The sequence below is a fragment of the Amborella trichopoda genome, chromosome 6 (assembly GCF_054954075.1).
Source record: "Amborella trichopoda isolate Santa Cruz 75 chromosome 6, AtrichopodaSantaCruz75HAP2 v2.0, whole genome shotgun sequence".
Taxonomy (NCBI): Eukaryota; Viridiplantae; Streptophyta; class Magnoliopsida; order Amborellales; family Amborellaceae; genus Amborella; species Amborella trichopoda.
The window spans coordinates 12261955-12406133 of NC_142341.1; the positions used below are offsets into that span (position 1 = coordinate 12261955).

General features: G+C 36.5%; 3 protein-coding genes, 1 long non-coding RNA gene, 6 other non-coding genes and 1 pseudogene across 26 annotated transcripts in view; 10 read left to right on the plus strand and 1 right to left on the minus strand.

Moving 5' to 3' along the window:
- The window catches only part of LOC18438135 (VAMP-like protein YKT61), a 9539-nt gene extending 5800 nt beyond the window's left edge, over positions 1-3739 (plus strand). The window contains exons 4-7 of the mRNA XM_006848324.4: positions 516-620; positions 821-886; positions 2824-2910; positions 3575-3739. Of these exons, the coding sequence (XP_006848387.1) occupies positions 516-620; positions 821-886; positions 2824-2910; positions 3575-3625 (309 nt within the window). The 3' untranslated portion in view covers positions 3626-3739. The remainder of the gene's footprint in view (positions 1-515; positions 621-820; positions 887-2823; positions 2911-3574) is intronic.
- Positions 3740-30520: 26781 nt separating this feature from the next.
- Positions 30521-42064, plus strand: LOC18438136 (large ribosomal subunit protein uL22). 14 transcript variants are annotated; one of them, XM_088868630.1, is made up of 8 exons: positions 30521-30635; positions 31545-33016; positions 33157-33193; positions 33409-33449; positions 40718-40948; positions 41238-41340; positions 41444-41511; positions 41668-42064. In XM_088868630.1, exons 2-8 carry the CDS (start codon positions 32978-32980, stop codon positions 41734-41736), a joined length of 588 nt encoding a protein of 195 aa, XP_088724756.1. In that variant the 5' UTR covers positions 30521-30635; positions 31545-32977; the 3' UTR covers positions 41737-42064. The 14 variants fall into 14 exon arrangements, with proteins under 14 accessions (XP_088724756.1, XP_011624911.1, XP_088724758.1 ...); XM_011626609.3 differs by having other exon boundaries at positions 32868-33016; XM_088868632.1 differs by having other exon boundaries at positions 32868-32980.
- Positions 34022-34155, plus strand: LOC148781571 (small nucleolar RNA snoR74). The gene has a single exon (XR_016058679.1). It is a non-coding gene; the product is annotated as a small nucleolar RNA snoR74 (small nucleolar RNA).
- LOC148781572 (small nucleolar RNA snoR74) lies at positions 34842-34976 on the plus strand. The gene has a single exon (XR_016058712.1). It is a non-coding gene; the product is annotated as a small nucleolar RNA snoR74 (small nucleolar RNA).
- On the plus strand, positions 35673-35807 carry LOC148781573 (small nucleolar RNA snoR74). Its single transcript, XR_016058684.1, has one exon. It is a non-coding gene; the product is annotated as a small nucleolar RNA snoR74 (small nucleolar RNA).
- On the plus strand, positions 36532-36667 carry LOC148781574 (small nucleolar RNA snoR74). Its single transcript, XR_016058691.1, has one exon. It is a non-coding gene; the product is annotated as a small nucleolar RNA snoR74 (small nucleolar RNA).
- On the plus strand, positions 37406-37540 carry LOC148781575 (small nucleolar RNA snoR74). Its single transcript, XR_016058695.1, has one exon. It is a non-coding gene; the product is annotated as a small nucleolar RNA snoR74 (small nucleolar RNA).
- Positions 38563-38689, plus strand: LOC148781576 (small nucleolar RNA snoR74; annotated as a pseudogene).
- Positions 39807-39936, plus strand: LOC148781577 (small nucleolar RNA snoR74). The gene has a single exon (XR_016058687.1). It is a non-coding gene; the product is annotated as a small nucleolar RNA snoR74 (small nucleolar RNA).
- Positions 42065-60053: 17989 nt separating the features above from the next.
- On the minus strand, positions 60054-117327 carry LOC18438138 (S-adenosyl-L-methionine-dependent methyltransferases superfamily protein). 4 transcript variants are annotated; one of them, XM_088868635.1, is made up of 6 exons: positions 83579-83775; positions 82864-82992; positions 68106-68149; positions 67187-67246; positions 61713-61813; positions 60054-61106 (listed from the first exon to the last, which is right to left on the minus strand). In XM_088868635.1, the coding sequence occupies exons 5-6, from the start codon at positions 61794-61796 to the stop codon at positions 60351-60353; spliced, it is 840 nt and encodes a 279-aa protein (XP_088724761.1). In that variant the 5' UTR covers positions 61797-61813; positions 67187-67246; positions 68106-68149; positions 82864-82992; positions 83579-83775; the 3' UTR covers positions 60054-60350. The 4 variants fall into 4 exon arrangements, with proteins under 4 accessions (XP_088724761.1, XP_020525423.1, XP_006848390.2 ...); XM_088868637.1 differs by lacking the exons at positions 60054-61106; positions 83579-83775 and adding exons at positions 109526-111056; positions 116241-117327 and having other exon boundaries at positions 61791-61813; XM_020669764.2 differs by lacking the exon at positions 68106-68149.
- Positions 62058-70054, plus strand: LOC148781578 (uncharacterized). The gene is made up of 3 exons (XR_016056804.1): positions 62058-62144; positions 62271-62327; positions 69970-70054. It is a non-coding gene; the product is annotated as an uncharacterized LOC148781578 (long non-coding RNA).
- Positions 117328-144179: the final 26852 nt, after the last annotated feature.

Consider the following 144179-nt stretch of genomic DNA (forward strand, 5'->3'; position numbering starts at 1 on the left):
TTCCGTCGCTGTTCTATCACTATGATTTACAATTTCTGGTTCAAAATATTAACAGTGCCTAGTAGTATGGTTTTGTAATCATGGATGTGGTTTATATGACTGAAATTACGTCTGCAATATGGTTATGTTTTGTGTGTTCTGCACCTCTATGGAACCACTACTTTCTAGATTATCATTGATTCCAAGATGTAGTAGTTCACTATTTTTATAGTTTCACTAATACTAATCTTTTATATTCTGCAAACAGCAAGAAGGAACAAGTAGTTTCTTGATTATCATTGATTGCCAGATTCAGTACTTCATTATTTTCCTAGTTTCATTCATAATAAATCTTTTGTTTTATAAGAATGACAAGACGCGGCCATGCTTTTCATTTGTATGACTTCCCTATTATAGTAAGTTATATTTTGGCCTGTGGTGGCTGTTATAATTGTAAGGTTCCTGGAGGAGGTTCAGACTGGCAGTCAGTAGTGTTGTTTGGTAAATGTTGAATTGGGGTGCTCACATTACGGCAGGTTCTAGATGAATATCAGAAAAGCTTTGGGGAGTCCTGGAGAACCATGCATTTTGATGCAACTCAACCTTGGCCTTATATAAGTGAAGCTCTCACCAAATATCAGGTAATTAAAATTTTTGCTTCATAGATTGCTACGCATCCTTACAACTTATTGTATTTACAAACAGTTGTTGTTTTTCTTCAAATGTTTATTTAAGTTCACATGTCAAGAAAAAAAAATTTCTATTTAAGTTCATGCACCCTGCTTTGTATTGAGTTTTTAGCCAAAGCATGTGTACATAAATGTATTTCTCTCCTTTTCAGGACCCCGCAGAAGCTGATAAATTGCTAAAAATTCAGAGGGACTTGGACGAGACCAAAATCATTCTTGTAAGTTTATATTCTTGATTGGGTTACTTCAGCTGGTATGCATAACTCATACTATTTTTATTCGTGATTTAGGCTAAATGTTGAGAATTTTGCCTGGTTATTATCTAACTCTGGAGTTTGTTTTATTGGAAGCCTTGTTGGCTGAGATGTCTTGAGTTTTCATAACTAATGATTTTTTATAACTCATGATTTGGACTGTCTCATTTTTGTCTCATTTTAAGTATGTTGACTCCTTGTTTTTTCTTTTAATCTTGAACAATTGGACGGTAGATTTTTTTTTGCACCAAACATGATTATTAATGGGACCATGGGATCTGATACGGAAAATTGTGTTGTGGAAGAACAATTGTACTTTGCCAATCAGCTGAGATCAGCAATAAACATCTTGTACTCAGAAAGTATAAACAGGTAAATGGCAGAATCCCCTGAAGAAAAATCCTATTACAAATGCATGGAGTCTCTATTTACAGAGGACAAAAAATTCCTTATATGAAATGGCTGTTTTAAACATATACACCCCTTTGATACCCTCCCTGAAACTCAGGCTCTAAGTCATTGTTTGACAAGTTAAGTCTCATGCATCATGGGCTTGGTAGTAAGAAGGTTGGCAGCTTAAGGACAGAATATGTGACAAAGCCTGATGAAATTGTCCTGGTGCTCCTCCTTAATGTGGTGACCTTCCACCTTGATATACTTCTCCAGCTTGGGAGATTCTGGATTAAGTATTGTTTGCATGACCTTCGTATTGTACCTGTGAGATGTGTCAGGCTAATAAGTTTGTTATGAATTCTCTTATCTAAAGAATCTAGCAGGATATGCGACTTCTGCTTTCATTTTGTAATTTGAATCTCCTCTGCTTCTCACTATCACACAAAAAAACTGCAAGAGGCAGGAGCATATGGTAGTCCAACAATCATTAGGTCATGCCACTCAATTATAGTTTGCATACAAAGAGAAAGAAACAAAACATGAATAATATGCACCATCAGATGAACCACGTGTATTGTACAATGTGATAGACACTGTTAGGATGGGGCTTTTGTGTGAGTCAAGTGCATTGTCTACTAGAGCTCCAACAGTCTGGGGATGAGTTGTTGCACTTATGGTAGGCTCTCTACCAATATGTGTTGTTTTGTCTTCACTTGAGAAGTATGTGGATAAAGTTGTAATATGTGAATCCAATGGGATGATACTCTTGAGCATAATTATGGGAATGATGACAGTTTTGAGGATAATATGCTTTTGAATAGCATATTGTCAGCATAATTTAGAAGGATGGTAGTCCAGCAATGGTCAGATGAACATGGAATAGTCGGGTATGAAAAAGGAAAACATGGAATGGTCAGATACACTTTGTGTTACCCTACCTTGAAGAGCAATAAGTATGGTTTTCCAAACAAGCAAAAAGAGTCCTATTTGAGATTTAGTGTGAGTAGAACTTATCCCATGCTTATTGTGCTCTTATTTGTGGCTTTTTTCCTTTTTGCCAGATTTGAGTGTGGGAAATATAGGTTATTGTCCTTTCTGAGTGGGCCAAGGGTTATTCATATACAACAATAAGTGGGTATGAACACATGGGGAAGCAGTCCAATACAGGCCAGACACACGGAAATTTTTCAGAATTATACTGTCCTTGTCTGATCCTTGTGGTCATGTTTGAATGATTTTATGAGAAATTTGTATCATACAAGAATTGCCTTTTGGGGAAGCAATTTCATTGCATTGTTTCAATTTTGAAACAATGCTATGTAAAAAGAGAAAGAAAATGGGGTGTATTACTGAAAAAATAGAAAATGGGGTGTGAGATAATTAGGAAAAGGGTATGCGTGGTACTTTGGGGGCATATATTGTTATTGCCTAATCCCGTTCTTTCTTCTTTGTTTATTTCCTTGAACTTGAATCATGACCACCTGATGATATGCTTTTCTTTGTCACAGCATAAGACAATTGACAGTGTGCTTGAAAGGGGAGAGAAGCTGGACAGTCTAGTGGAGAAGAGTTCAGATCTGAGTGCTGCATCTCAGGTATATCATATGTTTCAATTATTTGAAGTATTCCCAAAAAGAGGAAAGTATGCTCTTATAATCTGATCGGACATGGAAAATCATAGTGCATTGTGTCATTACCCTCTAGTGAAATGATGGATGGTGATGGACAATGAGACTTCAGCGAGAAAAGACATGGGCCCAGTGGTGGTTTTCAAATTTTCCTCTCTCCCACTGCTGTGCATCTTTCTCAACTGATGGTGATGGCCCATGGGCTACGATTTTCCTAGAGTCAATTGTAATAGTATTTTCTGAAAGGACCTGGTTTTTTCGTGATTGTTCATTCTACGGCCCCCTCTTAATATTCTATGCATGCAAGGAATGTGTATCATAATCCATTGGATTATTTTTTTTGTTTTGGGGTAAATGAATCCATTGAATCATAGTATGGGTTACTGGACAACGTCCTCTGTTCACAATGATGTATGGTTAGAGATGAACTTTACCTTAGAGAATGTCTCCACTGACCCCATTCAGGTTGATCTCCAACCATTTATCATTGGAAATGGTTGATGTAACCATGGAATACCATACACCATAATCAAGTGGACTATGTAGTTACCCTAACCTTTAATCACACCACACTTCTTGCATCTGAAAGTGTTGGATTTTAGAGCTGAAACAAAGACATTATGCATGGCAGATGTTCTACAAGCAAGCCAAGAAAACCAACCAATGCTGTACCATATTATAGATGATTCAATTCTTGTATTAGAATAATGGTTCAGGATTGTAAAGAGTGAGATGATGAAAATATTGTGGTGGTTGTATTATCTATCACCGTTATGTAATTGTGGGTTTGCCTTAACTCTTGGGGCCGTGGTGGGTAGCTTTCTACCCTTCTGTCTTGTGCGTTTCTGGCTTTTTTGGGACTAAGAATCAGAGTTCCAGTTTTAATGGCTCCTTGAATATTTGGGAATCTTGAAGGATGGAGAAGGTAAGGAAGTACATAACAGAAACTCGGACCATAAAGGAATAACAATGTAAAAGAAAAGGAAAATTTATCTAGAGGATAGCCAGTAGAGAGAAACTATTTAATATTCTTCCCCCTTTTTTTTAATTTAGTCTCAAAATGGCAATCAAAATCCATATGATTATGAGTTGGAATTGATGTGAATGGGTAAAATTTGAATAGTTAATTTGATAAATTTCCTTAAAGAGAAAGGGACCTGCTGGCAGTGATCAATATGCATGGTTAGCATATGTGCGAGACATTAGAACACCGAGACAAGAAATGGAAAAATCCTCTAAAATTTCTGTTTTTGCATAAAATTCTTTCAAAATGTTGGTTTTTTTTTTATATATATATAATATGTCAAAGCAGCTTTTGAAACTTCTTTAAGCCTATAAACCAGATCCTCTGAAGTGTCTGTTTTTGCAGAAAATTCTCTCAAAATGTCTGTTTTTTTTATAGTATGTCAAAACAACTTTTGAAACCTCTTTAAGCCTTTAAACCGGTAGTGAAGTCGTTGGATTCGGGCTCTTGGCTATGTGGTTTCAGCGTTTAAAAAGTTGGACCCTTGCTCCACCTTATTAGGGCCCGAGGCTCATCCTCCCTGCCCTACCTTACTAGGACATGCTTCTTTTCTGTGGAATTTGGCCCTCTAAGGAGATCCTACAGGGCTACATTTGTTGGTAAGTGACTTAGGGCTTAATTTTTGGGCAGGAAGTACCCCTCGAGCTTTTGTGGAATTAGCCATGCCTTAATAAAAAGAAATAAGCTCTCATGTATCACCATTTGCCTCTTAAAAGGTAAAAAACATTACAAACCTTTCATTCGTTCTGCACAGTTGCAGGAAGAATCCTCACAGATGAAGTAACAAACCTTTCATTCGTTCTGCACAGTTGCAGGAAGAATCCTCACAGATGAAGTAGTCTTCAGGTGAAGCTTGGGTTTCCCAAACCCGAAATTATTTGCTAAGTAACCTACGCAGGATAGAAAACTACCTCGTTCTCTAGGAAATCACTAATTTCTCAGTAGAAACATGCAACTCTACAAAGATGGAGATATCCATGTAGTTCTAAAAAAAGTAGTTTTTATATATCTTTGGGAAAAAAGTCAGTTTTTTTTTTTTTTTTTAAATGGAAAATGAGAATGAAAAAGTCAATCTATTGAATTGGCAGCAAAAAATCCAGAGCACAAGTCGAGTTTTTTTTACCAGAAAACTGGTTTGGTAGATTTTGTTTTGTTTTTTTTTACAATGTGGCATTATTTCATTAACAAACTGAAGAGCTACAATAGAATTATACATTAATCAAATCATTAGAAACTAAAAGCATTTTCTAGGTTCACACCAAATTTAGCAATGCCATCAGCTGTGGAATTGGTGTTGGGATAAACATGTTTGAATGAGACCATCAACTTCTGATAGATGTCCATAACCTCTAGCCTCATCGGCATCACTCTCCATGGATGTCTGCTATGTTTAGTACATCAATTAACCACATTTAATGAATCACCTTCCATAATTCAACATGAGTTTGGATATTTATCCGTCAACAATCCAAGTCCCATCAACAAAGAGGATAATTCAGCATGGTTAGGTGTGGTGAAACCACAAGGGCCTGCATAGGAAAGAATATTACAATTAGAATCCCGCACCACGCCACCACAACCAGTCTGGTCTGGGTTCTTCGAAGAATTCCCATCAAAATTCAGCTTAAGAGAACCTTCCAAAGGCGGGGTGCCATCTACCTCTTGATCTAATATGTCAGGAAGCATTTATTACAATATGCTTTAGATTCATCCATACATCCTCCTTCAAAACACCAAAGCCTTCCTTTGTAACATGAGACCAACTTCATAAGTCATCCACGATTCTTCTTTTTAACATCTTCCTTCCCAAGAACAATACCCTTAAAATCCCTTATATTCAGGTCCTTCCAAATTACCCAGCTATCCTGAAAAATCTTCCACACAATTCGTTATCCTTTTGGAATGCCATTAAGTTCCAAATACTTGAAAATATGAGATTGTTCATGAGGCAACATGAAATGAATTCCCAACAAATTGAGGGCCCAACCCCAAATAGCACTAGAGAGAGGACAATGTAGAATGAGATGACTACCACTCTCATCATTGCCCTTGCAAAATAAACAAATATTTATCCATAGTGTACCTCTTTTTCTCAAATTACTTATTGTAAGGGTCTTATTTTGAAGAATGTTTACAATAAAGCTTGAATCTTGCGCAAAATGGGCAACTTCCAAACATTAAGTGAGCTTCTATCTTCTCAAAATCGATCATGATATAACAATCTATAAACGGACCTAACTGAGAAGATCTCATCCTGCTCACATTCCTAAATCACCTCATTTGTACCATGGGAAGAAATGTATACTCAATTAAGATCATTCCACAAGGCGGACAATTGATCAATGATGACATCCTACATTTCTGTTGTAAACACACCAAATCCCAAAAGAATTACCGCCCTTGCGATACCCACAAATCCGTTACCTTAGCCAATTGGTTTGAAGCTCTCTCAAATAGTTGTGGGTAGGATAATTTTAAAGCACAATTACCTATCCATCTGGGATGCCAAAAGTTAATCTTATCTCCACTACCAACTACTATTTAATATTCATGCTGACCACTTCTTTAACACCCCAAATTCTTTTTCAAATATTTGAAACTTGAGCTCTCCTAAAGAGCCTACAACCCTTGAAAAAGTCACGATTGAAACCATATTTGACTTCAATAACTTATCTCCATAATTGATTATCATAAAGTAGAGCTTTCCACCACTTACTTGGCCAACAAAGACATATTGACAAGTTTTAACTTTATGATCTCCAACCCACCTTCCATCTTGTGTACACAAACCTTGTTCCAACTCATCAGGTGATACTGGACTTTTTGATCAACATTTCCCTAAAAACATTTCTCATCATCTTTTCCAAATCCGTTCAAAACGAGGAAGGCATAACAAGAAGCGACATCTAGCATATAGGAAAGTTTGCTAGACAAGAACTCACAAGGTTACACGCCCTTTCAAAGGTCAAGCATCCCATGCGCCCTCTTAACCACTAGATCTCAAACTGATTTAGATAGTTTAGAATCAGAGAGAGGTAAGCCAAGTTAAGTAGATAGAAAAATAATCCAACTTACAGCCAAGGATGGAAGCAACATGATCTAAAAGACCATTCTCACAATTAATACCTACAAGCGTGGTCTTATTAAAATTTACCTTTAACCCCAAAACCAACTCACAATAGACCAAGAATTTAGTGAGATATTAAAATTGATAATCATCAACTCCATAAAAAATTAGAGTGTCATCTGCATATTGCAAATGCGAGATAGAAGGCTTACCACTAGCCACTCTAAACCATATGGTTTTACTCAATCTCTCACAGTTATTGACTAAAAGCTTCTCCAATCAAAGTAAATAGAGATGTAGATAGTGGGTCACCTTGTCTCAGACCTCTGGTTACACCAAAGAAACCTTTCGGGGAAGCATTAACTAGAACCGAGAAATGGGCGCTACCAAGACAACTCCAAATTTACTTTCTCCATTTAGTTCTGAAACCTGTCTGCTTCATAAGCTCCATCAGAATTTGCCACTTAACTCGATCATAAGATTTTTTCATGTCAAGTTTAAGTAGGATGCCCGACACATCTTGCAATGACCTCGAATGGATGCATTCTTGGGCAACAAAAATGTGGAACTTTAATGATGAAAGATAGCACAATTTAAGCATTTCAGCGAGGATTTTAGCAATGGCCTTATATAGGCTACCGAGCAAGGTATGTGGCGCACATCAGAGATAGATGAATTCATATCCTTCTTAGGAATCAACACGATATATGCGGAATTAATGCCCCTATCAATAATTCCTTTATTCATGAGTTCCTCCACATATCCAGCAGATCCCTTTTTAGCACATCCCAAAACTTATGAAAAATATCCAATTGAAAACCATCAAGTCCCGATGATTACTCTGCCGGTATGAAAGCACCACATATTTTAACCCTTCTATTGTATCTGGGGCCTCCAACTGAGAAGCATAATGTTTGGAAAGCTTGCTAAATAGTACACCTTCCAAATAAAAACTTCGAAGCTTTGCTTAGAGGTGAATACCTGATGGAAACGCTGCACAAAACCATTTTCCCAACATCAATGTCACCCTCCTCTACACTTTGGAAAGGAATACTAGTGATATCTATTTTACTCTTGATCTCTGTTTCCAATATATCTCCTCCATGTTTAAGAGTTCATGAAAAGTATGATGTAATTCTCTCCTATCATCTAATTGTTGCAAAGTTAAGGTCCCCATCTATTGCACCTCCTGGTCAATAAGATGAATGCCTAGCAATGTATTATCAAGCCTCTCTCTGATATAGAATCAATTGTTTTTGTTCCACTCAAGCAGCCTATACTTCACATATAGCAATTTTTTGTGTATTCTATATCCAACTCTTTAATAAACAACAATATTCCCTATAGTGCGTTTCATAATACAATGACCTCATTGTCTTCTAACCATATGAGTTCCATACTAAAAGACCTAGGGCCCAAAACAGAATTACTAGTGTTTAGAAGAATATAATTGTGGTTAGATGGTAGCTTTGATAAACCATTTACACTTGTCAAAGAAAAATAACTCTGCCAATTCCTCGATATAAGAAATCTATCAAGTTTACTCATAATCAAATTTAATATCGAGTTGTTACACCACGTGAATTGAATACCAATTATGGGGACATCCAAAAGACCATGATTTATAATGAAATTGTTAAAAAATCTCATATTGGCATTAATGTAATAATGCGTAGAGGCCATCTAATGAGATTAAAATCTCCAATAAGGCAACAAATTAACCTAAAATCACAGAGCCCAAATCATTCAAGAACTATTTTTTAAGATTGGGAGCATTAGAACCATAATCAACCTAACAAAATGGTAAGAGGTAGAAAAAGGTCTCCGAAAATTATATAATAACCACCTGAAATTAGAAAAAGGTCCCACCAAAATCAAGCCAACAAAATGGTCTTCGAAAATTACATCCATATGCTGCAACACAGAAGGATCCTAGAGACACCATAGCCCCTTGATGTATCGACAACAACAATAACACAACAACTAACTGAACCAAAACCCCAGACTTCCCTAATAGCAGACAACAAAGGACATTATAACTTAGTTTACTACAAAATACAAAGTTCAGGTCGATGCTTTTTAATGAGCATAAACATCTCCTTCGTGCAGCGGATACCACTCAATCCCCGCACATTCCTGCTTAGGATTTTCATAGAAGGTACGAGGTAGAGCCAGGTCCGGTAGGTGGTGCATCCCCACCGAATATGGAAGAGGAGGAAGACACTGAAAATTATGACACCACCACTATCTCTTCTGGTCCCTGCCTTCTAGTTGCAAATCTAAAGGAGGATCACGTAGGTTTCACAACAGATATGCCCTTGGCCTTTAGTTTTCCCTTATCAACCTTCTCCATCACTTTGTCTTCCTTTACCCCAGCCTTCTCAAGCCCCATTTTACTGTTTGACCCTCAAAAAAATAGTGAAGAGAGCTTTAGAGAGCGAGAGCTTCCGTCAAGAGACTTCCGGCGAGTAACCTCCAGCTAGACCACACTGTACAGTTGTTCAAGATCTCTCCTGCGAACTTCAGTAAGTCGTGAACCTTCGCAGAGTGTACGTTTTCAAAGTGCCAAGGCTTCCCGACTAGGGAACATGGAGCTTTCGAGAAGAGGGGAGCTTGACGGAGTTGCATGCTTTAGAGGAGCTTCAGCGAGCTCCAGGGCACTGAGAAGGAAGAGAGAGGCAAACCAGGGGTCACCGACTAATCTCGAGAACCCTCGGTAATTTCCTGACAGTCTTGTGGTTACCGGCAGGTTGTAGAGGCCTCGGGGACACCAGAGAGAGAAGACGCGGAATGAAGGAGGGGCTACTCCTGACCTACAAGCGTGTACTCTCGCCCCCTCGCCATGTCACATGCTATATAGAACGTGCCTGGACGTATAGTATCTGCTCCTTCAGGGAGAGCGAACTTGCATAAGAAGAGTACTAGGTACGCCGCCAAAAAGAGGTGGTCGTTCCCGCTATGGAACTCAAATACTGAAGGGGCTCCCTTCATGGATGCCTTCCCCTTTCTTCTTGGGCTTGGACCAGCCTCATCATTACAGTCTCCATGGAAGAATGCCACCCACTGGGTGAAGGAGACACGTCCATTCTTGGCCTCAGACCAAAGCAACTGGTAAATCCCGATTAGCTCTTGCAATCCAGCTGGTGGGTCTTCTTTCTCAACCCGTTTACCTCAAAAAAATGACCGAGTTCGGGGGCATGAACTTGTCATATATAGCACCGATGAGTGGGAGCCCACCGATGAAGTACAGGTTTAGCAGAGACATCCCTGCTTCCCCATGACCAAGCAGCCATGTATTACTAACATGACTCTAGGTTTCCAATAGCACCTTGACCGTGTTTGAACAACAGACACAGTATCCTCCCAAGCACTGAATGATGGCTAGCAGGTAAGCGCGCCTCAGAATGTCCCTATATCAACTCAACACCCTTAGAGTCCAGGAAGAGTACCTTTTCAGGTACTGGTGCTCCCCTTACACTCAGAAACCAACATAAGACCACTTTGGCCTGGAGTCTTCACTATCCCCTTGCCCAGGGTCGGCAAGTCCTAGTTTGAGGCTATGTTCCTATGCAAACAATGGAAGAGGCCTACCCCTTCTTCTATTCTTACATTCTCGTCGCCGTCTTCTCTAACCTCAAATCGGACCAGGTCATTAGCAAAGGTGACGCTCAAAGGCCACCTTGGTTCACACAAAGCCTCAGTGAGCCAGATTGGCTCACCCCTCACCAAGCTTTTGCCGGTGAATTCATTAGTACCAAGCTCCCTTACTCGTGTGAGGTTCTTCACATTAGGAATGGCACTTGAAGGCTGAGCCATTAAGCTAGAGCAAAGGCTTCATTGCCATGAGCGAGTCGCTAAGGGGCTGCATAAGGCTGTCTACAAAATGCTAAGGCGTAGCGCCAGCTACATTCGCAAGGGCGTATCGCCAACTGGTCATCTAAGGCATAACATCGGATGCTCTTATAAAGGCTATCGCCATGCACAAGAGGTAGGGCATACCAGGCAGGGAGTTGGCCTCATAATGAGTAGAAGAAGCAGAGGACCTGGAGGCTTCCAGGCGATCCATCTTTTCGATAATGGACTGCATCATCATCTCGAACATGTTCATCCACTCTTCTTGGGTGTCAGTCAGATCATCAATCACCATGATGCTGACTGTTTCTTCTGGAGGGTCAGAGCTAGGTAGAGTAGTGGACTACCAGGGTTGGCAAATCGTAGGTGGCAAGTCGGTCTGTAGGGGCTCAGCATGCCCCAACTGGAATTGAGTCTTGTATGCCGACCGTGTGAGGACCAGTTCTTGACGGTCTTGGGACCGTGACTTCTTGGCAGCTCAGTCTTTCCTACAACAGTAACCATCAAACAATATTCATGGAATTCTAATACAAGTTCTGGAAGCCGAAGAGGGAAGAAGGGATTGTAAGGCATGAGGTCATCAAGAGTGGTAACCTCACCTGCCTTAGGGGCCCCTCTGATCAGGAGCTGTAGGCCTCTCTTCTGCTTGATCTTGAGACTGCAATGGACTTCACTCCAGAGGGTGATGAGTTGGTTTCGTCGTCTAGTGACCTTAAGGGACGTGATTTGGTGCTCAAATTGAAGGATAGACTCGGTCTAGCACTGTCATAGCGGTCTGGCTGTCGAGCAATATTGTTGTCATGCTGGTCAAGAGTACCATGACGCTTTCGGTAAGCACCTTGGGACATCCCTTCCCCCACAACCCCTCGGGTTCTACCGAAAACTCTCCTTCGTCTATTGGGAACCCTCGTCTGACCCTGTTCTTTTCCCTTACCGAACGTCGGGAATTCCAAGAAATCACTGAGATCTCTGGGGAAGCTCCCCTGTGACCCTACAGGTTTCCTTTTCCCTTCTTCGCACTCCTCTACTCGCCGAAAAACCACTGAGCTTCTGGCAAAACCATTGTTCAACCTCCGTTCTGCTTGACAACAATCGCAAAGACGTCGGGAGGTCACTGGAGAAGCCCTGTGCAAGTGTCAGTAGTCTCTGTTTTCCTCCCTAGTGTCCCTGAGGATTCTACAACCTGCCGGTAACCACAAGACTGCTAGGAAATTACCCGACCGGCGCTGGGTCATTGAGAACACAGCCGGCATTGGGGCATTGAAAACACAGCCGACACTGGGCCTTAGAAACACAGCCGGCGTTTAGTCTTTTGAAGATACAGGCAGCGCTAGTCTCGTGCGGCGCTAGTCACTGCCTTGGTCGGCTAGCAACATGACATGCATGGCTTTAGTCATGTGCGGCTACTGTTTGCTCGATCCTTTGATGAACGACGGTGAATCGTGTTCTGTTGTAATCGTGCATGGCGATGACTTAGAGTTGACAAAGGGCGGTAACTAATGGTGAGGCATGGCTTATGAAGCTTGTTGGAAGCCAAGTCCTCCAGCACAATTGTGAACTCCATGTTGTTCTGTGGAAGGGTCTTCAATGTGAGCAGGGAATGCTCTCCATCATAGGCCAGTTCCTTGCCAGAAAAGCCTATTTTGTATGTCTGGTATACTTGTATGTCTAGTATACCCCATCAAAGCACTTCCACCTTCTCTCGTATTGTGAAGACCATATGTGGCCTGTAACCATCTTCTTTTCTTCAGATGCAAGAGCGATGCTGGGGATCAACTGTTCTCTTTCCCTCAGATACATGAGCAGCGCTTTGGCATAGCCGTTCTCTTTTCCTCAGATGTAAGAAATTTGTAACTTCCCTAATAATGGCCTTTGATTGTAATTCCTTCTAATGCAATAAAAATAGTTGGACATTGTTTGAATTGTCTTGCTTGTCTTCTTCTTTCTTTTAAATCTTTCTTGTTGCGCATTGAGTCTTTTTTAGTATGCATCAAAGATAGTATTTCTTTAAGTATCACCCCTTGATAGGTGCCTCCTTTCCATCAGGATGTGCTAGTATATAGGCCCCATTTGGTGTGACCTTTTTTATTATAAAGAGACCTTCCCACTTGGGTTTGAACTTTCCTTTGCAGCATCCATGTATGACAATTGATCTCTTGACTGCTAAGACTAGATCCCCACGAGCGAATGAGCGAACCGTGACAAACTTGTCAAAGGCTCTCTTCATTCTCCCCTGATTGAGGCCAAGGTTTTGATGAACCTCCAGCCTCGTTTCATCAAGGGAATCTAACTGCTGGTAACTGAGTTTGACCCTCTCATCTTCCGTTAGTCCCTGATGTATAGCGACGCAGAGCTATGGTAGTTGAACCTCGAGGGGCAAAACTGCCTCCCCTCTATAGACAAGGGAATAAGGAGTAGAGTCTGTAGCATTTCGAGTGGTGGTGCGATAGGCCCATAGAGCTTCAAGTAGCTTCTCGTGCCAGTTCTTCTTTGATTCGAGACTGACTTCTGAAGCACCCCACACAGGTTTTTATTGAACGCCTCAATTAAACCATTGGCTCGAGGGTGGTACATGGTTGAGTACTTCCACTCAAAACCAAACTGGTTAACTAGGCGATCAATGTGATGACTTCTGAATTGAGGGCCATTGTCAGATATTATTTAGTCCGGAACCCCGAACCGGTATATGATGTGGTGACAGACGAAGTTGGCCATAGTGGCCCCTGCAACCTACTTGAGAGGGTCTATCTCAACCCACTTGGAAAAGTAATCTGTCGCTACTAGGATAAAGGCATGGCCCAAGGCAGCAGGAGGGTCGATGGGTCCTACAATGTCCATACCCCACTGGGAAAAGGGCAGTGATGCCACTGTAGGATGGAGAGGCTCTAGGGGCTGATGAATGAGGCTTGAGTGCATTTGGCACACCTGGCATCTTTTAGCATAGTTTTGGGCATCAACCACCATGGAAGGCCAATAATACTCGAGTCTGTGTATGCGCTCATAGAGTTTAGGGCTGGATTGATGCAACACGCAAATACATGAATGCACTTCTTCCAGTACTTTATTTGCTTCTCGTGCATCGACACATCTGAGGAGAATTCCGTCAAATGATCGGAGAAAGAGAACATCCTCGTCGAGAAAGGTGTACTTGGTAGACATCCATCATACACCATTGCGTTCTGCCTAATCCTCAGGCAGCCTTCCATGCATTATGAAGTTCATGATAAGCTCCCTCTAGTCTTCCACTCATTCAACCTCTACACATATCCGGTCGAAGAATTCCGGTTCTCGCTTCTCAACCTTGGATTCTTTACCCTTGGGCATTTCTTGCTCTGCCTTAATGACATCCTTGGCCGCAACCTCCGTCTCTCTTTGACTTTGGTTGTACCCACCTCCTGTTTTCCTCTTCTCTGCCATCACCTCCTTCCCATTCAGCTGTGCCTCAGCCCCTTTCTCCCGGCCAGCAACCTCCACCATTTTCTCCACTGCAGCCACTACTCTCCGCTCAAACACCCCCTCCATCTCTCCCCATCTACACCACTCTCTTCAACCCACTGTTGTCCAATAGCGTGCCCACTCTCTAACTCCATTGCTGAACCAATAGCATCACCACCTTAGCCAGCAAGTAGTTCGAACCACCTTTGCTCAACCATTCTTCACCCCCGCTTTCTTTCTCCCTCTGCTCTTCTCTTCTTCATTTCACTACCATCTACAACCAAGCCCTGTCTCAGCCACTTCCGCCACCTCTTGCTGGCTGTCCCTGTCCCACCACTCTGCGAGTCATCCCTACAACCATCATTGCAGCCTCATCAAACCATCAAGCCTTCTCCTCCAAAGCTAAGACACCCCTCATTTTTGTCACCTTGCTGCTTCCATCTTGCAGTTGCCCCATTTCTACCTGCAACGTCCGCCCCACTCGTTCCGAGTCGGTCTAGCACTGTCATAGCGGCCTGGCTGCTGAGAAGAAGAATAGCCCCTCTTTCATTCCGCGTCTTCTCTTTGCTCTCTTCTTCTCTCTTTTCTTCACTTCTTGCTTGACTGAAGGATATACTCTGTCTAGCACTGCCATAACGGTCTGGCTGTCGGAGGTTCTCAGTTTCTGGAGGCAGGAACTTGGGCTGCCTTGTCGGCTTCAGTGATGAGACCTTCTTCAAGCATTACGAAAAATATTGCATGGAGGACAGTGGGTGCCTCATCATCCTCTTGGATTGTCACTACATGGGAAGCCTCAGTTGCCCCGAATGCTTTCTTTATCTCTTCAAGCTTTATCTGGCCCTTGTTAATAAGGGCTTCGATAATGTCTTTGAGCATATAGCACTCTTGAGTGGGGTGGCCTACTCTCCTATGGTAGGTGCAGTACCTCTCATGTGTCTCCTGTCCAGCCTTCTCTGGGGATTTGACCTCTGGCAGCTGGATGATGTTCTGCTCTAGTAGTAAGCGAAGCAGCGCAGGAACCCACTCCTTCTCGAAGGGGTACACCTTGTTCTGGTGTTGGATCCAATAGTCACTTGATTTATATTTTCAAGAGGTGGGACCTTGTTATAGGACTGCTGCTGCTTGCCTCCACCCTGAGATGTTGTCTATGCCTTGGTTGTGATTACCCCTTTGGAGAGGTCCAATGTTTGAGGGGCGGCTTTCTTAGTGTTAGTCACGGTGACAGCCGCACTAATCACCCCTTATTGTTGGTTTCCGCGATTGTTGGAGCGAGAATTGCCATCGCCTCTGCCATTTCCCGAGCTAGAGAGTTGCTGACGAGATCCACCATGGTGCTTAGACAGACCTTCTATACGAACTGCTTTAGAGATGAGCTTTGACATGGAGGCTGGATTGGAGGCCTTAACATGCAAGGCGATCGCGGGCAGCATGTTTCGTATGCAGGTCTGAACTGATTCTCTTTTTGTCATGGGAGTGGCATGATATGTTCCCAACTCGCTCTATCGGGCGATAAACTTATCCACTGGTTCACCAGATTCTTGAGTTAGAGGGAGGAGCTCGATGGCTTCCACGTTTCTCTAGACTTCATAGAAGCGTTGGTAAAATAATTGCTCCATTTCTTACCATGTGCATACCGAGCTTGAAGGTAACCGAGCATACTATTGGAAGGCTAGCCCTTCGAGAGTCTCGACGAACTGACGGAGGAGGAGTCGCCCGTCAGCTGTCGTCTCTTGACAAGCCGCTTGGAAGTGAGCGATATGCTAGTGTGGAGATGTAGTATAGTTGAACAGGGGGAGCTTCCCTTTTTGATAATCTGAGGGAAACAACACCTGGTTGATATACGCGGGATGAGGCTTTTGGTAAAGCGGGGCCCCTTGCATGCCCGAGATCTTACTCTTGAGACTGTGGGTCACCATGGCATCTATATCGGCTTGCGAAAGGGGAGTAGAGCTGTCTTGGGAGGCCAGTGGGGGAGTTTGCCTAGGAGATGTGTCCTCACCAGGCGGGGAGTTGGCCTCATGATGAGAAGAAGAAGCAAGGGGCCTGGAGGCTTTTAGGCGATCAATCTTTTCGAGAATGGACTACATCATCATCTCGAACCTGTTCATCCACTCTTCTTAGGTGTTAGTCAGCTCGTCGATCACCATGACGCTGAATGGAATGCATCATCATCTCGAACCTGTTCATCCACTCTTCTTAGGTGTTAGTCAGCTTGTCGATCACCATGACGCTGACCATTTCTTCTGGAGGGTTAGAGTCAGGTGGAGTAGTGGACTGCCAGGGCTGGCGAATTGTAGGCGTCAAGTCGGTCTGTAGGGGCTCAGCATACCCTGACTGAACTTGAGTCTTATACGTCGATCATGTGAGGACCGGTTCTTGACGGTCTTGGTACCGTGACTTCTTGACGGCTCGGTCTTTTCTTGTGACGGTAACCACCGAGCAATATTCTTAGACTTCCGGTTCAAGTTCTGGAAGCCAAAGAGGGAAGACGGGATTATGAGGTAGGATGTCATCAAGGGTGGTAACCTCAACTACCTTAGGGGCCCCTTTGGTTAAGAGCTATAGGCCTCTCTTTTACTTGATCTTGAGGCTGCAATAGTCTTCAGTCCAGAATTGAGCCTGAGATTTGCACTGCCCTGTCTTTCTTGAGCATGCGAGGGCTGTGTCTATCAGCTGGAGTAAAGAGTGAGGTTCCAAGACAGAGGGCAATCTGGGCTACAGCCTTGGAGGCTGTAGGCTTCTATCTGTCATCAGGCCTTTGCCTTGAGTTCCCTTGTGAGGTCTAGGTGAGTGACTGACTTGAGGTGGATGACTCAAGATGTTACTCTTTGGAAAAACCTTTGAGTACCAGGTCTCGAGGTATTTGCTTGGCAAAGAAAGGGTGACAGAAGAAGGAACTAGCTCGCAACTCCTCTTGAGTCGGGATCGGGGAGGAACCTGTGAAGCTGGTGCATGTGCACCTTTGGAGGCAGCCCTCAAGGTGACTTGGGGGTCAACCTGGGCTCGGTCAGTTGGTTCAACCTTAGGAGGCCGAGACCTACAAGCTTGTGTCTGTGAGGGATTGGGTGGTAGCCTATCTCTCACTAGGGTGACGCCGTGTGTGCTGAGAGGGAGGAAGAAGTAGTCGACCCCCGTGTGCTCAAGCTGGCGCAGAACTGGCGCTGCCCCGAGCTATGGGATGCAGATGCATGACGCGCGCAAGGCTCCGCCCAAGAAGGCCTAACCTGGGATGTGAGCTCAAGGCAGCATGAAAGTTGCCTCGAAGTGTGGCTCGAGTGGGCAGACCACGAGCCTTTAAGTGTGTGTGAGATGTGGAGGCTCCATGATCTCCTCCTCGGTGTGTCGAGCCTCTAGGCATAGAGGTTCAGGGTGGTGAAGGAGTATGGGGGGTGGCCTTGCGGAGCAATGGCAACCTGCTTGCCTTTTGCGGAAGCGGACAGTGCAGCCTTTCGACATACCTCAGCAATATGACTGGCAAGGAACTTACCAGTAGCAAGGTGCGTGTTGTGGGTGATAGCAGAAGTGCTACCAATGCGAAGGGCCTTGATGGAGGGTCCACCAGGACTAGAAAGTGGGGAGTTAGGGACCTTCAAGTCCCTTCTCACACCAATCCAGGAAAAAACCTGAGAGCCGGACTATGAGTCCTGACTTAAGAGGAGTGTAGGGAACGAGGCTTGAGAAGCACGCTTCCCCGGGACGGTCACGAGTGTGGGGATAAGAAAATCCCCTACTCGGATGAACGGGTTGAATAACCCGGATGCCATAGAATGCGGTGCAAAAAATAAAAGATGATGTTGATCAACCAAGAGCGAACCGACAATGGGGGCAAAATAGGAAGTCATTGTCATGCCTTGTGCCATAGGAAGTTCTGTTTTAGTCATAGTAGGCAGCAATGGTCAATCACTAAAAACATCAATAACGAGTAGGGACATCGCCAAGGGTGGTGTCACCTTCACCTCTTGCTCCATGGCCACCTCTACATCAAACTGAACCCCGTCGAGAACAACAACTGGAAGCCCTTACTCTTCAGGAGGGACCCAACTAGTCAAATGTCCCGATGACAGGTGACAAGCGGCAACTCTAAAGGAAACAAGTCTTTCACGCCTCATAGTGGGGAGGAAGGAGCAAAATACCCACAAAAATTTGGCATAAAAAGACCTAGGCACCTGTAAAGAGAAAGGTAGTTTTCTCTCTCAAGGAAATCTTGATGCATCATCCGCTTTTTGCTCTTATTAAAAGAGTTCTCCAACCTTTTATTCACAGGCTTTTAAACTCAACCTCCCCCAGTACACTTTCTTAGTTTCAAGAGATCCCCTGTTATCTTGTACTTTTCCTATGGGCAAATCAGGTTGGGGGTCATGGTGGTAGCATTACTTGTGCCCCAACTAAGGTCTAGACTTCTATTTTCACCTAACGCCTTACAAAAAGAATACTAACAATTTAGAAAACGGGTAGTGGCTCGTCTTCCCCACTAAATTACCCCCTCCCTTGCAAAAAAAAAAAAAAAAGACAGTTGGACCTTCTTGGAAAGAGACCAATGGCTCGAAAAGGAATTATCCATACCATCTTTCAAAATACCTACAACCCTTTCTTTTTAAAGAGAAATTGCCCTAAGAAGAACTCAAGGAACCTTTCCCGATTTTTAAATCTTTTTAAATTTCAAGGGAGTTAAAGGGTTTATGGAAACTACCAATGATTGATCCACATGGCCCACCACCTGCGCTTAGCATGGATCTAGTTGCAGGGTCTCTCCCTACTCTCTACTGGAGTGATCATTCTTGCGACGAGGAACCTTAAAACCTTTCCTTTGAACAAGGTGTCATTCTTCAACCTCTAGAGGACAAGCCAGAGGTTCAACCTTTTGACCATCTCTAGCTCCTTCCACAGTAATATCGATGCAAAAGTAAGAGGCGGAAAAAAATGAGAGAACATTCCTAGCCACCTTTTCTAGTAAACTCTCCAGTAAATTACTGGAAAATGAAAGATAGTTTTCCGTTTTTAAAAAATTGATCCAATTTTTTATTTTTTGAAAAATCGAAACTGTCGTATTTTTGGTTTTTCACAAATAAAAAATTTGTCTCTTTTCAGCAAATTTTTCAGTAAGTTACTAGAAAATGAAAGATAGTTTTCGGTCTTTGAATAATCGAAAAGATTCAATTTTCGGTTTTTGAAAAACCAAACACAAAAACTTCGATTTTTAAAAAATCAAAAATTTGTTTCTTTTTTCAATTAAGTTTGTTTTTCAAAAAATAGAATGATAGTTTTCTATTTTTCAAAAATCGAAAAGGGCAGTTCCGCCTTTTTTAATAGCCATGAAGTTGAAAAAAGCGCATATACATGTGATAACAGAAACTTCGCAGTAATTATATAAGAACACTAAATATAACGGATATATATGTTATTTTCTCTTTAAAATACGAAGTCAAAATCAATATATTGTAATATATATTCATTTTTACTAAGGATATAGTTCTTAAATGAAAATATTAAATGATAAGTACAATATGACCAACAAAATATATCCCACTCAGAATAATATTAGTTATAATTAATATTTGAGTGAATATTAATTCATTACTGTTATGATAAATATTCAATAATAAATATTTTAAATATTAATAATAAATAGTAATAAGGCTACATAAAAATATTATAATTATATAACAATATCATTATTATAATGGTTAGATAATATATTGTCATAAGATTAACGTATATGGATATGGTGCAATAAATCATGAGTTTAATAGTGACACAAATAGTAGTAACCAATGTTTCAAAACCTGGATCGTTGGGGTGGATCGTCCAATTTAAAAGTAATTTTGAGGATTAATGATTTTGACTATTATTTTTATTCTCTACACCTACATTTTCTACTTTAGCAAAATATGGTGCAAATAGCAATCCCGCTAAAATATAGTTTAAATTTATAAATATACAGGGCATATGACCTTGCAAAACCTTTTTTTGTGCCTTTGACTTTTGATTTGAAATCATGACATGACTTTGGAATAACGTATTTATATTGTGATAAGATTTTATTTTTTTATTTTTTTTGGTGATGCAAAACCTTTCAGGCCTCTCTCTATATAACTTTTAGCTAATTTATGAGGCTCAACTCAAAAACGAGAGAGAAGTTGCAGAAAATTTCGTTTAACAAACTATAAAGCTTCTTGATTACATTGAAGGACATTTTAAGGTATTGGGGGAGGCTAAAGAGGTATATTAATTTTAAGTTTTTTATTAGTAAGATATCGTATTAATTTTAAGTTTTTTAATATATTCAAGAATTCAGCCATAACAAATGCAACCTAACTGATACAGAGCAAGAATACACAAACAAACAACATGAGTAAAGCAAACTCATTATGGGCAATCAAGATAAAATAAAAAACATAAAAAAAAAAAAGAGCAAAAAACTCATCAAAGTAGAGAGTTTGTTGCGACTACACTGTTCGACCACAATGAACCACATCACAAAATAAATCATCTTCTTAAAACCCTAACTAGAAAATACATCACTAGTTTATGGAAAGACCGAAAATAAGAGTATGAAGGAGCAGACTAACAAATTCACAAACAATATAATCCCCGAGAAATTACAAAATGAAACTTTTATCATATAACCCAGTGTAGAAATAATCTATATATTTGGAGCGCTTGCATTTAGTTGGATTGTCCGGCTCCCTGGAATAGTTCACCTGTTTACAGAGAAAAGGAGAAATGAATACAAGAGAAAGAGACTTTTATTGTTACTGTGTTTTCTCCAATATAGATAGAGAGACTCTCCATGACTGATCTGGCGCATATGGAGAGAGAGATTACCATCGTTGCTGATGGAAATGAAGGTTTCTCACTGCTTTTCCAGAGGTAGAGGGAGGGTTATGAGCGCCTCAAAGATTACCATCGATGTTGATCGAAATGAAGGTCGCTCACTGCTTTTCCTTAAGCACGTGTGAAGTTATGTACAAAAAAAAAATAACACGGTTTCCTACCAAGTGTCATCACATTCCCCGCCGTCCAATTTCAAAAATGGAAGGCTACAGATTGATTGAAGATTGATACTCACGTCATTGTGGTCAGCCGGGGCAGCTCATGGCTGACCAGGAATGAGTAGCGTACTGTAGGGAATCTAAATGATGGCTGAGATCAATTCCTTTTAAAACGTTTATAAATTGCCCATTTATTTTTGGAAAAAAGTTTATGCAGAAGGCTCTAAACAATCAAATCAGAGCCTACCTCAAAAATTTAGGTTGTTTTGATGCCCAAATATCCTTAAATTGATCATCTTGACATCAAGATGCATGGACATTAAAAAAAATAGATTTCAAGTTTTGAAAAACAGTACATTTTGTAATACATTATTGGACCGCCAATTTTCAAGATTTTCAAGTTTTTATAGATTTGCTCGATCTACACTAGTTTTGAAGCTTTACATTTTATAATTAGAGATGAAAATATATTTTAAGGTTGTCATGTAAATTTTCAGTATTGAAACCATATTTCTCAACACTATTTGAAAGTGGGCTCTACTTTGATTGTTTAGAGCCTTGGCTGTATACAAACCACACCCTTATTTTTATAAAGAGGTCATAATCACTGTTTCGTATGCTAGATTTCAAATTATGTGGTTTTGAGTGTCATTAACTAGATATAAATTTTTTTAAAAAAAATTATTCAAACTTTGTAACACTTCCCAAGCCATCCTTTCAACATCTAATGGCTACAAAATAATTGTAAGCTTCATATAGCAAAGATAAATGGTCTCATAGTATACAATCCTCGTTCCTTTTCTTTTGTTCTTGTAAGATTTGCACTTTGATAAGGCTCGTGAAATGACATGTTTAGTACGCGTGAAAATATTTTTATGAAAGTATTTCACATGAAATAATTTATATAGGAGTTTTTTCAAACCAATTAGATGGCAATTGGTGTGAAAAATGTGTTTGAACCAACTGGTGTTAAAAAACTCACACATCTAATCATATTCCTTTTCTTTTCTTTTTGTAAGATTTGCACGTTGATAAGGCTGGTGCTAATGTAACACGTTTAGTACACGTGAAAATATTTTTGTAAAAGTATTTTCACATGAAAGAATTGATATATATATATAGAAGTTTTTTCAAACCAATTGGATGGCAATTGATGTGAAACAATGTGTTGGAACCAATTGATATTAAAAAAAACTCACATATCTAATCACATTCCTTTTCTTTTCTCTTTGTAAGATTTGCACTTCGATAAGGCTGGTGAAATAACACGTTTAGTATGTGTGAAAATGTTTTTCTAAAAGTATTTTCACATGAAGGAACTGATATACGAAATTTTTAAAACCAATTGAATGGCAATTGGTGTGAAAAAATGTGTTGGAACCAACTGGCGTTAAAAAAACTCATATATCCAATCACATAAGAGAGTTCTTTCATGTGATAATACTTGCATGAAAATATTTTCACATATGCTATACGTGAAAGTCGAGAATTTTTATCATGAAAATCCTTTTGTTTTTTCAGGTTGATCCTCATATATTTGGCCCAACAAAGTCAACATTTTAGTAAGAAAAATCTTTTTTTTTTCTTTTTTTACTAGAGACTTCAATGTAAAACCTAGAGAGAGAGTAAAATGACATGATGGTAGATATTTTTAAGTTGTGGTTTGTACAAGGCGCCAATCAAAAGCAATGCTTACTTCAACCTGTGCAAAAAGATGTAGTTTTGGTAACATAAATTTTTGTGGGGTAGGAGTTTTATCTTTTACCTATAATCATAAAATTAAAGCTCTCAAAAAGGCATAACCATGTAAATCTATAAACACTTGAAAATCATAACCACGTAGATCTATAAAGACTCAGAGGTAATTAATTGAAGGTTTTGTAGTATCAAAATAACTTTTCCAGTGGGTTTTTAATATGCAACTTCTTCTAAAGTATAAGTTCAATACCTTATGTTAACTTTTTTTCTTTTTTGAACAAATATTGTTTAGTCAAGTCATAGATTCATTTATTTTCTGAAACTTTTTATTTTAAAAAATCTTTTTAAAACTTCGTTTGTCATATTAATGGTGTTATATCATTGAAATTTCCATATTTCGTGTTTTGATTTAGGCAGGGCTCCCAATCTAGCCACCTACCAACATAAATCCTCATCCCAAAAACACATTGAAAATGCATATTTTTGCATTGGAAACCTCTATGTTGGTATGAAAGTTTATTTTCACCTTGATCGTGATATTTGGAGCTTCAAAAATAGTAGATATATAAGCACTTGAAACTAGATAGTCCATATCAGGTTTTACAATATATGTTAGGCCTTAAAATCTTCCTTTTGTATTTTGTAAATGTCAAGGTCGAGATTATCAATTCCTCAATTATTATGACACGTTTGATATGTGGGATTTGACATCCAATAACTAAGAATAATTGTGACCTCATTGTACCAAAAATAGATAGTTTTATAATATAAAATATATTTTTATAATAATAAAAATTTATATAAGGTTGCAACCTTAAACTGTAGAATTAAAGTGCACCTTAAAATTTCGTCGGGAAAGGCTGTTTTGATATTGGTAAACCCTCTAATTGATCATCATAACATTGAGTTGAATGGATATGAGAATAGAAAAGAAAAAAACAATTTAAGTGCTGAAAAATAGTACATCTTGTAACATATTATCTGGCTGTTTATTTTTTAGATTTTTATTTGTTTATAGATCTACTTGATTTAAACCATTTTTGAAGCTTAAAACCTTATAATCAGAGATGAAAATATATTCTCAATTATCCTTAGAATTTTTTATACCAAAAGTACAGATAAATTTTGGAGGAGGACCTTACTTTGATAATTTAATGTTGCAACCTTGTGCAAACCACACCCATACATGCATAATTTACTCATATAAAAAAACCCCTCCTCCCTATTATAAACGAAACTTTAAGTTTTATTCTAATTGACTTTAAAACGAAACTTATAAAGTTTTGTTTTGAAGTAAGAAACGGCTTTACATAATTCGATCATAGACAAAAAATGTGTTCAACTCACATATCAACTAAACATTGTAATTTGAAGAAAATATTTTATGTTTTTAATTTTATATATATTTTTTTTTGCCAAAAATGTCCGATCTTCAATATCCAAATTTCCTATGGAGATTTTTGGATTTTAAAAATTGGAAAGTTTTTCTAGCTCCCTGGGCGTGACAAACCCTTTTCTAGTGTGTCGTGGGATTTCGAATTTAAAATATGAAGATCAAAAACTTCGGATTTCAAATATCAGAAAAATTAGACTTCCAAAACTTGAACTTTTGATAATTCCAGGCTTTTTAAATTTCAGATTTTCAAGATCTGAAAATTTGATCCGAAATTTTACGAACTTCCACAAAATAAATTTCGGATATTGAAGATTAGAAATATGGTTAATTTGGTGATTTCAAAATAAATAACATAAAACTTTTGATTAATTAGTAAATAATAATGAAATTTGGAAATATGCACGTAAGTTTCTCAAAAAAAAAAAAACAAAAAAAGAAAAAAAAACCTTAAGTATAATTCAACCTTCAGGGGTCAAGCCACTTACATATGGTTAAGTAGAAAAAAAAAAAATGAAAATCTTATGTGTAGCTCACCTCGTCATGCTTAAGAGCCCTACTACTAAAATTGTAAAGTTATAGTAGTTCAAGGTTGAATTAGAGTTAAAAAGAAACAAAGGTTTTCCATCCATATAGCCATTTTTCCTCACTTTTCTTAATTCCTAATCTACAATTCCTTCGGATATCCACAAAATGATTTCATGATTTTGAATCTTGAAGATTGGAAGTCCCTAATACCAACTTTTGACGGCTTTTTTTTCCCTCTCCATTTTGTCACTTCTTCAGATTTTCAAGATTTGAAGTAACCTATAACATCAGATCTTGAATATCAGAATTCATATTTATAAGGCATGACTTCGGATCTTCAAGTTCCCAAGTTATAAGTAATTTTGGATCTTCAATATTCGAAATCTTGTGGTTTCGGATCTGTAGCAAAAGGGGGCAACTTCAGGTCTTTGGCATCTAAAGTAATAAAATAATTTAATCACTTTAGATTCGAAGTGGTGGCAATTTTGGATATAAAATAAAAAAGAGAAAAGCAATATGCTAACAAGAAAATTTAAATCAAATCATCACATGGATCCCTTTTTTTTAAATTTAAAAACGATCTCAAAATTTTCCAATTTTATGGCAAGGTCCCATTGTCATCAGCTCTCTTTTATTGCCAAAATTACCCCAAGTTCCACGTTCGACCCTGAAGTGTCAATATTGGGCAAGATTAGCACATATAATTTATGATATGAAAGGAGCCTAGAAATTAAATCTTTCTTTCAATCTTGAAGCAAGTAAAATTCAACAACTATGAAAAAAAACGATATGGTTGTAAATCAATCCCAAAATGAGAAAAAACTCATTTTTTGATAAAAATAAACTCTTTACAAAAAATATCCAAATCTATTACACATAAGCCTCTCCCTCTTAAACACAAATAAAAAAAGGAAAAACTTTATATAGAGCTGAGGCTCTGAACAATCAAATTAGAGCCCACCTCAAAAAATTTCACTAGAAGATGTTGTTTTGATGCTCAAATATCCTCAAATTGATCATCTCGACATCAAGATGCATGAACATGATAAAAAAAATGGATTTCAAGCTTTGGAAATAGTGAAACTTGTAACGCATTTTTGGACCATCAATTCAAGATTTTGAAGTTTTTATAGATCTGCTCGATCTACAGTATTGTTGAAGCTCTAAATTTTATAATTAAAGATGAAAGTATATTTTAAAGCTCTCACAATAGTATTGAAACCACATCTCTCGATACTTTGAATGTCGGCTCTATACAAACCGCACCACTCTTGAAAAAACAAACCAAAAATAACTCTCTCTCTCTCTAATGTGATTGCCCCCTCTTGCTTTTCCTAAAATTCTCCCCAATCATAATTCGACTCTCTCTCCTAGATCCTCCTTTCTATTATTTTCTCTCACTGCACATCCATATATATATATATATATATATGTATATATATTTATTTGAGTAATTCAATACATCTATTTTTTTTTTTTGGGTAATTCAATGAGAATGACATGGCCCTACCCATTTTTTCAATAAATTGAGGAGTTACATTTTGAAGGTGTTAATTGGGGGAATCGGTGGTAGAAATGGATACCACAATATGGTAACTGTTTTCTTCGCAAAGTCTGTGTCCTATGCTTGAGGAGTTAATATTTGTGGTCTCTTAGTATCATGGTAAATACAACTAATTATTAGGAGCCTTGGGAAGGCAAGCAAGATTTGAGTACCATGCAAATTTTTGAAATTTCAAAGATTTAGTTTTACATGCAAATTGAACAAGGAAAACCAGTTCAAGGCATTTTTAATGGGTTTGCATTTTAGTTAGATTCTATTGTAGGAGTTAGAACTATTTGGGGTTTCTATAAAGATCCATTTGTAAAAGGAAAAAGTTTATAAGGTTGCAACTTTAAAATGTAGGATTACAAATGCACATAAAAAATTTATCAGAAAAGGTTGTTTTAATGTTGAAAAACTCTCTCATTGATCACTTCAACATTGAGATGTATAGATATAAAAAAAATAAAAAAAATTTGAGTATCAGAAATAGTGTATCTTGCAACACATTATCTAGACCGTCTATTTTCAAGATTTCCATATGTTTAAAGATCTACTTGATTTTAACTATTTTTAGAGTTTAAAATTTTATAATAGGATATGAAAATAGATTTTCAGATAATCCTAAGAATTTTTCACACCAAAATTACATGTTATGATAAAATTTTGGGGTACGCCTTAATTGGATTGTTTAAAGTTGCAACCTCAAAGAAACCATACACTTGGTAAAATGTTTGACTTACAATTGCTGCAATATAATGTAGAAATAGAAAAAATAAATATACTACAATTAAGATATGTAACTTTTAGTGCCAAAATAAAACTTTATTCAATGATTGAATTCAAAACTTCAAATATTTCTAATGCAAATAGGATGCTATAAATAAATATAAAGTAAGAACTTCTAATCTAAAAATGAATAAATTAGGTTGGGAAGACTTACTAAACTTTGCCTAGTGTCATACTCTTAGGACTTAGTTTATCTCCCATCCAATTACCACACCTATGGCACACTTAACCCTATGGCATTGCTGAATTTCCCTAGGCAATACCCTCTAGAGAATTGGGATTTGAGAGCATAAGCTGGCTCTAGGGTTTTTTTGAAAGCTCTTAAGGCATACCACTATGAGCCACTAAATAAAATGAATGGAATAAGTGGTGAATCCCTTATTTATAGTTTTTCTAGGGTATGGCTATTTTAATTAGAATTTAATTTTACTCAATAGAAATTCTTGACAATTTGTGCGGTGAGAGAGAAAACAAATATGAGCCATCCATCTAAAAAACCAGCTATCACAATTCAATGAGGTATCTTAGGAACCTTATTCCCTAAAATTTTGATCTATGTCTACTTTTAGTCAAATTAGGATAAGATAGGCTTCTAAATAGGAGCCCTGGCCCAATTAAAAATCCTAATCCATATAGGACTCCTAATACAATTACAAATTCTATTTAAACTAGAATTTTGATCTAAGTAGGAGTCCTAGTCCAAGTAGGAATCATAATCGAAATATGATTTCTAATACAATTGCGACTTTTATTTCCATTTGAATTATGATCTACATAAGAGTCCTAGTCCAAGTACGAATCTTAATCCAAACATAAATCTTAATACAATTAGGAATTTTAAAATAAATGATGAATAAATGATATTTAAAATTTAATCAGGAGCTTTCAACCTTACGTGGGGTGTGTGGCCCTCGTAGTCCCCACATCCCACCTCTATGTGGTGTGGCCCTTATGGGCTCCACATCCCATCCCTATGCGGCCTACTCACATGTAGGAGCTGGGTTCTTGGCCCCCGTACATGGATCACACTTAAAACATGCCCCTACTAGATTATAAAATATCAATTTTGCTCTCTTTGGGTGTCTATAGCAGAATATAATTTTTCACAAATTAAAAAATTCTAAAAACTCATATAAGCATAATTAAAGTTGAAAACAATATTTTTAAAGTTCTAAAAAAAAAAAAACACACACTTAGAAATACATCTAGGATTGAGTGCCAATGGGTAAAGAAAAGTAACTATCAGGCACTCCGAGCCTATTCTACAACTATCTTCTTAAACTAAACAACAGAACCCATGACCCACATTCATGTTCAATGACTCATGACTGACCTATTAAAGCTGACTAATAAATAGTAGAACCGCAATTCTAGTATGTGAATTACAAATTCTCCTTAAGAACAAGTCAGATGCACGTGTCAACATAGTGCAATGGAGACTCTCTCTATGCATATGTACACGTATCCCTCTACATGGTTGTTTCCCAGAAGGTAGTTGTCGTGGGTATATTTCGTGCAAATTTTTTTTGAGAATTTTTAGCCTTACTCTCATTGGCCTACAACCACACACCGAATACCATGAAGCTCTCTTGGGTTACAAATCGTTGTCAAGCATCTCTTTGACCTCAGCAATGGATGACCTTCAACTTTCAATGATAGTGCATATGCCTAGGGGAAAAAAGGTTTTGGACATATGACCATGGCCATGGACTGCTAACCTTAAGTTAGTCAATCAACATACATTCCCATTGAAATGCACAATTCACTATATTTTTTATGTTTATATGCTCTCATGGTCTTAAACACCGCAAATCCCTAACATCCCTTGGAAGGCCCTCCTATAATCACGTCATCTCATTATCTCTCAAGCCCATCCCATGTACATATTTGGCAAATATATTTATCACTAATTCTTTAGTCAATGATTTGCTAATCTCTCGTGCTCAGATCTCGTTGCGAGTGTGATAATAGTCTGCCATGTTATGCTTAGGTTTCCTATGAAACCCTAGCTTCTTAGTCATGCAAATCACTGCCTCATTATTATAAAAGATCCTCATATACAAATACCTTACTGGATCAAACTTGAGCTAATAAAGGATTTCTTTAACTAGATGGCTTCTTTTGTTAACTAGATGGCTTCTTTTGTTGTAAGACAAGAAGCTACATACTCTGACTCTATACTCGATATGACATTTTGTCATGGACTTCGAGTGGACTTGAGCGTGTCCCATAGCATTGCATATAAAGCTTTGGTATAATGCAATGGGTAATGACTCATTAGTTTGTGTGGAGGTTGAACATTCATACTTTTCCCTCTCATGGAATCAACTTCACCCGCCAAGCCAAAATGGAAAAACTTAAAAGGTAGAGAAATTAATCAGAAGAAAAAGATTAATCAGAAAAAAGACGAATCATTTAATAGTGAAGTTGTTTTTTTATATATCAGGAAAAAGATGGGTGGTTTAGTATCTCCGGAGAGTCTCCTAATTGTTCCAGAGCAACTAGAAAGAGATTATTTAACCAGAAAGAATTCAGTTTAGGTGGAGGATAACTATCCAGAAGTTTTCGCAACTCCATCATGTACGATGGAATCATCAAAGATTTAATATTTTCTAACTTTGTATATAACTCACTAGGGACTCATGAAACAAAGAGAATATATGTATGAACGAGATATCCATGGCCTTTTATTTGATTGATCAAGTTAGGAATTTTTTTCTTCTAATTGATTGTCTATCACAATCACAACACCTAAAAACTTTCATTTTAAATTGAAAAGGATAAGAACAGAAAAAGAGAGACAAGAAATATAAGAGAGATCGATGGATAATAACAAAAGTACAGAAATAAGAGCCACAAAATATGAGAAAGAGAAAGAGAGAACAACATGGTGTACACCATTGATGTCAATTAAAGGATTATCACCAACCATGTAGAAGGGTTTTCAATGGTTGCTTAGATGCACCATAACCATTGGCCATACGAGGGTCACAATATAACACCAAGAGCGTGTTTTTTTATAATTAGTTTTCTGAAAGTTAGAACTTACCTATTATTGTTAGTTTTTTGTATTCGATTAAAAAATGGTAAGGTAAATAAAGAACTTACCTATCATTGTTCATGGTCCGAACTTATCATGTAAAAAAATTTCCGACGAAAAGGTCGGAACGTAGAAAAGGGCAGTTTATATCAAAACTTCCCCCGATAAAAGCCCTAGGTTTACTCAGCCACTCACCCACCCACCCTCTCTTCGCCGCTCAGCAAAACAGCAGCTCCACTGCGAAAGTTCTCTCGCTCTCTCTTCCCAGTAAAGGCAGCCTCTCGCCCAGTACTATTCGCGGCCTTGCAACCTCAACAGGTACCTCCAATCAGTGAGTTCTCTGTTGATTTTACATTTTTTCTTCTTTTTTTCTTACTGATTTCGGATTTCTCTGTTAACAACATTGTTCTCAGGGTTTTTTTGGGTGGAAACCATATAAAAACATTTCTAGTGTTTAATCTACTTATTTTTGTATAATTTCCTATGTTTGAATGTAGTATTAAATTGGTTTAATAGTTTTCTATGTTGTAAATCGAGTTCTAAGGCAATGCAAAAGCTTTATTTCGTGATTTTTCTATGTTGTAAATCTAGATTCAGGGTTAACTGATTGTTTTGAGTGCTTGACATCAAGTTCCCTGACAATCTATCCGTATTAGAGTGCTTGTTGGTTGTCTGCATGATAAGATATTAGAGAGCTTGTTGGTTGTCTGCATGATAAGAATATGGATGAACAATCATTTGATAGTTTGGGTTCTTGTTGGAATCAATATACTTCATTCCAGACTGCTGTAATTTTGATTAGCTTGATTCACTGTGAGATTGCTACGTTAGCATCATCCTAATTCATGCAAACCTTAAAATTTGTTATATTGTTTTTATTATGGAAACAATCCCATAAAAAATTGAAAAAATTGAATTAGAGCTCCAAGAATGCTCAACCCTCAATTTTGGACAAATGCAAAAGATTTAAATCTTTTGGAGCTCCAAATCGAATATTATTTAGAGAACCCACTCCAAAGATAGTTTATTTGAAAAAGAGGATTAGAAAAAACAAAGACTTACTTGATTCGGATTTGCAGATTAGCTTGAGTAGTCCGTCAAAAAAGTAGTTTTGATTAGCTTGGGTAATTCATATTTTTCTGTATCTCTCTCCTCTACCTCCTCTCCTACTTGCTTGGTTCAAATCTCCACAAAAAACCATATTCTCTTCTCCTAAACTCATTCTCCAATTCAACTGCAGATTGTTTTGGTAATGGGGTAAGGCTTTGAACACCACCACTCTGATCCTTCACTCCCAAACCTATCAGACTATGAGACCACCATCCCCAACTTCTTCGAGTTCTGCGATACCAAGCACAGGGACTATTGTCCATGCTATGACACCAAGAGAGAGAAGAAATTTGACACCCATATGCTATTTTTCAGAGACTATTCTCATCAAATGAGTGTTATTGGTTTTAGTTTTGTAGGCCTTCTATCAAGAAACTTTAGTTTTTGGGAATGGTCATAGTCAAATTTGGAAATTGGAACATGGTTTCGGGTTCATAATAAATGAGGATTTGGTTTCAGTGCTCTTATTGAACACTGATTTCCGAAGTGATTAACTTTCCCTTCATGGCTAATTAAAATGTTGTTTGTCGTTTTTTCTGTATTTCTGTTTAACTAATCCATGTCACATCCTTATTTGAGAAATTGCTCGGCTGTTGTTTGGGTGACAATTCAATTTATCCATTAACCATTTCAATGCCTTTTAGAAAATTATTGCTGAGTTATTGAGAATATTATGCTCTCTTTTGTTATGCTTTATTTATGGTTCAATAGTATAGGGTGGTTATATTTCTGGTTGACCATGTACATTTCCAACATTGTCTTTTTTTGCATCCTTGGGAACCTTTTGTGTGCTAAATGCTAAACAGTTCAGCATGTTGAATTGTGGTCAACGAATTCTTATTCTGATCTTTGAATTGTGGTCAAATGCTTAACAGTTCTGCATTCTCGTTGTTGTAGAACTTGGTTACTGGATTGTACTTTGAGCTTCCAATGATTACTAAAATTCATTGTGGTACTTTGTTCACAATTGTCGATTCTCTCCCATAGTTCTCTTTTGATTCTCATTAGTTACAATTCATGATTCTCATTAGTCACAATTCATGCTTATCTGAAAACCTGTGAAGTTTAGTTGCTATTGTTTACTAGCTTGCTTGTTTTCATTCCTGAATTTGTTCTTCACTCAATGGTTTCATTTGTTCCAAGTATTTATTGAAATTGCTTTGCTTTTTTTCTTTTTGAAATTGCTTTGATATACAGCTATGATGTGGGTTCATGAAATCTGATATATTTTTCTATGATACACAGCTATGATGTGGGTTTGTGAATAAAATGCTGAATGTTAGTAGAATTGAGAATAATCTTACTTACCTTTTGTTATTTTTTATTTTTGGGTTTGTTCAGTTTTACTTAGCTCCAATTATGAATGCTGTAGCTACCATGCTCTTTTTGTTACCTTTCTATTTTTAATGAATAATGCTTATGGGTTCATGAATATAATTGGTTGGGCCCTTAGGGTTTCCTACTTTTGTCGTTGCGATTAGAGAGAGAGAATTTTAGGGTTTTTGGATTCACAAAAATTCACAGCTTTGAGGCGCTCATAACCCTCGGCCTCTGGGAGCAGTCATGGTAATCTCTCTCTCTCCATTTCGATCAGCAGCCATGGTAATCTCTCTCTCTCCATTTGTGCTAGATCAGTCATGGACTGTCTCTCTATCTCTACCTGTATTGGAGAAGACACAGTAACAATAAAAGTTTCTTTCTCTCTCTAATGTGTATTCATTTCTCCTTTTCTATGCAAACAGGTGAAGTATTCCAGGGAGCCGGACAATCCAACTAAATGTAACACTCCAAATCTATAGATTATTTCTGCACTAGGTTCTATGATAAAAGTTTCATTTTGTAATTTCTTGGGGATTATATTGTTTGTGAATTTGTTAATCTGCTCCCTCATGCTCTTATTTTCGGTCTTTCCATAAACTAGTGATGTATTTTCTAGTTAGGGTTTTAAGAAGATGATTTATTTTGTGATGTGGTTCATTGCTCTCTTGTTTCAGCTTGCAAGGCCAGAGGATCTGATTTGAGGGTTCACTTCAAGGTATTTAAATATTCTATTTTGTTCTTGTAGTTTTCATTTGGTGATGTCCAGCTACGTTTGTGATCGAACAGTGTTTGTCGCAGCAAACTCTCTACTGTGATGAGTTTTTTGCTCTTATATTATTTTCTTTTGTAGTTTATCTTGATTGCCCATAATGAGTTTGCTTTACTTATGTTGTTTGTTTGTATATTATTTCTCTGTATCACTTAGGTTGCATTTGTTATGGCTGAATTATTGAATATATTAAAGCTGAAAATGGCTGCTGTGTGGTTCCAATTGTTGTATACTTGACTGGATTGAAATTGTGTAGCATTTTAATAAACAGAAACGTAAAAAAGGACTTTAGCTGAAAATGATTCGTTGTTCTGGTTGGATATGAAGAGTGCTAATTTTGTTTGAGTCTGGGATTATGTAGCAAGTGTACACCGCACTCTAAGTGCAACATTTTTTCTCAGCCATTGTTCTTTCTATTTCCTTTTAGCATCATCTAGTTAGATGTTTCAAAAAATTGTTTTGTTCTTGTATCTTTGCATGCCATTTGTGATTGAAGATCTGTTTGCATAACCTGAGGGAAAAAAGCAGAGGTCTGTTCTTTTCTCCTCTGAGCTGGCCTCTCGTAAACTTCAGGGAAATTATTGCACCATTATTGGGTGAACCTTTGTAAACTATACTTGTGAATAAAGGTTCAATAAATGTTGCGAAATTATAATTACTAATATAGGTTTGTCTCTTTGATGTGGATAACTCGATCACGGTTCATAGATATGGTTATCTACTGAGATTTGTGGTTGTGACTGAGTTTGCATCACTACTTTGTTGTCAACTTGAATAATTAAACATATTATCAACACTTGTATCCAAAATTTAATCATTAGACACATTTGATAGCTTTTCAAAAGATGTTTGATTTGGCCTTAAATGTTTTTGGTACTCTTTTAATTAGGTCCTTGGGATAAACCTTTGTGGGATAGGACTGTGAACTGGGGTATCAATAACGCAGTGCTAAATGATTGATATTTTCATGGAATATTATCAAAGATATTTTTTTATCCCAAATTGTAATTTCAATACTATGACTTAATAAAAACGGATTGCATTGGCTGCTGTGGGGTTCCGATTGTTATATACTTGACAAGATTCAAATTGTGTGTCATTCTAAAAAAATAAAAGGAGTAAAAATGTACTTTAGTTGAAAATGGTTTGTTGTTCTTGTTGGATGTGAAGAGTGGTAATTTTGTTTAGTCTAGCACTAAGTGCAATGTTCTTGCTCACCCATTCTTCTTTTTATTTCCTTGAAGCATCATCTAGTTGGATCTTTCAAAAAATCATTTTGTTGTTCTTTTATCTTTGCATGCCATTTGTGAGTTAAGATCTGATTGCGTAACCTGAGGGAAAAAAGCAGAGGTTTGTACTTTTCTCCTCTGAGCAAGCCTCTCGTAAACTTCAGGGAAATTATTTGCACCATTATTGGGTGAACCTTTGTAAACTATACTTGTGAATAAAGGTTCAATAAATGTTGCGACATTATAATTGCTAATATAAGTTTGTCTTTCTGATGTGAATCACTCGATCTCGGTTCATAGATATGGTTATCTACTGAGATTTATGGCTGTGACTGAGTTTGCATCACTACTTTGTTGTCAACTTGAATAAACATATTATCATCACTTGTATCCAAAATTTAATCATTAGACACATTTGATAGCTTTTCAAAAGATGTTTGATTTGGCCTTAAATGTTTTTGGTACTCTTTTAATTAGGTCCTTGGGATAAACCTTTGTGGGATAGGATTGTGAACAGGGGTATCAATAACGCAGTGCTAAATGATTGATATTTTCATGGAATATTATCAAAGATATTTTTTTATCCCAAATTGTAATTTCAATACTATGACTTAATAAAAACGGATTGGATTGATAAGTTGGAAATGGCTGCTGTGGGGTTCCGATTGTTATATACTTGACAAGATTCAAATTGTGTGTCATTCTAAAAAAATAAAAGGAGTAAAAATGTACTTTATTGGAAAATGGTTTGTTGTTCTGGTTGGATGTGAAGAGTGGTAATTTTGTTTAGTCTAGGACTAAGTGCAATGTTCTTGCTCACCCATTCTTCTTTTTATTTCCTTGAAGCATCATCTAGTTGGATCTTTCAAAAAATCATTTTTTTGTTCTTTTATCTTTGCGTGCCATTTGTGAGTTAAGATCTGATTGCGTAACCTGAGGGAAAAAAGCAGAGGTTTGTACTTTTCTCCTCTGAGCAGGCCTTTCATAAACTTCAGGGAAATTATTTGCACCATTATTGGGTGAACCTTTGTAAACTATACTTGTGAATAAAGGTTCAATAAATGTGGCGACATTATAATTGCTAATATAAGTTTGTCTTTCTGATGTGAATCACTCGATCTCGGTTCATAGATATGGTTATCTACTGAGATTTATGGCTGTGACTGAGTTTGCATCACTACTTTGTTGTCAACTTGAATAAACATATTATTATCACTTGTATCCAAAATTTAATCATTAGACACATTTGATAGCTCTTCAAACGATGTTTAATTTGGCCTTAAATGTTTTTGGTACTCTTTTAATCAGATCCTTGGGATAAACCTTTGCGGGATGGGACTGTGAACATGGGTATCAATAACACAGTGCTAAATGATTGATTTTTTCATGGAATATTATCGAAGATATTTTTGTATCCAAAATTATAATTTCAATACTAAGACTTAATAAAAACCGATCGGACTTATAAGTTTGAAATGGCTGCTGTGGGCTTCCGATTGTTATATACTTGACTAGATTCAAATTGTGTGCCATTCTAAAAAAATAAAAGAAGTAAAAATGTACTTTAGTTGAAAATGGTTTGTTGTTCTTGTTGGATGTGAAGAGTGGTAATTTTGTTCGAGTCTGGGACTATGTAGCAAGTGCACGCCACACTCTAAGTGCAACGTTCTTGCTCATCCATTCTTCTTTCTGTTTCCTTGAAGCATCAACTAGTTGGATCTTTCAGAAAATCATTTTGTTGTTCTTGTGGATCTTTGCATGCCATTTGTGAGTTAAGATCTGATTGTGTAACCTGAGGGAAAAAAGCAGAGGTCTGTACTTTTCTCCTCTGAGCAGGCCTCTCGTAAACTTCAGGGAAATTATTTGCACCATTATCGGGTGAACCTTTATAAACTATACTTGTGAATAAAGGTTCAATAAATTTTTGTGACATTATAATTGCTAATACAAGTTTGTCTTTCTTATGTGAATCACTCGATCTCGGTTCATAGATATGGTTATCTATTGAGATTTATGGCTATGTCTGAGTTTGCATCATTACTTTGTTGTCAACTTGAATAATTAAACATATTATCAACACTTGTATCCAAAATTTAATCATTAGACACATTTGATGGCTTTTCAAAAGATGTTTGATTTGCCCTTAAATGTTTTTGGTACTCTTTTAATTAGGTCCTTGGGATAAACCTTTGTGGGATAGGACTGTGAACATGGGTATCAATAATGCAGTGCTAAATGATTGATATTTTCATGGAATATTATCAAAGATATTTTTTTATCCCAAATTGTACTTTCAATACTATGACTTAATAAAAACTGATTGGATTGATAAGTTGGAAGTGGCTGTTGTGGGCTGTTGTGGGGTTCCGATTGTTATATACTTGACAAGATTCAAATTGTGTGTCATTTTAAAAAAATAAAAGGAGTAAAAATGTACTTTAGTTGAAAATGGTTTGTTGTTCTGGTTGGATGTGAAGAGTGATAATTTTGTTTGAGTCTGGGCCTATGTAGCAAGTGCACACCACACTCTAAATGCAACGTTCTTGCTCACCCATTATTCTTTCTATTTCCTTGAAGCATCATCTAGTTGGATGTTTCAAAAAATCATTTTGTAGTTCTTGTGTATCTTTGCATGTCATTTGTGAGTTAATATCTGATTCCGTAACATGAGGGAAAAAAGCTGAGGTCTGTACTTATCTCCTCTGAGATGGCCTCTTGTAAACTTCAGGGAAATTATTTGCACTATTATTGGGTGAACCTTTGTAAACTATACTTGTGAAAAAAGGTTCAATAAATGTTGCGACATTATAATTGCTATTATAAGTTTGTCTTTCTGATGTGAATCGCTCGATCTTGGTTCATAGATATATGCTTGTCTACTGAGATTTATGGCTGTGACTGACTTCGCATCACTACTTTGTTGTCAACTTGAATAATTAAACATATTATCATCACTTGTATCCAAAATTTGATCATTAGACACATTTGATAGCTCTTCAAAAGATGTTTGATTTGGCCTTAAATGTTTTTGGTACTCTTTTAATCAGGTCCTTGGGATAAACCTTTGTGGGATAGGACTGTGAAGAAGGGTATCAATAACACAGTGCTAAATGGTTGATATTTTGATGGAATTTTACTGAAGATATTGTTTATCCAAAGTTATAGTTTCAATACTAAGACTTAATAAAAACCGATTGGATTAATAATCTTCACAACTTTCCAAATCTTCCACTGCTAGTTATATAATATTGTTTTCTCTCACAGGAAGGTTATAATCTACTGTTTACCCTGCATGATATGCCTTGTTTAATGTAACTATTTTATTGTATTTTAATCCATATGCAAACGAGACATGGATTAGTTTTTGATATTATTAATGTATCTAGATACTTGATCCATTTCAACGTGGATCTTCCCTGGTTTATTTTGTCATTATTTTTTGAGATTCATACATAGTGTTGGTGCTATAATCCATAAGCAAATGGGACTTCGATTTACTGGTTCCAATGTTTCAAAGTGAGGTTTGAATTGAAATTTTTCTCAGTCATGTTACCCACTCCATTAATTTGTTGCTCAATGTATAAGTTATCCATGCGACCAAAATGCAAGTACGTTTCTTCATATTGTTTTACTGTGCCAAGCGCACTATTTAGTATGAATCAAGTAAATTATTATTGTTATTTTGAGTTCAAAAGTGATACTGGTGTTGCTGTTTCTCATATCTGATTTCTTTCAAAATGAGGTCTAGATTGGTTTATGATCTGTTACTGTAGTTGACTGAAGATCCTACCATGAATTGGGGATTTTCTAAGTTGTCCCTGAACCCAACTAAAAGCAGGGACCTGTTTTTCTTATGAACTGGTCTCTAGTAAGCCGCATGAAATTGCTTGCATTATTATTTGGCGAGTCTTTGTACGCACACTGGTAACAAAAGATTCATTGAATGGTAAGACATTTCGAATCTCTACTGTTACAATGGAAACTGGTTGAGTGCTAGTCCATTATAGCTGATGGAAAAGGAGAAGATTACCTGCGCTAGTTTAGAAAAACTTTGATTTATTTCCAACTTTTTCTTGTAACCTATCTAAAGGTGGTGCAATGAAGTTCACACCGACTCAATTTCCTTTTTAGTTTCTTTTCAATCAGCTACACCATTAGTCCATTACTGTTGATAAACTTTGGTCCATTGATTAGCTAATCAATCAAGCTTATAAGAGGTGCATTCTTGCTGCACATTTGGAGGTTAGCAACTCTTAATTGTCGTTTTCAATCCTATGCTTCTGTGTGACATCATGTAAGATGGTTGTTCTTGTGTTGTATTTTAAGATGCTCTTTTAGTCTTAGGATATTTCATTGAAATTCATTTATTCTTCTTTCACTCCTTGTGAAGCTGGACATCACTTTGAAACTGAAGTTGGGGCCATACCTGATTTTAGTTAAGGAAGGCTTTGTGAAATTTGATTTTCAATCCATTCTCCTTTTTCTCTGTCAAAATGCATAAGATCGAAGTAGTATTTGCTATTGTATGTTATTGTAGTTTCATATAGGGGACTAAGGGAATGGAGAACCACCTGTATTGTTCCGCTTCTCGATCAGACCCTCCTCCTCCCTAATAAATTTTTGATTGATGAGCATTGTCTTGATCTACTCTATCATCACCATTTGCTCTGCCCTCAGACGTCTGAAATCCTATCATGTTACTTCTGAATGCCCTTTCTAAAGGTTGTGATTGAGAAAGACTTCCAAAGAACGCATTCTCGATCCAAAATTTGGCCAGATGACCATATTCTAATGCATCCTTCCCGTAGCGTTATGTTGTAATGTCAAACTTGGAGCAAAAAATAATGGCATTGCTTATCTCTCTCTCTCTCTTTCTGTCCTAAAAAGGGAAAAAGAAATGACAAAACAGAAGTCAGTAATTTGTGAAGTTTACCTTTTTGCTCATTTGACCCATTAGAAAAAAGTGTGTGCTGTTGCTCCAATCAGATGTCAGATTGTTGTATAAATTTTATGGCTCTGCTGCTGACTCAGTTGAAGATAGAAATTAGTATATCATTCTCTTTGTTGTACCTGAGAAAAAGCAGGGACCTGTTTCTCTTAAGACCCGGCCACTCGTAAGCCTAAGGGAAATTCAGTGCATTATTATTGGGTGAACCTCTGTATTTGTGCTGATTGCAAAAGGTTCAGTAAATAGTGCAACACTTCATATTATTAGCAGCATGCTTGAAAATTGATCTAAAAAAGACTGTTAAAAATATGCTTGAAGTTTGCTGCTCCAAAACATTGTTCTGGTCTGATATTGTGCGCCATATTCCTATGGTCATCAATCAAGTTTAGTTCGATAAAGATTGTCTACTGTAAACAGGTTTGGAGAATCTTGAATGATAACTTTATTTCTAAAGTTAAAAAGTTGGCTGTAATTATGTATGCTCCAGATTTTTTTCACTGTGCTCCTAGGAAAGATCTTTACCACGTTTTCTGCTATATTTTAAAATCTTCAAGAAAATAAAATAATATGCTGTATTTTATGTACATTCTAGAAGTTCAATAGTGTGATATCATCTTAATAGTGTAAGTCTGGAAAATCTTGAACGATAAAGTTGACTGTGATTATGTAGGCTCCATAATTTGCTTCATTTTCTTCCCCGGAGAGATCTTTACCATAGTTTCTGTTGTTTTTTGACATCTATTTATTGTGTATTTTATGTATACAAAAGTTGACTGTGATTATTTATGTAGGCTCCATAATTTGTTTCATTGTCTTCCCCGGAGAGATCTTTACCATAGTTTCTGTTGTTTTTTGACATCTATTTATTTTGTATTTTTATATATACACTAGAGGTCTTATGAATGGCATGTATTTGTGGCACTTTTTCAAAGAAAAACTGGAAATTGAATTTATTGGAAGAAGCTTATGGTAATTTGTGTGATATGAGGATCAACTTATGAGGGTTTTTACTCATGGCGTGACTTGTTTCTCTCCAGAACACCAGGGAAACCGCATTTGCTCTCAGGAAGCTCCCATTGGCCAAGGCTAAGAGGTATTTGGAGGATGTTCTTGCCCACAAGCAGGCCATCCCTTTCCGGCGCTTTTGTGGAGGTGTTGGGCGCACTGCTCAAGCAAAGAACCGCCATCCAAATGGACAAGGGCGGTGGCCTGTCAAGTCTGCCAAGTTCATCTTGAACTTGCTCAAGAGTGCTGAGAGCAATGCTGATGTATGCAATCCTCTCTCTCTCTCTCACACACACACATGCACACACACAAACACAAATACATGCGTGCTAGCAATCAAGCTTCTGTTTCATCACATCATCTCTCTCATATTCAGGCCTCTCTACCTTCTTCTCCTTAACCATGCTTCTTATTTATCTTTCCTAATAATTTCAGCATCCATGCTTGCTTGCTTGTTTTATAGTCTTTATTGGATTTTACTTGGTTACAAACTCAAGCTTTGATCTCTCAGCTTATATATTGTATTGATTTTTTTGCATTTCAATTTTATAGGTGAAGGGCTTGGATGTGGATACACTATTCATTTCGCATATCCAGGTGAATCAGGCTCAGAAGCAGAGGCGGCGAACTTACCGTGCCCATGGAAGAATCAACCGTAAGTTTCCTATCCTTTGATTTTATATCCTTAATTCCTTGTTTCTTCCAGTGCGGAGTGGGATTGTTGTGTTGAGCAAGGTTGAATTCTTTTTGATGAACAGCTTACATGTCCTCCCCCTGTCATATTGAGTTGATATTGTCTGAAAAGGAGGCACCTGTTAAGAAAGAGGTAATCATCCCTTTGAATCAGCTTCTACCGAGCTTAATGACATGGATTCTAAGAAATAGGATATGTATGCAATATTTGGAGAGTGTGTGTTTTTTATGTGTTTTTTCTTTTTTCTTTTTTTTTTGAAGTTTTGATGGGTTGCATTGATGATTGCAGGCTGAAACCGAAGTGGTGCTCAAGAGGACGAAGAAATCTCAAGCTCTTCGTAGTGGGGCTTCATCTTAAAGCTTTGCAGAGTAAGAGAGATTGGTATCGCGTCAACTTGAAGATTTACTCTGAGAGATTGACATCTTTTTTCCTTCTATTTGAATGGTCATGTTTTTGCAACATTTCGTAAAGAATTTTGTGGTTGTATAAGGACCAAGAATTAGTCACCCAATTTGGAGAGATCTTTTCTTGCTTGAATTGGCTAGTTTGAGCCTTAGATCATATTTGGGTCATTGTTTTGGCTTGAGTGTCTTCCGTTGTGGACACCAATGTCCTTACATTGTAGGCATTAGTTACCACGAAAGTGTTTTAGAACTTTTGTTAGTAATGTGATTGTTTCATGACCTACTACTCTTTACCCAATGTTGGCGGCTTCGCTTTGGCCGAAGAGAGGCCGAAATCTTTGGATTTTCGGCCTAGTCTGAGGCAAAGCTCTAGTGCATCCCGCTTCAGCCCACTTCGGTCTGATTCGGGCATTTCGGCTGAAGTACAAAATTGTATTTTAAAAAAAAAACAATTATGTGTTTGGTCTGTTTTTGTGTGATTTGGCCTCTTTGCTTGAAGCTCCAGCCTAGATAATCATGATTATTTTGGATGTGAAGAAAAGAGTGAAACAATTCAGTTGATAGAGGGAGAGTAGTATACCCTTATGTGGATATTATCTCGCTCACAATGTTTATGTAAACATTTGTATTGCCCAATGGGTATAATCCATTCACCGTAAAATGGAAAAAGTTTATATAGAGTCGAGGTTTTAAACAATCAACTTTGAGCCTACCTTGAAAATTTCACTAGAAGAAATTGTTTTAATGCTGAAATATCTTCAAATTGATCATCTGGACATCAAAATGTATGGGCTTGAGAAAAAAATGGATTTCAGTTTTGGAAATAGTGCATTTTGTAACGCAATTTTGGACTGTCAATTTTTAAGATTCTTAAGTTTTCATAAATCTAGCGGTCTACACCATTGTTGTAGCTTTAAATTTTATGAATAAATATGGAAATATATTTGAAAGATGTCACATAGATTTTCAATCATGAAACCACATTTTTCGATACTATTTGAAGGTAGGCTCTAATTTGATTGTTTAGAGCCTAGGCTTGATACAAACCGCAGCCCTGTCAAATTAGTTCACCATATATTGAATGGTTTTATATTGAATGTTAAAACCAAGTGTGAGAATGGCATTGGATAATGGTAATTAATGTCTTATTGTCTAGAATGAGTGTAGCGGAGATGACGAAGTTGAGAAGGATGAGTAGTAAGACAAGAAGGGACAAAATTCGAAATGAATTTATTCGAGAGATTTTAGGTGTTGTATCAATAGGCGATAAGAGGAGAGAGAGTAGACTTAGATGAGTTAGCCATGTATACTTAGATGAGTTAGCTATGTATGGGCACAAGTGAGCGAATGTGTGTAAGCCCAACCAACCAAGTACAACACCACTTAAGAGGTGTGAGTTAGTTCAAGTAGGACTAAAAAAAGCAAGGGATAGGTCCAAAAGGATGTGGTTTGAAGTACTCCGAAAAGATATGGGGACTTATGGTCTCATTGAGGATATGACTATTACTAGAGCAGAATGGTGAACCAGGTGAAATGCTCAGTGATTTCGCCCGCAATGGCTCATGAGAGCCATTGTGGTTTCCCGTGAATTTTGTATGAAAAAACGACGGCACCACACCTACTATGTCCATTTTGGTAAATCTACGCCGTCTGAAAAATTGAATGGCGCCGAGCCTAGGCGAAAATACTGTTCATTTTCGCCCATAGGAGTTGCGTACTGGCTTATATATATATATATATATATATATATATATATATATATATATATATATATATATATATATATACCTCTAAAATCCCAATTTATAGATCTCTATTTTTATTTTCATTTTATTTTATTTATTTTTTAATATGTTTTGGATCACCGATGCATATTCCAATTTGGATTGTTGATCTAGTGATCCAACATGGATTTGTGGGTGAGCATTCCGTCCTACCAATTCGGGTTTTAAAACATGGGAAAAAGCAAGGTTTAAAGAATAAATCGGTGACTCGGATCATCCATCTGAAAAATCAGTTGGGATTGACAGATGAGGGGTAGAGATCGGCGAATCGGAGGGATCCAACATTAATAAAAAGTTTTTAAAAATCTCTAAAATTTCGTAAAAATCTAATTTTTAGGTTTTCTAAAACAATAATTGTATAGTATTATAGTTTTTAGTTATTTTATTGAAAATATGTAAATGTTGAGAACCTGTCTCATGTTTATGCGTTTGTTGGCTTCAATTCCACTTCACTGTTAATGACTCATCCTCCCTATCTCATCTAAATGGATAAAGAAAGTAATTCGACGCTAAAATTATTTCTCATGCCATCTGAATCAATTCAAAATATATAATTAATACATTCTTGTGACATTTTTAAATTTAAAAATGAAGTGAAAAGAAATATATGGAACTCTACATGTGTGGAGTCTTTGTGCCCAAGTTGAGGTGCAAATTTTTCTTGATGGTATCTAAAATGAAATTTGTACCATCACATTTCAATTATCACTTTCTTCATACTTGTTTCGTGTGAGATGGAGAGAGGGGAACTTGTTTTGTCTTAGTGAGAGGGAGAGAAGGGGAGGGAGGGGGAGAAAGAGAGAGAACATAGTTAACAAACAATATATCTTACCCAAAAAAACATAATAATTTGAGGTTGTTAGGACAATCATCAAGGGAAAAGTATTAACTGAACCATGGAACATGATATGGATAACACGATATTGTTGTAGGGTATTTTTGACAAGCTTGTATCCTCGATGCGAATAATGAAGAAGCCAGTGGTAACCTAGATCCACAGGAACCAAAAATACCAATGGACTACGGAAACCCTGACCAAATAAGCCTTATTTTGGAAAGCCATGATAGAGACATCATTTCATTCCCAGATTGAGCACATGGGTCCCTCATGACGATCTAAAGATCCTCACCAACTCATCTAAGTCTACTCTCTCTCTCCTCTTATCGCCTATTGATGCCACACCTAAAATCTTCCGAAGGGATTCATTTCAAATTCTATTCCTTCTTGTCTTGCCATTCATCCATCTCAATATCGTCATCTCCACTACACTCATTCTATGGGTGATTATTTTTTGTCCGCTCAACATTCCGTCCCATAGAGTAAAATTGGTCTCACAGCTATCCTATAGAATTTACCCTTCAGTTTCATTGGTATGCAGTAACCACACAAAATTTCAATTGCACATCTCCACTTAGCCTACATAGTTTTAATTATGTGTATGCATCTTAACACTGTCTTCTTTTCTTTTTATTTGGCAATCAATTCTTTGTAATAAGGTGATTTGCGAACTTTGTATATCAAAGGTAGACCGTAGATTACCTTATATATATATATATATATATATATATATATATTTCACTAGAACCAAACTTGGGTTCTAAAAACACTACCATTTTACCAGAGTGTGAATGGAGGATGAGGTTTTGCTAGAGCATGTAAACTTTTGATAATTTTTAAATTATATAGATGTTTCCTCTCTATTCCACTACTATAATAATAAAAGAGAACATTGCTCTATACAAAGGGACCATTTACTTCTTGTGAAGGAGGTTACAAGTACTTGTCCCTAAAATTTCAAAATGAGTAGTTGTCAAAGTGTCATTGAAAAGACAGAAGAGTTTAAAAAAAAATCTTGAACTTCATGATTAGTCCAAACCTTCCAATTTGATATCTAATAAGTACGAGTGATTATAACATCCTTGTAGTAAAAATAAATAATCTCACTATATACAATTTCACACTAAAAAAGCTATACAAAAATTCGTTGCCTATTGTTCTTCAAAACAAAATTATAGAAACCATCACTACCCATCTCTCTCCCTCTATCTCTGTCTCGCTTGCGTTGGAAATTCTCTTTCACCTATACATTTTAGTCCCTCATTGAAGAGTTCCAAAGGGTCACTGATGGTAGAGCATATAAAACAGGACGAGGTAATGGAGGATTGTGGGTGTGTGCCACGTGTGTAGCACTCGTGGATCGGTGGTCATAAGAGGGGAGGCAGGGGGTTGAGGGGATGGTCCATCTTTTTTAAAAAGGAGGCTTTTAGGGGGACGGGACATCTTTTTAAAAAGGAGGCTTTTAAATTGTAAAGGATGTGGTTTCTTTAAGGTTGCAACTTTAAATAAGAATATGGAAATTTTATGTAATTTTGGTATAAATTTTTTTAAAATTATTTGAATATTTATTTTTATTTTTAATTATTTTAAACTTTAAAAATAGTTAAATTTAAAAAATGAACGGTCTAGATAATATGCTGCAAGATGCACTACTTTTAAAACTCAATTTTTTTATTTTATTTTCATATTTACTCATCTCGATGTCAAGATAATCAATTAGAGGGTTTTTCAACATTAAAAAAAACTTTTTCTGATGGATTTTTGAGACGCATCTTTAATTCTATATTTAATAATTTTTTCAATAGTAAAACCTTAATTTTAAAGTTCGACAAAATAAAAAACACAAAAATTAAAAGGGGGATGGGCCCACCACATTTCTCTCTCTTTAATAACAAAATTTCAATTTTCTTTTAAAGAAAGGTTGTTGGTTCGTTATAGAGTTGTACTGCCCGGTTCTCTAATAGAGTAGGCCTGTTTGTTCTGTTAGAGAACTAGACGGTTTTCTCTAAGACCGGGATATATAAAAAGAACCGGCACAACCTTAACAATTTTGATCCGTGACGGCGAGTTTTCAAACCTTGAAAAAAAGAATGTCGATGCTGTGGGTTCAATCAATGGAATTATTGTCCCACACAACAAAAATTATATTTAAGATAAACTTTGGAGGCATGCCTTGCCTTAATTTGATTGTCTAAGGTTCCGACCTTAGCCGAACTATAAGGAAAGATGATTACTGTAAAAATTTCTTAGGTGCTGCATATGCAATTTTTTGTATAGTGAGTGAAAAATAAGGGGGGGTTATCATATGTGCGTAGCCATAGATGTTAACGTTCATGGCTACATTCACATCAATACCGAGTGTATACACTTGTCAATCTATCAACTACTTCAGGACTTCAGGATAGGTCAACTATTGGTTTAGAGCCCTCCTTTAATATTGTTTAATAATAAAATTGGATGATCATTTTTTAGTGTATTAGAGTAGCGAAAATTATAAGAGGGGGGTAACTATTTTTTAATGTATTATAATAGCGAAAATTACAAGAGGAAGTGAAATTTAAAGAGGCAGCCCACATACGGGTGGATTCCATTCCAAGACCACAACACAAGATGGTCAACCCACACCGAGGGTTCTAATCCACTTTGAAGCTCCGATGTGTACTGCCTCTCTCACTCACCATGTCGAAGCCGAACAACCTATACTCCATAATGTCATACGTGTAGCATGTATGGCCAATGGATATGAGATTCCTCCTGCCAAAGATCATAGATTTTTTTGGCATGCTTTCAAGCCGCCTCCACTGTCCAATCGACGAGTCAAACAGCTGGTATTATGGAATGGGCTTCCATGCAAACACATTCGACTTCATAGTCAAAACCCTGAATTTGCGATGATGATTGGGGTCGAAATAGAATCCAAAATAAAATGCCGAGGATCCTGAAACAGCAGGAAAGGGCAGTAGATTGGTCGGTTGCAGGGTTGACAATAGTGAAGACACCCCTGCCTGTCAAGGTATAAAGGATGCCATTACTGCACCCCACCCTCAAATCCAGTTTTCTTAGCATCCAAGAAGAACATAATTTATTAAAGGAAGGGAGACGTCATGGAGTTGCATTATGCTGTCATGTTTGAGGGAGATGGTGAAAATTGGAGATGTTTCATGGTGGGAGAATGGGAGGAAGATAGCACAGGGTTGAGAGAGAGTGGGTGAAATAAATTAGAGATGGGGAGAGAGAGAAGGAAAGCTTCCTTAGAAAGAAAGATGTACCTAGTTAGTGAGAGAGAGAGTGCGTGTTTCTAATGAATAAATATACTAGGCCTTTTTTTTTGTTATTACCATAAATCACCAATATTCAATGGAAATCAAGTTCACGAATCATTCAAACTCTAAGTCTTGCAACTCAAAATAACGACTATAGAAATAATTAAGGAAAATGGTTTCATAGGGTTGGAACCGTATCAAAATAAGTAAAGCCTCACTTTATAACCCATCAAAAATTGCAATTCAAGTGTTGAAAAACCTTTAAATCGATCGTCTCAGCTTGAACATTATGTTTGTGCAAAACATTTAAGACTTTAAACTCTAAAAATAGTGTATATCGCAACAAATCATCTAGACCATTCATTTTGCCCTAAAACTAAGTGGCCACAGATTTGTAAGATCTATACTATTTTTTTAATTTCAAAATTTATTGTCAAAGTTGGAAATTAATTTTAGAGATTTCCAATGCCGAAAGTGCTTTCCGAATGTGGATTTGAGGCGAGGCTTTATTTTCTTTTAAAAAAGTCTAGGCCCTATAAAAACTTCATCCAATAATTAAATATGCACTGCTTGAATTATAATCCAATAAAGTAATAGGCAAATGGTTTTAGCTGAATGAAGCAGAAGCAGATAGCCAGTAGCCTAACACCAAATAGAAAACAAATATTACCCTATTGAGAACATGCAATACATATGGGTAATGATCATCTGCAGAAGCCAAGGCAGAAAAGACCTTTACTTTTTTGGGTAAGTAACCGGCGGAGAAAGCCCTTACTCGATTTTTCATTAATAGAAAGAAATAACACGTTATTTTACAACCCTATATAATAGGGCAATTAAATATGCACCGCTTGAATTATAATCCAATACGGTAATAGGCGAATGGTTTTAGTTGAATGAAGTAGAAGCAGAAGCCTAAAACCAAATAGAAAACAAATATTACCCTATTGAGAACATGCAATACAGATGGATAATGATAATCCGCAAAAGCCAAGGCACAAAAGATCTTTTCTTTTTTGGGCAAGTAACTGGGGGAAGGCCTCTACGCGATTTTTCATTAATAAGAAAGAAATAACACGTTATTTTACAAGCAGCTGCACCAGCAATAACAGAAGAGAAAGAAAGTCTATTGTATGACTACGCCCATACAATAAGAGAAAGAAAGTCTAGTGTACGATTGTGCCAAATCATGGCGCTTGAATAAGCAGATGCTCTCTCAACGAGTGCATCAACTACCATGTTCATCTCGCAAAAGATATGGACAATAGACCGCCTCTCAGCGATCATGTTTGCCTCGCGAAGTCCACCTATGAGGCAAGAGCACAAAGACCATTTTTGTTGTAAGAGTACACCTGATTAACAAAAAAACACAAATTAAAGAATTTGTCGTCTTTGATTTCTTAAGTAAAACTCATGATGGAAGCTACCAAAAGAATTTGTCATCTTTGATTCCTCAAGTAAAACTCATAACAGAAGCTACCAAAACTTTACAATTAAGTAAAACGGTTCGAAAGTGAAAAATTTCATATTTCATATGCCACTTTATTATTCTCTATGAAGTAATAACCCATTTTGTTCAGCATGCACAAACATACTTCTCAGTGTACTCCGTTATTAACCTTATAAATTACATCGGCTTTTTTTAGTACCAATGGTAACATTCACTTGTTCGTTCATTCACAAAATAACAATGTACATCAACAAAATACAACAGCAATGCAATTTATAAAAACTTCCATCACGATGTACAACATTATAAAAAACCCCACCTCTTTCTCAAATAAAATTCACAAAAGAAGCTACCAAAACTTTACAAGTAAGTAAAAAGGTTTGAAAGTGAAAATTTTCAGATGCCAGTTGTATATTAAAATATTATCTACAAAGTAATAGCCCATTTTGTTCTATATGCGTACTAATGATTATTTTAAAATAAAAAAAAAGTCAAACAAGGAAAGTATATCTTGTGTATCAAGTTAATACCAAAACTATATATTGCAAGTCATAGGAAAGTATATCTTGTGTATCAGGTTAATATGAAAAGTATATATTCCAATCATATTAACCCGGTTCACAAGATATACTTTCTTTTTACAAAACATATTTGTTATCATACCACATTATTAACCTTATAAATTATCATACCACATTATTAACCTTATAAATTATCATTTACTTCTTTATTCATTCACAAAATAACATAAGTACTTACCCAAAAAAATATATATAAATTATCAGGGTTTTTTTTTTTTAACAATGATGACATTTACTTTTTCATTCATTCACAAAATTACATAAGTGCTTTTCCAAAAAAAAATGAAAATCACATCAGTACATCAACAAAATGCAGCAGAAATGCAATTTATAAAAACTGGCATCACAATATACAACATTACACAAAAACTCCAACTATTTACATTCAATCTTTCCCCGTAACTCTATGCCTATCTTTTTACCGTTAACAATTGCATCTAGACTGCATCTTTAGCCAAAGCATCTCCTGCTAAGTTTTTCTCTTTATAAATGCATGAACCAACATCTTTATTACGACAATGAACCATAGCCTCATCCCAAAGCATCAAAGAGATCAAAGAACCTCAATTTTCTTCTTACACCAACGAATCACATTCATGGAGTCACCCTCAATGATCCATTTACCATAAAATTGTTCAGCCACTTTAATCCTTGCAACGCTTTTCTTTTTTCAGCTCCATTTGCTATATAATAATAAAGTAATGATCCTATAAGACCTTCCTCCACCCATGTGTGTAGAACCCCAAAGGATCACCATTAAAGTTGATACGGATCTCTAAAAGAGTTATCACATAGGTGTGGGACTTGACTTTTCTATAGATCCGTGCCAAATTTAATGGTGATCTTTTAGGATCCTACACACATAGGTGGGGGAAGGTCCTATAGGATCATTTCTCATAATAATACACACAGGCCCACAATATCTCTTTAAAAGTTTCCCAATATGATCCCTTACTACCCCGCCAATACCACAATATCTCTATAAAATTGGCACATTTCCTTCGTACACCAATGGCTCGCATTCATGGAATCACCCTCAATCATTGTTAGAAAAACCGGGTGATCTAACCGCTAACTGCCCGGTTAGATCAGAACTAGCCAATGGCCAGTTCCAGTTTTGAACGGTTTTGGTCATCGACCAGTATTTTTAAAAAAAATTCAAAAAAATGTATATAAAATCTCAAAAATAAAAAATTTGGTTTGTAATGTATTTTTTAATATTCTGTACATTATGGTAAAAATTAAATTTTGTTTTTTCATTAATACTCACTTTAATTCAAAAATCGATTTATTAAAATCAATTTTTTTATGAATTTTCGACTTCATTCGAAAGTTTTTTGTTTTAAAAAAATATATAATTTTTCCCTCTATTATGATTCCATGTTTAAACACCCTCAAGCTATTTAAACCTCATTAACTCTTTCTTCTAGTGATTAAAAGCCCTGGCTTGTTCTCGAAATCGCCATGGATGCTAAGCCCAAGTCCATGTCCGACTCAATAAAGTCGGCTGTCCAAGAAGACATTAGTAGACTTGCCCAGATCTTAGGTTTGTTCATCTGGACTGGCACCCTGCTAGTTTTAAGTGACTCTAGCAAGCCCGACCCTGAGTCACTGATTTTGTGAACATTGTTTCTTCCAAACTTTGACGCACTTTTTCCATACCTCTCCTGCAAGTAATCACCAGTTTCTTTGGAGAAATTTGAATAAAAAACACACTTTCATCCTACCTCTTCTGCAAGTAATCACCGATCCTTTTGGAGACATTTAAAAAAAATAAAAATAAAAAATTATCCCTTTTTCTCATCTCAATTAAACTTTCCTTGTTTAGATGGCTATCACCTTCCTTTCATATCAATCTAATTTTTGCTCTATATTGTTTCCAATATCATATTGATATTGAGAATGGGGTTGGAGTCGTGGTGGCAGCACTACTTGTACCTCAGCTAAGGTCTAGGATCACCTGAGGATTTAGCACCTAAATCAAATAGCTTAGTTCTGCCACTTAAGGAGGCCACACCTTTTGCCCATCCTTTATGTTGTGCTAGAATCCTTTCAGTTCACTGACCATGATCAGGAAATAGTTCGCTTGGTTATTGTTTTGTGGAGGGATTTGAATCGAAGGTGGTTCAACAAATGTGCGATTTGCTATTTCCTGGTGGCCAATCACTGTGAGCGAAGTTAGAGAGGCTAGAATAAACTTCTTAATTGAAGATTACAAGTGATTGTAATTCCATATTGGTAAAGGGGGGCATTTTTGTGCAGGGTAGGATAAGAAGATGAATAGGGCAATTTCAGGTAGGTGGCCATTGTGGTCTTGGAGGATGAATAACTCGTGTGAATGAGATGGTGAGTTGTATATTGTATAGAGGGGATTAGGGATGAGGTGCTTTGTAGGTCCCTTTGTAGGTCTGGTGATTGGATGGCTATTAAAAGTGATAAGAGGTATTAGGGACAAAATTGTTTTTCTTAAGCTTCTGAGCATGTTTGCACCATAGTAAAGTAAAGTTTACTATCGTGCAAGAAGTGATTTGAGCACAAGGGATGTTAGTATTTTTTGTTTGAAAAATGCTCAAATGTATTTCAAAACAACAACTTCGGTTTTATAGATGTGGGGTGTTTTGTGTTTACTAAGGGATCTGAGACGGGAGTCAGGAGACCTATAGTTTGTTAAAATGTTGGTTTCTATTCAAGGGTGGAGAGTATTGATGTGTCTTGCAGTAGAACTTGCCAATTGTATTATTACTTACACTTCTCTGTTGTACTCTTTGTGGTACTAGGAGTGGCTTGCAATAATTGTCTTCCATGTCATGTCTCCTCCCCTCTGGAGTGTTTGATTGTGGGTGGTTAATTTTTAGGGAAAGGGTGCAAAGGTGTAGGTAACTGCTTGTAGTTCATCATACTTTTGAAGCTTTTGGTCATGTCTTTAGGTGGGTTTCCTAGGTGAATCTGATTGCGAACAGCTCAGACTCGGATCGTGGGGATCGTCGGAATACTTCATATGAAACTTGCCAAAATCGATTAGATCCGAGATCTGTTTCTATTATTGAATTGCTCATTCAGTGAACATTCTTAATATCTTGAAGATGACTCAACATGTTCCCCCTCTTTCGAGTCTGTCACAAGGAAAATGAAAACCCAGATTTGCTATCAAACGGGAGCTACGAGCAAATAGAACGCTTTTCAGTAGTATCAATACAGTCACATGGATTGTAAATGCATGAATGATGGCTTTCAATTTTTAAGATCATGGGTAGTTTCCTTGCTCTTGAAAGGTGTTGGAGTAGTAAAACCCTAGAAGACTAATAATACTTCAATTTAGATCTTGTCACAATAACTTGGCAGAGCAATAGAGTTATAGCTGGGGGACTCAGAAGAAAACTAGCAATGATGAAGAAAATAACTAGGGGTTTAGAAGACCAATAATATTTGTATTCTCTCTGCATCGCACTGTCTCCGATGTCCATGGCACCTCACCCCGTTTCTTGCTGAAATTTTTTACTGGCAGTGGCTCTCAATGTTCAATTTTCTCACTTTTTGGGAGTCAAACCAATTGGTCATCTCCCTTGCGCACGAGGAAGTTTGCAATGTTCCCACTTTAATAATTTAAACCATACCATGATATTGTTCACATATTATGCCCTTGTCAGGCTTTTGTTTCCAAGTACACATTTTTGAGATCTACACTCCCAATACTATATCGTTACACAAGTTAATGAAAATCTACTGGTAAGTTATAAAAAAGGGAAAAAATTACAATATTAATATAATAAAGATGCATTATATATTAGTACTTCAGGCACGCTTTCTATGAGCCCTAGGACTAATGAGTCCCTTCTTAGAAATCCTGGATTTTGGACCTAACTCTTAAGGAATAAATAATCTCTACATAGAGGTCATCATCATCCAAGCCTTATTCTAACTATTTGGTGTCTGCTATTGTTCCTCTAATCTTCTTTATCAAGGAAGATCATGAATGTGTAAAAATAAATAAATTTTTAAAATTGGGAATGATAATTTTCTGAAGAAATATTTAGACTATTAGTTTTAACTTTTTCTAGGGAACCACCCATTTGCATCCATCTTTAAGATGGATGTTTTATGCCTCGGGGATGCAAATGTGGGAATGCGCCCCCCGATGCATACAACAATTTTCTTATTGCTTATTGAAACAAGATGTACTGTATATTTCTAAATTATTTACTATATATTATACTTTATATGTATGTATCATTGATTTTGGGAAATGTCTATTATTTAAAAGGGGAAGTAAGTGGTTTGAAACGATATTAATTACTTTCATATGGTTATCTCAAGAGCTAAGATGAAGTGTCTGACATATGTGTCGTGTCTTGATGTGTCAACATGTACTATAAACCACAGATACATGCGCCCAAATTACATCACTTAGTGGTGATAGGAGGGCAGACTCAGATGGTGAGACTGCTATGCTGGAATACGGGATTTTATAAGATTGCCTCAGGCAAATTAAAGGAAACAAAGTTAGATATGGTCATAAGGTATTTGGGAGAGATCCAGGATGTTTCCTTATTTATGGATACCTCCTTTCAGTTTCACCATGTACACTGTGGCAATAGGAATATTATCAGTCTTTTGGGGCCCTAATCATTTCTATCAGTACATTCTTTCATATAGAAATTCCTGTATATAGTAGATGGAATCTTTCTTGGCTGTGATTCTAAGCACGATGCATACTCTTAAAAAAAAATGGCTTCTAAAAAAACAAAGCCTTTTAGTTACGTCACAGTTTTTAGTTTTGTATAAAAGTCGAGAAGACTGACATTTGTTTTTTGTTGTCATGACTTATATGGCTATTCTGCTACATTTAAATCAATACTCATCACTAACATACAACTGTCATAACTGCCCAAAAAAAAAAAACACTTATCCTAATGTTTACATTGCTTTTGTGATAACGTACAATCATGTGTTAATAAAAGACAATTTTTTTTCCTAACAAAGTAAACTAGAATTTTAGTTCTTTTTAACAAAACAATGATAATAACAGTGGCAATGCTTCCTTCTTTTGTGTTCAGTTCTGGCCCAGATTTACTCCAACATGATGAATATTCTTGCTTTTACCTGTTATCTGTAAATTTTAGGTGACCAGTTTATTGCTGGACATCTTCTTGATACAAGGTCTTTTCATTTTGGCTTGATGAGCTGCTTGGAATATATCTTCATGAGTGCATGCAATTTTCATTATTTGAAGTTATCTGTTGAGATCATTGTTCATCTGCGTGTTTATGCTCATGTACTTGCTATACAGGTCAAGCTCAGGGAAATGAAACCAGGCATTCTCTCTCAGAAGCGAAAGGAAGCTCTTGGTATGCCTGAAGGTGCACCACCTCCTTGGCTCATCAAAATGCAGGTTTGTGTGAATATCTGGTACAGTCCTTTTTGGTTTGTCGTTTTATTTGCTCTGTTGCTTGAGTAGTTAATCATCTTAGTTGAATTCCTTGACAAGACTGTTAGTTTTCCTCATGATTGATTTATAAATTTGTGACAGAGATATGGTCCTCCTCCATCTTACCCGCATCTGAAAATTCCTAGCTCGAATGCTCCTATTCCACCTGGAGCTAGCTTTGCTTATCATCCTGGAGGCTGGGGCAAACCTCCTGTTGTTGAAGTGAGCTTTTATGATTCTTGCATTCATGCTCTCATAGTGTTTGCAATATTTTATATGGTTTTTTGTTCTTTGGTGACTGATTCTGTGAAATTTTATTATGTAGTTTGATGCCCGCTATATGGAGATGTGTTCGGTGTCCAACAGCAAGAACAGTCTAATTATGAGGTATGGAGATATCCTTTTCTCTTGGTTATTCGACTGTTATGAACTTTAGCAAATCCATTTTTCTTGGAAATTTTTTTTTGGGTAAGGTTTGGAAATTGAATTAATAGAATAAATCCTCCCTTATTGTAACAAACTTGGTGGGCATGCAATTGACATCTTCCTTTGTTAAGAATACAAGTTTCCATGTTTCTATGGTTTTCTTAATAATGACCTCTTTTTTTTCATATTCCTTAATGATAACAATATTGTTGTTGTCTCATTGTGCATTTTACTTTGATTGCAGGAGGAACCTGTTGATAGGAGTACGCATTGGGGCGAATTGGAGGAAGAAGAGGAGGAGGAACAGATGGAAGAAGAGGAAATGGACGCTGGCATTCAATCAGTTGACAGCCTCTCCAGGTTCTCTCTCTCTCTCTCTCTCTCTCTCTTTGTGCCCTTCCTCCCTCCCTCTCTCTCTGCCCTGTGTTTAATAAACTGACTTTTTTAGGTTCCCCACAGCACGTTAACTGGTGTGGAGACACCTGATGTCATTGATCTCCGAAAGCAACAGAGGAAAGAGCCAGAGAAGCCTCTTTATCAAGTGAGTACATTGAAAGATTTTAGTTATGACCTTCCATTGAGCTACATTGGTATTTTAGTGGATAACTTTTATCATAGGGGTATCTTAGTAGGCCATCTTTTGTTTACCATTTTATTCACGTGGAGTTTACTCCAAAATTTACATTTTCTCTTGTTCCACTAAGGTACTCGAAGAAGAAAGGATTGCTTTCAGGAACCTTACTCAGAACACGTATGTCGTCACCTTAACTAGTTGGTTACCTGACCATCGCTTTCATGAATTTTAGGACTTCTTTTGTGCATATTTTTATTTCTCATAGTGGACTCTTTCTTTGAGAGAAGGTTAACATAGGGAAATTCTTTATTTGGTTTTGACAACTTTTTCCCGTGGACATGTATTGGCTTGGGGCAACAGACAGCTAAAAGGGTAAGCGAGTTTTTTCTTCCGAACCTTAGTTTTATTCCATGGGAACTTAATTACTGCTCAAATTGTTGGCTATATGGTTTTTCTTTTTTTTACTTATAAATATCTGAAATTCTTTCGACCTTGTGCGAATTATCCTCTGCATTTTGTCATGCCGATTTCACATTATCCTTACCTAGGTTGAGCTATTGCAAGGGCAAAAGTCAGACAAAGTGGATGTCACTCTTAGGCCGGAAGAATTGGAGGCTTTGGATGATGTTACTCTGGCAGCAAATAAGCGTTTTTTGATAATAGGAACCGGGACTCGTGATGCGCTGTTTAATGCAAGCATTCATAGTTTTATTGGAGTGAGTGATTCATCATGGGGTGGGCATCGTGCAGGTATGAGGAAGCAAGGGAAGAGGAGAAGCCGCGGAATCAACTAGAGGACTTCAGTGACATGGTGGCAAAGGTTTGTTCTGTGTGCATTCTGGAGTGGGGTGGAATTTTTGCTCATGTTGGTTGTTGGATTCTCATGGTTTTTTTTTTTTTTTAAACTCTGTGCAGGCCGAGAAAATGAGGAAGTGCAAGATGAAGGAAAAGCAAAGAAGAAGAATTTCAAGTTTTAGGCACATAGGTATACAACGATTTTGCAAAGCTTGAATGCTCCCCACCCATTGGATAGATTCTGTTTGGCCAATATATTGTGAGCTCTGAAATTGGAAGGATCAGGTATTATTAACAGGTATAATGTGAAGTTCTTTGGTCCATTTTCGGCCCATCTTGGAGCGATCAGTGAATGGACAGGGCAGCTAGCTATACTATTGATGTTAATTAAGGATTGTTGTTTAAAGGGAAATAGTTAGTGAATCCATTCAGAGGTTATCAAGGAATCTAAACTGTGCCTGGATGAGCTTGGTGGACTGTTGCAAGTGATTTTGTCTTCAGTTTTCCTTTAGGCTAGTGGGGCCACTACCAATATGATGTGATGATCTTGTTTTGTCTTTTGTTTCTTCTCTTATTTTCCCCTCGCTTTTGACAAACTTCAGACACTATCTAATTAGCATTCTTATTAGCAAAGAAATGTCCACTGACATGAAATAAGTGGGAGCCACAATGGCTCATACTCTAATTTCTTGAGGAAAGCTTTTAATTCTCAAATAAAACTTCCACAAACTTTATAAAGAGATGCCAAAAATTCCTTGAACTTGGATCCTCTTGGAAAAATCCTCCAATTAGAAAATAACAACTTAAGAAGGCAAAAAAAAAAACCTCCCATGCTCAGGGATGGATGCAAGATCAGGAATAACGATAAAGCCTCGGTACCATTATGAGAAACCCCATCCTGAAAAATGCCTTTGCAGCATAGATAGCCTTTAATAGTTAGGCATGGTTAATTAATGGATTTGCCATGTCTTTTGAGTTTGCAACAATTGACATTCTTAAAAGATATGTTTAATATATATAATTTGATTAAAATAAACAATATAAATTACTATAATTTTAGTTGGATGGTATAAAAGTAAGGGTGTGGCTTTTATAAGGTTCCAACTTTAAACAATTCAATTAAGGCGCATCTCCAAATTTTATTATAACATGTAATTTTGGCATAAATTTCTTAAAATTATCTGAAAATTTATTTTCATATCTAATTATAGAATTTTAAACTCCAAAAATGGTTACAATCAAGTAGACATATAAACATATGACAATCTTAAAAACGGACGATCTAGATAATGTGTTGCAAGATGCACTATTTTTGGGACTCAAAAATCTTTTTATACATCTCGATGTTGAGATAATCAATTAGAGGGCTTTTCAATATTAAAACAACTTTTTCAGATGGATTTTTTATGTGCATCTTTATTTCTACATTTTAAGGTTACAACCTTATATACACTTTTTCTAAACGTAATAGGGAAAATTACAACCCCCTTCCAAGTATATTATTTGTGCAACTTACCCCCAGCTAACATTTCCTCTCATATTTTTCCCCCACAACCACCTTTTCTCACAAATATTCCCCCCAATCCAAATAAAAAATAAAAAAGAAACTAAACTACCCCTCTCTCTCCTCGTGGCTTTTACCATGACTCTCTCCTCATGCATTTTAAACGCTTCCGCAATCTATTTAAACGCTCCGACAATGAGGACAAGACGCTCCAGTCATAGAAAGACTTGCTCCGACAGTACACCTTCTGGAGCCAAAGTGCTCCGACAGTTAGATAGGTCGCTCTGGCAATGAGGACACATGCTCCAGCAATGCAAGGACTCGCTTCGACAATACACCTTCTGGAGCCACAGCGCTCCGTGGTTGAATAGGTCACTCCAGCAATGAAAACAAGCGCTCTGACAGTGCAAAGACGTACTCCGACAGTACACCTTCTAGAGCCACATCGCTCTGATGGTTGAATTGGTCGCTCCAACAATACGCTACTTAGGACCGCCAATTGACACTTTTTTTTTGCATGGAAATGGCATTTCCATCCAACAAAGAATAACTTTTTACCTTGAGGGGTTTTTACCAGGAAAAATAATACTGGGGAAAAATGTGAGAGGAAAGGTTCACTGGAGGGTTTATTGCATAGATAGTATTTTTGGAGGTTTTTGTAATTTTCCCAAAGTAATATTGCTTAAAGGATAATATCAGGTTTTAATAGTCTTAAAAGATGCGTTGTATCTACAACTAAAATAGGGAGTGCAAAACACAACTTTACTTCTTCGTATCTACAACTAAGATAGGCAGTGCAGGACACAACTTTACTTCTTCTAAAATAAGGTTGTCTCATATGAAGTATACCCAAAAGACAGAATGTGTAAAAAAAAGAAGCTAATAGGCGTGCCTATCACAAGAGAGATCCTCGAATTCATACTTTTGAGTACCAAGGGATGTGAAGTGAATTCCCAAGAAGGTTGCAGTTTGCATACGGATGCATCCGTAGGTGTTAGGTAAATTCTCAAGAATGGTGCAGTTTGCATACGAATGCATCCGCAGGAGTAGAGGTAAGGGGCACCTTTAAATTTTATTATGGTATATAATTTTGATGTAAAATATCTTAGGATTATCTCAAAATCTACTTTTATATCTAATTATAAAATTTTAAATTTCAAAAATGATTAAAATCGAATAAACCTATAAGCATATGAAAATATTAAAAATTGACGGTCTAAATATATTGTAAAATACACTATTTCTGAGACTTCAAAATCTTTTTATTTCTCATAGTCATATCGAAATGATCAATCAAAGTGTTTTTCACCATTAAAACAACCTTTTCCGATAGATTTTTAAGAGGCATCCGTAGTTCTACATTATCTACATTATAAGGTAGCATCCTTATATAAATTTTTTCCTCCCAAGAAACCAACAGAGGGAAAGAAAAAACAAGGCAAAACAGGTTGTGTTTGTTTCATGGTAGAGGCCCCTCTTTCACAAAGTTTTGAAAACTGCCATTTTGATAGGTGTACATGAAAGTGGCAGCTCCCTAAAGACGTCAATTGATGTTATATTTAGGGCCAATGGAAGGTGGCTTCCATGAAACAAGCACAAATACTTGCATCTGCCAACCCTCCGTCCCATCTTTTAACATGTAATGCCCTCTTAATATATTCCAGATTGAAACATCAGTGAGCCCACATTGCCCCCCATCAAAATCACATGGTGGACAAAAGCTAGCACAAGAGTTCGCAAATAATATAATTCAAGACATGTTAATTCAAATGAGTAAGCCCTAAACATAATGTGAAGACGACCTTAAACCTATCACGTTTTGAGTAGAGGGAAAAAAATAATATTAGAAGCAAAGATCGAATTAGCAGCAAGTCGCCAAGGAGAACTATGATCAAATCTTCAGAAAGGTTGGAAATAGCATCTGCCTTCATCTACCCCTCCAGAATGCCCAACGAGGGAGAGTAAAGTAGGATGAGTCGGAGGAAGCATTAGCAGTATTGGACTCCCTTTGTGGGGGTGAATCCTTGGAGCGCCAAAACTTGAGCACGTGCAGGCTCTCCTCTTCTGTCGACCTTTGCACAATTATCCGAGATTCATAGCCCTTTTCTCTCATCATGAGGCAAATCTCTAGAGGGTTGTTAGCAGTAAGGGTAACCAAATAGAACCAACCTCGGATCGACAACAGGTGTTGGACCACCAACAATATGCGGTCTATGACTCTTCGTCCATGCTCCCCTCCTGCCCAAGAGGCGGCTATTCCATGACACCCAACCTCTTCCTCAGGAGTCGGGACGTAAGGAGGGTTCACCACCATCACGTCCACCATCCCCACCAACCGCCTATCCAAACCGGATGCGATGTCGGTGCACACTATCTCGGCATGCACACCGTGCGCTTCAAGGGTCTTACAGGTTACTTGAGCTGCAACCTCATTGAGGTCAGTGGCCATATAATGAACCCCCGTTCTCCCTTGACTAGCAAGCATGATGGCTAGGGATGTGATAACATAACCACTCCCACAACCAATCTCCATGCACAAATTTGGCTTGAACTCCACAAGGTTTGCTCTCTCTGCTAGAAGGGCATCAACCAATGCGAATGAGTCATCACAAGGTTCATAGACCTCTGGGTCTGAAGCCACAAGTCGGATTTGAGCACATCTAGATGAGTTCCCAGAACATACCTATAAACGGTTTCATTTACAAGGTGTGAAAGTAGTTTCAGATGGGGAAAGCAAGCAACAATTATCTCCATATGACATGCACCCAAAAAATACAAAAAATTCTAAAACTTGCCTCTCATTATAGAGAGAGAGAGAGAGAGAGAGAGAGAAAGAGAGAGAGAGAGCATGGACACACAGTAATGATGGTAAAGGCACCACCCTTGCAAAAGGGTGCTTTTCATGTTCAAACCAATCTACAATAAAGATAGTGTGAATACTGGTCCGACCAGATCACATTGTCAGGATTTATCATCTGGGGGGATGATAAGAAATGACAAGTAAAGAAAATACAAAAAAGAAAGACCATACAACACCCTTGCTGGTAAGAAAGAACATACCAAATCTAGATGACAGCGTCATCTAGATGTTTGCCTTTCCCGTGGCATGTAAAGTTTTGTTAGTAACAATAGAATTGTCATCTTTCTAAGAAAATATACCACACTTTGGCTGGCACTAGCCCAAATCCAGTGAGACTAACAAACATCGCACACCAGTTAAATAAAATTGCATACTGATTTTATAAGAACTTCTAAAAAGGGTTACTTCAATGATTGTAGGGAAACATACCAACGCATTGTTCGCTTCATCATGTTCCTTTGTCATGGAAGGATTGGCAGTAGTTACAGGTCCTACTTCTATACTGTGGTCCATTACAATTCTCCAACTTTCTGAAAATATAACATGCCAAAGCCGATAGGATTGGAGCTCAGTTTGCAAATATCATCTGGGCAAGGCATATGCATGTGCAAGGATGCATGCTACACAAATACAAGCAACCTTTAATGATCATTATGCACACAGACATGCACTAGAGAAGACATCCTCTGGATGATGAAACCACAATGGAGCAACTGATCCAGAAGGGTTATAGCAACATTTACAAAACCCACATGCAAGTCAATGCTAAATACGCATCTATCTTTCTTGTCATGCTTAAAGTAAAACGATAACCTGGAAATTTCATGCGCCATATGAGAGGTGCAACAGACAATTTAACTGGTGAGCTTACTAAGTTTTCTGGCTATCCCTTCAAATATGAGAATATAATACTAGTAGACATCTTCATCAAAAGGGAAAAATAAAATTAGCAGATATTCTAATGGCTCCTGGAACAAGTCTTTACAGATAATTGATGGACAACGATTAGCAGCGAGTAGCAAGCAGTACAACACTCCTCTACAGGTTGGCCTTTATATCTGGTCACACAAGAATTTTGTTTATTTATTACTAGCAATTGGCGTGTGCTACATATGTTGCAGAAAGGGATAAATTAGTTTTAAAAGAACTTCATCGGCATGGAGAGAGAGACATATTATTGCATTTCAAACTGTTTGCCATCTAAACGGATACTTACAACTACACTCTGTACAACACCAAGCACTCTAATGGAATCGGTCAAATTTCACTATCTTTAGAGTCACAAATTTATGAAAATTTAACATTTCCTCTCTCTCCAGAAAAGTATACAATGACCTATACAACCACAAAGTATCTAGTCAGCCTGGCATCAATTGATCTAATCAATGTTCTGCTGGTCACAAAGACTGGGGTGCACAACAAATGTGATACTCTCTTCCTATCTCAGGTTTCATACAACCAATTCTATTGTCCATTAGAGCATGCATAGAAAAGCCAATGCTCAAATGTTCCCCAAATAATTATCAACGAAAAAATGTGACTTGCTTGAAACTACATTAAAAATCTCAATATGAAAGTCTGGGAACATTAAGGAATGAAGATCTCACTCAAAATCCCAAATAACCCTAATGCCACCACCATACAGCTACTTACCTACACCAACTCAAAGATAGCAGCAAGCCATAATGCACCAAATCCAAGCAAAGCTTATTTTTTTCTTTTTTTTCAAGTGTTAACATTTGTATTAAGTGTGAGTAGAAGTACAAAAACAGAAATTAAGGCTGCCCACAGATTGGGTGCTCAGTACAAAAAATGAGATTTAGACAAAAAAAAAGCTATACATCCAAAAAAAGTGGCAATGCCTTAGGTATGACAAAAAAGAAAATAAAGTTTGCAGGACCATTAGCTCAAAAAGCTGCCAAAAAGGTCCCAGTCGTGCCACTTTCGAGGGTTCCTTCTTTAGCGAGGCTGTCAGGTACTGAGTTGGCCTCACACCATGCATATCTCCATCAGATATGCATCGGCCTGAGAATGTGGAATATTTTGTCAAAAATATGCCTAAGTCTCCACAGGCAGGATGAGGCCTTTGAGACCCAGGAAATGAAATTTATGGAGATCCCCTTGATAACCAAGACATGGTTCCCATTACGGTTAAAGTTTTAAGCCCTTCAAGGATGGCAAGAGCATCCGGCCGTGGTGGATTCCGATGTCCAATGATTTGGAGAAGGATAGAAGGGTAAAGCCATCCTTATCTCTAAAGATAGTCCCCACTCCTACTGGGCTGGGGTTGGTGAGGGAGCAACCGTCACAATTTAGCTTAGTTTGGCCTAGCTCTGGTAGACCATCTCCGAAGGGAGTTTAACATGGCCTGCCAATCTTGTGGGAAATCAATGATGCCATGAGAATTTACGATTACTTGCCCAAAAAATGACCAATATTCTGGTCCGGTCTATTAATGGACCAATGGTGGACTCCTCCTTGCGGAAGATCCTGTGGTTTCTTTCGGCCCAAATCATACACAAAGAAGAATGCCCAACTTCAAACAGGGTAAGGATTTTATGAAGATGAAAAGGAGGGGGACAAATCTACGAGTCACCCACTTCCAATTGAAGAGTTGTAGCAGGTCCCCACATATGGCCCCTGCTAAGTCACAATGGATGAAAAAGTGTGCATTGCTATCTTCATTTGCTTTGCACATCGGACATCTGCTGGGGATTGGCAATCCCCTCCTTTGTAGTTGGTCCACCATCAAAGCTTTCTCGGACATTGTTATCCAGCTGAAAACCTAGACTTGCCATCGCAACAATGGATCCCCTGTTGGGGGGGTTGCAGTGGGAAAGTTGGGGCTAGTTGTAGTTTATGTTAGAAAAGGGACACTCGAAAAACCCTCAAGGTGGTCCATATCATTTAGACAGAACCAGTTATGGAAAGGAAGGTTAATTGTAGTAGAGAAGACAGGGCCTCAAAATCCGCCAATTCATCGTCTAATAGGGGCCGCCTAAAATTGGGGTTCCAAATGCTTGAGCTTCCCAATGTTTCAAATTAATCCAAGGTTTCAAATTGATCACCCACAATAGCAAAGCGATCTGATGATGTGCAAAACACATCAAGTGGACACAAACAGAAGAACAAGAAGACCAAGAATTACTTGAGATAATTTTCTAGCTATCTAGGGTTATTTTAGTTTATTTTTAATGACTTTTATTTGCTGGACCAATTAGGGACTTTCTAGGAATTCTATTTAAAACCAGGGTGTTTATTTTTAAGTTACATTTAAGTTGGGACTGTTTTAGCCATTTTAAGCCAGGTAAAGAGAATTACAAACTTTCGTGCTTAAGTTAGGACACGAGGGTCAATTTCTTGTGTGTATAGGCAATTAATGTCCTCTAAACATTAAATACATAATGTAAAGTGATGCGGGGGTAGACCAGAGGCCATTCATGTGATCTATTTTTTAGAAAAGAAGAGTAAAAACTCAAGGCTTTTGAAACCCTAGCTTGGGTGCAAAGAAAGAAATCGTAGCTTACTCTAAATAAGTGATTGTGATTGGCTTGTTTTCTTTCTGATTTTATTGTTTCCTTCAAGTTTCCAATGCAAATTTTCTTCAACAACAAAGTGAATAATATACAACCATGTCTAGGGTTGGCTGATTTTAGGCCAAGTTTTGCTAAATTCAACCTAAGTCTTGCTGGTTTTAGAGAGGTTTTTGTTGATTCTTTTATGTTGATTCTTTGCTTAGGGTTTGTGATTTCGGCAAACCCACTTCGTAATACCAAAGATAAAGAAACTAATGATAGTAAAAGGCAAGTTCCGCAACCGACGCAACAGTTTACGAGTATCACTCATGGGCAAGGAGGTGATCTTTAGGCCCAAGAAGATATTGAATACAATCCTTTTCACCGTCGCACTCCATTTGTGGAGTTGAGTGATGAGGATAGCAACAAGAAGCCAAGATGTGGGGTGCATCGTTCTAGGGATGTCAATTTGAAAGTAGATATACTTGATTTTGACAGTAAGCCTCAATCCAAGGAGTCATAGATTGGTTAAATATTGTAGAAAGAGTTGTAATTATAAACTAGTTCCCAAAAATAAAACAGCGAAAGTTATAACCATAAAATTAAAGAAGGGTGCCACGGCATATGGTGGGAACAACTTAGGGCTAGTAAGGAGAGAAAGAAAAAACCCAAAGTTAATACCTAGGAGATGATGAAAAAGAAATTAAAGGAAAAATACATATATGAAAATTGTCTCCAATCCCTTTATCATAAGAAATAACCTTTGTTTGGGAGGAAAGAATATAGAGGAGGATACCGATGGATTTATCAATTGATGGCTCGTAGTGATGTGGTAGAAAAAGAGGAACAGTGCCTAGCTCGCTATGTTGGGGGGCTGAGGACATCCATACAAGACGTAGTGGTTTTGCAGCATTACTATACCTTAGACTAGGCTTACAACCTAGCAGTTAAAGGCTAAAGCTCAGCAAAGGTGTCTATCATTAAGGTGGGGTATAGCCTCGGGTAGTACAAGTGCTGTGGAAGCTAATTCAAGGGAAAAAGTGGGAATTTGGTGGCTGTACAGTCTTCACGATCGGCTAATCCGTCCAAACAGCAAGATGCAGTGAGTGGTGGCGCCAATTTAAGTCATCCAAATCGCCCAAACAGCAGCATCATTAAGTGCTTTAAGTGTTGGTGTATCAGACAATTCTCTTCTCAGTGTCTAAATAGAAAATTGGTAAACCTTGCTGAGGAGTATCCTAAAGATAATGGCAAGCACCACAATTTGGAATGATGAGACTCCTCGAGGAGCTGCTCTGCTACACCAACTTCACATATGGCTTGCTGAACACTTTACCCACCTACAGGTTTGATTCCACCTAGACAATTTGGTTTTAGAACTTTAAGTTCTTTTGAAGATGAAAGGCGTTTTCTTGAAGAGATGTTCTTTCCTCAACTAAGAAAACAACCAAATGTATCAATACCCAGTTCATCACAAATCCTATACCTAAACCCTCAGTTACCTCTACACCAGTAACAATCCAACCAGTTCAACCACATACTATTCCTCAGGCACCCAAAAAAGAAGCCCAAATGTTTCAGTCATCTGATACTGAACCTGATGTCATAGCCTCTTCAGTTCCAACCCAGTTGATTTCTCCCAAACCTTTGAATAATATGAGTTCATTCCTTAAAAACCTGACAAAACAACCGGAAGTAAATCTTCAAACTGAAACACAATCCTTAGAAGAAATGTCTGATACTTCTGAAACTTTTGAAGATAAATCCTCCTCTTCTTCCCTGGATTCAAAATCTTTATTAATGATGAACCCCCCTGAACAACCTCATGAACCAAACCCAGACCCTGTCATGGAAGAAGAATTTAGACCTCCTAACCAACAAGAACCTCAACCTACCCAGACCTATGGAGATTCATCTAAAGGATTTACTATTGATGACATTCCACCTTCACGATGGAATGATAGATTCAGAGAGATTCAAGGATGGATGCATTCAGAAATGCTTAACCCCGCAAATACATTAGCCAGTACAATTTCTAAAGTTATTGTAAAGCTAAAAGGACGCGTTTTTGACTGGTACATAAGTCTTGGAGAATACCGGCAAACACAGTTAAGAAATAGTCAGTCCATTGCTGAGTTCCTTAATTACTTAGTCTTTGAATTCTCAGGCCCGGTTAAGCATGAACAGATTACTGCTAGAGAAGAATTTTTTCAGCTTAAATGTTGTTCTTTCAAAAGACGATCTTGAAAAACATTTTTCAGAGATGAACAAAAGATACCATAAAATAGGAGGAATTGATGACATAAATTTGAAACAATTTTATCTTGAATCCATACCTCCTACTCTTGGTAAAGAAGCAATAAAGACAATGGAAAATCAAGGACTTACTATTCAAAACACCAGTTTTGGTGAATTATACCAGTTTGTTCTCCATGCTTTAGAAAGACTCTGCAATCAAGTTGAATTTGTGAGACAAATGGAAAAGAACAAGTATTTACTTGATAAATCTTGTGATAAACCATATCTCAAGATTAAATGTGATGCAGAAAAACAGTGTTCATGTCCACCCACCTCGAAAGGAAGAAAGAAGGTTGAAAAAAAAAGAAAAAAAGAAAAAATTCAAAAAGTTCAAATATCTCAGAAGATCACGATTTCGAGGTATCAAACATAAGAAAGGAGATAGATGCTATGTCTGTGGAAAAAAAGGTCATTTTGCAAAAGATTGTCGAAATCAGAAAAAGAATAAAAAGATAATACATCTTTTATCACAGATTTTAGATGAAGAAATTGTTGAGGATTTAGAATATGTGTTTTCTCTTGATGATGAGCAAGGTCCAGAAACCTTACTATCCATTTCTTATTCTGATGGAAATGAGTTAAATGAGATAAGCAACACCTTTATTCCAGAGATATTGTCTCCACAGAATGAAATTTCAGAAATAGACCATTTACCATATTAGCCTACCCCAATAGCCCTCGTCCAGATACTCCAAGAACACTATTCTAAGCCTCTGACCGTACCAGCATTTTTTGATACAGGAGCATCTGCTAGTATTTTAAAACCTGATTTATTACCAAAACAGTTTTGGGAAACATGTAACCAGACTTTTAGAGCTGCTAATGGAGAGAAGTTTACTATAACCCAAATTAGTAAACCCATTTTGATAAAACGGTTTCCAAAATTAGTTATCCAAGCTAAACTCTTAGGATCCTATTTACCCAACAAAGAACTTTTACTTGGATTTGATGTTTTGCATCAAATAAAACTTCAATGGACTTCCAAAGGATTACATTATAGGAACCTAACCTTGCCCTGGATAGCCTGTATAGAACCACCTTATACCTTAGAAGCTGTCAAACAAAAAATCATATCAGACTGTTGTGCCAATTCCCACTCTGAGTTTCTCAAGAAATGTACAAACCCATTATGGAGAAATCGGAATTTTTATGTTAAATTGCCTTTTAAGAAAAATGAAGACGTAAATCCTACAAAGGCTTATCACAGAGGTTTAAATCCAGATTTGTTGGAACAAGCTAAGTTAGAGATTCAAGATTTGATAAAGGAACAACTAATTGAGCCTACCAATTCTCCTTGGGCTTGTGAAGCTTTTTATGTAACTAAAAGAGCTGAACAAATTCGAGGAAAAATTGGGTACCAGCCTTTGAATACTTTCCTTGCAGATGATAAATTTCTTTTGCCAAACCAAATTGCACTATTTTCTCAGATTTCTCATGCTCATATATTTTCCAAATTTGATTTAAAATCAGGATTTTGGCAGATAGGAATTCACCCAGATGATCGTCCAAAAACAGCCTTCTGTTTACCAAATTACCATTTTCAATGGACAGTTATGCCTTTTGGTTTGAAAAATGCACCCACATATTTTCAAAAAGTTTTAACTACCATTCTAGAACTAATCTCAACACAAGCACTGATATATATAGAATACATACTCCTCTTTTCTCCTGATTTAGATAGTCATGTTCTCTTGTTAGATAAATTCCACTCCCTCTGTTGTAAATATGGTATTATGCTTTCTGAAAAGAAATGTGTCTTTGCTACTACAGAAATAGACTTCCTTGATATGCATTTTCACAATGGAATGTACAAACTCCAGCCCCATATAGCCAAACACTTGCTAGAGTTTTCAAATAATTTATCCTCTGTAAAGAAAATCCAACAATTTTTAGGAATTGTAAATTATATGTCCATTTTTATTCCCAAACTTTCTCTGTTCACTAGTCCTCTTTACCTTTTGTTAAAGAAAAAGCACCACCATGGACAAGAAAACAGACTGAATGTGTTCTAGAGCTCAAAAGATTATCTCAAAATTTACCTTCTTTAAAAATCTCATCTACAAGAAAAAGAATTTTGCAAACAGATGCATCTAATGAATTTTGGGCATGTATCTTACTTGAAGAAAAAGAAAAAGATAGAATGATTTGTGGATACAAAAGTGGAAAATTCAAAGAATCTGAACTTCATTACCATTCAACATTCAAAGAAATTCTTACAGTAAAAAGAGGAATAGAAAAATTCCAATTCCATTTGAGAGGACATACTTTCCTTGTTGAAATGGATTTATCTGCTTTTCCAAATATGCTCAAATTCAAGAATACAAAACTTCCGAATCCCTAATTACTCAGATGGGCAAATTGGTTTTCTCAATGGAATTTTGAGTATAAGCAATTTCTGAAAGAACAATATTTTGGCAGATATGTTTTCCCGAAGAAGATTTTCTGAAGAAACAAGTCTTTCTGTTGTTCCTATCATAGGAACAATGATCAAAATAGATGAAGAAACAAAAGATGTTCCTGATGAAATATATGACATCATTCTCAGTAAAACAATGAAATCAAGAAATGAGAATATGCAACAAAAACTGCATGAAATATTGATCAGAAATCACGGAGAATGTTTTCAAGGAATTCGATGCCTTCCTACATATCCATTTTTATCCCTATTCCAAACTAGACATTATTATAATATTCCAAAAGAAGCAATTTGTTTCCTCTGGTATCTTACCCATCACCACCATATATGTTTTAATTTCTATGCAAGGAAATTATTATCCTACCATTGGATGGTATGATTCTAATCTCCTGAATTTTTGGATATTTCAAACAGAATTATGGAAAGAGTTAAAAATTCTCATGTGCTACATTAACAGAATCCAGCCAGAATGGATTCTTTTGGATGTCTATACAGAAACCACAATTTGGAATGATGAGACTTCCCGAGGAGCTGCTCTGCTACACCAACTTCACATATGGCTTGCTGATCATCCTCCTCCAGCAGAAATACAAACAGATAGTTCCAGTGATGATACCTTTATTGGACCCTCACACCGCCCGTCCAATCCTTCTTCACCAAGCTACGATTCAGATGGTTATCCCCTCAATTATGACAATGATTGAAAAACATTGTTCAACATCACTGTGGATATCACTATTCTATCGACAATACTGTTCAACATCACTGTGGATATCACTATTTCTGTAGACAACACTGTTCAAAACCACTGTAGATATCACTGTTCAAGATAAGCAAGAATCTCCATTGTTCACTGTTCATGTTGGCCACCTGTCCACTATTCACTGTTCATGTCGGCCACCTGTCCACTGTTCACTGTTCATGCTGGCCATTTGTCCACCGTACGTCTACTTTTTACTGTTCATCATGGCCACTTGTCTTGGCCATCTGTCTTCTTTTATTGTCGTTTTGAATCTGGATTTCAAGTCCGGTGCCTATATAAGGCCCTTTAAGTCAGTTGTAACGGCAAAGTGCTACTTAGAGCCTCTCAGCCTAGTTTCTTTCTTGGGGTGTTTCTTTTTCTTACTTAGCCTAGTTTCTTTCTTGGGGTGTTTCTTTTTCTTACTTCGTGCTTTTACTTCTAAGTTTCTTACTCTTGCTTTTGCTTTGCTTGTACTAAGTTTGATCCTTATATTTTGCTATAAACTTTCGGTGTGCATGTTCATAGTGTTCTATTATTCTGTTGTTTCCTTACGTCCTTATGTCTTGTGTTGTTATCTTATTCCAATTAACTGTTCCTTTATCAAATCTTGAATCTCTAGTTTAGCTTGTTCCAACAAATCTGGATTTAAACCTCTGTGAGAAGACTTTGTAGGATTTATGTCTTCATTTTTCTTAAAAGACAGTTTAACATAAAACTTCTGATTTCTCCATAATGGGTTTGTACATTTCTTGATAAACTCAGAGTGGGAATTGGCACAACAGTCTGATATGATTTTTTGTTTGACAGCTTCTAAGGTATAAGGTGGTTCTATACAGGCTATCCAGGGCAAGGTTAGGTTCCTATAATGTAGTCCTTTGGAAGTCCATTGAAGTTTTACTTGATGCAAAACATCAAATCGAAGTAAAAGTTCTTTTTTGGGTAAATAGGATCCTAAGAGTTTAGCTTGGATAACTAATTTTGGAAACCGTTTTATCCAAATGGGTTTACTAATTTGGGTTATAGTAAACTTCTCTCCATTAGCAGCTCTAAAAGTCTGGTTACATGTTTCCCAAAACTGTTTTGGTAATAAATCAGGTTTTAAAATACTAACAGATGCTCCTGTATCAAAAAATGCTGATACGGTCAGAGGCTTAGAATAGTGTTCTTGGAGTATCTGGACGAGGGCTATTGGGGTAGGCTGATATGGTAAATGATCTATTTCTGAAATTTCATCTTGTGGAGACAATATCTCTGGAATAAAGGTGTTGCTTATCTCATTTAACTCATTTCCATCAGAAGAAGAAATGGATAGTAAGGTCTCTGGACCTTGCTCATCATCAAGAGAAAACACATATTCTAAATCCTCAACAATTTCTTCATCTAAAATCTGTGATAAAAGATGTATTATCTTTTTTTTCTTTTTCTGATTTCGACAATCTTTTGCAAAATGACCTTTTTTTCCACAGACATAGCATCTATCTCCTTTCTTATGTTTGATACCTCGAAATCGTGATCTTCTGAGATATTTGAACTTTTTGAATTTTTTCTTTTTTTCTTTTTTGTTCAACCTTTTTTCTTCCTTTCGAGGTGGGTGGACATGAACACTGTTTTTTTGCATCACATTTAATCTTGAGATATGGTTTATCATAAGATTTTCCAAGTAAATACTTATTCTTTTCCATTTGTCTCACAAATTCAACTTGATTGCAGAGTATTTCTAAAGCATGGAGAACAAACTGGTATAATTCACCAAAATTGGTGTTTTGAATAGTAAGTCCTTGATTTTCCATTGTCTTTATTGCTTCTTTACCAAGAGTAGGAGGTATGGATTCAAGATAAAATTATTTCAAATTTATATCATCAATTCCTCCTATTTTATGTTATCTTTTGTTCATCTCTGAAAAATGTTTTTCAAGATCGTCTTTTCAAAGAACAACATTTAAGCTGAAAAAATTCTTCTCTGGCAGCAATCTGTTCATGCTTAACCAGGCCTGAGAATTCAAAGACTAAGTAATTAAGGAACTCAGCAATGGACTGACTATTTCTTAACTGTGTTTGCCGGTATTCTCCAAGACTTATGTGCCAGTCAAAAAGGCGTCCTCTTAGCCTTACAATAACTTTAGAAATTGTACTGGCTAATGTATTTGCAGGGTTAAGCATTTCTGAATGCATCCATCCTTGAATCTCTCTGAATCTATCATTCCATCGTGAAGGTGGAATGTCATCAATAGTAAATCCTTTAGATGAATCTCCATAGGTCGGCGTAGGTTGAGGTTCTTGTTGGTTAGGAGGTCTAAATTTTTCTTCCATGGCAGGGTCTGGGTCTGGTTCATGAGGTTGTTCAGGGGGGTTCATCATTAATAAAGATTTTGAATCCAGGGAAGAAGAGGAGGATTTATCTTCAAAAGTTTCAAAAGTATCAGACATTTCTTCTAAGGATTGTGTTTCAGTTTGAAGATTTACTTCAGGTTGTTTTGTCAGGTTTTTAAGGAATGAACTCATATTATTCAAAGGTTTGGGAGAAATCAACTGGGTTGGAACTGAAGAGGCTATGACATTAGGTTCAGTATCAGATGACTGAAACATTTGGGCTTCATTTTTGGGTGCCTGAAGAATAGTATGTGGTTGAACTGGTTGGACTGTTACTGGTGTAGAGGCAACTGAGGGTTTAGGTATATTATTTTGTGATGAACTGGGTATTGATACATTTGGTTGTTTTCTTAGTTGAGGAAAGAACATCTCTTCAGGAAAACGTCTTTCATCTTCAAAAGAACTTAAAGCTCTAAAACCAAATTGCCTAAGTGGAATCAAACCTGTAGGTGGGTAAAGTGTTCTTGTAGGTGGGAAAGGGTCAGGACTTCTTATGGGTGGGTAATTTTGGGTGTATGCGTTTGCAAGCAAAGGTTGAAATTGGGAATGGTATTGTGTCTGAGGATCTTGAGATTTCATCCAAAGGTCTTTTCAAGGCTTTATAACTATTTTTCTAAAAAAGCTTTTTCCTTTCCTTTCTGATTTAGTAAATAGGATTGATCATGAATATCCTTTACTGTGTATAAGATCTGCATCAACTCTTCATGTAACAATTGAATCTTTTCCTTTAATTGAACAATTATGCCAACTAATCCTTGTAATTGAGATGACATAACATTATGTTTTTTTTCTATTCGAAGTAATGCTAAATTCTGTGATTTAGCATTTTCAGCTTGCCAATTGAGGCTTGTTTCAGCTGGAGATATGGACTTTTGTGCTCCAAAAACATCTCTTGTACTTGGATTTTTTATCTTCCATACATGTTTTTCATTTTCTTGAATTTTTTCATAATCATTTAATAGAGGAAAATTTGAGGCATAATTTGAACTTTGAGGATCAAAGGCTAAGCATTCTAGAATGTGATTTTTTCTTTCAGAATTTTCATTGTGATCATCCCATCCTGTAGGGACGATTTTCGAAACAATGTGTTTGGGTTTTTGACTACCATAAGTCACAAAATAATCCCATTTTCTTGAACTCTCTCCAAGTAATCCAACAGATGGATCACCTTCAATATATCTCTGATAAAGCTTTTGCTGAGAAGAAATTTTCTTTCTTTTTTTCTTTTTTGGTATTTCATCAAAATCATCTCTAAGACAAGTGGAACAATTGCAAGTATCAAACCAATTATGACCATTAGAAGTTTTCTGTTCATAAATTGGTTTCCCTATTTTGTCAAAAGCAACTATTGGGACCTTTTCAAGCAGTCCTTGAAATTGGGTAGGGAAAACTTCTCCGGTTTGATTTTCAATAGCTCTTGGAGTCTGAAAACTTATCTGTACTGTTCCATCAGACATTCTTGTCATCCTGGAATCTGATTGCATCACTGGCGGACTTTGATTGTGAAATTTTTCGTAGTTTGTCACCCATGTGGATGCAATCAATTCAAGCAACCTTTCTCGAGATATTTGTCTAGGAATGTAATGACAGACAAGCTGGGAAGTATTGTCAACTTTAATGAACAAGGCAGTATTTTCATGTTCGGGGGATAAAGGGGTAACTATATCAAAAGCATGGTTTTGTAATCTATACACCATTTGGTAATGGAGTGTAGCTACAGTAGCTGTTTCAATTTGCTTGGTTCCTGTAATTTGTAATTGGACTTTGAAAGCAAAACTCAAATGAGGGTCTTTGATTGGGATATTAAAGTTTGGAAAAACGGTAACAACAATGGTGCCAGCGTTTAAGGTTGTTTGCACAGTTCCAATAAAGGCATGCTGGTATTCTAAAAATCTGGAATCTAACAAAGCAATTCGGGAAACTGCTTCCATACCTTTTCTTCCATGAAATGTTAAGGCTAATTTAATAGCTCCAAAATGGATATGAGTATATCCATCTTTAAGCCATTGGGAAAAAAGGTTTCTGGGTAAGGCAATAGTAATGTATTGTTTAGCTTGGGTAACAGGGATTTGGTGTTGGTCAAAGGAAAAGGCTTCAACATATTCCTTGATAGCTTCAGGGTTCTTTTTTCCACAAAGCTTTTTGATTCTTTTGGTCCAATTTAAGTTAGATTTATCATAAACATGATGACGATTAATTAATTGAGAACTATTTTCAGAAAACTTTTCAGGGGTATAGGTTATTTCAAAAAGATGTTCTTGTTTAGAAAACAAGGGACCTAAATCTGTACTAGAAGAGGAAACACTATCTAAAGAGATATCTGAGACACTTTCTTCTGTCATTTTGAAATTATCTACTGTGTTGACTGTAAATTCAGGAGATGGTAGATAAACTAAGTTGAAAACAAAAAACCATCCAAAGCAGTGTTTTAAAATGCAGCCGCATCGCCGCATAATGAGGGATGCATTGGCAACCGCATTGCCTGACACCACATATGCGCTTCGGTGGGATGTGCTCGCATCCCACCGCATATGTGCCCAACTAGCACATAACCTGCATAGGGCGCATATGCGAAACGCCTATGAAATGAAAATACCTCCTCGAAAAGGGGTATTTTGGTCTTTTTAATCCCCGAAAAAGGGGGAAAAGGGTTTGGGGGGTATTAAGCCCCCAAATCACCCAAATCAGCCACATCCATGGCCTTTATGAGACCAAATCAATCAAAAAAAAAGTGGCAGAAATTTTATTTTTCAAAATTCTTGGATTTTCATCTCGGATGATCTTTGGTTGTTGATTTGTTTATTTTGGGTGTTGATTTGAGGAAGTTTTAGTGAAGGTTTGACAACAAATTGAGGGCTTCTAGGGCCGAGAAGAAATCAATATTTTTTTTTTGAGAAATGTTAACTTTAGTATTTAAGGTAAGGTACTTACAAGAGAAGAAATCGATATTTTCTTAAAGTAATCGCTAAGTTTTTATTTCCTAGTTCACTAATATTTTTTTGGGGGGCAATGTCTTCTTCACAATCTTCTGGTAAAAAGGATCTGGTTTGGAAATATGCAATATTAAAAAAGCCAAAAGAACGAAATTGTGTTATTTGCACTTTTTGTGGAAATACTCATATGGGGGTATTTTTTGGCAAAAAGAACAATTAGCTGGTATTTCTGGGAATGTCAAAGCATGCCCACAAGCCACCGAAGATATCAAAAAGAAAATTAGAGAATACATAGATAGCTTGAAAAAACAAGAAGACAAATAAATGAAATGAAAAGAATTAATAGATGAAATTCAATTATTTGATGATGATGAAGATCATGACGATATGTCAGAAATTAGTACGACTACGAGGCAAAGGGGTACTCAAATGTCGAGAGAGAGAGTTATAACTATTGTTCGCAATGTTTGAAAAGAAAACACCTCTCTCTAAGGGGCCAATGGACACATTTTGCACCCCTGACCCAAAATTGTGGTTTGAAGAGGAAAGAAACAAAACAAACCACAATTGAAAATCGATATAAGAAAGAACAGAAGAAGAAGGTATATAGGTACATTGTAAAGTGGTTTTACATGGCTAGCATTCTATTTAATACTATCACCCTCGATAGTTTTGCATGTATTGTCAAGACAATTAGGCAATGTGGGCCAAGACTTGATCCTCCTAAATTATATGAGATTAGGCAAGCCCTTATTAAAGGATGCTTTATCCGATGTTAACAAATTTTGATTTCTCAAAGAGAACAGTGGGAGAAGTATGCTGCAACTGTTATGTGTGATGGATGGTCTAATAGGAAGTCAAGGGAATTTATTAATTTTTTTAGTTAACTGTCCAACATGTACTTTTTCTGTCAAGTTTGTTGATGCATCAGAGAAGTCACATGTGGCATCATGTGACTTCATAGATGAGATTGTAGAATTTGTTGGAGAGAAACATGTGGTACAAATTGTCATTGAAAATGGTGCCAATTATGTTACAGTTGGGCATTTTTTCACTTTGAAGAGGATGTATATGTTGTGGACTCCTTGTGCAGCTCATTGTATTAATCTCATGCTTAGAGAAATGAGTATAATATCAATATTTAGTGGGGTGACTTCAAAAGCTATGTTTGTTGTTAGATTTATTTATTACACACCATAGTCCTTAGCATGGTGAGAAGTTTTACAAAGAAGAGAGATATAATGAAACCGGGTGTCACTAGATTGCCACATCATTTCTCATTCTTCAAAGCATATGCAAGCAAAAATATGCCTTGAGGACCATGTTTGCTTCGAACTATTGGAGTAAAAGTAAGTGGTCAAAGCATTGGGATGGGAGAAAGGCTGAACAAATTATTCTCAATACATCTTTTTGGGATCAGATATATCATACATTGGAGGTGGCTAGCCCTTTAGTGAGAATGTTTCGATTGGTTGATGGTGAAGTGAAGCCCGCCATGGGCTATATACATGAGGCAATGACTAGGGCAAAGGGAGACATAAAATCTCTTTAAAGGATGATGAACAGAAATGTAAGGAAATACTTGGAATTATTGATAGGAGATGGGATAACCAGCTTCACAGGCACCTACATTCAACCGGTTAATTTCTAAATCCATCTCTTCACTACAAGCACCCAGCCATTGAGTCTGATTGTGTAATACATAGCGGGTTCTTAAATATGTTTGAAAGGTCGGTCCCTGATAAAGATATCCAAGATGAGATCCAGAGCCAAGAATTGATCAAGTTCAAGTTAGCACTGGGAAACTTTGGGAAACAGATTGCTACTCGAAACAGGGACACTATAAATCCAAGTAAAGGACAAACGTGCCCTTTTAATTTCCATTTTGTTTTCTTTACAGTTTTTTACTTGTATAATGTATAGTTCTATTTATATAAATAATTAAATATCTATCTAAATTATGAAATGTTATACAGCTGCATGGTGGGCATTATATAGAAGTGAGACACCAAATCTACAACGACTCACTATTCAAGTGTTGAGTCTCACATGTAGCTCATTTGGTTGCAAACGCAATTGGAGTGCATTTGAATATGTAAGTCCTTAATCCATATTTCTAGGATTTCAATTTGCAATTTTCTAATAACTAACTTATCTAAGAAGTGTAAAAGTAGGAACAAGAAAATAACATATGTTGCTTTTGCTTGTTTCCTTGTTTACCATAGCTCAATACCAAAAAAGAAATAGGTTGGAGCAGAAGAAGTTGAATGATTTGGTTTATGCGCAGTATAATGAGCCGCTTAGGGAGAGGTATCACAAACGCATGGATCTCAACCTAATTCAATTGTATAAATTTGATAGCGATTGTACAAGTGAGTGGGCCATGGATCCACGAGTAGAGCTAGTGCTTGAGGGTGAGGATCTTACTTGGCTTGATGTCGATCTAGCCACAGGGGCTAATGAAGAAGAACAGCCTAACACTAGAGCACAAAGGGGTACAACTAGGTCCAGTCGCACATCAACTCCATCGGTCGAGGGGGAGGCGGACTTAGAGGAGGCCGAGGAAGAAGAAAAATATGTGGAGGTCGTCGATGATGATAGTGATGATGATGATGCACATGGAGATGCATAAATAATTTGTCTAATTAAGATTTGAAATTTAGAGTCTCATGACTTTCAAAATGATGATCATTTGACTTGACTTTTGAACTCTTTAATCTTCATAGATTTTTAGTGTGTATTTTGTAATTTTAAAGTTTGTAATTGCAAATTTGTGATTAGGGTTTAGATATTGTTGTCATTTCCTTTCTTGAACCATGATATCTTGTAGGGCTTTGGATCAGTGTTTTAAAATGCAGAAAGGGAAAATGGATGAGAGGTGATGGGGTTGTGTTGGTATGGAGAGAGAGAAAGAGACAAGGGTAGAGGATCGAAAGCGGTGGGGCAGGGACTTAGGGAGAGTGGTTCAAGCGGGCGTAGGTTTTGAGATGGTCCGCGGTGATGGGGTTGGGTCCGTACGGGCCAAGAGAGAGGGTTATGGAGTGTTTCAGTGGAGTGGTGGGTTTTGAGATGTTGAATGAAGCACGTAAAACGTATTCGGTCCATGACCTCAAGTTTTATGCAGTGTTGCATGCCTTGTGCTAGTGGAGGCACTACCTGATCCATATGGAATTTATTGATCTATACTCGGATCATGAAGAACTCCAGTACTTGAATTCCCAAAAGAAGTTGAATGCACAGCACGCTAAGTGGACACCTAACCTTCCTATTAAAGCACAAGGCTGGAACCCAAAATAAGGCAACTGATGCTTAAAGTAGAAGAGTAGCATTGTTTGGAACTTTGTCTATGGAAGTGTTGGGATTTGAAGTGATAAAAGACCAATATAAAGATGACCTAATTTTCAGCAAGGTCCTTGAAAGATGCGTTGATGGGTGAGACTCCATGAGTGAGTATCTCATGCATGATAGCTATTTATTTAAAGGTGTACGGTTATGCATACCTAATTGCTCCCTAAGGGAAGTGTATAATTATGGAGCGTCATGGTAGACGCTAAGATGGGTACTTTGGAAGGGACAAAACCACGACTATGGTTGAAGAAAAGTATTTTTGGGCATGCATAGGAAGCGATGTTGATCAAATTTGTGGCCTGATGACGAACATGTCAATTATCTACGGTCACTCACAAAATACATGTCTTTATATTCCCCTCCCTTTTCCAGATGCCCCATGGGTTGATATCTCTATGGACGTTGTACTTGGACTTCCACATACCATACGAGGTATGGACTCTATTTTTGTTGTTGTTGATCAATCTATCAAAATGATACATTTTATTCCTTGTAGAAAAACTATAGATTCTACACATTGTCAATCTCTTTTTCAAAGATATTGTGAGGCTACATGGCATTCCCAAGTATATTACATCTTATCGAGATACAAAGTTCTTAAGTCATTTTTGGCATACTTTGTGGACGCGCCTGAGAACCAAACTTCAATTTTATAGCACTTGTCATCCTCAAATAGATTGGCAAACTGAAGTAATGAATAGGAGCCTCAGTAACATTTTGAGGAGTATTGTTGGTGATAATATATCTTAGTGGGACCTCACTTTGCCATAGGTTGAGTTTGCTTACAACAGTTCAATGAATCGGTCTATAGGAAAATCACCATTTAAGATTGTTAATGGGCGGACTCCTAATCATGTGCTTGACCTAATGCCATTACCCATGTCAGCCAAGATAAGTGATGATGCATTGCTGAGCAATTGAGGAAAGCAATACAAAGTATCGAAAAGCCTCAAATGAACATAGAAGAGAAGATGGTCAAGGAGGGTGACTTAATAATAGTATATTAGCGAAAGGAGACGTTTCCATTAGGGACATATAATAAGCTCAAGTCCAAGGAGGTGGGCCATTGCCTAATTTCAAAGAAATATGAAAATAATGCATATGAGGTGGAATTACTAAAGGCATTGGATATCTCCCCGATATTTCATATAGTTTATTTATTTTAATTCATGGAGACCCTCTAAAAGTCCAAGAAGAAGTAATTGTTGATATGATAAAGCAATTGCTGAGAAAGAAAGAAGAGGAAACTGAGCACGTTTTGAAGACGGGAAACTTTTAAATTCGAAAGGGTTCCTATCGCCAACATCTGGTCAAATGGACGGGTAGGCCATATTCTGATAGTATGTAGATTTCTGAGAAAGAGTTCAAAAGGGTGGATGCAGATTTATACTACCTCTATGTTGAAATTAACTCGTCGGAGTCGAGTTCCTTTCAACCAAGGGAAATGATGCAACCATGCCTCAGCCAATAGTCTGTGGCTGAGCAAAGAAGGGTTGTAGAACCAAGGGAAAAGAAAGGGGCAATCATATAATAAGGGGAAGTTTTTGAGTTTTATTTATTTATTTCATTAGAGACAAGTTTAGTCATTTATATTTAAATTAAAAATGGAAGGAATTGCGGCAAGGTAAAAAATATACATAAAAAAAAGAGTAAAGAGGAAACCTCACCTTTTCGAGGTTGGTCTAAAAATCCAAAATTCAGTGGCCAAAGCTCGAGGAGGCAAAGGAAACCGAAACAAGGTTCTTTGCTGCAGCCTACGGTTGCGACACCAAGCGTCAGACTAGGATTCCTCGCCTTGCTAAGAAATCAGAGAGAAATTGCTAAGAGAGGGTTGAAACCCTGGATCTTTGAAGGGGCCAAAAAGAATGGAAAAGAACCATGGAACCCAAAGGCTCGAACCTTGAGGAGGGAACAAACTTCTGGCGAAATTCCCGAAAGCAACAGGGAATCTCAAATACCCAGAACACTCGCTGGAAGTTGTAGAGAGTTGAACGAACTTGGTCTTAAGGAAGAAGAGGAAGGTAGAAGGAGAAGATGAGAAGATAAGAGATGGAAACTGAAGGTCGGGTGACTGATAGGACACCCTCACCTCGAGCCTCATAATCATGATGTGCGGCATAAAGACTGAAATTGCACAATCCAACAAAGTTGTGGTAGGAATATTGAGAAGAAGTATCCATGGTAAGCTTGTCGAAAATACCGTGGAGGTATAACCTACCGAATTCAGAACTAAAACCCTCATACTACCAAGGATTGTTGGTCAAGTAATGAAATGTCACATAAGGTAGTTGTGGAGATGTTACATACGAATGGTATAGTATATCCTCTCATCAAATGTACCAGATGGGTTTATTGAGATTGATAATGTTTAGATGTGTGTCATTTATATTAGTGCTATCCTCTACTAGATCAAGTTCTTCTATTTTATGTGGCTGCAACCTATGACACCTTCAAATTGGTACAGAATTAAAGATTCTTCAGTTTGCAACAAGTGACAGTCATAGCAGCACCAACAGCTACAAAAATCGAAGTATCAAACAATACCAGTTCTCACAAGCTCCAAAACGGCATAAGAAGTGATGACTGCTGTAAAATCAGCAGCAAATCGAGCATATCACAGTTGTATATTGTAGCCAACACAAACACTCAAGTGAAACTCTATCAAACAAAGTCTAAAGAGGTCTTTATTAACAGGAAATGCAGCAACAATCAAACACAACTCTCAAGGACATAAACTTAACAAAATATGAGCAAACAGTCATCCCAACACAAGTTCTATCATGCGCATCAAGCTTGACATTCTCTGATGATCATAAGAAGACCATGAGCTCACTGTTGTAACAACAACTATCACAGAATGCTGCAAAGCAACAGTGCCTAAAAAACTTTAGTAATGCGCGGCACAAGAACGCAGTTTGTGCTCTACACGCACTGACCAACTCACAAATGAACAAATAAGACCATGAACAAACTGTTATGGGAGCAACAACAGTTGCAGAATGCAGCTGAAACAAAGTGCTTAAAAAAACTTGTGGAATGTACAGCCCAAAAGCACAACTTATGCCCTACTCACACCAACTACATGAACACCAAACTTTGAACTTTGAACTTACGAATTCATTGTCATTTGAAAGAAAAAGACACCAAAAGACAATCAACCAGCGAAAGAAAGATTAAATACAGCTATCTCACTAACCACAACCACTCAAAATGAGAAAGCCAGCAATTATTACAGTAAAAAGCATGAAACCACCCAATTGAGCTTTTCTAACCTTTTTCATGAAAACCAAACAATGCAAGGATTGAATTCATTCATAAGAGAAGAAACCAGAAACCATGAATGCATAAACGAATAAACAAGAAATCAGAAACCATTCTAAAGAAAGAGAGTTCACAAACATTAACCCCAAACCATACTAACATCAGCTTAGAATTTTCACTGTCTCAATTTTCATCAACTCCAAATCAATTGTCTTGGTACTTCAAGAAAATTCTAATTTTTTAAGTTAAATTAATCCATAGAAACCCAATATGTGAATTTATAATAAAAAAAGTCCCAATAAAAAAAAAATTAAAGATTCACAACAGGAAGAACCTGCACTTCATAACAGTGGCGAACCAGTGGCTATGGTTTTTCTACACTCCTAAGTTTAACCCCATCAACAGTGAGGAACCAGTGGCCATCGTTTTTCCACAATCCTAAGTTTAACATACACTCCCCCAATAAACAAAAGTAAAAAAAATTCAAGCAAAATGATGCAGCAAGATGGTTGCGACCTTGGAAAAAGTAGAGCAATAATGCTTGCAACCTCAGTAGACGAGTACAAGTAAAAGAATAGAAATGCAATTAATAAAAACAGGGTAGTAACATGAGATTCCACAAATCGGAAAGAGAGGAACCAATAACAAAGAACTAGAAACCAAGTGATTACAAGGGCAGAAGATAAAACTCGATTACCTGAAGCTGCCTTATCATGTGAACATCCTCTCTATCTGCTCTCCAAACAAACTCCCCTGCTTCAATTTGTCTTTCAATTTCATCAAGACCATGAAGTATGCTATCCTTATCACTGGCACTCATCAAACTCTGTAAAAACAAAGGAATGTAAATAAAAATTTAAATAAAAAACTTAAATTAAATATTCATTGATAAATTGGAGGGATCAATTCCTAATCCTACTCATCAATACATACTTGCACACCACCAAAGCTCTCTAATTCATAATTTTCTTTGTTATCAAGGTGGACAACGATGTATACAATTCATATTTGTGTAACATAATCCCCCCTTTAACAAAATTATGCCTTACAAAATACAAATGAATTAATAAAGTAATAATCAGATATATGCACTCCATTATAACTTCTGCACTATGGATTTAAATAACCATCCAGACTTCACAAATGACGCTGAAGCCCGCGAATTGGGGTAAAAGGGTCAGCGCCATGCCTAAATATATTGATACCCAAAAAATGAGTAAACCCTCCAACAGATCTACAGAATGCCCAAACAAACACTGAAAAACAGATATTTTTTTCACCATTTCTACTCACGCATTTGATTCTAGGAAAACCCTCCAAAAACATCATCAAAACCCTAACCCTGACATTTTATTCATTGCGTCTACTCGAAATACAGTAAATGGGCGAAAAAATCCAGTTCTTTGTCATACCTGGTGATGCAAAACTGAATAAAAGAAACGTTGAAAAGCAAGTTACGTTGAAAAGCAAGTTTCGCCCCTGCAAAAAATGGCCCAACAATGGAGCCCAAATTGCTGCTGTGAAGATGGCGCTTTTTTTTTATGGCTTCTGAGCTTCTGATGGTTAAGATGGCAGGGAGAATGGAGCACAAGAGCTTCACGACTGATGCAAAATGGCGGCCAACGTTCAGGAAGAGAGAGACTAAGAGGTGTAGAAGAAGTGCGCAACGGGTGGCGTCAATACTTACGGCCACCAGTGGTTTAAAAAAATGGATCGGTGTTCCTGATTGGGACCCAAAAACCCATCCAGATCGGTAAATCGGTTTTGGATTGAAAATTGGTCAAATCGATCAAATTTGGTTTTAAAAAAATTTCAAAAAAAAATTAAAAATTATTATAGATATTGATTTTTAGGAATCCAATAGAAAACGATAGTACTACATTAAAAAATTTTGCTTTTGTATCAACATGCGAATATTGAGATGTTCTTTCCCTGTATGAAGATTATCATCAAACATTTATTCAATATTAACTAATATAATATTATATATTGAAATTAAAATTATTCGTTTGTATTTTTTTATTTTATCATCATTTTACTATACAAATAAAAATAAATTTGAAATTTACCTTATAATATCATCTAATTTAAAAATCTAATTTACAGCTATAACAAAAAATAATACATTGCATAATTTATAATATAAATAAACTAGTAAATAAAATATAATATTTGATTATCATTGTAATTAGTATAATTATTAATTATAATATTATAATGAACAAAATCTATATAAGGATGCAACCTTATAATGCATAACTACGGATGCACCTCAAAATTCCATTGAAGAATGTAGTTTTAATGTTGAAAAACCCTTTGATTGATCATCTTGACATCGAGATGTATGACCATGAAAAATAAAAAGATTTCAAGTCTCAGAAATAGTGCATTTTACAACATATTATCTATACCATCCATTTTCAAGATTTTCATATGTTTATAGATCTACTGGATTTTAATCATTTTTTAAATTTAAAATTTTATAATTAGATATAAAAATAGATTTTGAAATAATCCTAAGAACATTTTACATTAAAATTATATACCATAGTAAAATTTGAAGGTGCACCAAACCTCTACAGCCACGGATGCATCTGCATGCCAACTGCAACCTATTATAATCAACGTGATTCAAAAAACAAGGGTATGACCCTTACAGATAAATAAATCTAATGTATAATAATTAGCGTTGATAGAAATATAGAATTTAGTAGCATAAATTTGCAATCATATCTTAATAAAATAAATAAATAAAGAAATCCATCTTTGCAATGTGGGATAATTGATAAAGCAACTTGAACTAAAATCTAAAGTAGCATGAGCTAAAGTTATTTTTTCTCTTAAAATATCATATAAACTAGTATTTTTTTTAATATTCAATAAATCAGTATTATTATTATTATTATTATTTAATATCCTATAAGCTAGTACTAATTTTTTAATCCCAATTAGCTAATATTTTAATTTTAGTCATTGTTTTTATTTTTAGAGCAAATAAATTTAAATTTTTTTGGTGAAGGATATGGGTGGTGGGCCCTATCAACTAATTATTATTTTTAATAATTGTCTTCCTCTTTGAATTAATATTTAAAGGCCACCATGTTATAAAACATATATATATAATTATATCATTTATTTCTTAGTAAAGAGCTGGTCCCAGCCTTTTAAACCTCGCCTTCAATATGGTAGTGATAAACTAATGCCATGAGTGAGAGAAAAAAAACCCAAGCTCTCAGGCCTTTATGCCATTTATTATATCTGAGAGAGAGAAAAGCGAACCCTGCCGGCCTCCATTAGTTGTCCCACATAGAACAAAGATAGAGGGCTGTTTTTATAGAAATTACAAAAATATTCTTTTGATTTAAAAAATTACAAAAATACCCTCTGGATTTTGAAAAAAAAGTGTGATGATTGGATCTCACTTTATGGTTGGATTCGAAACAGTCATTCGATACGGATCACCCGATTTGGATTGGATCGGTGATTTTTTCAACATTACCTCGTATAGTAAAAAACATGTTTACATGTAATCCAATTTTTTTTTTTTGGATTTCTTTTAGGGAAAAGTTTACCTAGAGGAGAGGCTCTAAACCATCAAATTTGAGCCTATCTCAAAAATTTAACTAGAAGAGTTTGTCTAGATGCTCAAATATCTTTAAATTGATATCTCCACATCAAGATGTATAAACATGAGAAAAAAAATAGATTTCAAGTATTGAAAATATTGTATTTTATAATTCATTTTTGGACTGTCAATTTTCAAGATTTTCATAGATCGGTCGATCTACACTATTTTTAAAGCTTTAAACTTTATAAATAAATATGCAAATATATTTTAAAGCTATCACAAACATTCCCAGTAGTGAAACCGCCTTTCTCGACACTATTTGAAAGTGTGCTCTAATTTGATTGTTTAGAATCTCAGCTCTATATAAACTTTTCCCTTTTTTTATTCTGATTTTAAGTCTTTTTGGGGATAAAAAAAACACATTTTGATCAATACTGTCACGCCAAATAACCTCTCACCTACAAAACCAGTATAAACAAAAACTGGATGTTATGGTTTTTGAATTTGAAAGAAACTTTTCCTATGTTTGAGTTAAGCCGCAGATTTTGGGGAGAAGTTTTATCAGTTTATTTGGGAACACGAGGATGCTTATCCAAGCACGCGTGTTTAGCCTATGGTGCATGAAAAAAATAAGATAGGTGAAAAAAGCATGAAGAAAAGATATCTACATGAAAATTGATAACCAGGAGCTTTACTCATGGATTTTGTTAGGACTAAAATCCCTTACAATTTATTCAAAAAAAAAAGAGAAAAAAAGAAAGAAGGAAATATCTTAAAGTCTAATAGCTCCTGTTTTGGCTGATATCGCATTAATCGTAGATGCAAATGACTTTTGAAATTCTTGCCACTTTCCTTTGAACCTGTGGCAATGTCCTTTTTGCATAGTTGGCCTCTCCTTCGTAATAATCGGCCAAGCATTAGTAATGATCCACCTCTCTATAAAGCTTTTTCACTAATTCTTAAAGATGAGAAAATTCATCAGGATCAGGGTTCCCTTTGCTTTCAATATCTAAGATAGCATCATGAGCTACCTATAGACACCCCATTCCCGATCGAGGAAGCTTTAGAAGATGGAATATCCCAGGCAAGCTACCCTAGAACTTGAACCATTCACACCCGTTCTTGATCTAACCATAAACCATCCCTTACGAACCTAAATCTCTCGGTAGAGATCGTATTATTGAAGAATGCCGGTGAAGAATGAACAAGGTAGATCATAACTAAGAACTACCAAGTTGGAAGCAGTCCAGAAGCATGAAGTTCTGACACCAATGCCAACACAAGAAACCTACCTGACACTCCAGACAAACACGACGACATGCAAGAAAAGGAAAAAACGAATGCTATTGTCAATGGTGTCAGCACCATTGACATTAGCGTTATGCTTCTGACAGACAAAGATAGATACAACTTGGATATACTGACCTGTGTCACATGTCAATATGGGCCGACATGTGTCGGCAAGGACTAACATGTCAAGTGTCAATACGGAAGGTCGTGCCACTATCAGATTCGTCAAACGAAATGTCACTTGAGCCATTAATCATACAATGGCGTCCAAATGGTCGACTGGCATCAACGACACTGGGAATGGCATTAATGACAGTCGAATTGGTGCATAAATCTTATTGGCCAGTTGGTTGTACAAAACAATACCCAAAAACCGATACTTGGCAATTTATGTCAGAAAGTGGTTCCAAATGTCTCCAACGACACTGCCAACGTTGTTGGGCCTCTAACACCGTCCTACAAAATTGTACTCGGGCCAGAATCATGTAATTTTGGAGCATTTAATTGAGTTGACAATAATTAATGCTAGTTGGACGCCATTGCCAGCAGCGCCGAAGTCATTGCAAGTGACGGCCCAGATTGCATAAAAAACATTCAAAGATGATCATGGAATTATTTTGGTTATAAATAAGGCACTCCTCCTCAAGCAAAAGGTCATAAATTTTCATAAATTGTGCATAAGCTCTGTCAGATTAGACTCTGTACCTATCTAACCCCAAGAAACAAACCCGTACCTCATATCTTAAATCTTAGAAATCTTACCCAACTCAATCCAAGCTGAAGGCGATTCGGATAATCAGACTTTTCGGATCCTCTTCCACCCATAGCTTTATTTGATAAAAACCTGAAGGACCATAACTAGCCATGCAATTGTCAAACTTTGAACCGACACCGACTTCGGGCACTAGGCCTAGGGGTCCGATCTAAGGTATCATTTTTCTTCTTGTTTTTTGTTTCATTAGTGGCATTTATAAGCTTTCTTTAGCTTCCTTGTGAATATTTTCTAACTTTTCTTGGTTTTAAAAGCTCTTCATAGAATCCCCATTGTTTTCATTAAACATTTTGAAATTTCTTTCGAACTCCAAGGCTAAGATGTGTGGGAAGTTGGTTTTGGCAGTCCGACTGAGAGAAGATCTTGTGACTTGACTCTTGGTCGAAACGTAATTTGATGGGACTATTTTCATGACCAACTCATTTTGACAAGTTTACGCCCAAAACCAAGGCCATGACCAAGTTCCTTGCCCGCATTTTTGAGTATAAACACTTTCTCCTCAAATTTATTAGAAGAAGAAGAGGTTCGTGCAAAAATAGTTGGCTGCGAGCCCGAGACCTTATCTATTGAGGGTTTGAAGAATGTTATAACTAATCTCCATGGCCAATACAGCTGAGGTATTGAGAGTTCGTCCTCTGCTTGAAATTTCGTTTTTCCTGATCGCAAAAGGAGAGGATAGGGATCTATAATAATAGGGGACCAAAGAGGATAGGCTATGAGGATTCACCGTAGGAGATGAGTTCATTTCAAGTTAAAGATGTTTTGTATATAACATCAAGGAGAAGATGAGATAACTCCCTTTGGAGAATGCGATATTGACATTTGAAAACTATGCGAGTGGTCATAAATATGGGATGACGAGTATTAATCTACTCATGAACCAAGACTCCTAAAATGAAGGGGCAGTCTTGAAGGTTGTGAAACATGCATGCATGGGATGATGAACATAAAGAAGAGAGATACTGGATGTCGGCAATATCACCCAAAATGATTGGATGTCGCATGCTATTGTGATCTCCCGCACATGCAGTGCGCATGGTGGCTTTGCTAAGTGTATTTTTAGTCAAAATACAAGGTTAAGTACGCTTGGAGAAATTTAATACAAGCCTGAAAGGTATAATGCATGAAATAAATATTGAACAGATGTCAGATCTATATATCTTGGTAGACAGTGAGTCACTATACAAACCGAACAGATATGATTCTTAAAAAAAATATTTGTGAGGCATAGTCCTAGGAAGATGGGGGAGTACGATGTGCCTAAAATTATGAGACCCCAATACGCCTTAAGAGTCCTGGTCTTTGGTCAATTTATGCACCTTAGCTAACGACCAACGATAGCCAAGGAAATGAAACCATCTCAATTCGAGACACCCTTTGGGTCATGTATTTTTAAGGCCACAATATGCCTTTATACACAATATTGGAAGAGTTTGAATATGGTACGATACACTTTCAAACTCATCATTGGTCAAATATGTGCATTTTTGGCTAATGACCAATCGAAAAGACTATCAAGCCATCTCAATTTTAGAAACGCTCGGGGTCATATATCACCGAGGCCACAATCTGCCTCTCCACGTAATATTGGAAGAGTTTGGATACGGTACAATATACTTTCAAACACGTTGTAAATCAAATATGTGCAATTTGGCTAACAATTGGCCATAAAAGATCATCAAGTTACCTCAATTTGAGAAAAGATCTGCGTCATATATCCTCAAGGCCAGAATATGCCTCTCACACAATATTAGAAAAGTTTTGATATGGTACAATACGTCTTTCAATCCGTTGTCTGCCAAATGAATATTTGGCAATCGGATCATAAGCAAACATCATCATGTGATATCACATTGAGACGTGCCATTGCATATATATTTAGTGAGGACTCATATGCATCTAGTCCATGAATCATTCAAAATGAACTCATTTGTTTCATCGTCCATAATTCGTTGGTGGCCATAATATGCTTTGATTGATGACCCTAAACATGATATTTTGGAAATTAATTCGAAACATTTGAGAAATCATATTTGAGGCATCCAATCCCTCATCTCAAAGGTTTAGGCCATTTGGAGATGGATTAGCCATCGGCAACCAAATCTTTATACATCGTTAGCCAGTCAGATAACCAAGATATCCTCCGATCACTTGAAATTATCTTAATCTAAAGGAAGTTTTCTCAGGGGATCTGGACCATTTGATTCCCAACTCAATGCCCTATTCGCCATATAAGTGCGGCATCCTATCAATCTCTCATGTGAGAGTCACAAGCTCTACAACAATATCCATAAAACATCTGTGCAAAATCTTGACCGCAACTACATGATTTCTCCTAAAGTATGAACAATCTTGAGCCCAAATTTTATGAAAATATGTGTCATAGTCCCCTCTACAAAATTATCATACTCCCAGGGTCTATAATTCCTAGTGGTTGAGCTTGCAATCTTTAGATCTGTTGTTGCAATGCAGAAATGCATTCACTTCGACGGATCACATCTCCCTTATGTATGATCCATTTGAGGAGAGGTTTAAACCGTTGTTTATGTATCTGAGTACTCTATCATTTCACAAAATTTCATGATGAAAAGTTTTGTCATCAAAGAGCGGCAATTGAAATACTCAGACATGTTGATATTGTCTTGCAAACTGGTAGACAATGAATAAGAATAACTATTTTCCATGATTTTGTCAAGGAATATCACGATGAATCTTGGTAGTTGCACACTCGAATTCTAAACGTCAGGACAAAATCAAGATCAAATAAGGACAAAAGTCATCCTTAAAGCTATATATAAGTGCTTTCAAATTTGAACAATGATATGAGTTTATCATTTCAAACCAAATCACGAGAGATGAGCAAATATGGTAAATGGTTTAGATATGCTTCATCAACCTTCATCCTCATCATGTCAAAAAATCTATTTAAATCCACTTCTCAATGAGACAGGGAAAGGACGAAATTCATATATACCCCCCTTTTTACATTTCCCATCTATTGTGCATGGTAGAGAGAGAAATGAGAGAGTGATTACATACGTATTGCATTGACAGTCAATAGACATGCCCCCAATAGCGTCATCATTTATTATTTGAGTGTGAAAATCATCAAAGAAAGCGAAAGTTGTTGATTATATGACTCACTTGAAGCCTCATTTTGAGGAGCAGATCCGTAAACAATACCCCTGCTTATAGTCAGGTATACAGGCCCTATACACCCCCTTGGTATTGATATTCTCTATTTGTCAGTGTATTTTCTTTTTAGATATGTGAGTGTATCGGCTTTAAGACTCAAAACAAGGGTGTTGGACCCTATAGAGAGGGTAGATATAAGTTGTAACAAGAATCAGAAGTTCTTGGAATTACTCACGTACCCAGTATATATGTAAAGACCCTTCTTTCCGTCAAACGAAACTTAAGGGCGAATTTGGCCTCGGTTGTATTTATTCTTGTAGTCTATATCTCTGATATGGAGTCATAATATCATAAAGATATTTTCTAACACATTTTCATGCGACTATGTAATAGAAAGCTATCATCATTATGCTGACGCCCGTGGTACCAATGCTGGGGTAGCAATTAGCAACGCCCAAATCAATCCTGAACGGGTGCTACTAGTAGCAACGACCAACGCTGCCACCAGTGTCAGCTATCATTTGACGCATGCCACCGCCCAAAATCACATCGTTCGTAATGAAGAGGTACCATATTACATTACCCATAATCATGCCCCACCAATACCATCACTAACATATCAAGTTTTAAATAATTTGATGGCTCCAAAGCTGAGCATCGCAAGTAGCAACGTCAGCGTGGTTACCGGCGGCATTGAAAATGGACGGCCCAGATTCAATAATGAATTGGTGACATTGTTCAATGGGAACCTAGTCTATATAAATAGGGGATGACCTCCATCCCCATTTTCTGGACCGGATTCTTAACCCTCAAGCGAGATTCTGCTGGAATGGATACTAACTTTGAGCCCCCCTAGTATATTAGAACCCAAATCCTAGTACATCTGATCCATATCCTAATATCCTCAAACACCCCTAAGCTCATTTTATACAAATTGCCGCATCAAACCTGATCTTGAACTGGCACCGACTCTAGGTGTCGGGCTTGGGGATCTAGCTTGAGGTTCGCCCCCTTTCTTTCCTTTTCATTTTGTTTTCTCGTCTATTTCTAAAACTGTTTTTCAATCTCACCTTTTTTTATACGATAGCCCCCTTTTCAAAACTTTCCCACAATTTTTATTTCACCATTTCACAAACTGGTACTGCCGATAATCTGTACAGGGGCGATCATGTGGACAGTCTCTTGCCCCTGATTACAATACGACAGAACCCCTTTATCTACCACTGATCAACGAATTTAAGCCGAAAAACTAGGCGAAGGTTACATTCCCTCAATCTTGAGGCACATGTATTAATTTACTCTTTGCTAAGCATGTTTGTTTTGAGTTGGTCTTTGAATATGTGCATAACTAATCATCTTTGTTCATGTGAAAAGCAAAGTGGCTGAATAGTGTCTTTCCCATCAGCCAATAGTATTTCCCCAATACCCTCTTTCTTTCTTCTTTTTGTTATTTTTTATTTTTTGAACTTCAACAAAATTTCATTGAAAAAATAAAATAGATTATATCAGTGGACAAAAGGAAAAGAAAAACACGAAATTACTTTCAAAAGAAAATGAGAGGGCATTTATAAAAATGATACAGCTTCAAACCCGCCTTTTTATTGTACCCCTCCCACCCTATTCTCTTCTTCCCTTTCAAGATTCAGTCATGGGTTGCTCCTTTCTCTCTCGTTCTTTCCATTTGCAGCCGTGATAGATTTAATATATGACATGCTTCAACTTTCAAGGTTAAGCCTTTGCATATTTCTTGAATGTATGCTCAAATGTTCCATAGGTTAGGCATGTGCATTGTTCGTGATTGTATGCTCAAATGTTCCCTGATGATGTATATCAGTGTTTAAAAAATCAGTGATCCAATCTAGAATTAGGTGATCTGGATAAGGTATCGGCTGTAACATTTCAAATCCGACCATAAAATGGGATCCGGAAGTGACATCCGAACGTGTCACTACAGTGAATCGGTATTATGATGTCATGAGCCGATGGACTTGGTACAACGTCACGGGAGGAGGAATCACTACAGTAAACCGGAAGTTTGAATAATTTTCATATAAAAAATCTACAATGGGGCACCCCACGTGGGTCATCATTACAATTGCAACTAACCACCCCAACCCTCACGCCATGCTTACCTTACATGCACCGAATCCTTGGATGTGGGATTATTTATAGCCTTCTACATTTCCAAAGCAAGTTCGTCATATTTCAATGCATACATAGGGTTGTACTTTCGTCTATGCATAAGTTTGATTGGTTCTATTTCTCTCTTACTTATATTCGTCCAAATAATCTACAAAATAGAATTTATTTATTTTTTAGATTAATTATATTTTTTTATAATAAAAAAATAAAAGTATATATAGTTAAATTTTAATTAGATATAATTAAAAGGAAATTCTATTTAATTAAATTAAAAAATTTAGTATACTTATATTTAAATTATTATTGTTTATTTATCTTAATAACTTGTCAAACTTATGTCAATATAATCATGTGAATATAATTGCATTAAAATTTATTAGAGGTTTTATTTTTACTTTTAATCATATGATATGGAAGCATTTTTTAATAACTTTTTAAACATATTTATTATAATATTAATAATTATACATTGATTGTCAAATCTTGTATTTTATTTATTAATTTATTTGTATTATAAATTATGTAATTTATTATTTTTTGTTATAGTTGTAAATAACATTTTTTTAAATTAGATGATATTATAAGATATTTTAGATTTGTTCTTATTTGTATAGTAAACTAATTATAAAATATAAATTTATAAACCAATAGTTTCAATTTTAGTACATAATATTACAGTTAGTTAGGTTGTTATAATTTTAGATGAGTAAAGAAAATTAAGAAATATTTGATACTTTGATGTGATACTAATTTTACTTCGTATAAGAATTGTTTTTTAATATTTTAATATGAAAGTATTTTCTAATATTTTTAAATTATTTTGATACAATATTATAAGACCATATTATTATTAATAATTATACAAACATCCAATCAAGAAAACAGTGTCTCAGTATTCACTTATTTTTACAAAATAATAAAAGTACATGTCACGCCCCAAGAATTTACAATGCTGATATTCTTGAGATGTGACAGTCAAAACATATATACATATCTTGATATGACAAATTTACAGTGGCGAATTCTTACAAAGTAACAAAAGAAAGTTTATGCACAACTACAATATCTTTCAGAGTTGATCCTGACGAGCACTCAAAATGAAACTGCAGTTATCCTGAAAAAATGTTTACCATAATTTGATGAGTTTGGCTACTCAGTAAGTGATCATCATAATCCTAAAAAATAATCATGGTTGAAAGATATCAATATTTTAAAAAAAGGAGATCTATTAGCAAAAATGCATTAACATTTTCACTTTAAAAAATGCATAATTAAGTATAATTCAAATAATTGAAATGCGTATAACATTTTAACGGTAGTGCATAATTCAAAGGATTTCACAAAATACCCTACTGGCGCGTCCCAAGTAGGTCACCTATATACCCCATTAGCGTCCTGATGGGTCCACTTAATCCCTATCGACGTCCCAGATAGGTCCACTTAATCCATGCAGATCCACTTATACCTCACCGGCGTACCGGATGAGTCCACTTAATCCTTACCGGCGTACCGGATAGGTCCACTTATACATCATCGGCGAACCGGATGAGTCCACTTGCATACTTAAAGTATTTTTAAAGCTCTTTAAATATTCAAAAGCAACAATATCATGTACTCAACATATCACTGAAATTATTAATATGAATTTCATTGAAACCATTAATAACAGTCACTTTCAATAACATTTCAAAAATAACCAATCAAATATTTTGGGCTCAAATTTAGAAAGGTAGCAGTTCGTAAAGACACTTTAGCATAATTGCCAATCTAATATGTAAAGAAAAATTCTTATAGAAATTCAAGAACACATAATTATCACAATTTATGGGATGTTAATTTGCAAATAAACATTTCACAGACAATGCTATAATCAATTGCAAAATATCAGTTTTCAAATAATAAAGCAGTCATTTGTACATGAAATTTACAATGTCTAAATATTAAAAAACAGTAGAAAGAAATCTCACAGTTTTACTAAAAGAAGAAATATCACATTTATTTCTAATAATTTTACAGTATCTAAAATTTTATAACAATAGACAAGAAAAATAAATAAATTTATTTCTAAGAATTTACAGCATTTAAAATTTCTAACATAGATAAAATATCACAATTTCATTAAAAAGATTATTTTTCAAGATAATGAAATCACTTACCTAAAATATTTGTGAGGGAACTTCCGATAAAAATTCGGCTAGAGAGAGAAAGATCTCAAAAATATTCTAGGATGGGAGTCCTCGCCTCTCCTATTTAAATTCTTAAGACACCTTATTATTTTATCTTATTAAGTTACACCTCATACATGAGGTGTAACAATTATATTACACCTGAACGTTTAAAGCCCACGTCCACTAAAGGACGTGGAAAAGCAGCAAAAAATTAAACCAAAAGCTTTTGAAAGTAGTGATGGTCCCTAAGGACCATCATGCTCATATAGACCATCACTTATTAAAAGTTTCTTCTTTTTTTTTTTTTTTTTTAAAGTTAAGGATTGTTACATTCTTCCCCACTTAAAGAAATTTAGTCCCCTAAATTTGTGTACCTTAGTGCTCTGATACTATAATTGTCACGCCTCAAGAATTTACAATACTGATATTCTTGAGATGTGATAGTCAAAACATATATACATTTCTTGATAAGACAAATTTACAGTGGCGAATTCTTACAAAGTAACAAAAAAAAGTTTAAGCACAACTACAATATCTTCCAGAGTTGATCCTGGCGAGCACTCAAAATGAAACTGCAATTATCTTGAAAAAATGTTTACCATAATTTGATGAGTTTGGCTACTCAGTAAGTGATCATCATAATCCTAAAAATAACATGGTTGAAAGATATCAATATTTTTAACAAAAGAGATCTATTAACAAAAATGCATTAACAGTTTCACTTTAAAAAATACATAATTAAGTATAATTCGAATAATTGAAATGTGTATAACATTTTAACGACAGTGCATAATTCAAAGGATTTCACAAAATACCCTAATGGCGCGTCCCAAGTAGGTCACCTATATACCCCATCAGCGTCCTGATGGGTCCACTTAATCCCTATCGGCGTCCCAGATAGGTCCACTTAATCCCTGCAAGTCCACTTATACCTCACTGGCGTACCGGATGAGTCCACTTAATCTCTACCAACGTACCGGATAGGTCCACTTATACCTCACCAGCGAACCAGATGAGTCCACTTGCATACTTAAAGTATTTCTAAAGCTCTTTAAACATTCGAAATCAACACTATCATATACTCAACATATCACTGAAATTATTAATATGAATTTCATTGAAACCATTAATAACAGTCACTTTCAATAACATTTCAAAAATAACCAATCAACTATTTTGGACTCAAATTTAGAAAGGTAGCAGTTCGTAAAGACATTTTAGCATTATTGCCAATCTAACATGTATAGAAAAATTCTTATAGAAATTTAAGAACACGGAATTATCACAATTAATGGGATGTTAATTTGCAAATAAACATTTTACAGACAATGCTATAATCAATTGCAAAATATCAGTTTTCAAATAATAAGGCAGTCATTTGTACATGAAATTTACAATGTCTAAATATTCAAAAACAGTGAAAAGAAATCTCACAGTTTTACTAAAAGCAGAAATATCACATTTATTTCTAACCATTTTACAGTATCTAAAATTTTCTAACAATAGACAAGAAAAATAAATAAATTTATTTCTAAGAATTTATAGCATTTAAAATTTCTAACATAGATAAAATATCACAATTTTATTAAAAAGATTATTTTTCAAGATAATGAAGTCACGTACCTAAAATATTTGAGAGGGAACTTCCGATAAAAATTCGCCTAGATAGAGAAAGATCTTAAAAATTTTCTAGGGTGGGAGTCATCGCCTCTCCTATTTAAATTCTTAAGACACCTTAATATTTTATCTTATTAAGTTACACCTCATACATGAGGTGTAACAATCATATTACACCTGAAGTTTAAAGCCCATGTCCACTAAAAGACGTGGCAAAGCAGCAAAAACTTAAATCAAAAGCTTTTGAAAGTAGTGATGGTCCCTAAGGACCATCACGCTTATATGGACTATCACTTATTAAAAGTTTTTTTTTTTTTTGAAAGTTAAGGATTGTTACAGTACATAATGCATCATTTCTAATTATATTTAGAAACTTAAATAATACTATTTTTAGAGATTTATAGTGGTTTTTTGAAAAAAAAATTGAATTCTGCCGATTCTCCAATTGGATCTACCGATTTTTCGATCCGACACGAGTATGAGTGTGAACGATTCGAGTCACTGATCCGGTTTTTTAATCCGGTTTTTCAAACGTTGATGCTTACGATTGATAAATGAAGGTGATAAATGAAGGATAGGTGGATCAATGGATGGAGACATGCTCCCTTATTTGCTTTTCAATCAAATCAATTTTGAGATTCTAGGTGGTTTGGTTGCATGATCTTTGGTTTCTACGGTTTCCGTTTTTTTGGCCAGAAGACTACATAGAGGAGTATAATGTGCTCGAGTATAATGGGAGGATTTATAAATGAGTATAATGTCCTTGAGAATCATTTTTTTTTGGGCTCAATTTGTATTTTTTTTCCTTCTTCTAAATCGGAACTACTTCTCCTTTACAGAAATATTTTCCGATTCTTTATGACTATCATCTAAACTGCTTATTAGATGAAAATTGTTTTTCAGCATGATTTGTTTTGGGGCACAATTTGCGTTTTTTTTTCTTCTTCTGAATCGAAACTATTTATCTCATTTACAGGAATACTTTTCGATTCTGTATCACTATTATCTAAACTGATTATATTAGATGAAAATTGTTTTTTAGCATGTTAGAAAAAAGTTTATTTCTTGTATCAATATCTTCTTCCTTTATATAACTTGATTTTCAATATTCAATAATTTCTTTTATGGCTTCAAAATTTTTTGATTCATTATCTTCCAAAGCCAAAATTTCTATAGCCAAAATTCTGTTCCATAGAATAACCTTTTTACAGGTTCATATGGATTACTAGATTTGGATTTTGTTTTGCAAAGATGAATTTACCTTTGTAAGAAGATTTGTGAATCTTGGTTTAGATCAATATTTTTTATTGATTCTAAATTATCAATTTTTTTTTCAACTTGCATTATTTTACTTAATAATTGTTTATTATTTTCAAATTGCATTTTATGTTAGAATTTTTGGGAGTATAGAATGGAGAAAGAAGAAGAGAAAACATAGATAACACAAGATTTACGTGGTTCAGGCCGAAGCGTTACGTCTACGGATCCACTGCTATCTTCACTATTTTGAATAAATGTTTTACATCAATAAGTTCCTCTATATATAGAGGACAATCACATAAGTAGAGGACTCTAAGGATCTTTTCTCCAGAGGCTTCTCTGAAGATCTTCTCTCTTCAGAAGTTTTTTTTCTTTTTAGAAACTCTCCCTAAAAGCAAATGATCTTCTCTCTTCTTTTTCTTGTCTTCTCTGCAAAAAAAAGCTCACTATATTTTTCCCATTACACTAATAAACAACAAGCTATCGGAACATTTGGGATCGAGTAACGAAAAACTCGATCATCACACAAGATGGAGCAACGGAAAGCTCCATCATCAAACAAAATCAAGTAACAGAAAACTTGATCATCAACCAAGATTGAGAAATTCGATCATCACACATGAAGCACTTGAAGGAGCCAACAAAAATAAATAAAAAAATCTGAAACCTTTGAAACACTGCCATCTTTCTCGCTCCTCGAAAAGTTGCTGGTTTTCGACGTCCATGGCTACGTCTAGACACAAGTATAAACGTCCCCATACGGGTCCTGCCTGTACTCAGATGCATGCAGCCACACCTATTACTTCTCAATTCTATACACCATTGGGGTTGCACTTTAATGTGCCCAACCCTTCAGTAGTCGGACAAATTTGCCCCTCGTCTCAACTGGGCAACCTTGGTAACTTGCCTCTTAGTTGTCCTCCTTTGTCACTTCTGTAATTGAATCAACTTACCTACGAGCAACCATGGCGCTCCAAAATATTTGCAAAACACACGGAACAAGCACCGTCAGAAAGCAGAGTGCGGGGCTCTTTCTCCAAATATAGATAAATACGGAAAGCCACCAAAACACCATCAGTTTCAACAGATTTATACGAAAAGATACCACAGATATTAGATATGCAAGGAAAACACCAGAGAATTTGGAGGCCCACAACATGAACCAAACAAATCTCTCTCTCCATGTGAGAGCAAGCCAATTATCTCTCTGCACTTTTGTAAACTTTTTTTTTTTTTGAGATCTCTAACCCTCTGGATTGATGAGAGGCCAATAGCAGCTGAATTCGATCTATCTCCTCCGTCTCTACAACTTGCACCTTCCTCTTTTTCTCTCTCCCGCTCTCTCTCTCTAACACGACCTCTCTCTTTCTTCTTCCATTCAACGGTTTGCTTTCTCAATCTCTGCCTCTCTAAGAGGATCTCGCAGTACAGAATCCATGCTTATAAAGGGCAAACCAGGAGTGGTTTTCTAACACCATGATGGAAGGCCCTAACACCATGATGGAAGTCCCCAAGAACTAGAAGCTAATAAGTAATGGCAGTAATGGCAATATGTACGAAGGCGAATTCCATCAAGGGAAGAGCTCAAGAAGTGGGGTTTATTACTATTATGGAAGTGAGGGATATGAAGGGGATTGGATTGATGGTAAGTATGATGGCTATGGAATTGAGACTTGGGCACGAGGGAACAGGTACCGAGGTCAGTATAGATAGGGAATGGGTATGAGACATGGATATGGAGTTTATAGGTTTTAAAAGGGAATAGTTATGCAGATGAATGGGCTAACGGACATAGCCATGGCTGTGGGGTTCAGTCCTGTGAGGATGGAAGCCGACAGAGATAACACAAGATTTAGACATAGCCAGATTTAGACAGCCATGGCTGTGGGGTTCAGTCCTCTGAGGATGGAAGCCGACAGAGATAAGATAACATTGTTCAGGCCGAAGCCTACGTGCACAGATCCAAAGCCCAAATACCTCTTCATTATTTTGGATAAATGCTTTATATCTATACGTTACCCTATATATAGAGGACAATCATACAAGTAGAGGAGATGATTATGGTATGATAACTTGATGACCAAATAATTTGGTCTATATTTTCTAGATATCTAACCTTATCAAGAGATATATACATATACATCCATAATGATGTATATCAATATGAACTTGAGATAGACATGTCCCACATTTTATATCCAACTATTACAGAGATCTACGAGTCCATTGAAACCGACATTACTTATAATATTATTTTTAGACGACTTATTAATATGTAAACTATTATCGAAATCAGATTCTTTCTGATCACTTTCACCGATTAGGTCAGCCATATGAGATTCCCTTTTGGCGCCTAAAGCCCTCCCTATGTAGTTCTCTCAGTAACTCTTGACAGTCCTTTTCCTTTAAACCCAATCTTGTGCAAAAACGGGATATGACTTATGAGGTAGAAATTACAAGGTGTATGGGTTTGAGAACTCATACAGTACTAACTGAGATAAAATACATAATCAAGTAAAATGAACAAAAACGAGTTGAAAATGAAAGTGAACCGAAATAAAAATGTACCTGAAAACTATGAACACGAACTTTCTAAAGGCTTTGATACCAATTAGGCAATGTCACCTAACCATGGGTGAAGTAGCAGCATAAACCATAGCAGTGAAGTAGCAGCATAAACACAACACAACTTTTCATTATTATTCCAATACGCAAATACCTAAGTTTTTTTGGGTATCGCTTAATCAATTTTGCTATTTTTGTTTTCTCAAAAATTGTAATTTCAACCGAACCATTTTCAAAAGCTTTAGCAAATGTGTTACCGCTAAAATGCTAAAAATGTCTTCTATTCCGAAATTTTAATTTAGACAATTTGTATAGTTCTTCTTTTTAATAATTTTTTATTGAGTAATAACACTATTTAGACCCTCTTTTTTAAAGTTATCACATGGATGTGGAACTTGGGTGAATGAGTTTATTGATAACTTTTTTTGAGATTTGTGTCAAAATTTAACGGTGATCTTTTGAGGTCTTTCTCACATGGGTGTGGGAGGGTCCCATAGTATCATTACTCTTTTTTATTTTTATATTTTGGATTTCATCAATTGTGAATTCTTCTTTAATCACATCTCCAAGTTTACTAACTTGTTGTTCTGCTTCTGTAGAAATTTCAAATAGTATTTCTTCATTCATCATAAAAACTAATTCCGAATCACTGTCTTTTGTTTCAGACTCAATTTCTATCTCGAATATTATCGATTCGCTATTAGAAATTTCTTCTCCAAATCAAAATTCAAAATTGTTTTCTTCGAGGATTTTTATCATTTTCTTGACATTTTTTCCTTTTTGATGACAATTTGGAGCTGTGTCCTTCGTTACATATGTAGGAACAACATTTTATTTTTGGATTATTTTATTTTTCTTAACAACATACCATTTTCTTTTATTAAAATTTTTTCTTTTATTCCACTTTTTCCATTTAAACTTTTTCTTCTTGAAATAGTTCTTTTGATAATTCTTTTCACATCCAAATTCGAAATTGTTTTTGAGAATTCGGTTTCAATCTTTCATCCAAAGTCATTTCTTGACTTGTTTTGATGCTTTTAGATTTAGGCAATGTTTTTGAAACAAAACTTATCCTGTTTCCTAGGGTAGCTTTTGTCGTAATCAGTTTCACAGATCTCGTCTCAAGGGACTGGCAATTTTAGGGAAAAATTGTTTTTTCCAGAAATCTGTTTTCACATCATCTAGCATTTGATACTATTTCTGGTATTCTTTTTTGCAAACAATTCAAAGTATTTGATTTTGCATAATTTTAATTTTGACAACCTTATTCGTCGACTTGTCAACAAAATTCTTCTTTTAAGATCTTTGTGAAATTCTTTAAGACATCTTCCAAGTTTCTATTATTATCTGAAACTAGGGTAGCCTTTCTACCTGTCCTTTTGTAGAATTTTCCCGTTTTCATAGGAATTCTAAGGTATCTCCTTACAATGTTCCAGCAATACTTCAAAATCTTAGAATTTCTTTAAATGTACTTTTGGAAAAAAAATTATATTTAAAGACGAGTCTTCCTGCAATTCCACAGTCAATGGCGTCATGGCACCATTCTTCATGATCTACATATATTAAAGTTTTTATATTGTTCCTAAGATCTTTATATAATCCCGAAAAGTACTGTTCTAATAGATTTGGTCATCATCTACTAGTTTAGAAAACTTTTAAAAAATCTCTTGAGGCAGGAGAGTTTTTGCCTTCTCATACAGACATATCATTTTTTTGTTTTCGAAGATAGGCTCATTAGATTGATTATCTATGAGATGGGCTACTTCAAAAAATGCATTGATTTTTCAAAAGTAAATTCTTCATTCCAATGCATATTTGTTTAATGGATATAAATATTTTTTCTTTTAGTTTTGAAAACTCTAGACTTTGATTTGCGATCAAATCCGATAATTTTTTTATATGTTTTCAAAATTTAGATAAGTTTACAAGTATATGTTTTCCATACCTCGTTCAATTCATTGTAAATATCATTGGGAATATTGAGATTTTTATAAAACTGGATGCCTACTTGGTATCTACTAGATAAGACTGTTGTATTTGTTTCCGCATCTTTATGATGTCTTTGTATGAAGTTGGTTCAGGAATATTGGGTTGACTGAATTGAGAGCATAGGGTTGTTTCTATATGATTCTCCAATCCTCTTTGTACCAATACAATTTCCTTCCCTTGCCTTAGGGAATCCTTCTGTAGGAATGGCCCTTTTTATCCATTGATAGACCGGCCAAGAAAGTTAGCAAGAACAAATTTTTCTTAAGAAAATTTAGAAGTATTTAAAATTTGCAAGGAGAAGAATTGCTGGAACAAGAATCTAAAACTCTTCTTTCAAATATGAACTCTTCCCTATTAAAAAGCACCTTGGACTGAAAAAATCCATGTGTACTTAGAAAAAAGTTATTTTATGGAGCTGAAATGCTTACCTTAGAAGAAAATGAATCCCAAAATTTTGAAGCCATCAAAGAAATTATAGAATATTGGAAATCAAGATACATAAAGGAAAAAGACTTTGAAACAAGAAACCATCTTATTACATACAAAGGTTATTATTAGAACATGAAGAACTCATGTTAAGAAATTAATTATCATCTCATAGTTAGCTTAGATGATAGTGACGCAGAATCAGAAAAGATTACTGCAAGTGAAGTAAATGACTTTGATTCTAAAAAAGAAGATACGTCTGAAATTAAGGGAAAAGAAAAATTGAAGAATCAAATCATCTGGATTCTGACCCAGAAACCAGACTCTAGACCCTTGATAGTTTCAAAAATGATTTAAAAAATCTTAAGCAAGAAGATTTTTTCCAAAATAAAGAAGAAAAATCTTCACCTTCATTTTCAAACCCTGTACTCGAAACAAATATGAACTCTAAACCAGAGTTGCTATCGAGATACAATTAAAATAATTATCCAAACAAAAAATGTCGGGATGAAAGAAGATAGCTTCGATTTAGCTATCGAATGGAAAGTCATCTATGAATTAACTAGTATAACGAAAACATCTACAAAAGATATAAATACTCAAATTGTAGAAGTTTTTGAACCTCGCAATTTTGATACATAGATACAAACCAAAACTAATTGGCGAGATTTGGAAATACATGCAAACTAGTTAATAGAAATTACAGATAGAACTTCTACAAAAGAAGTACAGCATGTAACTTTCTAAGCATAAGAAAATAATATATATTTTTCTGATCAAAGATTCTTTAACAGAAGGTTAAGTCTTAACATACCAATAAATCTTTTTGATGATAAGAAGGTTAAGTTTTGATCAACTAGATCCAAAACAAAAATCTATACACCCAAACCATTAGGATATAAAACAATTCAATTTACTTTGGGATTTTGAGCAATACTTCAAAATCCCAAAGTCTGCACCTGAGAACAAATTTTTATTAAGAAAATGTCATTGCTACATATGTAACGAAGAAGGGCACATACCTCTAAATTGTCCTCAAAAAAGGAAAAAATATCAAGAAAATGATAAAAATCATTGAAGAAAACAATTTTGAAATATGTTTTGGAGAAGAAATTTCTGAGAGCGAATCGATAATTTTTGAGATAGAAACTAAGTCTGAAACAAAAGACAGTGATTCTAAATTAGTTTTTATGATGAATGAAGAAGCACTATCAGAAGTCTCTACAGAAGAAGAACAAGAAGTTCTTAAACTTGGAGATGTGATTAAAAGAAGAAATCACAATTAATGAATCCAAAATAGAAAAATAAAAAATTCTTAAAAAAGAAGAAATATAAAAATTGTCTAAATTCCAATTTTGGAATGCAAGACATTTTGAGCATTTTCGTGATAACACATCTGCTAAAGCTTCTGAAAATGGTTCGGTTGAAATTGCAATTTTTTATAAAACAACAAATGCCATAGGAATTGATGGATAATATAAGAGAACTAAATCTTACCTCGGAAAGCATATTGAACAACAAATGCCATAGAAAATGATTTTGGATACCTGCATTGTTATAGGAAATGACCTTTTTGTTGGGTTTATGCGGCCCTTAAAGGCCTTATGAGTATGTAATGAAAAACATTTACTATAGTGAAACAAAAACTCAATGGGAGTGTGGTCCCTCGAAGACTATATACTAAGCAAATGATATTTGCGGATAACATATTGTGCTTGACGATCTAGGCCAGTCGGTTGGAAAACCCAAGGTACCTGGGCATAAAAAATAAATCAAGAAGAGTTTTTGGGGTAGCCCTTGATGAGGTCGGAGCTTATGCCTAAATGAGTGAGCCGACGGACTGTGTGACCCTTGTGTGTGATGATAGGCCTACAGTGAAGGGGGCCAAAACCTCATCCATGTTCCATCACACGACATGCATATAGATAGATCGTTCGGGAAAGTTTGATATCCACCTTTGGGTGAAGCATATGCATGTGCGAGAGATACCCCTATGCGCTATACAATTGTGGTCGCATCAGGTCGTGGTGACCTTGACTTGTCTCTAGAGAAGACCTGTAATCCACAAACTGAGATTGCGACTCCTTGGCTCATCGACCAGACTTTGGTGACCTGCTAATGAGCCCTTGCTTGGACTGTGGGTTATGAGAAACATTGGGTAGGTTCGATAAAAGTAAGTGTGGTCTGCAGTCCACAGTTGAAGGTGGAGTACCCCATGATCGTTGATTGAATTCCTGAACCATATGGATCCACTTCTCATCATATTAATTTAATTGTGTTGAATTATTTCAGATTTATTATTTGAATTTTTGTAAGTCATTTGATATTTTATTTCTTATTTTTGGACTTATAAAAATGAAGTTATTAATTTACAAAGTTATAATGTTTTAAAATTCATTTTTTAAAAATATTTATTAAAAAAAAAAAATACATGGGGGCCCATAATGCACATGGGCCCACCATGTAGGTATTAGGTGGGGCCCCACATACCATACATGGGTGGCTTGCCCCACCCTTGGATACCTTATCTTGTTTTGTCTTCTAGTTTCTTAAAAATGGTAGCATGTGGTCAAATATTGATTAGGAAATATTGACCATATCTTATCTTGATTATTGAAGGAATATCTTGACTTGATATTATTGACTATGGTATGCACTATATCTTTAATTGATTTAATTTATTTTTATATATATATTGATGGGAAAATTGTTTAACGAAAGGGGGGTAATGGTTCATGCAAGTTGATGGCCCATCTATGGGATGGCTCAGATCTCTCACCCCACAAGTCACCTTGATCAACGGTCCATATTCAATCTCAAGAAATAGGCAAATTATGGGAAACCTTAAAGAAACCCTAGATCTATAAATTTCACTATAAATAGGGATGCTCTCCACCCATCTCAACACATCTCACTCTCCCATAAACTCTCTCTCTCTCTTTCCTAGAGGCCATGCCCTTCTCTCTCTACTCTCTTTTTTTTTTTTCTCTCTCTCTCATGATCTAATCTAAGGGTTGGGAAAATTAAGGTTTACTCACCATACTTCAGCAGTTTGTAGGCTAACCTAACCAACCTTCCTTATGAGTTCAATCCCATCCCCGGGTTTTTACGAGCCCCCTTCTTCTCTCAACGGCTTGGACCCAACTGGCACTTAGAGTGTCGGATGCAAGCAACCAGCCTTTTCGCCTACTCAACGAATAGAATCTGCATAGAGAAAAGTGCCTAGATGAGTGAGCCGAGGGACTGTGTGACCCTTGTGTGTGATGATAGGCCTACAGTGAAGGGAGCCAAAACCTCATCCATGTTCCATCACACAGCATGCATATAGATAGATTGATTAGGAAAGCTTGATATCCACCTTTAGGTGAAGCATATGCATGTGCGAGAGATACCCCTATGCACCATACAGATGTGGTCGCATCAGGCCGTGGTAACCTTGACTTGTCTCTAGGGAGGACCTGTAATCCACAGACTGGGATTACGACTCCTTGGCTCATCGACCAGACTTTGGTGACCCGCTAATGAGCCCTTGCTTGGACTGTGGGTTATGAGAAACATTGGGTAGGTTCGATAAAAGTAAGTGTGGTCTGCAGTCCACAGTTGAAGGTGGAGTACCCCATGATCGTTGATTGAATTCCTGAACCATATGGATCCACTTCTCATCATATTAATTTAATTGTGTTGAATTATTTCAGATTTATTATTTGAATTTTTGTAAGTCATTTGATATTTTATTTCTTATTTTTGGACTTATAAAAATGAAGTTATTAATTTACAAAGTTATAATGTTTTAAAATTCATTTTTTTAAAAATATTTATTATAAAAAAAAAAATACATGGGGGCCCATAGTACACATGGGCCCACCATGTGGGTATTAGGTGGGGCCCCACATACCATACATGGGTGGCACGCCCCACCCTTGGATATCTTATCTTGTTTTGTCTTTAAGTTTGTTAAAAATAGTAACTACATCTTGTAGCATATGGTCAAATATCGATTAAGAAATATTGACCATATCTTATCTTGATTATTGAAGGAATATCTTGACTTGATATTATTGACTATGGTATGCACTATATCTTTAATTGATTTATATATATATTGATGGGAAAATTGTTTAAGGAAAGGGGGGTAATGGTTCATGCAAGTTGATGGCCCATTTATGGGATAACTCAGATCTCTCACCCCACAAGTCACCTTGATCAACGGTCCATATTCAATCTCAAAAAATAGGCAAACTATGGGAAACCTTAAAGAAACCCTAGATCTATAAATTTCACTATAAATAGGGATACTCTCCCCCCATCTCAACTCACCTCTCTCTCCCATAAACTCTCTCTCTTCCTTAGAGGCCACGCCCCTCTCTCTACTCTTTTTTTTTTTTTTCTCTCTCTCATGATCTAATCTAAAGGTTGGGAAAATTAGGGTTTACTCACCATACTTCAAGAGTTTGTAGGCTGACCTAACCAGCCTTCCTTATGAGTTCAATCCCATCCCCGGGTTTTTACGAGCCCCCTTCTTCTCTCAACGGCATGGACCCAGCTGGCACTTAGAGTGTCGGAGGCAAGCAACCAGCCTTTTCGCTTACTCAACGAATAGAATCTGCATAGAGAAAAGTGCCTAGATGAGTGAGCCGACGGACTGTGTGACTCTTGTGTGTGATGATAGGCCTACAGTGAAGGGGGCCAAAACCTCATCCATGTTCCATCACACGACATGCATATAGATAGATCGTTCGAAAAAATTTGATATTCACCTTTGGGTGAAGCATATGCATGTGCGAGAGATACCCCTATGCGTCATACAACTGTGGTCGCATCAGGTCGTGGTGACCTTGACTTGTCTCTAGGGAAGACCTGTAATCCACAGACTGGGATTGCGACTCCTTGGCTCATAGACCAGACTTTGGTGACCCGCTAATGAGCCCTTACTTGGACTGTGGGTCATGAGAAATACTAAGTCAGTTCGATAAAAGTAAGTGTGGTCTATAGTCCACAGTTGAAGGTGGAGTACCCCGTGATCGTTGATTAAATTCATGAACCATATGGATCCACTTCTCATCACATTAATTTAATTGTGTTGCATTATTTCAAATTTATTATTTGAATTTTTGTAAGTCATTTGATATTTTATTTCTTATTTTTGGACTTATAAAAATGAAGTTATTAATTTACAAAGTTATAATGTTTTAAAATTCATTTTTTAAAAATATTTATTAAAAAAAAAAAATACATGGAGGCTCATAATGCACTTTGGCCCACTACGGTATGCACTATATCTTTAATTGATTTAATTTATTTATATATATATTGATGGGAAAATGGTTTAAGGAAAGGGGGGTAATGGTTCATGCAAGTTGATGGCCCATCTATGGAATGGATGGCTCAGATCTCTCACCCCACAAGTCACCTTGATCAACGGTCCATTTCAATTTTAAGAAATAGGCAAACTATGGAAAACCCTAAAAAAACTCTAGATCTATAAATTTTACTATAAATAAGGATGCTCTCCCCCCATCTCAACACATCTCTCTCTCCCATAAACTCTCTCTCTCTCTCTTCCCTATGGCCACGTCCCTCTCTCTCTTCCCTAGGGGCCATGCCCCTCTCTCTCTACTCTCTTTTTTTTTTTTTTCTCTCTCTCTCTCTCATGATCAAATCTAAAGGTTAGGAAAATTAGGGTTTGAGCCTAATTATTTTGGAGTTAGGGTTTTATCGAGATTTAAGGGTGGTTACCTAGTTTGGCCGAAATTAGCTTTTTCGGTTCGAGATTGAAGCTAGACCACTGATCCCGCGCTATTGTGACTCGGTGTGGGGTGTAAAAAGCCCGGTTGAGGTAATCTCCGGCATCTTTTTTTTTAATTGTTTGTTTTTTTATTTTATATTCTCAAGAACAGTATTAGGTTGTATGAATGGCATCAAGTAGTTGAGATTTATTTTATTGATGTGTTATTTAATTTTTGTGAGTGATCTTGTTGCCAAAATTATAAAGGGTGATATTATTTAAAAAAAAAAATATGTATTTCCCTGGCAAAAGATTACATAGGTCTAAGAATTTCTACAAGTACACTTACTATTTCATGGAACTACTCATAATTATATCTAGAACTCCATTTAAAGAATGTAAGCATATTGGAATGCTTCCAATTTTGGAATGCAAAACATTTTGAGCATTTTCGTGGTAACACATCTGCTAAAGCTTCTGAAAATAGTTATGTTGAAATTGCAATTTTTGAGAAAACAACAAATGCCATAGGAATTGATGGATAATATAAGAGAACATAGGAAAATGATTTTGGATACCAGCATTGTTATAGGAAATGACCTTCTAAGAATTTCTACAAGTACGCAACAAAATTACTATTTCATGGAACTACTCACAATTATATCTAGAACTCCATTTAAAATATAAAGAATATAAACAGACCTGATGTGGCAATGCCCACAAAAATCCAGAATGCCCAACACCTGAGATTGCTGGCAATTATCAGCTCGATGTGAGCGTTTTTTGGCAGCTTCTGAGGACAAATTCCTTGACGAGTTCCCGCAAACTGCGCTCAAGTTCTAGAGAGGGAAGGAGAGAGCAGTAACACCCCTTTTTTGCTCGTGTGCCAACAAACTTTAGCCTCGTTTTAATTGTTGAAGTTCAGCGTCAAACGCGAATTGGTATGAGAGAGAGAAAGAGAAATATCAATTACAGACATGCATTTAGGTAAATATAATGGAGCATACATTATATAATGGAACATACAGACATGCATTTAGGCAAATATAATGGAGCATAAAAGTATTTAATAACCAACCCAAGAGACATCAAAAAAGTATTTAATAAAATAGTTACAAGTGTAATAGACAAAGATTAATGGAACATAAAAAGCAACCGAATCAAGACAAGTCTCTCAACAAACTCAACAACCCCATTCAAGATGTCTTGGGGACCACCAAACCATGTTGTTGTCATGGGAGAGTTATATTGCACGGAGTTTTGAGGTCTTCTTTTTCTTGCCCGCCGTAGGCTTGGTTGAGAGAGACCCTTCTTCTTACCACATTTCCCCATTCCTCTCCCACCACCATAAAAATCCAAAGAAGACAGGGTGGGTTTAGCATATATACTCACCATACAATCTCTATCACTTGGAAAAAAGGCATATGCAGCCTCCCACTGCTGAATGCATAACTCATAAAAATGTGGCCTCCACATACAAGCACTGGGAGAGGGTCTCACTTTTCTTCAGCACATTTTCACTATCATATTCGAACCCCAACTCGGGCAGATGTACGTTGATTATCTCCTCCCACTCTGTCCTCAATTTTTTAAACCCAACTTTAGATCAATCCCTACAGCCACAAGAGAAGTATGGCCCACTTTGAAGCTCCGACTGTGCACTCTCTCACCATGTCGATCTCTATAGTGATAGCATGTATGGCCAATCGATATGAGATTCTTCATGCCAAAGATTAGAGGTTTTTTTGGCATGCTTTCGCCTCCACTGTCCAATCGATGAGTCAAACAGCTAGTATTCCGGAATGGGCTTCCATGCCAACATTCGATACTGTGTAGTCAAAACCCTGAATTTGCGATGCTGGGGGTCGAAATACAATCCGAAATAGTATGCTGAGGAGCCGGGAACAGCAAGAAGGCAGGCGGATTGGCCTGCCAAAACCCGGATTGACAGGTAGGGTTGACACCCATACCTGTCCTACATCCCACCCTCATGTCCGATTTCTAGGCATCCAAGAAGAGCATATTTCATTATGGGAGAGGTCATGAAGTTGCATGATGCTATCATGTTTCAGGGAGATGGTGAAAATTAGAGATTTTTCGTGGTGGGACAATGGGAGGAAGATGGCACAGGATAAGAGTTCATTCCAAGATCTTGAGACACTCTTGAGACCCAAGATACAAGGGACATGCAAGTTGAGTAGGATTTCTTCTACAAAGTCATCATCCAAAATGCCTGCCAGAGAACCCATCGTGAGAGAGAATGGATTTGCCAGAGAACCCATCGTGAGAGAGAATGGATTACCAGGTCAAAGAGAGTGGATGAGATAAGCTTTTAGAGAGAGAGAGAGAGAGAGAGAGAGAGGTTAAAAAAAGCTGGGTGACAGGGGGAGAAGAGACAATGAGGGAAGCAAAGTCACCTTAGTTAAAAAAATAAATAAATAGAGAGAGCAAGTTTGAAATTAATAACAAGACTAGGCCTTTTGGGGTTATTACAATGAAATCACCCTAAGTCAATCGAAGTCAAGTACACGAATCATAAAAACTCTAGGTTGTGCTTTTCAAAACTCAAAAGCACGAACGACTATGTAAAATCATTAAATATACTTCAAATATACTTCACAAACGTTATATGCAAATGGTTGTAGCTGATTGAAGCAGAAACATAGCTAATAGCTTTAAAACCAAATGGATTTCAGACATTACCTATTTATTCTTTTTGTTGAAATGAATTCAGATGTTACCTTATTGAGAATATAGAACGCACTATGGACAGGGTATTGATTAAAAAAAATTCCTTACAAAGTAATAGCCCATTTTTGTTCAATATGCACTAATGGTTATTTAAAATAAAAGAAGAGTCAAACATAATTTTATTAACCTTATTAATTATGAGGTTTTTTTTTTTTTTTTTTTTTTTTTTAAAAAAACACAGGTAACATTTACTTCTTCATTCATTCACAAAATATCATAAGTACTTACCCAAAAAATAAAAATTATCAGGGTTTTTTTTTTAATAATGGTAACATTTACTTCTTCATTCATTCACAAAATAACAGAAGGACTTTTCCAAAAAAAAAAATGAAAATAACATCAGTACATTAACAAGATGCAGCAGCAATGCAATTTACAAAATTTGCCATCACACAATATACAACATTACAGAAAATTCCAACTATTTAAATCAATCTTTCCCCCTAACTCTGGGCCCATCTATATCACAGTTAAACACTTGCATCTAGACTGCATCTTTAGCCAAAGCATATGCTGCTGAGTTTTTCTCTCTATATACATGAAAAATTCCCTACAAAGTAATCGCCCATTTTTGTTCAATATGCACTAATGGTTATTTAAAATAAAAGAAGAGTCAAACATAATTTTATTAACCTTATAAATTATGAGGCTTTTTTTTTTTTTTTTTAAAAAAAAAAAAAAACAAAGGTAACATTTACTTCTTCATTTATTCACAAAATAACATAAGTACTTACCCAAAAACTAAAAATTATCAGGTTTTTTTTTTAATAATGGTAACATTTACTTCTTCATTCATTCACAAAATAACATAAGTACTTTTCCAAAAAAAAAAATGAAAATAACATAAGTACATCAACAAAATGCAGCAGCAATGCAATTTACAAAATTTGCCATCACACACAATATACAACATTACAGAAAATTTCAACTATTTACATTCAATCTTTCCCCCTAACTCTGGGCCCATCTATATCACAGTTAAACACTTGCATCTAGACTGCTTCTTTAGCCAAAGCATATGCTGCTGAGTTTTTCTCTCTATATAATGAACCTCTAACATCTTTATCAAGACAATGAACCATAACTTCATCCCAAAGCATCGAAGTAATCTCCATTTTCTTATTACAGCAACGAATCACATTTATGGAGTTACCCTCAAAGATCAATTTACCACCAAATTGTTCAGCCATCCCTTGCAACACTGATCTTATCTCAGCTCCATTTGCTAGATATTTAAAGGCGCACGATATCTCTTTAAAATTGTCCCAATATGGTCCCTAACTAGCCCTCCCATACCACAATATCTCTATAAAAATTGTCACATTTCCTTCGTACACTAATGAGTCACGTTCATGGAATTACCCACAATGATCCATTATCACCAATCTGCTTCTCTAATCCCTTGCAACACTGGTATCATTTCAGCCTCATTTGCTGTTAACAATACCCACAGGCCCACGGTATCTTTTTTTATGATCCGATCTCCAATCTGCTACTCTAATTGCAACACATATCTTTTTTTATGATCCTTCTTTGTACACCAATGACATTCATAGAATCACACCCACAATGATCCATTATCACCAATCTGCTTCTCTAATCCCTTGCAACACTGATATCATTTCAGCCTCATTTGCTGTTAACAATACCCATAGGCCAACAATATCTTTCTTTTTATCCGATCACCAATCTGCTACTCTAACTGCAACACTGAGATATCTTTTTTTATGATCCTTAACTGCACCTCCAATACCACCACCACCAAACTGCTACTCCAACTGCAACACTGAGATATCTTTTTTTATGATCCTTAACTGCACCTCCAATACCACCTTCTGGCAGGATTTCCCATGGAGATTCCATAAAAATTAGGAGGTTCCCCCGCCTTCTGAATGGCTAACTGCAACACTGAGATATCTGTTTTTATGATCCTTAATTGCACCTCCAATACATACCACCTTCTGCCAGGATTTCCCATGGAGATTCCATAAAAATTTATTAGGGGGTTCCCCCGCCTTCTCGATGGGTAAACACTACACGTCATCCTTATCAAGTGATGCAACTGATACATTCTATCAATCATTGCCATCTCCAAACACTCTTTCTACTAGATGCCCCATTCCGCCCCTATAGTGATCTTCCAAAGTGAATTTTCTCCACCTTTAACACTTGACAACTCCCACAATGTAACATGTACTGTAGCACCCACTTCCATCAATATCAAATTCCATATTTTCCTTATATACCCACAATGCAAAAACATATGTTCACTTTTCTCTTCAACCTTTACACAGAATACATGTATTTGTTAAAAAAATTTCCCCCTTTTTCTAAGCACATCAATGGTCAACAGCTGCTCATGCTAAGCAACCAAATAAAACATTTACTTTCATTAGTACTGGGCAACTTCCAAATTCTGATCCACCTCGTCTCTTGCCATCGTCTTCTATCATTACAGCAAGACATATGCCTAACAGTAAAAGCCCCTTTAGAATTTGGTTCTAAATGATATAATATATCTTTTCCTTGGACAGTAATAGAACTATTTACACATCTGCAAAGACCTAACCATCTCTTCACCAAACCAGTTGTATCTGCAAGTAATATTCCAGTTGTATCTCTTCACCAAACCAGTTGTATCTTTCATATTCGAATTTTATGAAGTCACTTTTACAAACGAAGTTGGGAATTGTACCTTCAGAGATATGTTCCCCACCCATTTCTGTTGCTAGAGAATCTGGTTTGTTCACCATCTCCCGTCGACACTCTCATGTTCCTTAAAAATACTTCATTCTCTGTAACAATCCCCTTCCAAATCTGAGTAAAGCCGTTGTTGTTTAAGCTCTCAGCTACCATATCTGCCATCGGTATTTCCCACATTTCTCTAAGTAAAGCACTATTCATTAACCTCAACCTTTTTACATCCATTCCACCAAGCCAACAAACAGAAATTCTTTAGAGGGGACTTAGCAAGGATAAAATTTTAGCTTTCCATAAGTCAAGTTTAAACTGCACACTTGGAACACAGGGTCCCATATAGATCTAGAAGCCCTTGACATAACAGAAAACTTCCCTACACCACATCTAAGAACTGCAGCAATTTTTCCTACTCTTCATCATTCCAACACACCCTGATAAGGTTGGTCTTGTTCCAATTCATTCTAAGACTACAACCACCTCAAAACAACACAAGAATCTCCCTCAAAGTTATTATTTCACACTCTTGTGCACTACAAAAGGTTAGTGTGTCTTCTGCATACCAAAAATGTAATATCTGGCTTCCTCTATCACTCACTTTAAATCCCTTCAACAGTCCAACCTCCACCAACTCTCTAAGCATCACACTACATGTCTCGGCCATATTAAGGTATAAACAAAAAGGCGATAGTGGATCACCTTGTCTTACACGCTTGTTTCTTTGAAAAAGCCCTTTGGTTGCCCGTTTATCAAAATTGATAAAATAGACAAAACTCAAACATTACTCAATCCATCTTATCCATTTAACCCCAAAACCCATTGCATCCATCACTTTCATAAGAACACATCATTCCACCTTGATATAGGCCTTTTCCAAATTGATTTTACATATTAAGCCTGTGTCCTAGCTTTACTTGAGGTAATACACTCTCTAATACACTCTTGAGCACACAAAATATAATCCATTATTTGTCTCCCTTTTATAAATGCAGACTGTGGCCCACTACAGGGCTTACGCTTCTCTACATAACATTAGTAGTCAATTCAAATCGTATCTCAAATAAGTAGTAAGTTTTGAGCAAATCGTATCTCATATACATAGGAAATCATGCTTTTTCATGGGGATTGTCCTAATGCAAGACTACCCCTCCCATTTCACCTTCCCTTCTCCTTGTACTTTGTGCCTTCCTTTCCTTTGTCTGCACCTCCAGAAGCAACTTGATGCATCAATTTTCTTGAACTTAATTATCAAAAAAAGAAAACTAAAAGAAAAGGAATAATAATTCCTAGCTTAATAGTACTTAGGAATGTGATGCGGCCATGAAAGAATCAACCCTAATTTGCATCAGAAGGATACCCAACTTTTGCCTATAGAAAAGTGGCAGTTTAATTGTAACATTCAGCTAAAGCAATCGAATTTGTCTCCTAAATGGATATACCCATGAGATGTTTATGAGTTCCTAACATGATTGCAGAAACTAAAAGAAAAGGAATAGTAATTCGTAGCTTAATAATACTTACGAATGTGATACATCCATGAAAGAATGAACCCTAATTTGCATCAGAATGATACAAATTAGGAATAACATGAGTTCCTAACATGATTGCAGAAACTAAAAGAAAATGAATAATAATTCCTAGCTTAATAATACTTACGAATGTGATACAGCCATGAAAGAATGAACCCTAATTTGCATCAGAATGATACCCCTACTTTTTCCTATATAAAAGTGATGCAGCAATAGAAGAATCAACTCTAAGTTGCATTAGAATGACACCCCAAACTTTGCCTATATAAAAGTGGCAGTTTAGTTGTAACATTCAGCTAAAGAAATCAAATTTGTTTCCCAAAAGGATATTCCCATGAGATGTTTCATGAGTTCCTAACATGATTGCAGAAACCATCAACGATAATAAAAAGTTCACATGCAACACTGATAAAGAAATAAGACACTTCTAGGTAACTTACCTTGGTTTTCAAGGCTTGCAGAACACGGTTCGCCGGCGTTACATACAGAGAGAGAGAGAGAGAGTACAGGGATGAAAGAATGACTCCAAACGGGATTTTATAGGGCCCGATCGATCGATTATGATCCAACGGTCATATCCTCTAACGGTCATGATCCAACGGTCATATCCTTCTAACGGTCATAATCCAAGAGTCACATCTTTCTAACGGCCATTTTCGAGGTGTGTATTGCTGCTAGAAGTGTTTGAAAACTCGCAAAGTCGAGTCGGAATCTCTCAGTTCGACTCGAGAATCGTCGGCTACTGAGCCGGTTCCACGAAAAAATCGAGAATCGTCGAAAAAATCGGGAATCGCCGAACCGGATGATTATTGGCGATTCCCAATAGTAAAATCACGACTCGTCGGCTACCGAGCCCGTTCCACAAAAAATCAAGAATGGCTCGTGTCCAGAGAGAACCGGGCGATTCCTAATAAGAACCCCAATAAGAATCGGGCGATTCCTAGCGATTCCCAATAAGAACCCCAATAAGAACCGGGCGATTCTTAGCGATTCCCAATAGTAAAATTGCGAGTCTCACCGAATATTTTTGAAACCCCAATAAAAACCGAGCGATTTCTGGCGATTCCCAATAGTAAAATCGTAAATATTTTTGGGTTCACATGCGGCCACGTGGCTCCTACAAACCCTCCACGCGTGGCAATTCACCTCGCTCGTATGCCCCCCTCACTTTTCTACACGCGTGATTGAATGACTAGTACACAACACTTTATAGAGAACAAAGGGTCTCTTATCCTTCGATATGGAATAATTCCCACAAAAAGCCATTCAAGCAAGATGATTCAATATGTATTATATTATCGTTGCTAATGAAATATATCAAGCGATGTGGTGGTGTTGGTTGACAACCTTGAATTTTCGGGCGGGCGTCTTGAGTTTGAACCCCCGCGTCATTTATAATACAACATTTTTTTTAAGATAAAGATAAAAAATAAAAAGCTTTTCAAGATAATGAATAAAAAACTTGAAATAAAATTGAAAAAATAAAAATCTTTTCTTGTTGTAAAAAAAGCTTAAAAAATAAAAAATAAAAAGCTTTTCAAGATAACGATAAAAATATAATACAACATTTTTTTATTTTTCTTGTAAAAAAATACAAGGTAATATAAAAAGTATTTCTTGCAAAAAAATAAAACAAAACGCATAAAAAATATTTTTGACAACAAAAATAAACAAAGGCAGAAAATACTGTTGTAAAAAATTAGAAAAAATAAAAAATAAAAGGCTTTTCAAGATAAAGATAAAAAGTATAATACAACATTTTTTTATTTTTCTTGTAAAAAAAATACAAGGTAATATAACAAATATTTCTTGCAAAAAAATAAAACAAAAAGCATAAAAAAATAAAATGTACTTTGGCAGCATCATTTTTTTTTTTCTTGTGAAAAAAAATAAAAAATAATACAACAAGCAAAAAAAAAATGTAGTGCAATGTCTTCTTCTTTTGTCAAAAAAAAAGAAGAAGATAATCAGCAAGTATCATATTTTTCTTGTAAAAACAAATAAAAGATAACACAATGAGTATTTCTTTTCAAAAAAATAAAAGGTATTTCTTAATACAATCTAGGAATAAATAGTCTAATTATATTTTTTATTTTTATAACATGATGGTCTTTAACATAAATTTAGTAATATTAATTTAAAGATAGGATTCATACAATGGGGCCATTTGAAATATCTGTTTTTGCTAACAATCTTTTCTACTAATTTATTCTAGAAACCTAAAAACTTAAAGAAAATTGATACGTATTCTAATAATTTCTATATTGATAACTAAATCTTTTATTTTATTTATTAATTTTTGTATTATAAATCATGTAGTGTACTATTTTTTTTACAGTTGTCAATAATACATTTGTCAATAATACATTTTGAATTAGATGATATTATAAAATATTTTGGATTTGTTATTATTTATATAATAAATTAATTATAAAATATAGTTAGTTAGGTTGTAATAATTTGGGTTTTTTTAACGGATTAGGGTTTTCAGCCAATTCAAGATTTTAGTGGCCAAATTTTCATCGATTTAGTCAACTCTTTATTGAAGTCCATATATGATTATATAATTAATCCATGATAATTCTATGATTTCTTTTGTGTGATGTAAATTTAATAGTCAACATAAGTTCACAAGGAAAGAACATCTCAATATTCATAAGTTGATGAAAACAATGAAAGTTAATAATGTAGTACCCCCATTTTTTATTGGATTCTTAAAAGACAACATTTATAATGAATTTTAATATTTTTTTTGAATTTTTTAAGGCTTAATCAGAGCAATTCGACCCGATTCCAAATCCGAATCGCCGATCCAGATCGGTTTTTGGGATGCCCGATCCAGGTTACCGATCCGTTTTTTAAACCAGAAGCTAGTTATCCAAAAGATTTCATGCTCGTGAGGGAGCATTTTGTTCATTACTTCCTTGGGCAAAACTCAATGGGAGTTTAAGGTGCAGTCGGCATATACGTAGGTAAGGTGCACCTTCAACTTTCATCATGGTATATAATTTTGATGTAAAATGTTCTTAAGATTATCTTAAAATTTATTTTTATATCTAATTATAAAATTTTAAATTTCAAAAATGGTTAAAATCAAGTAGATTTATAAATATATGAAAATCTTGAAAATTGGCGGTATAGATAATATGTTATAAAATGCATTATTTCTGATACTTAAAATCTTTTTATTTTTCATGATCATACCTCTAGATGTCGAGATGATCAATCAAAGGGCTTTTCAATATTAAAACTACCTTAACGGATTTTTGAGGGGCATTCGTAGTTCTACATTATAAGGTAGTATCCTTATATAAACTTTTTCCTATTTTAAAAGCATCCCAATCAAAAAATAAGGTTTCTTTGCTTTCTAGGATGAAAAATAAACGATAAAAATTTTTATGTTTTTTTTTTTTTTTTTTAATTTCTTATCGTAACTTTTATTATTTAAAAAATATTTATGTGAATCAAAGTAAAATATCTAAAAAAAATATCCATTATAATTTGATTGGAGGCTATATATAGCACAAGTTATGAACTAGTTTTTCCAAAATTTGGATTTAAGGTTGGTCTTGATTGGTTGAGATGCCTTCTTCAGCAACACTGCAATGAGCTTCACTTCCCAATTCTAGTTTGACCATTGAAACCGAACTATATAAAAAGTTTTTTATTTTAAGTGTATGAACTAAGCAATTTTATTTGTTAGCAAATTTTGAGGATTGAGGAGTCAGAGTTATTAGAAATCTTTTAACTGTCAACAATACTCTTTCTGATCTAATTCAGAGAAAAACGAAATTAGGTGAAAATGATGACATTTTCTTTGTCGCTAAATGGGTTATGTTGTTATTAGGGTCATTTCCTAGCCTGCTCAGTAGGTTGGACGGTGACGGGGACAGACTGTAGTATCACCATCAAAATCATGTGATTTCATGGTGGTTCCACTCTTTTTCCTCCATCATCCAACATCCAACTTGTTGATTAGATGGTGATGAGTGATGACCCTCAAAGCCACATATCTCCGCAATCATAAGATTTTTTTTGGAAAAAGTTTATATACAGGTTAGGCTCTAAACAATCAAATTAGAGCTTACCTCAAAAATTTTATTAAAAGAAGTTGTTTTGATATCCAAATATCATAAAATTGATCATCTCGACATCAAGATGCATGGACATGAGAAAAAAAATGGATGTCAAGTTTTGAAAATAGTGCATCTTATAACGCATTTTTTTACCGTCAATTTTCAAGATTTTCATAGATCTATTCGATCTACACTATTTTTGAAGTTTTAAATTTTATAATTAAAAATGAAAATATGTTTTAAGACTATTGCAAAAATTTTCAATATTAAAACCATATTTCTTGACACTATTTGAAGGTAGGCTCAAATTTGATTGTTTAGAGCCTCGGCTCTATACAAACTACACCCATGTTTTTTAGGGCAATTGAGTGGGGAGGACAGACCCCTACCTATTTTCTCATATAGATTAGTGAGTTAGCTATTTTGAAGATATTAGTAGGTGGCGTCAGCAAGATTGAAAACCATAATGTAGCAACTAGGTATGGGGGTCCTACAGCTACGACCAACCCTCTTTCCTACATTTTCCTTTTTACTCAAGTATCTTCCTTATTCGTGCAACATAGAAGATGCTAGAGTGAGCCCGTTAGCTCACATAATGATATAAGTCCAATGGTTCCGATTGAATTTGGGCCGATCTGACGACCGAAAGTGTTTGATTTGAATTTTTTTATACAAATGCAAATCACTTGAAATTTTAGATGAATGTTGTTCCTATCAAGCCGCACCTAATAAAAATATAAAAAAAAATAATCCATAAAATTAAAAATGATCAAAATATACCGAAAATTTACGAAGGTATTTTGGTCTTTTTTTTTCATGTAAAATATTTTTTAAATATTTTTAGAATATTCACCTATTTTTTATCAACACACATTTAAAATTTTAAGTGATTTGGATTTGTAGAAAAAAAATTTAAACACTATCAAACATTCGTGATCGTTAGATCGGCCCAGATTCAATCTAAACCATTGAACTCATTTTTTCTTGTAAGCTCATTGGCTCACGGAAGCCTTTTCCCATGCAACATTTATGCTTCATTCTCTTTGAGGGCTCAACGAGAATTTAATACATCCGATCTGGTTTATCCGTGGTATCTTCCCATTCATCGTAACTGAAGCCTTTACCCCCACTTCATGGGCCTCAAAGTCGTCATCGTAGCTAATGAATTTTAGTAATTTCTTTTATCACCAGAACAAATGCAAGTTACTTTGGAACTATGTGTAAAGTTTTATGTGAGAAAGTTATCAAGTTACTCATAAGAGATAAACAATTTAACATCTTATCCATATTTAAAAAAAAAAAATCAAAATACCCATAAAAAAACACATGATCTTGTGGTGGAATAATGATGAAGAGATAAAATATTAAATAATAAATCTCCTATAGGTATTTTGATCAATTTCCCTTTTTATATTGTTAACCTACATAGAAGTCATCCACCTCAAAGTTCTGATTTCTCTAGATAGGAGGGTCAAGAGGTTTTATTAGTTTCAATAGTAGCATGTCATCTTGTGTTTACTATCAATTTCTTCCTTGACATAGTCCTTTTCCACTATAAACTTGAATACCCGAAAAGGGCTTTTAGGTACATCTATCCTTGCAAAGGTTTTAGCCATGGGAGATGTCTATTGGAATCAGAAATGATTGTTTCTCACAATGATTGGCATTGGTTTTTTTTTGTGTAAATATTTGAAAATTACTTGCTTACCTATAAAATTGAGAAGCTTTCAAAGTTGAACCAGCCACCAAACCCTTTTGAGAGCTCATGCCCAACTAGAAGAGGTTTTCTCAGTCAATCAAGCAGTTATAGTGGCTCAAACAATAGAGAAGATGAATCTAAACTCAAGAATTACAAGGAATACTAGAGCAGGTAGCAATATAAAACTATAATCTATTGTAAAGTCTCAGATAAATGTTGCAGTGGTTTCAGCTCTTCAAGGGTCATGCATGTTTTAGACATAGAGTCTCTAATGTTTTGGACTTTGGAGAATAATCAAATAATGCAAAAGAGAGGCCAGTTTGAATCGATATTTTCAAGTAAATATCGATCTGCCGAATTAAAGCTCACTGAAAAAGGTTGTCAGAGATATCTAGGTGGTGTGCCCAATTTGCCACGAAATTAAGTAATGTTTTAAACACTCGTTTTGGGCCTCAAACTCGGCCCTGACCCTGGCCTTAGGTGAGTTTATATAAGGATAGTTTGATCTAAACCAAAATATAGAGTGTATATTCAATAGAGACATGATCCTATAGGACCCTCCCCAACTTATGTGTGTGGGACCCTAACAGATAACCATGAAATTTGACATAGATATATACAAAAGTCAAGTCGCAAACCGATGTGATAATTTTTTTAGAGATCCGTGCCAACTTTAATGATGATCTTTTGGGGTAAGGGAGGGTCCTATAGGATCATTACTCTATTCAATATTGGTTAATGGGAATTCACCAATATTTTATTTGTTCTTTTTTAATTCTCTCACTCTCTCTTCCATCTGGTATAGCCATCCATTACTTTTTTCTTTGTTCAACTCATTCTATATTATACTAAGTAATTTGTTTTCTTTATTGGGAAGCATAAGACTACACCGAAATTCACTTTGAAGGAAAAAGTTTATATAGAGCCGAGGCTCTAAACAATCAAATTTGAGCCTATCTCAAAAAATTTACTAGAAGAGGTTTTGATGCTCCAATATCTTCAAATTGATCATCTCGACATCAAGATGTATAGACATGAGAAAAAAATGGATTTCAAGTTTTGGAAATAGTGTATTTTGTATTATATTTTTAGACCCTGGCCGTGAGCCTCTGCAAGTCCCACATGGGCTGCACAAGTAGCAGCCCCGAGCCTCTACAACTGGCACAGGCAGAATGGGCCCAAGGCAAGGCAGAGCTTCTAAAAGCATGTGGATAAGGCCTTCTGCAGAGGTTTTTTCTTTGACAAGATAAGCCCGAAAATTACAGTTTTACCCCTTTCCAAGTTCTATTAGGACACCAAGACCAATAGCCTAAATTTCAACCACACTCCTAGGCTAGGTCTACTACAAACTCTCTCCATAATTCCTTAAAATCATTTGGAAAATCCTCAAAAAGCCCCTAGAGCCTTAAAAAGCCCTAGAAAATGGAAAAAAAGCCTAAAAATAAAAAATCCTTAGAAACTTAGGACAAATGCCTAACAAATTCTAGAAAATTAGAAAATTCATCCACCCTAGAAAAATATGAAAAATCCTAAAATCCCTAAAAAATTAAGAAAAACCTTTAAAAAATTAGGGAAATTTCTTAAAAAAACTTTAGGTTAGAGACCCTAAGCTCCAACTCAATGTTTCTCAAGTATATGATCTTCCTTTTCCCTCTCTTTATTTTTTACTTACTTCTTTGTTTTTCTATTTTATTTTTACCTTTCTTCTTATTTTTTTATTTATTAGCTTAAGTTGAAATTTAGCTTTTTAATGATGTAGTGGGTGAAATCTACTGCTGGCATCGCCAATAGATCTAGAAAAGAATCAGATATGCAAGATTTGTGATAGTTCCAGATCTATAATTTGAGTCGCCCCACTTCTCTATGCATCTTCAAATTTTCAACTCACGCTGTATGGATTTGAGTTGATCTCACATTAGAGATCGGCTGAGATCTACGCATAAATATAAGCATTACGTTCAGTATTGCCTAACAATAGACATATTCTAGTGTACCTTGCACAAAATGAAAAAATTAGTATTGTACCTTTCTTGATGGGTTTGACACTTTCTAGAAGAGCTTTGGGAATGTAAGTTTAAGAAGTCTATCACCACTCCACTTTCTCGATCAGACTCCTTGTTTTTTTTAGAAATAAAGCTTTGAAGTATCAAATATCTCTTCACATTATAGATTGGATAACACAACTAGAACTTCTTTCAATAAGCTGAGTATTCTGATCAAAACATGCTTCTCTTTCAAAACCTTGTTACGACTGCCTATCATCATGTGCACTCCTCCACCACCATTTAGTTAATACGGTAATATGTATTACTTTTAATTTTTCAATTACCCATTCCTCGATGATTCCTTGAAGTACAAATCTTGTCCCGTGCCACCAAAAGATATTTGTTGGGTTTATGTGGCCTTTAAAGGCTTTATGAGTGCTTGTAAAATGAATAATATAGTAGACCATAAACTCAGTGGGAATGTGGTTCTATGCTACTGGAAGATATTTCGTACCTTCTTCTCTATTACCACATAGGAATATATTCAAGATGCTCTAGGTGTATAACACAAAGACATAGAACATGACATTATACTAGACAATGTTGATTCTATTAAATTTATTTCTCCAACTAAATTTAAATACTTTGCCTTCTATAAAAACCTGAAACCTTTGCACAACTGATCTGGGGGGACCTTATTGTCAAATAAAGGTCATCCTAATTATTTGATCGGAACTTATACACTCAACATCCTATAATGTAAGCCAAACCTTTGATTGTTTCCTCACTTCATGCCACTCCAACCAGTTTTGTTTTTCCAAGTTCACCATCAAACCAGATCTCATCTCAAAACAAATTATGAATAACCTCAAGCTCTTCATTGAGAGGAGATTGATATTCCAAAAGCGCTGCAGGTAGAACACCAGATCCCAGCATATAACATCATCGAAGAAGATAGTGTTCTTTTTTCGCATCAAAAAATATTAATGTATCATCATCAAAATGGTTTGATCATGTTAAAGTTTTAAAGTTAAGAGAATATACAAATTTCATAAGCACCTCTCAACATCAAACCAAATCTCTTAGCAACAAGAGTTTAACAAAAATGGGTTTAGAGGTAATTTCAGTGCAAATCCTAATCAACTCCATCATATGCCTTCTCGCAAATAGCTCTAGGTTTGTTTTCAAATTTTCTTGATAGCATACACTCTTGGGCATTCAATATATACTCCACACTTTGGTCTCCCTTCTGTAAAGGCTTATTGATATTTTGATATTACTGAAGATAACACTTCTACTCTGTCTCCTTGTTAAAAGTCTTGGCTCAGTCTCCTTGCTACGGTCTGGGCTATAAAGACTGCTTAGAGACTGATCAATCTTATGTTAGCTAAGCTTTCCAACACCCATCTCTGGAAATCAACACGATAAAGGTTGATTTGATGGCTCTGTTGATCATTCCTCCACGATAAAAACTCTTTTTGTTTTTGGGTAAGTGGGGAAAAGGCACCTACCTTTGGTAGGAATTGAGCCTAGGACGTAGCGTTGAAAATCATCAAGCGTTAAACAATTAAGCCCGGGCTCTTTTCCTAACAATATCTTCTCTTACTAACTCCAATCCAATGAAAATCCTTTAGGTCTTGCTCCAAACCAAGCTAGAAATTACTTCCCTTAATTCATCTTCCATAAAAAGCCTTTTGAAACACCTTATTTTCTCTTCCCTAAGTTTGTCAACAGGTATATGATCAATGTTTGTTTTCACTATGTATTTTTCCAAGAATACATTCTTGAAGTGCTGCACAATTGCTTTATCATGGGCCTATGTAATGCACCTCCAAGATCAACAATAATGGGTAAATGACCAATCTCAACTTGGTAAGAGAGTTGATACAACTATTGGGTAAAGTTGATTCCCATGATGCTCAGATAAAGAATCAATCCCATCTTGAAATGGTTAGGTCATTTGATCTAATGCTAGTCCATGTGAAGTGCACCCCAGTGACAAGGATATCAACCATTTCATTTGTGGTAATGAAATAATCAAAATTCCACATACATGGTATAATCTTAGATTGTTATGCTCTTATGATGATCTAGTAACATTAAAATCCCCACCCACACATCATAATACAAAATTCATTACTTGCATTAGATAATTCATCTAAAAAAAAGACCTTATTTCCTAAGGGATCTCTCTCTCTAAAAAAACAAAAGTTGGATCTCTCTCTAAAAGATGAAGCCTTTTAGTGACTTGGGTAAAGGGCCTACGTAAATTTTATATTTGAAATTAACATGCAGCAGCAGCATGATGCATGAAAGCCTTGAATAGAGTGAAGGACACTATTCATGTTCCACATATGCCTTGACATAACAAAAATGGCATTGTTCTATACTGATTTTCTTAACATGAGGGCACTTATGGGAGAAGATAATTATCCTATGTTTGAGCAGAATTTGAGGCGTGTTTGATAACAAGGAGATTTTGGAAGTGGGAGTGGAACATTCCACTTCCATACTTGATAACACAGGGGTTTTGGAAGGGAATGCCCTTCCACATACCTCTTTTTTAACATTAAAATAGGCCCATTTTTGGAAGACCACCCGTCCATCAAAAGGCTGCTCTTCCATAAAAAATGATGGAAGAATGCTCTTCCGTAGTAATAGGAGACTCCGTTCCTCTCCAATAAATTGTGCGTGCCAAACGCGCACTTGGATTTACACTAGAAATGTGGTCCCAATCCTACACTGACCAGCCCCAAATGGAAAAAAAAAATGATATATTTTCTCTATATACTATTTTAGAGTAGTGCTAAAATCTGTGGAATTATAAAATTTGTTTCTTCACATGCCATGTAAATGAATAGAGAACACTTTTGGCAGATTTATGGAGCATGCATGCATAGATAACTGTAGTAATCAAGTGCACTTGTAACTAAAGCCAACTTTTATTGGGGCCATTTTATAACTCACCTTTAAAGTGTGAGTTGTGGAAATATTCAAGAATGTGATTAAATGCTAGGATGGCAACACAAACTACCCTAAAAAGTATAAGCAGCAAAGAGGAACCTTACATTTTGTGTTTGGCCAGTGAGTGTCACTAAGTGGCAGCTTTGGTTGGATGTCCTATATATGAGGATGTGCTTGGAGAACAGCATCTGAACATGTTACATATATGAGATGCACACACATGGTTAGGCCTCCCTCTCTCTAGAAATCCACACATAAAACAAAGTTGAAGGCAGGGGAATCCTCTTTCTTCAAAAGGCACTAATAAGATGAATAGTCACCTTTATTGTAGCACTGATAGAGGATTGTTCCTACTTCATCTTTATTGTCTTTTGGGGAATAGAAGGTAAAAAGGGAGGGGGTATTGTTCCTATCAAGTGCATAGTTGCTTCACTAAAAATGTTGCAATACGGGTTGTGGCACTACCTTATTTCCTTTCTCCATAGCTGGGTTTTAACCTTGTTCCACCCTAGAATGGTAGGGGTGATCCAGGTCTAGGAATTCCCCGAATCACCCGATATCAAACAGATTTGCATTTGTTTTGTACTTTTTTCCTTTTTTTTGAAAAAAAAATTACTTTTATCCGTATGTCAATCCAGATCAATGAACCACTGATCTGGATCAATAAACCGCGAACCGACGCACTAATGATTCACTGCAACTGTGGATAAACTCATTTGAAGATAGTAGGATGATGCAACAACATATAATGGTCAAAACATCTTAGTATCAATTTTGTTGACCTTTTGTCATTGCACGTACAGTAGATTGTTGAGTTCTATTAAGAGTAGACAAAAGAGATTCTACTCCCACGGAAGTAGAATACCCATTTACTCCCTCAGGTAAAACCCAACCTAGAATTACATTTAGGATATCAAAATTTGGAGATGTAATATCTTCAACGTATAGATTAACTTTGTAGACTTGAGGGGGCATCCCAAGTGTAAGGGAACACCCAAGTAAACCACACTCCCTTCATGTTTAACTTACAACGTGAAGGGAGGTGAGAAAAGGTTACACCTCTTCATGAGGGTGTTACACATCTTCATGAGGGTACACCTCTTCATGAGAGGGCACTTTCTCTCATTATAAAAAGGGGAGGGGTGGAGGTCTATAAATACACTACAACACACACAAGAAAGGTGTGAGAGCTCCTCTTGAGAGATAGAAAAAAAGTGTGAGAGAGAGTACAATCCCCCTCCCATTTGAGATCTAAGTAGAGATCCGGCCATGAGTAATAAAGAGTTGTACGTGAGAGTCAAGTTTGGACTACTCCTATCACATCTGTTGGAGTGTTCGTGAGTTTCCACCTCGCTCGGGATTTGAGGTGTGAAGTTGATTTCGATAACTCTAGTAGTTGTCGAATGTGTCTGCATGAGTTGATCATTCCTCTCTATATTTGTTCATTAAAATTGTTGTGCGAGCATTTAGGTATGATATCCGATTTCTGGTTATTTTATTTTGCTTTCGTTTCGGGCTTTGGATCATATTTTTTTCAACATTGGTATTAGAGCCATCGTGAAGTTGGGTTCCCGATTATGCTCGCATAACCATTCCCACCTTACTTATGAAGGCTTGGCTGTGGTTAGCCTATGATGTTGCAAAGTGCACATAATGGTTATATTAAAACTATAAGCATGTGCATTATGCAATCTTTATAGTCGTATTGGCCTTAGGCATGGGTTTTGTAAGTTGAGACTTCCTAGACCATGAGGATCAAGGCTAACTAATCTTGATAGACCTCATATTCTAAGCCATGCATAGTGGGCTTTATTATCTTTTTGTGGTATGTCAAGGCCGCATAAAAAGGGCATTTGTTTTTATTAGAGTGCATCTAGAAAGATGTACCGCTTGCAAATTGTGAAGTATTTGAGATACTAGATCCAAAAAAGAAACTTGGTATTGATTACAAGTAAGAGTTCAATATGGCCACGCGAAATTTTTATATCACGACTTTTAAAGGTCCAGTTTTTTCAAGTAGCTAGACAATTAGCAAACGTAAAAATGATAATCTAAGTGCCATTATGTATCAAACAAACCATGTGACATCCATATTAATTGGTGTAATTTTATCGTTTTGACTTAGAATGACTTCTAAAAATGTGATTGCGAATCTCACTAAAGGTAAAAAGTTGAATGGAAGCAATTTTCCTATGTGGCATAGGAAAATGCAATACCTTATAAATGAGCAACTTGAACACCTAACTATCATTAAGCAAAAACCTAAACAAGGTGCCGCTGAAGAACTTGTCTGTGAATATGAGGCATGTGACAATGCTGACCGTAGCACTCGCTTCACTTTGCTAAGTGCTATGGTTGATGACCTCATTTGTGAATTCGAGGGATTCACCACGGTAAAGGCCATGTGGGATGCGCTTCAGCAGAAGTATGCTGGCACTTCCACTGCTCGGTTACGAGCTTTATTTATAGCTTTTGAGACATACAAAATGCCTCTAAATGTGTCAATGGCGGATCATGTTCGAAAATGTCTCAAATGATACATGATCTAGAGGCAATACTCGGATTGCTTAGGCCTCTTCTATAATATTGGGAAAACAAAAAGTCATTGATGTTGTATAATGAAGTTGTAACAAATTTTTCCCAACTTTCTCATCACCTTGAGATAGAGGTTGAGTTTTCAAGTAGTATTTCCGTCGCATCGGTTTGAGTTATCATGCTCCCCTTGCTACCACTCCGAGTCGATCACTGGTCTAGCTATCAAGCTAGGCTCGTCCCCTTGTCAAGCCTCTTCTCTTTTCTCCCCTTATTCGCACCCTCTTTTTCATCACCCTAATTTCTCATCTCCTCTGTCATATGAATGAGCACATCTGTGCATGTTCACCCCAAGACAAGGGTGCGTTCTTCAACCCACTTGTCTTGAAAATTAACCATGTCAGTGCTTTATAGAAAACAAGGAGATTGCAGGTCAAGGGAGGCCATTCCGAACCAGCTAAAGCAGCTGGAGGGCTTTCCATCGTGATCTAAGAGGGTGCCCGCACGAGTCAGCACGAGTAAGTCACAAACTCAAGTGACGTTGGTCCCCACCTCATGTTTAAAATTCGTCTCTCACTAGTTAGGCACTTGCCCTTATTCAGTGAACAAGGTTACCAAGAGAGCGGTCTTAAGTCCCGGGTCTTCTGAACCCCAAGACACGTGTCACCCGATCACTTAGATCCGGGGGGTGAGATCGAGGCATCCGATCAGTTTGGCTACTCCACTAGGGACTTGCTACCCCTTTGTCGGTTCGCTATTTCTTTATCGGCATCACCTTTTATTTTCTGCATTCCCTTCCATGGCGTCTGGGTTATTCAACCCGTTCATCCGAGTGGGGGATTTTCTCATCCCCGCACTCGAGACCATCCCGAGGAAGCGAACTTCTCAAGCGTCATTCCCTACACTCTTTTTGTGTCAGGAGTCACAGTCCGGCTTCGAGGTTCTTTCCTGGATTGGTGTGAGAAGGGACTTGAAGGTCCTTAACTCTGCACTTTCTAGTCCTTGTGGACCCTCCACCAAGCCCCTTTGGATGGGTAGCACGTTTGCTACCACCCACAGCATGCACCATGCTATTGGAAAATCCCTTGCTAGTCACATTGCTAAGGTACATCGAAAGGCTCCCTTGTCCGCTTTCGCGAATGGCAAGCAGGCTGCTATCACTCATGAGGGTCGTTGTAAGGCCATCTTCCATACTCCTCCATCGTCCCGAATCTCTATGCTTAGAGGCTTGACACACCGAGGAGGAGATCTTGGGGCCTCCACCTCACACACACCTCAGGTCATCCATGCACCCGGACCTCACAAGGGAATTCGGGGCAAAGGCATGATGGCAGATAGAAGCCTACAACCTCCATCTCACTCTTTGCTCTAGTTGATGGACACAACCCTCGGATGCTCAAGAAAGATGAGGCAATTCAGATCTCAGGCTCGATTCTAGAGAGAAGTCTATTGTAGCCTCAAGATCAAGCAGCAGAGAGGTCTGCAGCTCCTGACTAGAGATGCCCCTAAGGCAGTTGAGGTTACCACTCTTGATGACCTCCTACCTCACAATCCCTTCTCACTCTTCAGATTCCAGAACCTGAGCAAGAGGTCTAAGAATATTGCTAGGTGGCTTCTGTCACATGAAAAGACCAAGTTAGCAAGAAGTCACGGTCCCAAGACCGTCAAGAACCGGTCCTCACACGGTCGGCGTAGAAGACTCAAATCCAGTAGGGGCATGCTGAGCCCCTACAGACCGACTTGCTGCATACGACTCGCCAACCGCGGCAGACCACTACTCCACCTGACTCTTACCCTCCAAAAGAAACAGTCAACGTAATGGTCATCAATGAGTCGAGTGATGCCTCAGAAGAATAGATAAACAAGTTCGAGGTGATGATGCAGTCCATTCTCGAAAAGATGGATCACCTAGAGGCCTCCAAGGCCCCTACTTCTCCACCTCACCATAAGGCAAACTCCCCCACCGGCGTCCTAAGATAGCTCTACTCCCTGTATGATTTTGCAAGCTGATGTAGATGCCATGGTGACTCACAGTCTCAAGAGTAAGATTCCGGGCATGAAAGGGGAACCGCTTTACCAAAAGTCGTACCCTCGTATATCAACCAGGTGCCGTTTTTCCCAAACTATCAAAACGGGAAGCTCTCCTTGTTCAATGGTACTACATCCCTGCACCATCATACCGCTCACTTCCAGGCAGCTTGTCGAGAGACGGCAACTGACGGGTAACTCCCCCTCTGTCAGTTCGTCGAGACTCTCGAAGGGCTAGCCTTCAGTGGTATGCTCAGCTACCTCTAAGCTCGATATACACATGGCAGGAAATGGAACAATTATTTTACCGGTGCTTCTATGAAATCCAGAGAAATGTGGAAACCATCGAGCTCCTCACTCTGACTCAAGAGCCTGGTGACCTAGTCTATAAGTTCATTGCCCGATGGAGGAAAACCAACTCTAGGGACCTCCAATGACCGTGGGACCACCGCCAATGGACTTGGAAGGTTAAGACCATTCACCATGCCAAATTTCGATCTACCTGGGTCCTGCTATCCAAAAATGGCAGGTTTCTATTGGCAGACAATATTCACATTTAGGGAAACATACTCTAGAGACCTCCAATGAATGTGGGACCACCTCCATTTGATCCAAGAGGCCGAAAATAGATGCCACGCCAAATTTCAGCTCAATCCGACCTTTCTAGGTCGCACTTTTCATAAAGGGAATATATTTTTAGTAATTGTGCATCTCGAAAACTGTGGAAACTTGCAAGTGATGGTTCTCCTTTGTCTTGAAGCTAATGAAGCCCAAATTCGTATATGTTATTCGCCTCACCAAGATCTACATTTTGGTGGTTGGCACTCACCATTAGGTGGCCTGAGCATGAATAAATCTTAGTGAGAAGCTGGCAGGCTTCTTTTGTGCCCTGTGCCTATCGTAAACGACAATGCTTATCGCCGCCCGCGAAGGGTCATAGCGATGCCTATAGCTGTTCTCTTGCGCCCTGTGCTTATCACGGACGACGTAGCCTATCGTCACCTGTGAAGGGTCGTAGCGATGCCTATTGTTGTCCGTAGGCTTCACTTACGCCCTGTGCTTATCGCAGACAGTGATGCCTATCGCCATCCGCAGGCTCTTTTCGTGCGTTATATACTTATCGTTGCCCGCGAAGGGTCGTGCTGCCTTCTTGTGGCCAATGTCATCTGTAGTTCTCTACTCAACCTTTCGCTGCGAGCAGCAGTGTCCAGCGTCGTCCAGAGGCCACGACACTATTACTCCACGGCTGTGGAAGGCGATGCCTAACACCGCCGGTCTTCTGAAGCTGGAACCGCTCTAATTGCCCAATTCAGCAAGCCTCAAGGCTGTAAACCTCGAGGTAAGTTTAAAAATGGGGCATCTCAAAGGAAGGAGCAACCTAAAAAAGAGGTTAAGGAAAAGAAAAAGGCCAGGCATAGACACGGGAGACGAACAAAGGACAAATCCAAAATAAATTCTACAATTACGAAAAAAAGGGCCACTATGCACGTGAATGCCCCGAACCTAGAAAGGTACGAACTAATTTTCCTGGCTATGCAAATGTTTGCACTCAGGTGCTTGTTGCTCATTCACAATTTACTAGGTGGATTGTGGATTCAGGAGTGACAAGGCATATAGCAAGGGATCGAGAAGGGCTCGTTGGGCTCCAAACTTTGCCGGTTGGAAGTTAGAAGATCTTCATGGGGAATTGCGCATCAGAGGATATGCTAGGGGTTGGAACTTACCAACTTTGATTCCAAAGTGGACGAACCTTTCTTCTCCATGACGTCCTCTATGCTCCCGGAATGAGAAAAAATTTTCTTTCAATTCTATGACTAGTTAGAGACGGTTGCTTAATCAGTTTCATGCTTAATTATGTTACCTTTACATTTCCAGATGATTTTAACTATTATGGCCAAATTTTTAATGACTTAGTTATTTTGGATAATAATTATATTAATTTTTCCCTTCCTTCTACCTATATGACATCGTCATCCTTTTCCACCTCTTATATTACGTATAACTCCATAATGTGTCATGCTAGGCTTGCTCATATAAGAAAAAATAGGATGATCCAGTTGGCCAAAGAAGGATTGTTGCCATTATCCAAAATAGACCTACCTATTTGTAAATCATGTATAGCTGGAAAATCAACTAGAAAGTCATTTCTTAAAGCAAAAAGAGCAATCGGTCTTCTAGACATAATATATTCTTACATTTGTGGTCTATTTAATGAGATGGCCCGTGACGGTTCCCATTAATTTATCACATTTATCGATGATTATTCTCGCTATAGATATGTATACCGAATCTCGCATAAATCGCAAGCAATAGATCGTTTTCGTCGTTTTATGCTAGAGGTTGAAAATCAATTGAATAGAAGAATTAAAGCTCTTCGTACTGATCGAGATCGAGAATACTTATTTGATCAATTTAAGAAGCTTTGTGGGAATAAGGGAATCTGAAGACAAGAAACGATGTCCTACACTCCGCAACAAACTGACGCTACAGAAAAAAAGAATTGTACTTTGTTGGACATGACTATGATGGCTCATGCCAACCTCCCAATATTATTTTGGGGAGATGCACTCCTCACTGCGATATACGTCTTAAACAGAGTGCCATCAAAATCCATTTCTAATATCCCTTATAAGTTATGGACAGGTAGAAAGCCATATCTTTATCATTTACGTCCTTGGGGGTCAGCTGCACATGTTCACATGCCTTCTCAATTGATAGGGAAACTAGACAGGCGGTCTCTCAAATGAATTTTTATCCGATATTCTGAGCACTCGAAGGATATGTGTTCTGTCAAGAACATGATGGTGGTGGGATGAAAGTAATAGAATCTTGCGATGTAGATTTTATAGAGACAAAATTCTCTAATAAGAAGCAGTCTCGTATATCTGAAGAACTCTATGAAGAGCCTGAATCTCATACAGACGTTGAGATAGTTCCTTCACTTGAGGGTAATAGTGGGAGTCTTTCCATGATTGTCAATGATAGTGGGAGTGAGGCACTGGTTGAGAATGAGCATATGACTTATGTTGAGTCACCGACCATGCTAGAGACACCTATTGAGAGTGGATCGCAGGTTGAACTTCGAAAAAGTCAATGTGGGAAAGTTCATGGTAAACACTTCGAAGTAGAGGATCTCACGTGCATTTCACTTGATGCTGATGAGCTTAACTCATTCCAAGAGGCCTTGAATTCTCCTACTGTGGATCAATGGATGTTTGCTATGAAAGATGAGCTCAGTTCTATAGAGCAGAATCAAGTCTGTGAACTTGTGGATCTACTGCCTAATAAAAGATCAATTAGAAATAAGTGGGTCTTAAAAATCAAGAAGAAGGCAGATGAAACTATATATAAGTATAATGCTCGTTTAGTGGCGAAAGGGTTCACCCAAGTTGAGGGAGTGGACTACGATGAGACATTCTCCCCGGTGGTGAGAATGACCTCGATTTATCTGATCCTAGCAATCGTCACACATATAGACCTAAAACTCTTCCAAATGGATGTAAAGACTACTTTTCTAAATGTTGACTTGATGGAAGAGATCTATATGGAGCAACCTAAAGTTTTTGTAGCCCTTGGCCTTGAGCGCAAAGTGTGCAAGCTCAAGAAGTCCATATATGGTCTGAAACAGTCATCAAGACAATGGTATATCAGATTCCATAAGGCCATAATGACTTATGGTTTTGAAATGCTTCAAGAAGACCATTGTGTATACATTAAGAAGTATAAAAAAGACATCCAGATATTGTCTTTGTATGTTGACGATATTTTATTAGCTGGGAATGATCTGGAGCAACTTGTTGCTACGAAGGAGTGGTTGTCCTCCAAATTTGAGATGAAGGACATGTGTGAGGTGAGTTACATACTCGGTGTTAAGATACATCGAAATCGCTCTCAAAGGTTTTTTACTATGTCACAAGAAACATATATCCAATGGATTCTTGAGCGATTCTGTATGCAAGACTCGAAACCCATATATACTCCAGTTGAGAAATCATATACTATAAGTCTTGACATGTGTCCGCAGACAAAAGCTGAGAGGAACAAAATGTCTCGTGTTTCATATGCAAGTACAGTTGGTAGTTTGATGTACGCGATGCTCTGCACGTGTCCAGATATTGACTATGCAGTGGGTCTTGTTAGCTTATACCAGAGTAACCCAGGACAAGGTCATTGGCAAGTAGTGAAGATGATTTTTTGATGCCTTCGAGGAACCTCAAGTTAGATGTTATGTTTTCAAGGAACCGATTTGCGGTTTACATGAATACAGTGATGCTGATTGGGCAGCAGATGTAAATGAGTGCAAATCGACTTCAGGTTATGTTTTCTTATTAGGAGGCAGTGCAGTCTCATGGTGTAGCAAGAAGCAATCATATGTCGCTCTCTCCAATATGGAGTCTAAATACATTGCTTATAGTGGAACAATAAAAGAAGCCGTATAGTTGAGAAGATTCCTAAGGAACTTAGGTATCATTGCAACTAGTAATGAGCCTGTCACTGTATTTTGTGATAATACAACAACACTTGCTTCTGCAAAGGATCTAAAGTACCACAGAAAGTCAAAACATATTGATGTTAGATATCATTATATTCGAGATATTATTGCACATTGATATGTGGTACTAACTCATATTCCTACAACTAAAATGATGGCGGATCCTAAGACTGAGGCAATTGTCAAGATTGCACATCAGACTCATGTAAGAACTATGGGACTCAAGACCCTATGAATTTATGTTACACTTGGTACGCTGTTATAATTAAATATGGATGTTATTTTATGGATGGTTTATGTACTTTAATACACACGAAAGCACAATAGTGCGAGTATCATTTAATTTGTTGACAAGCCAAAGCTCATTACCCGCATGAGCGACGCTCAATTTCTAGGATATTGGAGGATGAGATATACATGTGGTGTATTGACATGATCAGTTCAAATTGACATCCCGACGATTATATAGCCTGTAAGTAGTCAGGGATGAACATCAAGGATGTTCAAGTTGACACATGGATGTGATTGTGGGACGCTAGGTGGCGATCAGTTGCATGGCAATGAAAAGATTATAACATACATGGTGTTGATTCCGACACCATGACGTATGATTCATACCACATGTGTTTTATAAGTGACCAAAACACCTACTCGTGTGGAAAAAGAATATCATCCTTTTTTTGCCACTGTGCGAGGCTAATAAGTAGGTGACCTGTGATGCCCTTATGGACCTTAGACTGCATTAGAAAACTTTACTTCGATCATTCACTTTGGTATGTACTCCTTAAGGTCAAGTATGAGACTCGTCTGGCACATTACTGAGACAATAGTCGGGGTCAGAGTAGAATAATGTATGTTGTAAGGGAAGACCATTTGATATCACACTCTAGTTTGGTACCACAAGAAAACAATAAACATTATGCGCTTATTGACAATGATTGTGTATGAATGGGTAATCTTTTGAGTTGGGCTCGTGAGGGATTAGTTGAAAACTTAGTCCGGTGTGGTCAAATCGAGTCAATGGCAAGTGGAGCAGTTTTTTGTCTTGCAGGTCTTGGAGAGATGAGGTGTTCCATGCCAGTTGGTTGGAAACTTGGTATGGTTCTATCTAACATAATGTTTGCTCTAGTAAGTCACACATCGCATTTTTCCCTTTTTATGAAATAATACTCATGATGCGATAATGAGCCATAACCCTTGTTTGGGCATATAATACTCCCACATACGGGATAAGTGGGAGATGTAGACATGAGGGTGCATCCCTAGTGTGAGGGAACACCCAAGTGAACCACACTCCGTTCATGTTTGACTTACAACATGAAGGGAGGCGGGGAAAAGTTACACCTCTTCATGAGGTTACGGCTCTTCATGAGGGGATTACATCTCTTCATGAGGTTACACCTCTTCATGAGGGGGTTATACCTCTTCATGAGATGACACTTTATCTCATTATAAAAAGGGGAGGGGTGGAGGTCTATAAATACACTACAACACATACAAGAAAGGTGTGAGTGCTCCTATTGAGAGATAGAGAAAAAGTTTGTGAGAGAGTATAATCTCCCTCCCATTTGAGATCTAAGTAGAGATCCGGCCCTGAGTGATAAAAAGTTATGCGTGAGAGTCAAGTTTGGATTGCTCCTATCGCATATGTTGGAGTGTTTGTGAGTTTTCACCTTGCTCGAGATTGACGGTGTAAAATTGATTTCAGCAACTCTAGTAGTTGTCGAATGTGCCTACTTGAGTTGATCATTCATCTCCACATTTGTTCACCAAAATTGTTGTGGGAGCACTCAGGTATGATACCCAATTTTCGATTATTTTATTTTGCTTTCGCTTCGGCCATTGGACCGTATTTTTTCCAACAAACTTCAATAAAAAAATTTCTAATTATACCCTCTATGCACTTGAGCATGATAATATCTGGAGATTGAATAGAGACCATCCAATTTTTAGATGGTAAGATCTAAATGGTAGGAAACTCAAATTTCAATTTTTTTTTTTTTTTAGAAACTGCCAAAATATTGAGTTATTCTATAATTTCTAGGAGATTAAACCGGTTCACTTGGTTTTCTATGTTAATATTCTGCTAAAGCATCTTCATTAGAAGTTTAATTCTTTTCTCCTTTGGGCTCTAATTCCTTATTCTATGGTGTATTTATAAGATGAAAATCTTAAGAAATACAAGACGGGTTCATTAAAGAGTAGGTTATCTACAATAAAATGAACTAATATATTGATTTATAAGAGGCAAAAGCATCTTCCTATGCATGTGCTTGTATTATCTGGAGGACCAAACCTACCATGGATGGGCCAAGCTAAAGTGTACCAACTTTCATTCATGCTTTTAGTTCTACAATGATGGAAAAAAATTCTTTTTTTTTTGTATGTTTTCTTCATACTGTTGTTTATACTGTTCGGCCATATTGGGATTATTTCTCTTACTATAATTAGAAAAGTTCATGGTGAGTTTGTTGATTCTTGTGTCTACCTTGATTTAAAGGGTTTTAGGACCCAAAACATATCCTAAATCACTGGAAATCCATTTATCTATGGCTACCTTGGATCCATAAATTTGGAGCACCTAAAAGGTACAAGATGGACCATTTTTAAGGAACAAATTCATTTTTTTTCAAATCATAGTAGTTGAGATGATAGACCTTTAGCAGTCCTTTGGGGCCTTGTATTTGCAAAACGTGGTTATGCATCAACACCTGGGTATACAAATTCCAATATTTTTAAGCATAATTGTAGGAGGAATGCAGTTTGGGTAGCTTTTGGATCAACTTGGTATACAACAAATCCCACGTATAGCAAAGGTTTTGTCAATATAATAATATTATATTATAATATATTTATACTAATATAAATTATGTTGAGGATATTTCACAAATAATAATAATAATAATAATAATAACAATAATAGTAATGCACATAAATATTATTATTATATAATAAAATAATAATAATAATAATAATTATTATATAATAATTTTATTTTATTTTATTGGTATCATAACTCTAATACAAGCTATAATAAAATATACAATATTTTGATATTAACAGAATATGATATCTATATTATGCTAATAAAATTATATTATAATAAAATATAGTGAAATTATATGTTATGGTTATAGTACTATTAATAAAGTTCATGATATTTTATGATAAATATTTAGAATAATAATGATAAGCTTACCAATGTGGTATTTATGAGAAATCTCATACAGAGGCTTCTGAGTGTGGTGTATGACCACATTGGTAAGGTATATGAGAAATCTCATACACAGGCAATGCCATATACAAAACCATTGAGGCAAAAAAATCCAAGTGATGTGTTTGACCACATTGGCAAGCTATATATGAAATCACATGCAATTAGCAAGAGGCAATGCCATATAGAAGGTTATTGAGGCCAGGAAATCTACGTGTAGTGTATGACCATTCTAGTAAGGTATATGAAAGTCCCATGCAGGTAGCATGAGGCAATGCCATATATAAAACCATTGAGGCCAAGAATTCTAAGTGTGGTGTTTGACCAGATTGGTAAGTATATGTGAAATCCCATGTGGAAAGCATGACGCAATGTCATGTATAGAGTTGTTGAGACTAGAAAATCTGAGTGTGATGTATGACCACATTAATAGGGTATATGTGAAATAAGTACATGAGGCAATGCTATCTAAAAGTGGTGTGTGACTACACTGGCTAAGTATATGAAAATCCCATGTGAAAAGCATGGGGCAATGTCATGTATAAGATGTTAAAGGGCCTTCAGACCAAATGGGAGTTGTTGGAAATGTGGCCTATCAGGCCCTTTTTCTCTCAGAAATTCATTTTTTTTCAATAATGATACAAAAGCCATATTGAAGTATATGTGAAATTTCATGTGGTTAACATGAGGCAATATCATACACATCGACCTATTTTTGAGCTTTAATAGGATGTATCACTGGAGGGAGACCCAGTATCACTGAAGGGAAAATCCAGTGGTGTATTTGGATTCCTTGTAAATTGTGAAAATGCTTGGATGACATCCTATTATATGAGTCATTAGTGGACTAATGACATGTTACGATTAACTCATTACATAGGATTAACAATTTGGTGACGACTTGTTAATTCTAATTAGCTGCACTCAAGGGAATTAAGGCAAGAGTTACACTTGGATCTCAACTCCTATAGACCATGAATGTGAGAGTTACTAAATAAAGTGTTCTCTATAAAAAGAAGTTAACGAATTTAGAAAAGATAGAGAATGATAGAAAAGAGGTGAAGAAGATTCACCAAGAAGACTCTCAAGGTAGTCTGTCACCAGATGGCTTGGTCAATTTGGTATGGAACCTTAGGTCCCTCGTGTGATTTAAGTACATATCCCAGTAATTTGTTTGTCGATTTCAATTTTATTTATTTATTATTATTTTCATTAGGACTAACAGATGATTGATGATAATGAAGGTGAGATAAACATTTATTAGGATCAAGGGACATGCACTTCTTGATGTTTCTTTCTTCGCTCTTTTGTTCCCATCTTTTAAGATAAATATTCACTAGGATCAAGGGACATGCACTTCTTCATGGTCCTTTCTTTAAATAGAAAAAACGCTTAAAATTTAGAAACGAAAAGAAGGATAAGGAGGATTGAGGATAATGGAGGTGAGATCAACATTCAGTAGGATCAAGGAACATGCACTTCTTGATTCCCGTTCTTTTCTCTCTTGTTCCCATCTTTAAAGATAAATATTCATGAGGATCAAGGGATATGCACTTCTTCATGTTCCTTTCTTCTCTCTCTTGTTCCCATCTTTTAATTAACCATCCTACTCCCACAACTTCTTATACTATTACAATTGAAAGGGCCTACCCCAAAACACAAAATAATAGGGAACCTACGAATTTTTGTTTGTGGGTCCTACGAATTTTTGTTTGTGGGTCCATGTAAAATCATGTGACCAAGATATTGGGTTTTGAGGGACATGTACTTCTTTCTCTTTATTCGTTCCTTCTCTATTCTCCATCTAACATCTTTTACCCCCACCCACCCCTACCTTTTTATTCTAGGGAAAATTATAGATGCTCCCGAAGCATAGCCTCCGTCTTGAAAACTACACCAACTCCAAATATTTATTTTGCAACTGTTCCCTAAGTCAAAAAGTGATGTCTCTTAGGATGAAAATATACCCCTTGTAATGCATGTTTCTCTCACGCGCTCTTAGTTTTTGAAATAATGTTGGTCAGTTACAATATGTGTCAGACCGGCTTCCTTTTAAGCTATGTGCCGGTACGGCACATAATGTGCTAGACTCCTTTAATTTTAAATTATTTGCTGGTCTAGCACAAAATGTGCGAGACTAGCTTCATTTTAAACAATGTGTGAATCTGGCACAACATTGTGTTGGATTCGCTTTATTTTAAATAATGTGCCGGCCTAACACACATTGTACTATCGTAGTTTGATTTTCGTCTTGAGAAAAAGTGTGTTGTACTAGTGGTATTTTCATAAAGTAAGGTTAAGGTATCCCTTTATTCTATTTCTTTGGTTGTTTAACTGCTACTATTGTCCCCTCTTATACTTTTATCACTAGTACCTTTTTTAAAAAATAAATAAAAAATAATTCAGTGGTAAGAATCGAACTAATTACTCAAATCAAGCCCAATGCCTAGTGTTTTTCCTAATCAAGAGACAAAAAAATGGATGGCAAAGTCATATAGAAATAGCTAGCAAGCTAGCATTGCCACCCATATTTATCTGGTGTGAACGAAAGGTATAGTTAGGCTAAATCAGATCCAATGTTATTAGGGAGTTTAACAAAATAGCTAGAGGAGGTAAATTATTTATTTTATTTTATTTTTTGACTAATGTTCTTTACTTTATTAAATAAAACTACTCAAACGAAATTACATCAGAGGAAACAGCAAGAGCAGGCAAAATAAGCCTCTCCTTTAGCCAAAGAGTCAGCCAAGGAGTTCGCCTTACGGTAGACATGACAGAACAAGACTGAAAAAGGGGCCACCAGGTCCATAATCTGCAGCTAGGAAGACCTCAGCTCCCAAGGAATACGCTGCTCCTTCTTACACCATTTAATAACATTCAAATAATCCCCTTCAATGATGTAATTACCCCCCAAATTTCTAGCAATAAAAATTTTAATCCCTTGCAACAGTGCCAATGGCTCTGCTTGGTTAGCGGTGGCTACACCAATAGAGCCAGTATATGAGAAGATAACCTCTCCAAAACAGTCACACACCACACCCCAAACACCAGCCAAATATGGATTACGCAGAGAGCTCTCATCGAAATTTAACTTAAAACCCCGACACTCTGGTGTCATCTTAACTCTACCCATCAAAAACAGGTTTGGCAAATTCAACAAAACATCAGGTTGTGAAATACCCCAACCCTCCTTTGTAACCGAGAACCAAGACCAAATAGACAGTTTGACATTACTAAGCAATTTGTCAAAAGGGAGACTCTTACCTTCAAACATCCGCCTATTTCTTTCTTTCCAGAGTTCCCAAATGGTAGCCCCTCTTGCTATTTGCTAAACCAAAACACCCACAGAAGGTAGATGATTAAAGCCTAAATGAGACATTAAGCCCAACATTGATCGATGAAGTGAAGCGTTAACCCCAAGAAGCCCAAACAACCGATACCAAATTCTAGAGGCAACTTGGCAGTGGATAAAAAGATGATCGCTAGATTCCTCATCCACTTTTCACATCAAGCAAATATTGGATAAAATTTTACCCCTCTTAATCAAATTGTCCACCGTCAAAATTTTATTTTGGATAGCACAAAAAAACATGTACTTATAGGGGATAGGTCATTTCCACACTTTGGCAACACTAGGTAAAGACCATCTCCAACGATCGTGGAAAAAAAATCCTATAACGCGACTTGATCGAGAAAACCCCATCGCATTCAACTTTCAAAATCATTTCATCCAACGCCCCTGTGAAATATAAGTCGAGTCCAAAATACCCATCAAGTCATTCCACTGAAGATAAACCTCTTCAAACTTATCATACGGAAAATTAATACTCCAAGCAGCACGATTACCTCTCACTTCAACCCTATCCGAGATCTTAGCATTAGGTTGCGAGACGTTAGCAAAAAGTTGTAGATAAGTAAGCTTAAGAGGAGCATCACCTATCCATTTATGATGCCAACACGAGATGTTATCACCACATCCCACATTCCAATGAAAATAACTTGTAATAATCGGCCTGCACTTGTAAATAGACTTCCACTGAGAAGACAACTCTGTATTTTTACCCCCTCCTATCCACATACGTTGTCTATCCAGACCATATTTCGAAGACAACACTTGATACCAAAGTTGATCTGTAAATTGCAAGCTTCTCCACCACTATTTGCAAAGCAAAGCCTCATTTATATATTTAATCTTTCTGATGCCAAGACCACCTTCACTCTTAAGGTACAAACACGATCCTACCTAAGAAGATGAAACTTCATTTCTTCCTTAAAAGATCCCCATAGAAAATTACGCATTATTCTTTTAGTTTTCTTAATCATTGCGGTTGGCATATGAATAAGAGACATCAAATAGAGTGGTAAATTAGCTAAACAAGAACTTAACAGAAGATGAAACTTCATTTCTTCCTTAAAAGATCCCCATAGAAAATTACGCATTATTCTTTTAGTTTTCTTAATCATTGCGGTTGGCATATGAATAAGAGACATCAAATAGAGTGGTAAATTAGCTAAACAAGAACTTAACAAAGTGACGGGTATTTCGGCTTCCACAAATCCAACTTCACTTGGACTCTCTCTAGCACCTTATCTCAAACTGCACCATAATGCCTAGTATCAAAGAGTAGCATTCCCAGATAAGTAAAGTAACGGGAAAGAGCCCACAGAGCAACTCAAACAATTTGCTAAAGATAGAGTCATCACCAAGGGGCAGTTAATTCCTATCAAATAGGTCTTATGGAGGTTAACCTTCAAGCCCATTGCCACCTCACAGCAGTCTAAAAAACGCGCAATGCTTAACACTTACGTCTCATCTGCTTCATAAAAAATAAGTGTATCATCTGCATATTGCAAATGAGAAACTCTTGGACCCATCTCAACCACCTTAAAACCAGAGAAATGTCCAGAACCTTCCATATTACGAATCATCAGACTAAAGCATATGCATAGATGGAAAAAAGAAATGATGACATGGGGTCTCCTTGACGAAGACCCTTGAAAGCCTTAAAAAAATCAATAGGACTTTCCTTAACAAGCATTGAGAAATGGGCAGAGGATAAACATCCAAAAATCCAACTTCTCCATTTAACCCTAAAACCCATATTTTTAAGGATTTCCAAAAGCACCCCCTATTCAACTCTATCATATGCTTTTTCCAAGTCTAATATGACTCCAAGAGCTTGACTTCTAACTCTAGAATGAATCCACTTTTGAGCCACCAAGATACTATCAGTAATTTGACGATTCTGAATGAAAGTAGATTGTATGTTGGAGATGAGAAAAGGTAACACGGACTTCAATCTTTTAGCCAATACCTTAGCCACAATCTTACACAGACTGGTTAGAAGACTTATAGGCCTAATACCTAAATGCTCTGCAATCATTGATT

Coding starts and splice junctions, on each gene's coding strand:
- LOC18438136 (XM_088868630.1), top strand. CDS start 32,978: ATGGTAATCTCTCTCTCTCCATTTCGATCAGCAGCCATG. Junction 40,949..41,237: donor GTGCTGAGAGCAATGCTGAT/GTATGCAATCCT, acceptor TCAATTTTATAG/GTGAAGGGCTTGGATGTGGA. Junction 41,512..41,667: donor AGGCACCTGTTAAGAAAGAG/GTAATCATCCCT, acceptor TGATGATTGCAG/GCTGAAACCGAAGTGGTGCT.
- LOC18438138 (XM_006848327.4), bottom strand. CDS start 61,796: ATGGACCACAGTATAGAAGTAGGACCTGTAACTACTGCCAATCCTTCC. Junction 61,107..61,712: donor ATGAAGCGAACAATGCGTTG/GTATGTTTCCCT, acceptor AACCGTTTATAG/GTATGTTCTGGGAACTCATC.